The sequence below is a fragment of the Triturus cristatus genome, chromosome 11 (genome assembly GCF_964204655.1).
Source record: "Triturus cristatus chromosome 11, aTriCri1.1, whole genome shotgun sequence".
Taxonomy (NCBI): Eukaryota; Metazoa; Chordata; class Amphibia; order Caudata; family Salamandridae; genus Triturus; species Triturus cristatus.
The window spans coordinates 1,115,292,042-1,115,436,220 of record NC_140594.1 but is presented as its reverse complement, the minus strand read 5'-3'; the positions used below and the strand labels follow the sequence as shown (position 1 = coordinate 1,115,436,220).

Sequence of the window (144,179 nt, the reverse complement as noted above, 5' to 3'; positions counted from 1 at the left end):
CCGTCCTGCTTTTCTCTGCGGTCCTGGAGGCTCCCTGCTGTTTGGTCTTCCTCTTGAAATGCTTTGATTGGACTCCTGAAGGTACAATTTCTTGACTTTTTGTGGCATTTTTGGTATCGGTACAGCCGTTGGAAGCTCACGCTCTCTTCTTGTGCCACCACCAGCTTCTTACGTCACAACGAGGGTGTCACCATCCTGAATCTCTTCGCATCATTGAAACACACCAAGCACATCCCTCCATACGTGCTGTATGCAACGTGAGTAGCATGGAGTTACGTGAGTAACGTGCCGCCATCTTTGGGAGTCCTGTCATTTGCTCTCAATTTCCCTGACTAGACGCACGCTACTAAATATTCCACTGCTGGAGGTGACGGTATTTCAAGTCTTGATTTTCATTGCAGCTTTAATTCACTGTGATACGCTTCCTTACCTCCTTGTTCTTGGGATATAACACCACTTGCCAACCTTATACTTTTTGTGAACTCACCACTTGCTAACCTGGTGTTATCATGAAATCCTTCACTCGCATTTCTTCCTGTGCACTATTTTACCAATTTCTACTCAGATTTGTGCAGCAGTTACCTACTGTGATCTGCACATCCCGGATGAACTTTACATTTTTTTTTATTTATTTGAAGTGTACTCCATTATTAATCTTTATTCGCAGTTTACTGCATGTTTGTTTATTGTCATGTCTTCTAACGCATCCAATGTTTTTTTGCCTCCAATGTTTTTGTCTCAGCCAGATTCTATGCCAATTATTTGGGAGGATTGGATTGAAATGCTAGACAACTACATTACTGCCTTAGATGGTAATAACTTTTCCCAAGCTAGGAAGAAAGCTTTGTTACTTAGTGCTTTGGGCAGTGAGGGTCAACGTGTTTTTAAATATTTACCGGTGGCTATGGGACCCAACGGCCAACCTATGGATGACGTCTATAAGGAAACTATTAAGAGGCTTGAAACACAATTTGCCAAGGAAGTAAATTAGTCATGGTCAGATATACGTTTTACACTTAGCCCCAACTTGAAGGAGAATGCATTGGTGAATTTGTTACCAGGTTACAAGACCTTTCATTTAAGTGTCGCTTTGGGACAATGACTGAAGAATTGATCCGTGATCAACTTATTGTACAGTGCCGGGACAGGAAAATACAGGAATGTCTGTGGGCTGCCAAAGACCCCTCATTGAAGGATGCAGTTGACATGGCTAAGGGACAAAATTTCACTTGATGTAGGTGAAGTGCAGAACAAAGATGATAATCTTGATGTTAATGCCATTTAAAAAAAACTATTAAGTCTATAAATGCTTTTGGTGCCCTACCTAAACTCAAGAACAGAGAATGTTTACATTGTGGCAGTCAATATCATTTGGCTGACTCTAAAAGATGTTTTGCTCTTGATCAGATATGCTGCTGGTGTTGTCAGAAAGGGCACTTTGCTTGAATGTGCAGGCAATCTGAACTTTCTGATAAGTTTAAGTGTAAGGTGAATGTGGTACAACAATTTAGTGATCACAAACAAAGCACAAACAAACTACTAGTTGTGGGTGAGATTTGCAACGAGGTTGTGACTAGAGTCACACAAGATTCTTCTAGATTCACAAGACCCACTGCTGTATTTAATGTCTGTGGTAAAGATGTTACGTTGATGGTGGACTCTGGTTCCATGTTCACAATGATTCCTGAGTCTCTCTTTCAAACCACATGGGTAGGGGTTTCTTTGATGGGCAAAGATATGAACCCAGTCAGTTATCAAGGCCAGTCCATTGATATCCTGGGTCACATGTCTGGTCAAATCACCTTTGATACACGTAGTACTCATGGAAAGATTTATGTTGCTAAGGATGGTCCTCCAATCCTCGGGTGGATGCACCAATATGGTCTCCATATTGTCATCAATCCAAGGTCCCCCAATCAACACACAGAGTGTTTGAAGATAGGCTCGGTTGCGTCAGAGGTTATCACCACAAAATTATTCTGAAATCTGACGCTTGTCCTATACAACCTAAACTTAGAAAAGTTCGACTGTCTGTGAGGCAGTGCCTTAAACATCGTTTGGATGATCTATTAAAATCTGGTGTCATTGAGCCTGTGGAGCTTCCTCTTGTATTTCTCCAGTAGTTTTGACCCTCAAGTCTGATGGTCGCCTCCGTTTCTGCATTGATCTCAAATCATTGAATCGTGATATTGTCACTGACACATTCCACCTCCCTAACATTAATGAGTTATTACAGTCTGTGGGTGGTGGTAGGTAGTTCTCTAAGATTGATCTGGTGAGTGCTTACCACCAGATAATGTTACACCCCAACTCCAAGCATCTTACAGCTTTTATAACCAAGGAAGGCACATTTCAGTTCACCCGTATGCCGTTCGGGTTAGCCTTGGTGGCGAGTGTCTTCCAAAGGATGATGTCCAAGATGCTTGGGGGCTTGGCTGGCGTGGTGTACTTACAGGACGACATACTGGTGTCAGGAAGGACCATTGAACAACATAATGCCGCACTCAGTCAAGTGTTGTGGAAACTGGAGCAAGCAGGTCTCACGGTTAACAAAGAAAAATGTCAATTTCTCATGGATCAGGTACTTGGGGTACTCGATCTCTAGTGGGGGGATCTCTCCCAAAAAAATCTTTTGGAGGCCATTAAAAAAAGCTCCTGCTCCTAGGGACAAGGACCAGCTCAGGTCATTTCTGGGCCTTATTGAATATTATGCGAAATTTGTGCGTGATTCTGCTGAAATGTCTGAGCCCTTAAGTAAACTCCTCCGCAAGGGTTGTAAGTTTGAATGGAGTAAGGAACAGTCTGACACCTTTTCAAATATTAAGTTCCAGATTTGTAATGCTGGCATACTTTCTCCTTTCATTGTTATGAGGGGAGAGCGATTTGTGCCTCTGTCTAGTCTTAGGTTGCACATTTTTAAGCTTGTGCATGAAGGTCACTTGGGGCAAGGTATGATTATCAGGAGGATTAAACAATATTTCTGGTGACCTGCCATGGATGATCAAATCAAGAATTAGGTTGTCAATTGTAATCTGTGTAAGGATAGGGAGAAGAGACTTAAGGTTGGCTCTCAGAACCTCATGGGCCAGATTACTGATCCAGGCAAACCTTTGCACTCTATCTGTCTGGATTCTTGGCACTCTATCTGTCTGGATTTTATTGACCCTTTGTTGAGCTTCCCCTTGACATGCGGTTTGCTGCTGTTGTTGTAGATGTACATTCAAGGTGGTTACACCATAAATGTTTACGAGATGTTACCACAAGCTCTGCTGTCGGAGTCTTTAAGACTGTTTTTGCGGGAGGGGCTCCCACATGTTTTATCAACGGACAACGGTACCCAGCTCACTTCAGGGGAGATGCGTTACTTCCTTGAGAAGTGTGGTGTTAAACATTCTTGCACTTCTCTCTAAAATCCGATGGGCAATGGAATTGTGGAAAGGGCCAATAGATTAATCAAAGGCACCATCCACCTTGCTCTGGCAAATGGTCTTGATCCTAGGTGCGTTATTCAGGACATGCTTTGAGCCTATTGTACTACGATTCACAGTGCCACATCGAAGTTCCCGTTTTTGGTTATGAGAGGGCGCTTTCCAGGCTCTCGCCTGGTACCTGCTTGGTTTAAAGACTGGGTAGTGTCAGGGTGTGAGCACACATTTGAAGTTTTTCCTTCAAAAATCTCTGTCTGCGATTGGGTCAAATTGAAATCTGGCAGGATAAAAGGTGGTCTCACCAAGTTCAAAGGCCCTTGCCGTATCATCAGTGTGGGGAGACACTTTGTTGTGATTGAAGGTGGTGAACGTTGGAACTTGCGCAGAGTTGCTTTGTACCAGAAAGGGGGCTCTTCTCCCAAGCATTCCACGATTGAGGGAGGTTGCTCTGGTGCAATGTTCATCCCTGACAAACCTGCTGAAAATGATCCATTTTCTCCCAATTCGTCATTTTCTCCCCAAGGTGGGAGTGAGGGTCCTGCTGGGTCATCTTCTCAAGGATCTTCTCTTTCTCTGGAACGTGAGTCCTCTGCCAGAGTTCGTAGACCACCAGTGTACCTTCAAGATTGTGTAAGATCCTGACTTCTTCGCTTTTCTTGCTTCTCCATTTTCTCCTTGTTTCTGTTCTGTTTCCTGTTTTTTTATTTGTTTTCCTAAAGGAGAGGATGTGTTGTGATGTAACTTACCTCTGTCTTTCTTTCCATCACCGGTTCTCTCCCTTGCATGCATCTTTCTTGGGTTAGAGTTTTTATGCTCATCGGGTTCCTTAGAATGTAAGGCTGACGGCACTCCACGATTGCCAGTTGCAGCTGGGTCGTTGAAGTGGTTGGATGCCAGGTTGTGCTTTTTAGTAAAGAACCTCTTCTCTACGCTTGGCTCCTGGTCTTCTTTCCAGGGACGCTTCACAACAGGTCCCTCCTTGGGAGCCTCCTTTATTACTGGGGGTTTTTCAGAAGGAGCCTTTGAGCACATCAAGTCAATCTCTTTAGATTTATTTTCATAAAAGTTTATATTTGTGATGGCTATACCTACTGGATGTAGGGTAGAAGAGCTTGGAAATATTTTAGATCATAAGCTTTACCTACAGATTTCAATAATAAAGGTACTGTCAACATTTCATTCTTCACTGGAATTGCTTACTTCAGTTCTTTTGCATGATCTAAAACCACTAGAGTATTAAGTTGTATATTGTTTTACATTGTTTGCATGTGTGCAGATAATCAAACCTTTATTTAGAGAGTACTGTAATGTTTCAAAAGACATGCATTTTTTGTCAAATTTAGTTTTCAAGAAAAATGGAGAAGCCACTGGTACTGTAAGCGAACAGCTATTGTAAAGACATATTCAATTGCCTAGGTTTCCATTGCAGAAGAGATCACAGCTATGTCTGCTATCACAGTTTCTACATCGAGTTTCTTAACATAACATTTGTTGTGCAGCCGATTAGGCTGTCCCACATACATTTGTAAAGCATTATGGTAAAAGGGGGGTGGGCCCATACTGCTGAATTTGGTCTTGGGCTACTAAATGCAGTTCATAATTAGCTGGTTTGAGTATGTCAATTGTCAACGTTGCACATTGTATGTTTGCTCATTGCTTTGTCCAGAAGTTATGATGATGATTTGTAGTTTGGTCAATTCTAAATTATAAGGACTGGCTTGGGGAAGACAGATGAGATGGTAAAGTTTGGATTACTTACTTATATTCATTATTTTGAATCTAAACTTAATCATCCCATTCCAGAGTAACTGCCCTCCCTCATCTTTTACCACCCTTTTTACTCATAATTAGTGGCTAGGTTGACAGTGAGGTGGGATTAAAAAGGTAATAATAGAGAAAAACTTTAAGGAGTTTCTTTGTGAGCCTGTCTTTAAGGGAGGGCCCAAACTCACACACTCAACTGTAAGGACTCAAATGAGGAAGTCTAAATTCACTGTAATGGAGTTTACCTGAACGTAATTGAAACATTTTCTAATCACTGTGAAGGATTATCCCCTAGTGCAAAAATATCCTGATTCAGGTAAAAAATATTTTACACAGAATGTGTCAAGTTGAAAAAACAGCATACAAAATCTATTTAGAAGCTTTATCAGAGATGCCAATCACTGAAACTAAAACCAGGTCCAAATATCTTCCAGCACCGTTGGAGAACTATCTCAGCCAGAGTGTACTTTGTAGTCAGTGCACCATTTAGTCCTCTGATGTGCCTTAGAGAGAAGGTTTCACCTGCAGTGCATCATCAGCAACATCTAATCATGTAAAAGATAAAATGAAAGACATTCACAATCAATTGCACATAATCTGCTTTCCATTCAATCTTTTGATGAACACCTAAAGGGGAGTACCATGGACAGGACAGTCACCGTTTGTACTCAGAAATAAGTTGACACTGAATACTTTCTCTATCTTTAATTGTAAAGGATAGGACTGTCACTGATAGAACTGTCGGTAAGGCGATCTTCACAGTGGGGACTGTCCCAAATAGGACTATCCCAATTCATTATCGCTGAATAGACTTTCATAAAAACAAACAGGGCTGCTGTTAACGGGACAGTCACTATGCGACTTGCCTTCACTGTTGTTCTCAGGACTGTCATTGAAAACAGGGTGACTATTGAGGATATTACTTTCAGGGCACCCCTTCCCCTGTGGCAGTCTAGCAGCACTCTCCATAAAGGACTGTCATGTCACCACTTTTCTCTAAATCACTTCTTTAATCTGTGCACAGCAGAACTATCCCTCCAGTTACACTGATGGAGCAGGGTTTTTACTTTAAAACCGAATACCTGTGTCATTTTCGCATGTTATAATTAAAAGTACTACTGATTAATTAGTAACTACTAAAAGTTTGTCGAGTCTGGTTTAATCAATCTTATTAACAAACGAATTACACGTGGGAACGCTATTGCATGGCTAAATTAATAAATGAACTAAGTTGGTAAGCAAATTGACAAAATAGGTGTTGCTTATGTGATGTTATTGTGGTTTGCGCTTATAATTAATATGCATTAATGGCTTTTGATGTCGCAAATTGCTAGATAAATACATACACATAAGGGTATTAGCAGGGGAATAACACTGTATATTCATTTCCGTGCAGTAATTCTGTTTTATGTTTATTTCACTTAAGTTGACCAATGTGGCCTACCAAAAGATGGCTACCACCCGCAGCCTGCATTCGAGTTGATGGAAAATTTTGCAAGGAGGCTCCGCGCTGCCTGTGACCTTGCCCTCTCAACAAACTGAAAAGCCATGATCATGACGACAAACCCAGGACGGATGCCAAGAGCCCCTGAACATGATATTTGTTACAAAACCAAATACTGAACTTATGAACTGATGATCCCACGACTTGGATACAAATGATCCAAAAGAGACATCCGTAGAAGTAACGAATTAGTTATGGACCCCTTATTTTTCTATTCATTATTTGGAACGATCTAAGTGTGAGAAAATCTCGCACAGTATCTCAAATGTACCAAGATGACATTATTTCCGCCATTCATCCGTTCTGAACAATGATTGTAACATTTCAGAATGTAAATTTTAGACTAGAGAGGTCTAGCGCCACTTCTTCCCGAACTGATGATCCGAGGCCCGATGCTGACGGAGAGGACGGTGACTCTACATGACGGCTAGAAACTCTGATTGAATTACTGAGGACCGGTTCTGACGTAGGATCTGACTTTTAGCCAGAATAGGTAAATATGAGAGAAATGAATTTGCATTTAATTGGCTTTTCATGCAATTTTAGATAAACAAATATTCTGTTTGAATCTCTGAGTCGGGTGGTTATTTTATTGTCATGTTTATTGAATTTATTTGCATATCGTAAAGAAATGTTTTTCGCCAGATCCACAGCAACTAGTTGATGCCATTGACCTCAGGGTACATGCAGATTGGAAAGGTATCAGAAAGTGTTTCTCCTTATACAGGGCACGGATAGAGTGGTGTAATGGGCCCCACCAGCGTGTGATGTGTGTGTGCGTGTGCGACTGTGAAATCACTCCGTCCGTGGAAGTAGAGGAGATTCGGAAGCTCCGATCTGCACCAGTTTCTTGGTAGCAGAATGATGGTTAACTATTGTCTTGATCTGGCGAAATTGCGTGTATATAGGCTTGTTGATTATCGATTGATATTTGTACTAACACTAAATGTCGAAGTTGTATTGAGTTTTATGTATTGTGTACGGCTTCTGGGACGTAGGGAGTCGGTGACAGTTCCGTAGTAGAGCAGAGGGAGTGCTGCTCTCGGAAAAAGGCGGGATTGTTGGCCCTGTATGCAGACAGGGGAAAACGTGTGACAATTGAAGTTGCGCGTCGCATTGTCTGGGTTCGATAAGGTAGCATCGCCGTGTGTTGCCATTAGAAACGTATTTTCTGTGTGAGAGAAGTGTATATGATAGCGAAAGGTTATCCGTGAAGTTCTGGTCTTAGGTCTCAGGGATCCGTATGGCATTCCGTTAAAGCTTATTACTAGAAAGGTAATAGGTATTTACTGAGCTTAGTAGAAGGACAGAGCAGAGGTAAGCGCTGCTTTGTTAACGCGTGATATAATTCTGTAGTAGGACAGACTGTTCGCTGTTCTCGGGAAAGACAGAATTCTGTGCGAATGTACTACATTTTCTGGTGTGAAAGTGCGTAAATGAGAAGGCATTCTGGTTAATTGTGAAACTCTTAGGAGCATTCCGGAGAAAACAGTTAATTGGTGCTTGTTAGAAGGGTAGAGTAGAGGGATGTGCTACTTTATCAACGGAAGTAACGATTCTGTAGTAGGGCAGAGGTAAGCGCTGCTCTCGGGAAAGGCAGAATTCTCGTGGGAAAGATCTTTTGCTGTTCTGTGGCTAGCGAAGCAGACAATGGAGATGTTTGTATGTTGTAACTAACAGACTCGTAGAAATTGAAACAAAGTCTACTGAGTAGACTTGTAAAGGAGGGGTAGACGAGAGAGACAGGAGACAGGAGCAGAAGCTGCTGCAGCGACTGCTGACGTCAGGGAGACCGCGCTGTGATTGGACAGTGGGTTGGAACGGTGGAAGTACGGTGATTGGTGCGCTAGTGTACGCCACGCAAGGATTGGAAGACATACAGGATGACGTAGACGCTCCAGGATTGGTGCGTTGGTGTGAGTCGCGCTGGGATTCGTGGACTGAGTTAGTGACGTAGACGCTCCAGGATTGGTGCGTTGGTGTAAGTCGTGCTGTAATTGGACAAGAGATCGTACAGTTGTAGAAAGACAAAAAGGGTTGCGGAAAAATAAGAAAATGTACTACCACGCTGAGGAAAAGAAAAATAAATCCTTGCTTAGTAAAGTAAAGAACTGGTTTGACAAGGATAAAGATATTGTGACTAGGGAAGGACAGTTACTTCCTCCGATAAGAACCCCCGCATCCTTCATGGTTGCAAAGTATGGGTATCATACCTGTATTTGGTTGGATAACTGGGTGAAGTATACGAAAGAGGATGGGGTTTTAGCTTTCCCGGAACATGGCTCATTTAATCTGGCCATACTGAGAAACTTACGGGAGCGGATGATGTGTCTAGAGCCTCGGCCTAGGCCGACGCAATTTGAGGCATTAACTGAATGGGAAGATGAAATGCATGAGCGAAAAAAGCAGAGGGGTGGAGGGAGTTACCGGTATATGTTTGGGCGAAAGTATGATCGCGAAACCCATCATGACCGGATGAGACGATGGCGAGATGCTAGTATGACTGAGGGATTATATCCTGTAAGAACAGCAGAGGAGTCAGAAGGGAGAAAGTGTACAGAGAAAGAACATAATGTAGAAACCAGGAGATATGGGGCGAATGAGTCTGATGACGATGTCTTAGAGTACATGCTCTATAAAAGACCACCCCCGTATAGACGAGAACCAGAGGTAGGAACAGCAGTGACCCCGATGAGAGATACCTTGCGGATTATTAAGACAGAGGGTACCACCCCTGGGTTGAAAAGCAGTTGTTCTCTGGCGGAAAGAGAAAGAGAGAGAGATAGAGAGAGAGAAAGAGAGAGAGAAAGAGAGAGAGAAAGAGAGAGAGAGAGAGAGAAAGAGAGAGAGAGAGAGAGAGAGAGAAAGAGAGATAGAAAGGGAGAATGAAATTGAGGATGAAAAGACCAGAGAACTAGCAAAAACTACCTTTGAACTGACAGAGAAAATCAGAGAACTGACTAAAAATCTTGAGGCAGTTACAGTGCCTGTGACAATAGGCCCGGTCATGCCGATTTTTGACAAGCAGAGGACAGGCGAAAATGGTTTGACAGTTCCATATGTGGATAACAGATTGATTGTTCCTCCGGAGCAGACAGTAATGAGAGCAGAAGAAACACAGTGGAGAACGGGAGAAAATCAGTGGAGACATACCATATGTGGAGGAGAATTGAGTGTGCAGACTAACTCAAGTTTGAACTCGGGATGTGTGGAAGGGAACAGGGGATCAATCCTAGAGCCACAAAGAGTGTCAGAACCAGGGGGTGCAGAAAAATCTATGGGAATAACTGCTGAGGATCTGAATGATTGGCTGAAGGCTTTGCAGAGGAAAGAAAAAGAATCCCAGGGAATTGATGTAGCCAGGCTACACATGGGAATGGAGGAGATGATTGTAGGAACAATCCCTACAGAAACGCTGAAAAATTATCAGGAAGGGGAGATTCTCTTCCTGTGTAAGAGCATCACATGGAGAGCAAAGAACATACATGACAGGTTGAAAGGAATAGCCAGTGAATTGGGAATTGACATGGATAAGGTTAAAGCTTTACAAAAGACTTACCGAGTAGATTTTACAGATAAGTACATTGAGAATCTGAACAATGCAGGCCGAACAGGACAGATCAAGGAGATGATTGCTTTGTTGAGGAAATGGGGAGATGTGGAGAGATGGAAAGACAGATGGTACAGAAAGCGAGAGGATGGAACAGATAGAACTTACTCGACATTCCCTCTGAAAGAAAAGGAGAAAGCAGTGACAGCCTACCCTATGAGGGAGATTCCAGGAGGTGGGTATGTACATGTCCCATGGACCAGACAGGATATTTTGTCATTTACAAATGATTTCCCTCGACTAAGGGAGAAGCCCGTCGAGTGGTATAGACAGATCGACAGATTTGTGAAGTTGTCAAAAGTACTGTGGATTGACCTGAATAGTCTGTTTGATATAATTGTACCAGCAGACCTGTGGGCAGAATATAAAATAGTCATAGACTGGCCCACTAAGGAATTCTCAAGAGATCGTAAAGACAGGAGCTCCAGATCCGGAGGTCATGAAAAAATATGAACAGGTTATGGCCTTCTTGAAAAATAAGGTACCCCCCAAGGAAACAGATTGGGTTAAAATAGATCGAACACATCAAGAATTAAAAGAATCAGTCCATGCATATTATGAAAGACTAATATTAGCTTTCAAACAGTTCAGTGGAGATGAACATCTGGGTGACAAGGACCTGAGCCATTTTGTATATAGATTTGTGTATGGCTTGCGGCCTGAGATCAGTGAAATGATTAGGCAGCATACCGTAGACTGGCAGAGCAAGAAGATTGATGAGATCCTGAGACATGCAAAATACTTCAGTGATGATATTGAGGCAAAGCAGAGGAAACTAAAAGAAAAGGCAATGTGGGCACAGGTGAAAGTTGCAGAAAGACAGGAAGCTCAGTTGGTTGAACAAGCAAATAACCCAGGAAATAAACCCAGGTTTGGTCCAGGAAAAGGGAAAGGAAATATTGAAGAAGCCAAGAAGAAATTCCCCTGCCACAACTGTGGAAAATTAGGGCACTGGAAATCCGAGTGTAAGAATCCACCGTCTACTAATGATGACAATCCATCATTGAATTCACAGGTGCAGAGTGAGGGGTGTGGTCAGCATCAGCAACAGCAGAAGGCTGCTAAGCAGCAGAATCAGGTGCCAAAACCACCCTTGCCGCAGAGAAGAGGATCCCAGAAGTACAGCCAAGAGTCGGGGTAAAATCCAATGATATCCCTTCCTGTGCAGAACATTGAAATAGGCATTAAATAAATGTTACAAATAGTGTTTAGACTATTTTTCTAGTTGGTTGCAAGCCTGAGATAGCAGAATTAATATTTTAATAAGTAATGTCTACATGTCCCACTTTTATATACCACAAACCCTACCTTGAGGGCTACAAGTCCTACCTAGAAGTGACATATTAATATTTAAAATAGTTTTAACCCTGTCAAAGGGTATTATTTTGAGAGGTCGAGTTGCTGATGTAAACTGCAAAAGAAAAGCTACAATGGTAGACCTGAAGCCATGTTTTCCTGTGTCACACTAAAGGATGGCATAATACATGCTGCAGTCCACAGGTGACATTTAACTTTCCATTCAATGAGTGGAGTTTCTACACCATACGCTGTGGCCTTGTAGTAGATATAAATATATCAATCATGGATTAACCAATTCCTACATGATTTAGGGGGCAGACCACATACATTGGCCACTGAATAGTAATGCCCTAGTGAGCAGAATTGAAAAACTTGCAATACAATAAAAATGGGAGTGACTACACAAATGAGACATTTCAGACAGTGGGGAAATTGGTAGTTGGGGGCAGGTCACCACACATCCCTTCTTCACCTACCTCTTCTAGCATCTTTGTATTTGGTCCAAAATTTGAAAATGTGATTGATAAGCTGGTGCAGGTTAAAACGACATTTCTGCTTTTTTGACAAAAACGAATACAGAAGCTGATCTTTCTTTAAAGGATGTTTTTTGGAAGGGGTCAACAAAACATAACAATTTAAAATGTCATTCTGAGGAATGACCATAGCCAGGATTCCTTCTTCTATGACAAATTCCAGTCTTGATTAAATGGTGTATTAAATAGCAAAACCCTCCAAAGGTATGCACAATGCACACAACTTGCAAGAAAGAGGCATACTTTCTCAATTTATGGCAAATAGAAAGAGCATCAGTCAGATGGGTCCTTTAATAATGGAGTTATTTTCTAGATTTTCATGAGGACACTTGATAATAAAGACTCCTTTGCCCAGGCAGAGATCAAGAAGGAGCTAAGGGGTAAAGGAATAATATAATGGACAAGGGTGTTCCACAAGCAGAAAAAGAACAAGGTCTGTATCCTGCTCTCTTTTTACGAGGAAAACCAGAGATTTTCAGACAGGCTTTAAATCTGTAGATTTCGGGCACTTCTTTTGGGTTAATATCAGCCCTTTGATTTTTTGAATAAGTATTGGCTCTTTTGACAGCTTTATTACATACTAAGGGGTAAGAGAGTATCTGGATTTAGAAAATATGCTGCTTCTTTTTTTCATAGACACAGAGTGATGCATATCTGGTATACAGAAACATACAGGAACATGGTTTTCTATTAAAACTTGAGAACTCACAGCTAATTTCTAATTTCCAATTTAAAACATTTCTAAAGCGCAACGTACACCATGCGGTTTCTTGGCGCTAGTAGGCAGGATCGGCAACTGAGGGAAAAGACAAGAGTGATAAGAATGAAGAGCTAAGCGGGGAAAGCCTGATTGAAGAGGAAGGTTTTTAAATCTTTGCGAAAGGAGAGGTACTGGGTAGCAGAACGGAGATGGTCAGGAAGGGAGTTCCAGAATGTTGGAGCCAAGGTGGAGAAGTTGGCCCCACCCCACTTTTTACGTGTGAAGCGGGGGATCTGAAGAAGGGACTTAAAGGAAGACCGGAGCTCTCTTGTGGGAACATAGGGTTTTATTAAAGAAGAGATAAAGGCGGGGGCAGTGCCCTGGCGGGCCTGGAAGACCATGCAGCCCGTCTTAAAGAGGGAGCGTTCTTTTACGGGAAGCCAGTGAAGCTCCCTGAGAAGGGGGGTGGAATGGTGATAGCGTGGGAGGCTGTAAACCAGCCGGGCCGCCTGGTTCTGGATCGACTGAAGTCTTCGCAGGCTGTAAGCTGGAATGCCATGATAGAGGGCGTTGGCATAATCCAGCTTTGATATCACCAGGGCGGCCATGATGATCTTGAGTGCCTGAGGGGAAAAGAAGCGGGAAACAGAGCGGATGGTGCGGAGAGTGAGGAAACAAGAGGAGACCACGGAGCTGATTTGTGGGTGAAGGGTGAGCTGATTATTCATTTTGACACCCAGTGTTTTGACCGTGGTTGAGGGTGAAGGTGCGGGCCCAAGAGAGGGGGGCCAAAAAAGAGAGTTCCAGGGGCTGGATGGACCACCGGTGAGAACCAACTCGGTTTTATCCGGGTTCAGCTTAAGGTGGTTGTGGTTCATCCAGTCCCTGATGAATGTCATAGTAGACTGGAAATTAGAAACAGAAAGGGGAGAGGAGGACAGATCAAAGATGAGCTGGGGATCATCCGCGTAGTTGTACACGGTGACCTCCAGCTGCTGAAGCGCGAAGATAAGAGGGAAGATATAGAGATTAAAAAGCAGGGGGGAAAGAGAGGATCCCTGGGGAACGCCGCAAGTGACAGGGAGGGGAGTGGCAGAGAAGTCGCCTAGCCGCACTGCCTGGGGGCGGTCCCTCAGAAAGGAGGAGAGCCAAACCAGGGCTGATCCCCCGATTCCAGCCGCCCTGACACGGGACAGTAAGATGGTATGGTCCACCGTGTCAAAGGCGGCGGACAAGGCAAGGAGGACCAGTGCCTGGTGTTTGTTATCATCCATACCCTTTCTGAGGTTGTCTAGGACTGAGACCACAACCGATTCAGTCGATTCTACCTTCATAGCATTTAACTTTTATATTACCTTATTTTCAGACATTGTAGGGGTTGGTATAACTTCTTCAGGAGAAGATCTGCAGAATAATAAGCCTTTTAAGATAATTGTTCAAGAAAATGTATGTTCCAGAATGTGACTGATTGTGATTGCAGGGTCTGATGGCATTCAGAGTATTCATGGTACCTTATATCAGATTTCATCTACAACTCCTTGTGACGTTCCTTCTGAATCGGTGGTCTCCAGTACCAATGTATTACATTTTCATGTAAAAACCAAGCATATCTCTCAGGGAATCCCTGTCTTGGTGGCTGAGAAGATGAGCCATCTAACAAGGGGTATCACTTGAACCCACAGGGGCCAATGGTACAGACAACAGATGCATGTTCAAAGGGGTTGGGGTAGTAATCCTACAGAAATTGTCAGCTCAGGGCCATTGGTCCAACAGAGGATTTCCCTAGTCCTCAAATTGGAAAGAGCTGCCAACCTTTCTAGGGGCTTTGATGGTATTTTTTCAGCAGTTGGAGAAGGGACAATCAGGTTGTAAGAACATGTAAATCTCTAGGTAGAATGAGGTCTTCACTTGGACAGATGTTGATCGTTTTTCAGTAGTTGCAGTGTCTATTCCCGAGAAGAAGCATAGGTCTGACAAACTATTCAGTCACAATTTAGTTTCCATCATCAGTCCATTTTCATCTCCACCTCACTGTTTATCAGAGGATTTGCAGGTAGTGGGGAAGTCACAAAACAGATCTTATCCATCCTTAGAGAATGTTCTTCTCCCCCTCTTTTGATCAAAAGATCCATCTCATCAGACGTGGGGAATTTATTTTCTGTTGATACTTAGGCCTTGTGTTCTCTTCTACTTTTCCACCAATTCCAGTTGCTGCGCAAGTCATAACAAAGTGCAGAGAGAGCGAGACAAGAACTGATACTGGTGCTATGATTTGGCCTAGAGGAGTATGGTTTTCTGGTCATATTTATACTCTCTCTAGCAGTAGAACTTTGTTGGGAGTTTCCCATAATTTGATTTCCTCTTCAGTTTAGAAGCTCTTCTGCCCATTTGGTTAGGGGCATCTGGTTAAGGGCATAGAGGGAGAGAGCAGTTTGCCACAATTAGGGCATTCAAGAAAGATAAAAGGCCTTTTGGGGAAAAAATGTAATAGATATATCTGTGTCTACCTTCTAGGTGCAATGAGCAGCTATAGTGACTTTAGATCTATGGTGTCTTTCCAACACTATTCCTCTAGCTTCCCGGTTATTCCATAATTTTTCCAACCATAGACACATTTTTTAAGAAAGGGTCAATTCAATTCAATTCAATTCAAAAGACCTTTATTCGAATTACTTAAATTCATAAAAGTACAGGCATAAAAACAATTCATTATTACAATATACAAAATACAATTGATTATAGATTAAAAAGGAACTAAAACAGCAATCTTTCAGAGGTTTTCCATCGTTTTACGTACACATATTATTAGTCTTAAGAAGGTGCTAGTGCGAAAAGTCAATTCCTCCGTGTCCAGGGAGAGTAACATTAGACAGGACTCCTCCAGGGAGAGGGGTCTTTGTTTTCTAAAATAAGGTGTTAAAAACCAGTTGATATTTTTTAAGTAAAATTTACAGAAAAATAAAAAATGTAGATCATTCTGTTTACTGGTACCATTACAGGGACTAGGATTACATTCAGTAGGATGGTTATAACCCAAGGGAAAACCCAACAAGAATTTTATGGAACCTGCCCTTAGACGAAATAACAAAGACCTTTCCCAGCTAGACATAGGAAGGGTAAGATAAAGTGGAAGGGGTTGCCTGCACAGGTCATTCTCCATGTATCTAACAATGGTGGATTTGGATATTTCCCTTTCCATCCTTTCTGTCTCAAAAAGTGCATATAGTGCTTGTTTAACCTCTACCTTGTCTTTACATCCAATTCTGGAAGGGTCAGAGAAGAGATCGCCTTTGTTCATGGCGCTTAATGTTTTTGAAACTCCAGCAAGCCATGGGATTGATAAGCCGTGGTCACATTTAAGGCAATCTTTAATTATATCTTGTGTTAAAGAAGCTGCGTTGTTCCTCCAGATTCTCAGCCAGAATAAAGCTGGTCTGCTTCTAATAAAATCACAGATGTAAGGGAGATTTAACTCTTTGTGACAGATAAATTCAGAGGACGAGATTGGGGCACCCAGTACTTTCCTACAAAAGCGGGTCTCTTCACGTTGAATACCGGGGTTTTTAGCGGGGGCCCAAACTTCAGCCCCGTAGGTGGCAACAGGGATGCACTGCAATCTAAAAAATTTTAAGATAGCACTGGTAGCGCCTAATTTCTTAGGGCGTGGAAGACTCAATATTGAATTGATGGCCTACGAGAACTTGCTCATGGCGTGGGCAGAGTGCCCACTCCATGAGCTGTTCGCAGCGAAAGCCACCCCAAGATATATAAAAGAATTTACGGAATCTAATTTGTCAGACCCAATATGAATGGTATTGAGTTTCCGTTTCCCAGGTCCACATGACATAACAAAAGATTTTTTAAAATTTACACGCAGATCTAAGCCCTCCATATGATGGACAACATTTTGCACAAGCAAACGGAGGGCGTTAGGGGTGCGGCCCATGAGGACCGCATCGTCTGCGTATAGTAGAACTGGCAAAGGATGCCCCTGGATAATTGGCACGTCTCTAGTTACTTGTTTTAAAACCTTTGCTATGCCATTGATATAGATGATAAACAGCAGGGGTGCTAAAACACACCCCTGTCTAACCCCCCTGCCAATTTTTATAGCTCCGGATACTTCGCCACCCAACCCAATCCTGACTTGCGCCCTAAGATCAGTATGAAGATACGCCAGAAAATGCACTAGGGCCTCATCCAATCCGTAATTAAGAAGCATGGTCCACAGTTTTGATCTGTTTACCAGGTCAAGCGCAGATGAAAGATCCATAAAAGCAAGATATATGGGGGACGATCGAGCAACGTTATACTTGTCAATTATTAGTTTTAGGTTCAAACATTGCTCGACTGTGCCCACCCCGCTCCTGAATCCCATCTGGCATGGATCCAGTAGGTCAGAATCTTCCGTCCACTCTACCACCCTGTTATAAATAACTCGCCCGAGTATTTTTAAGGTGTTATCCAGGAGCGAGATTGGGCGGTAGTTAGCTGGATCTGACCTATCGCCCTTTTTATAGATTGGGACTATGATACTAGAAGACCACGTCTTAGGGATGGGTACTCTTGACAGACTGTTAAAAACATTGTGTAAGATTGGCGCCCATAGATCTGGGCTATGCTTTATAATATCTATAGGGAAACCATCTGGGCCGGGAGCCTTGTTACCAAGGCTCTCTCTGACAGCTGTTACCACCTCAGAAAGGTCAAGCCGCAAGTCTTGCAGCTGTCCCAGATCTGGGGTAGTTGTTTCCTCGGAGGGAGAAGCGTATATTTTGGAAAAGTGGGCTTCCCAAGTGCTACTGATTATATTGCAGCTGGTTGGGGATAAGAGTTTACCCATGTCGCGCATTTTCCTGACAGCGGACCAAAATGGCCCACTACTCTTCAGGTTAGCGCTAACAACCAGCGACTCCCACTGTTCCATCAAAAGTGCCGCCTTTCTTTCGACTATTTTTTGTTTATAAAGTTTCCTAGCTGTCTGTACCTCCACTGGATTCCTTGGCTTGGTGATTAGTACCCTGCGTAGTTCCCTATTTGCCATAGAACAGGCGGAGTTAAACCATCTTGGGTCTTTCGCCTTAGTGGGTAATGGGACTGACAAATAAGTTTTGATTGCCACGCATAGTTTACCAAAATCGGTAACTATTCTATGGCAATCCCCATCGGCTGATAAGCAAGAATTTATTAATTCTAAATGGTCATTTTTAACACGGTCAAGTAGGGCTCCGCAATCAATTCCCCTCCATTTTAGACGGAGACCATCACCAGATGGTGTAATATCTCTTGCGCCATTAAAATTGGCATATACTGGGCTAGTGCCCAAATACAAAATAACTGTAAGGGGGTTGTGGTCTCCATATAATGTCTCTACCACATTAGAGTCTGTGACACGATCTGTTAGGTAGGGGGATGTAAAAATAAAATCAATCGTTGAGCAGGATTCTCTCCCTCTATACGTGGGTGCACAGGTCATCCTTGAAGTTTGGCTTGCTTCCATTACATTGCTGAGGATGTATTCGTTTAGTATCTTAACAAGTTCAGTACCTCTTCGGTCTGCTAGATCCGAGTAGCTTTTGTCCTCTAGTCGATGCTTCCCTGGAATTTTCGCATTAAAATCCCCCCGATGAGAATCCCTGACTTCTCGTCTAAACCTATGTTTGTTTCGAGGTGTACCAATATATTAGAAAGTGCTATGTAGTTCCTATTTGGTACGGAATAAAAATCATTATTGTAAAAGTTAATTAAATAAATCTTGGTCTTTCGCTTGTATTCAAGAACCTGGATATTTGGGTTCCCGAATGATAAATCCTTAAAAGTACCACCCGCCAATATCCTGATTCCAATGAAAAGTCCTCCCATTGCACGACCAAAGGCAGGCTTAGAGGCGAACACGCTAAAACAGTGGTAACCCTCTAGGTGCACATTCCCTATGGCCCAGGTCTCTTGGAACATAATAATGTCTTTGCCATCCAATAGCTGGACCCATTGAGGGTCAGACAGTCTTGATTCTATACCTGCAACGTTCCAGCTAAGGATTGACAAATCAGAGCCGCTAGGGCTACCTAAATGCTTGTCCCTAGTGATCTGCCTGGGATTGATTAACAAGGTTGTTGTTGCATCCTCACATGCGACTGGAGGCCGGACCGTGGCATACGGTGCGGCCATAGGTTGAGTTATAATAATTTTTGTAAGATCTAGAAGTTCCCCAGTTACATCGGCTACCTCAGCGCATTCAGTATTCCTTGCGCTGTCCCCCAGTCAGTCCTGTTCTTCTAGATTTGAAAAATCATATTCAAATCGATTGTAGGTTGGGACGTTATACAGGTACCTCCTCTCATGCTCATCCGTATAAAAATTTTGGTTGGTCGCTGCATAAGGCCTCTCCCTAGGGATACACTGGGGGACGGCTGAAAAAGGGGGATGTAACATTTGGTGTGCTGGTAGTGCGGTCACGTTACCTAATGAGAGGCCGTCCCTAGGGTCAGGATGTTGGTCCTGGTGGTAACGTCGGTTATTGATTCTAGAGTTGGTATTAGTGTCCTGTCGATGTCCCAAGAAATTAGTCCCAAAACTAGGGTTAGGATCTATTAGGTGCCTTTAAAAGTACCCAAGAGGGAGAAGAGTGGTGTTGTATTCCCAATGAGAGGGCTGGGGGGCTTTTGCTAGCGTACATTGAGCCCATTGTGGGGACCTAAAATTTATAATTATACAGTCCCCTTCAAACTTTTTTCTTAAAGGGCCCACCCACCCCACTCTTTGGGTATAAATAATCTCTCCGGCGCCATCCATCGGGAATTGACAATATCTGGATAACCAGTGGAGAGTTCTATTTTTTAGGTTGATGAAATTTTCCTCTTGGTCTTTCCTTAGTTTGGGGACATTAGCTAAAACCAGGACGTAGGGTCCGCACTCTGGGGGTAAGCTGATGCGGGCCGGAATTTGTTTTGCTATAGTTAATATAGACTGGTCCGGCTTAGGCGGGGAAGAGGATGAAACATGTCGGGCATCAGTATTGGTTTGTCTAAGATATGCCATATTACTTTTGGAGACAGTTTGATCCGTCTCTACAAAGGTGGCAACCTTAGGGGATTTTAGTTTAGGTGCCCGTTTGGCAGGGTGTTCCACAGGTGGTAGGTTTTTGCTTGAACTCGGTTTTGAGGGTAACAAGGGGTCGCTAGTGTTAATTTTATTAAACATATTAGTCTGACTCGTTTGGGCGTTATCTATGGTAGTTGCCCCTAGAGAGGGCAGGGTTTCTTGATGGCGCCCTGAACTCAGTTTAGATACATGGTCAGTCAGTACTCTCAACCTCTTTTCTATGTTCAGTACATGTAGGTTCATTGGCCCCAAGAGAGTAGATATCAGTGTCTCCAGTCTCCCCCAGAATCCCTGGGCCCCTGACGCTGTGTTGATTTCTATAATTGAGGAATCCATCTCGCTGGGTATGCCATCCCCCTTAACCTTGTTTCGCACTACGGGAGCAGCAGACCTCCGTGATTGGCTGTTCCCACCCTTCTGTTTATTCTGTGCTGGCTCAATATTTTTCCATTTGCTCTTAGCTTTTTGCCTCTTTGCTTTCTGGCCCCTTGTTTGCATTAGTACGCTAGTGCTTTTATCCCCATCTAAGTCCAAAGCATCAGGGTCGGGACATGAGCCGATCCCTTCTGTGTGAGTCAGATTGTTAGCTGGGGATGGCAAGAAATCCGAGTCCCTGTTCGAGCTTGGCTCTAACATAGTGGGGGTTGACGATAGCCTAGTGTCCGTGGGCAGGTGGCCATAAGATGCTACATTTCCATTTATGCGGTTCTCATTAGTATCTGCGCCCGGGAGCCCCGCATAAGATGTAGCAAGCAAAGAATCAAATGATTTTTCAAAAGAGTTTTCGTGATGCATAAATAAGGGCAAACTTGGTGGGAGCGATAGGCGCCTTTCAGTATTCTGGATGGCTGTGGCGACAACGCCAATTGTTTTTTGTAACATTTTGTCTATGGCCGTCAGGCTTGGCAATGGGGTAGTAGGTGGTGCTACAGGTTGTCTGGGCTTACCCGTTCTTCTGGGTGCTGCTGAAGTCTTTTTCCCCATGGTAGGTATCAGTTCAAGTAGCCAGCAGCAATTTAACAGCCAGATGCCTCCGGACCAGCGGTGTTAGGGGGGGGGGGCCCAGCCCTGCCTTATGACCCCCCGGGCGCTGCCTGATGATGCGTGTGGCAAGCGCCCGTAGCACAGGATTCTGGGTATTGAAGTCTTTATGCGCCGTTCCCCTCACGGCTATGCAGTTCAAGTGGCAGCCCTCCGGCCTGAAGAATGCCTTAAAAACGCCGTTCCCCTCACGGCAGGATTTGCAGCTCCAAGGCAGCACACAGGGTCAAAAAGTGTGCGCACAGGGTCTTGTTGGGATGTAACTTACCTCTGTCTTTCTTTCTATCACTGGTTTGCTCCCGTGCATGCATCTTACTTGGGTTAGGGTTTTCATGTGCACTAGGTTCCTTAGGCTGGCGGCAGTCTACGATTGCCAGTTGAAGCTGGGTCGTTGAGGTGGTCAGATGCCAGGTTGTGTTTTCTAATAAAAAACCTCTTCTCTACGCTTGGCTCCTGGTCTTCTTTCCTGCGATGCTTCACAAAAATTTGGTGATGACCTTGAAGCGTTTGAATCTTTCTCCTGGTCACAGCACAACCTGGCGATCCACTGGTAGCTTTCACTCTTTTCTCCCGTCCTGCTTTTCTCTGCGGTCCTGGAGGCTCCCTGCTGTTTGGTCTTCCTCTTGAAATCCATTGATTGGACTCCTGAAGGTACAATTTCTTGACTTTTTGTGGCATTTTTGGTATCGGTACAGCCGTTGGAAGCTCACGCTCTCTTCTCGTGCCACCACCAGCTTCTTACGTCACAACGAGGGTGTCACCATCCTGAATCTCTTCGCATCATTGAAACACACCAAGCACGTCCCTCCATACGTGCTGTATGCAACGTGAGTAGCGTGGAGTTACGTGAGTAACGTGCCGCCATCTTTGGGAGTCCTGTCATTTGCTCTCAATTTCCCTGACTAGACGCACGCTACTAAATATTCCACTGCTGGAGGTGACGGTATTTCAAGTCTTGATTTTCATTGCAGCTTTAATTCACTGTGATACGCTTCCTTACCTCCTTCTTCTTGGGATATAACACCACTTGCCAACCTTATACTTTTTGTGAACTCACCACTTGCTAACCTGGTGTTATCATGAAATCCTTCACTCGCATTTCTTCCTGTGCACTATTTTACCAATTTCTACTTTGTGCTGCAGTTACCTACTGTGATCTGCACACCCCAGATGAACTTTAAATTTTTTTTTATTTATTTGAAGTGTACTCCATTATTAATCTTTATTCGCAGTTTACTGCATGTTTGTTTATTGTCATGTCTTCTAACGTATCCAATGTCTTTTTGCCTCCAATGTTTTTGTCTAGATTCTATGCCAATTATTTGGGAGGATTGGATTGAAATGCTAGACAACTACATTACTGCCTTAGATGGTAATAACTTTTCCCAAGCTAGGAAGAAAGCTTTGTTACTTAGTGCTTTCGGCAGTGAGTGTCAACGTGTTTTTGAATATTTACAGGTGGCTATGGGACCCAATAGTCAACCTATGGAGGACGTCTATAAGGAAACTATTAAGAGGCTTGAAACACAATTTGCCAAGGAAGTAAATTAGTCATGGTCAGATATAAGTTTTACACTTAGCCCCAATTTGAAGGAGAATGCATTGGGGAATTTGTTGCCAGGTTACAAGACCTTTCATTTAAGTGTCGCTTTGGGACAATGACTGAAGAATTGATCCGTGATCAAGTTATTGTACAGTGCCGGGACAGGAAAATACAGGAAAGTCTGTGGGCTGCCAAAGACCCCTCATTGAAGGATGCAGTTGACATGGCTAAGGGACAAAATTTCACTTGATGTAGGTGAAGTGCAGAACAAAGATGATAATCTTGATGTTAATGCCATTTAAAAAAAACTATTAAGTCTATAAATGCTTTTGGTGCCATACCTAAACTCAAGAACAGAGAATGTTTACATTGTGGCAGTCAATATCATTTGGCTGACTCTAAAAGATGTTTTGCTCTTGATCAGATATGCTGCTGGTGTGGTCAGAAAGGGCACTTTGCTTGAATGTGCAGGCAACCTGAACTTTCTGATAAGTTTAAGTGTAAGGTGAATGTGGTACAACAATTTAGTGATCACAAACAAAGCACAAACAAACTACTAGTTGTGGGTGAGATTTGCAACGAGGTTGTGACTAGAGTCACACAAGATTCTTCTAGATTCACAACACCCACTGCTGTATTTAATGTCTGTGGTAAAGATGTTACGTTGATGGTGGACTCTGGTTCCCTGTTCACAATGATTCCTGAGTCTCTCTTTCAAACCACACGGGTAGGGGTTTCTTTGATGGGCAAAGATATTAACCCAGTCGGTTATCAAGGCCAGTCCATTGATATCCTGGGTCACATTTCTGGTCAAATCACCTTTGACACACGTAGTACTCATGGAAAGATTTATGTTGCTAAGGATGGTCCTCCAATCCTCGGGTGGATGCACCAATATGGTCTCCATATTGTCATCAATCCAAGGTCCCCCAATCAAATTATGGTGGTCCAAGATGGCATTCAAGTCCAACACATACATCAAGACGCACACAGAGTGTTTGAAGATAGGCTCGGTTGCGTCAGAGGTTATCACCACAAAATTATTCTGAAATCTGACGCTTGTCCTATACAACCTAAACTTAGAAAAGTTCGACTGTCTGTGAGGCAGGGCCTTAAACATCTTTTGGATGATCTATTAAAATCTGGTGTCATTGAGCCTTTGGAGCTTCCTCTTGGATTTCTCCAGTAGTTTTGACCCTCAAGTCTGATGGTCGCCTCAGTTTCTGCATTGATCTCAGATCATTGAATCGTGATATTGTCACTGACACATTCCAACTCCCTAACATTAATGAGTTATTACAGTCTGTGTGTGGTGGTAGGTACTTCTCTAAGATTGATCTGGTGAGTGCTTACCACCAGATAATGTTACACCCCAACTCCAAGCATCTTACAGCTTTTATAACCAAGGAAGGCACATTTCAGTTCACCCGTATGCCGTTCGGGTTAGCCTTGGTGGTGAGTGTCTTCCAAAGGATGATGTCCAAGATGCTTGGGGGCTTGGCTGGCGTGGTGTACTTACAGGACGACATACTGGTGTCAGGAAGGACCTTTGAACAACATAATGCCACACTCAGTCAAGTGTTGTGGAAACTGGAGCAAGCAGGTCTCACGGTTAACAAAGAAAAATGTCAATTTCTCATGGATCAGGTACTTGGGGTACTCGATCTCTAGTGGGGGGATCTCTCCCAAAAAAATGTTTTGGAGGCCATTAAAAATGCTCCTGCTCCTAGGGACAAGGACCAGCTCAGGTCATTTCTGGGCCTTGTTGAATATTATGCGAAATTTGTGCGCGATTCTGCTGAAATGTCTGAGCCCTTAAGTAAACTCCTCCGCAAGGGTTGTAAGTTTGAATGGAGTAAGGAACAGTCTGACACCTTTTCAAATATTAAGTTCCAGATTTGTAATGCTGGCATACTTTCTCCTTTCAGTACCTCTTGTAAATTTTATCTAACTGTTGATACTGGCATTGGGGTAGTCTTATCTCAAAATGAACATGGTAGTGAAAGAACAATTGTATTTGCCTCAAGAACTCTCACCCAGGCTGAAAAGAATTACTCTGTTATAAAGCGTGAAGCCCTTGGCGCAGCCTGGGGTGAAGAGTACTTCAGAGTGTATTTGTGGGGGTCCAGATTTGTCTTAAGGACTGACCATAAGCCCTTCATGAAAATGTTGTCAGCTGTTGGTACAGGGAAGGGGTCAGCACACCTTGCCCGGTACGCTGTGAGGCTATAAGAGTATCTCAATGATGTTGAGTTTATTCATGGTTGGTAAAATGTACAAGCTGACTGTTTATCGTGCATGTCATTTGATTGGGAAGTTGTTGACAAGGATGTTGTCAACAACCTTGAGAAAGAGGAAGCAGTTGCCTTTGTACATGATGTTTGTGAATGTAGTTTGGGGGCCTATTCTAAAATACAGTGGCAGGAGGCTATGAGCAGTGACTCTGTTTTGCAAGATGTCATAACCCTGATTTAAAAAGGTGCTCCTCGTGAGAGTATGGCGTCTGCAGCTGTTAGGCCATATTGGAAACTTCTGGATGAGTTGTGTTTGACTAGCCACGATATTGTTATGAGGGGAGAGCGATTTGTGCCTCCGTCTAGTCTTAGGTTGCACATTTTTAAGCTTGTGCATGAAGGTCACTTGGGGCAAGGTATGATTATCAGGAGGATTAAACAATAATTCTGGTGGCCTGCCATGGATGATCAAATCAAGAATTAGGTTGTCAATTGTAATCTGTGTAAGGATAGGGAGAAGAGACTTAAGGTTGGCTCTCAGAACCTCATGGGCCAGATTACTGATCCAGGCAAACCTTTGCACACTATCTGTCTGGATTCTTGGCACACTATCTGTCTGGATTTTATTGACCCTTTGTTGAGCTTCCCCTTGACATGCGGTTTGCTGCTGTTGTTGTAGATGTACATTCAAGGTGGTTACACCTTAAATGTTTAAGAGATGTTACCACAAGCTCTGCTGTCGGAGTCTTTGAGACTGTTTTTGCGGGAGGGGCTCCCACATGTTTTATTAACGGACAGCGGTACCCAGCTCACTTCAGGGGAGATGCGTTACTTCCTTGAGAAGTGTGGTGTTAAACATTCTTGCACTTCTCTCTACAATCCGATGGGCAATGGAATTGTGGAAAGGGCCAATAGATTAATCAAAGGCACCATCCACCTTGCTCTGGTAAATGGTCTTGATCCTAGGTGCGTTATTCAGGACATGCTTTGAGCCTATTGTACTACGATTCACAGTGCCACATCGAAGTCCCCATTTTTGGTTATGAGACGGCGCTTTCCAGGCTCTCGCCTGGTACCTGCTTGGTTTAAAGACTGGGTAGTGTCAGGGTGTGAGCACACATTTGAAGTTTTTCCTTCAAAAATCTCTGTCTGCGATTGGGTCAAATTGAAATCTGGCAGGATAAAAGGTGGTCTCACCAAGTTCAAAGGCCCTTGCCGTGTCATCAGTGTGGGGAGACACTTTGTTGTGATTGAAGGTGGTGAACGTTGGAACTTGCGCAGAGTTGCTTTGTACCAGAAAGGGGGCTCTTCTCCCAAGCATTCCACGATTGAGGGAGGTTGCTCTGGTGCAATGTTCATCCCTGACAAACCTGCTGAAAATGATCAATTTTCTCCCAATTCGTCATTTTCTCCCCAAGGAGGGAGTGAGGGTCCTGCTGGGTCATCTTCTCAAGGATCTTCTCTTTCTCCGGAACTTGAGTCCTCTGCCAGAGTTCGCTGACCACCAGTGTACCTTCAAGATTGTGTAAGATCCTGACTTCTTCGCTTTTCTCGCTTATCCATTTTCTCCTTGTTTCTGTTCTGTTTCTTGTTTTTTTATTTGTTTTCCTAAAGGAGAGGATGTGTTGTGATGTAACTTACCTCTGTCTTTCTTTCTATCACCGGTTCTCTCCCTTGCATGCATCTTTCTTGGGTTAGAGTTTTTATGCTCACCGGGTTCCTTAGAATGTAAGGCTGACGGCACTCCACGATTGCCAGTTGCAGCTGGGTCGTTGAGGTGGTTGGATGCCAGGTTGTGCTTTTTAGTAAAGAACCTCTTCTCTACGCTTGGCTCCTGGTCTTCTTTCCAGGGACGCTTCTCAACAGGTCCCTCCTTGGGAGCCTCCTTTAATACTGAGGGTTTTTCAGAAGGAGCCTTTGAGCACATCAAGTCAATCTCTTTAGATTTATTTTCATAAAAGTTTATATTTGTGATGGCTATACCTACTGGATGTAGGGTAGGAGAGCTTGGAAATATTTTAGATCATAAGCTTTACCTACAGATTTCAATAATAAAGGTACTGTCAACATTTTATTCTTCACTGGAATTGCTTACTTCAGTTCTTTTGCATGATCTAAAACCACTAGAGTATTACATTTTATATTGTTTTACATTGTTTGCATGTGTGCAGATAATCAAACCTTTATTTAGAGAGTACTGTAATGTTTCAAAAGACATGCATGTTTTGTCAAATTTAGTTTTCAAGAAAAATGGAGAAGCCACTGGTACTGTAAGCGAACAGCTATTGTAAAGACATATTCAATTGCCTAGGTTTCCATTGCAGAAGAGATCACAGCTATGTCTGCTATCACAGTTTCTACATCAAGTTTCTTTATATGACATTTGTTGTGCAGTTGATTATGCTGTCCCACATACATTTGTAAAGTATTATGGTAAAAGGGGGGTGGGCCCATACTGCTGAATTTGGTCTTGGGCTACTAAATGCAGTTCATAATTAGCTTGTTTGAGCATGTGAATTGTCAACGTTGCACATTGTATGTTTGCTCATTGCTTTGTTCAGAAGTTATGATGATGATTTGTAGTTTGGTAAATTCTAAATTATAAGGACTGGCTTGGGGAAGTCAAATGAGATGGTAAAGTTTGGATTACTTACTTATATTCATTATTTTGAATCTAAACGTAATCATCCCATTCCTGAGTACCTCCCCTCCCTCATCTATTACCACCCTTTTTACTCATAATTAGTGGCTAGGTTGACAGCCAATGAGGTGGGACTAAAAAGGTAATAATAGAGAAAAACTTTAAGGAGTTTCTTTGTGAGCCTGTCTTTAAGGGAGGGCCCAAACTTACACACTCAACTGTAAGGACTTGAGTGAGGAAGTCTAAATTCAATGTAATAGAGTTTACCTAAAAGTAATTGAAACATTTTCTCATCACTGTGAAGGATTATCCCATGGTGAAAAAATATTCTGATTCAGGTAAAAAATATTTTACACAGGATGTGTCAAGTTGAAAAAACAGCATACAAAATCTATTTAGAAGCTTTATCAGAGAGGCCAATCACTGAAACTAATACCAGGTCCAAATATCTTCTAGCACCGTTGGAGAACTATCTCAGCCAGAGTGTACTTTGTAGTCAGTGCACCATTTTGTCCTCTGATGTGCCTTAGAGAGAAGGTTTCAACTGCAGTGCATCATCAGCAACATCTAATCATTTAAAAGATAAAATGAAAGACATTCACAATCAATTGCACATAATCTGCTTTCCATTCAATCTATTGATGAACACCTAAAGCGGAGTACCATGGACAGGACAGTCACCGTTTGTACTGAGAAATAAGTTGCCACTGTGAATACTTTCTCTATCGTTAATTGTAAGGGATAGTACTGTCACTGATAGAACTGTTGGTAAGGCAATCTTCACAGTGGGGACTGTCCCAGATAGGACTATCCCAATTCATTATCGCTGAATAGACTTTCATAAAAACAAACAGGGCTGCTGTTAACGGGACAGTCACTATGCGACTTGCCTTCACTGTTGCTCTCAGGACTGTCATTGAAAACAGGGTGACTATTGAGGATATTACTTTCAGGGCACCCCTTCCCCTGTGGCAGTCTAACAGCACTCTCCATAAAGGACTGTCATGTCACCACTTTTCTCTAAATCACTTCAGTAAACTGTGCACAGCAGAACAATCCCTCCAGTTACACAGCATGGACACCAAGTGCAAATGAGGATAAAATGCAAACTTTAATGTATCACTCTTTATTTTAAAGCTCACTCTCTGCAGAAAACACCACTTGCATGGGCAATATGTATCTCAAAGAAGCCTCTGTGGGCAGAAGAAACTTTTTTCTAAAAACTGTGTGCATTGATAAATGATTATTTCTGTACTCTGCCTGCAGCAAGACATGTTTATGGACACTAAAGTTACCTTCATCATGTTTAAGTTTTTTTGCCACCATTGCATGGAGCCAGTCACCAGGGCACCAGGCATGATGGTTCAATGCTCTCTGAAACACGTGTAACACGCAGACAAACTCCAACAGGCTGTAAGCCAATTGATGAATACTTCAGTGGGGTCAAAGCTTAGTGGATAGGAATGTTTCTTGGAAGCTTGGAGGGTGTGTTTAAAATGGCGTGGAGAGGAGTTGGACTGGCACCTCATTCTGCTGGGTATTTACCCTAATGGGCTGGAGGCTTTGGAGGCAGGTTTGTAGAGCAGGGAGTGGCTGATGTTGCCTCTGTCACTTTTTCCTTCTACCCCAGGTAAATACAGCAGGCGCAGTGTGGCTTCAGGAGAGAGAGAAAGAGAGGGAGAGAGAGAGAGGAAGAGAGAGAGAGAGAGAGAGAGAGAGAGAGAGAGAGAGAGAGAGAGAGAGAGAGAGAGAGAGAGACAGCAGTGGCTGGTGCAGGTAAGCATGGGGCAGGGAGGGTGGATATTGACAGATGACGGTTCGCCTAGATGTGCGTCCTCCTCGTCGTATTGAACACCACGAGGAGGACGCACATCTAGGCGAACCTCTACATTTGAGTAGCACGGCGAGGGAGAGGTGGTGGAGTATTGTAAAATCCCCTCGACCCGTGGATAACAAGTGACTGAGTCAGGAGTCGCGTGCATATAAGGAACGCGGTACTAAGGTGATTGTAACCTTTTTCACGAGCCTAATTTGAGGTGTCGAGCAGATGCAACGGTGTGGGACATAGACAAATAACTTGCTTAAAGTGAAAGATAGATTGCAGTTTTAATAGAAGCAGACCCAGGCGACTGAGAAATCAGGTATTTTAATGTGGTGAAGTTTGATTGGACTTTCTTCTTGCAAAAGGACATAGATGTCAGGAACAACAACAGAGAAAAACAAACAACGGACTTGATAAAGATGGAATTACAATTCTAACCATCAAAATGCGTCAACGCATATTGATTAACATTATCCCAGGGGTAACTCAGTTCTGTATTTGCAAGATAAGGAGTGCACGCAGGCTGGGTGTCCAATAATTTTCCCAAAGGATATGTTCCTTTAATGACAGAGTATACTGTCTAAAAACGTTTTTCTCTTCGGTCAATGGTGGTCTTTATTGTGATTGTTGTTCTGTGTAAAACTGTGATTATTTTATGAATTGTTTTATATGAATTGTCTGAGATATGTGCCTGAGATTTTAATCTGTTTTGGAGAAATGTTTTTTAGATTGTGATAACAAAAAATAAATAAAACATGTTTTTTGTAATTTTTCAATTGAACAACTTAGTACATGATTTTGTCTTGTGGGGTGGGCTGGAAACAGTATCAGTGTGGTTAGTCCAATAGGCCATAGATGGATTTCAATCTAGCAGTGGTTCAGGTGACTCTATTTATTGCCCAAGGGATTATCTGTTTAACTTGTGAAGAGTACCCTATTCCCTTGGTCTCAACAAGGGGCCTCTCTCTGTTTAACACGCATATTGTGTGTAACCATGAGAAATGATGTATTTTGTTATTATGGATACATTTCTGGTCAAAATGTATGGACACTACTGACCCTCTTCCCAAAAAGATTCCTCTTTTCTACCTTCAAAGTTTCTCTTTCCTTTTCTTTCACCGGAAATGATTCCTGTGACCATGTCCTCCATTATGAATATTAACGTAATAACCAGATGATGGCAGTTTTACTTATTAGGATACAATCCATTCTCTCGCCAAATTGCATCCATTGCACTTTTTTCAGCCAGACCAGCGGACAACTACCGTCATTGACAGGAACGGCTATCACAGCTGTTCCTGTCAATGAACGGACAGCTCCTCCAAACATGAAAGCCACCCATCAAACATTTAGCAATTTTTCTTTCTTTAAATAAAAATTCCAAAGCAAGGTTTTGTTTTTTGGAAAAATAAAAACTAATGAACCCACACTATTGGAGTGTTCTGCCATAGTGCAATGTCATTTCAATGTTTTGACTGTATCCTACTGCCACATTTTTCACAGCAGTAAAAACTGACCACTTGACCACCCAATCTAAACTGGGCAGGCAGTCAAATGGCCAAACCTACGAGGATGTTTACTACATCAGGCAATCAGAGGAGTATACCAGCAACAGAGACAGAGTAGCCTCCATCACTGGCATACTTAAGGTCCATCTTATGGTAAATCAGGCAAGCAGACCTTCAGTTTGGCAAAGAGGTCCTACATTACCATTGAGGCGTCTCCGTCAATCTCTAACTCAGCCCTTGAGTACTATTGGCAATGTGCCCCAACACTGAGCATTTCCTAACAAGTAATAACCACTATCATGTTAGTATGTAATAATCGGCAATGCCTTCTCCAATTTAAGACCTCTCTACATTTTCATTGCTTTGACACCAGACCTCAGCATTCAAATTGAAAGCCATTGATTACAGCTCTGATGCCAGATAATCTATACCTTAAGTAGCAGCACCTTGAAATATCACACAGCTACAGCAGATGAAGTGCTGAAAACAATTATCCATTGTACATTTTTTAACTAAAGACATGTGTGGCAAAAGCCTTGATCTGGACCAGAGAAAGTCGTCGACGACGTGTCGTCAAACCCGCTGGTGATCCGTACCACCATGGTGTAAGCACCTGTGTGCGCCCTTGAAGACGAGTGGGTAATCGCAACACACAACTCTTACATTCATCGTCCCCACATACATACAGATTTCAAATTGCCACGACGGGGATAAGGTGGCGCATATTTTTATGTGCCCTTGATGCTTTACCAGGCATCTGTAGGCTGTCAACCCTCCCCCTTCCTTGTCCTGATGAAGACCCGCATTGACTTCCTAGTAGTGCTGATCTTGGGTTGAAACGTCAACTTCATTCCCTGGTCCAGATCAAGGCTTTGCACCCACAAAAGACAAATTTGTTTAAACTGCAAAGTCATTAGTTTTCAGTCTCTGGCCTTCTGTTTCCCTTGTACATATTTTAGTCACTTTGTACATAGTATGCACCAGCTTTATCACTGAGCACAATATGTCACTTGATCACGTATCACGTTACACTGCACCTTGTGTTTGACAGCTTTCACAATGATTTGGGTATTGATAAATGATGCAATTTATATAAAATAAGACAATACCCACCAAATCTTTTTGTTTTTGTTTTTGTGCTTTGTATGTGTTCCTTGAACTAAAACCAGAATAGAGTATTTGACAACTCTGTGATTTAACCTGTTGCATAAGAAATAGTATTTACACCCGACAGAGCCACTGTTTTTCCTTACATATCCATGCCCAGGTTCCGAGGGATACTGGGTTGCCCCATTGTGTATACCTTTGGGTGGGTTTCCATGTCAGGTGGGTCTGCTCCACATTTATGCCAACCTGAGGGATTGTTTCTACAAAATAAAAACTAAAGCTCATCCACAATAGGCCATACCTTCGAATGTCATTGACCAATGGTCTTTTGACAGTCAAAGATTTCCGTCAGAAGAGCTTGCACCGCCAACAGAAACCTGGATGTTCCTCTACCTGTCAATAAAGTGGAGCAACTGCTGGTTTGGTGAGGAGGGTGTCTGAGTCCTTTGCACAAGTTAGAGCTGGTTAAACTCTAGATTGACCACTGGTGCAGTTTTTGCTGATCAATCATTAGTGGAGGCCCATAAACGCAGATCTCTTGCACATAATGTGTCAGAATTTCTGTCCTGCTTAGGGCATATTCCTGATGTAGATTATTCCTGTCTGGATATGCCATACTAACACCTGGCAGGCCTGGAAGGAAAAACTGTTATTGATCTTGTTTTGATTTTTATAGCTTAAAAAAGCTAAATAGAAGTATTTCATCTGCACAAACATTTTTTCATGAGTAAACTTGTCATGCTCCTTGACATAAATTGAAAAGCCACACATAGCCATGGCGTAGGTCACAACTAGTCACATAACATTATTTGATAGATTTACACTATTACCAGTGAAATTAAAAAATACAATTTTAAAAAGATGGAGCACATTGTTGTTTAGAAAGCCGGAGTGTGTAAAAAGGGAAATCTGCAATGTGAAGTGTGTAAAGAAGGATATTCTGACATTTATTTGGATCATATGCTGTCCTTTCATATGCATGAACTTGAAGCTGTGCAACTTTCAAGCTCTCAGATGCTTACTGAAGTAAGAAGATTTCAATTGGAATGGCTGATTGATGGTACCTTACGTTCTGTATAAGTGGTACTTAGGAAGGGCAAAGTAATGTGTACGGTATCCAGCTTTGTGTGGGCAGCCCTAACTCTAAAGTTAATGACCTCTCCTAAAAGGGACAGCCTTTTAGTTGGTGGTGATAATAGCTTACCTGCCTCTTGTTTAATGTTCTATTTACTTGTTAAGTGTTAACTTCCCATCCCCAGCTCTCGAAGACCTACTGGAACATTTTCACTGTGTGGCTGGGACGTCAACCAGTGGTTGTGCGGAATGTATACCAGACTATAAGAGAGGCTCTAATCATCCACTTTAAGGAGTTTGTTGGACGCCCTACAACTCTTTCTACTGAAGAGCTTTCAAAGGGAAAAGGTAGGTAGCTGTCGAGGCACAATCACGCAAGTAGACGGCAAATTATAAAATCTTGTTTTTCTATTAGTCTTTGACTGCAGTTTCACCACCTACAAGTCCTATAAACAGCAGTTGTCAATATTCAGCATTTTGCAGTTTAATAGTATTCCATTTTTTAACCTTGGATGAATGGAAGGATGAGTTTCTTGCCAAGGACAGAGTGTGTGATCTGCAGGATCAAGTGTTTTTTCTCACTAAGCCACTCATTGAGCTCTGAGGCTATCAGAAGGCAAAGAGAGGAGTGAGAAGGATGTGACATTCACTGGGAGATAAAGTAATAGATTACCGCAACATTTAATGCATTCATCTATCTGCTTCCATACCAGTCTGCTTTCAGGAATAGTAACTTAATGCCTTGTACACATGTACATTCATAATTCACTTCTTGCATGTCTTACATGTACGTTTTGCAGATAAATATGCCTGTAACACTAATTCACATAGCCAATTGACACAGTGGACTTTCTGGAAGATGGTGGGACTTACTCCTGAATTATTCCTACTGATGAGAAAAAATCTTTGTGAGTCTTAGCAAATGAGAGGATTTATTTACTGATCCACTGGCAGTAATATTTACAGAGATGGTGAAGAACTAGAACAACCTGTGTACACTGCGCGCTAGTTACACAATGCAGTGCTTCTGCCATACCTGTGCACTCTGAAAATCTGTCTGCCTCTAAGGATGCATGTTGTGTGGTCTCTTTTTCCAGCAGGATACAAATATCTGCTATATCTGTCTAAGCCTCAGCATAGTGAGCTGTTGACTGATGGTACAGGCAGTGGTGCTATGCTTGGAGTGCCTGAAAAATGAGCTAGCCATAGAAACCACCCAGAGCTAAGACATGGTGCGAATCGAGCCAGTGAAAGAATAGTAATCTAAGGGCCAGATGTATCAAAGGGTTTTACCCATTCTGTGTCTGTGGAAAAATGTGTTTCTACGTATGGCCCTACGTGTTAGCACTCTTTACATGTTACAAAACTGAGTAAATCAACTATGGTTACAAAGATTCCTGGAAGTGAAAGAAAGGGAAGTGACTGTGGATCCCCCACGACATCACTTCATCCAGCCATACTTAATTTGTTTTTCAACTACAAGTGGGGCTTATACAAAAGACTGAGGGGCAGAGAGATGATGTTTAAACCTTGATATGAAGGTTGATGAGAAAGGACTCTTTTTTTTTGCATTTTTCGTAGAGCACATTTGCTTGTAAAACATTGGAAGAAAAGGAAAAAGCATTCTTCAGGCAGACCTTAAAGTGAAACATGCCTATTTATTATAGAGGTTTTATTACAAAAAAAAAACAAGTAATATACAATTAATTCTTTAGGAATTGCATTTTCTTCTGGGCACCAATGGAAGCAGCTGAGACGCTTTGCTCTGACACTCATGAGGAACTTGGGAAGAAAAGTCTAGAAGTGCAGATCCAGGAGGAGGCACAAACCTTGGTGAAGTATTTTGCAATACAATGCAGTGAGGTAAATTATTTGAGACTTCAGTGCCACTTCTGAGATAATAAAACGTGTTATTGCCATATTTCAAATTTAGAGGGACACTCTGCTTGCAATGTTCTTTCAAAACTAGTTTCTCACTCTTTTGAAAAAGCAGACCAGTCACATCCAGGAACTCTCTTGGTACAGCTTAATTGCAATTTTAAAACCCTTCTTTGGATTGTTGCTTAGTTTATTTATATATTTAGCCATGTTTGGATTTAATTCCGGAGTCTGACATTTTTTGTCAATAACAGTAGAACATTTTTCACTTCTGACTCCAATGCCTTTTACAATTTGGCAAGTAAATACTTAGAAACATAACCTAATAGCTACTAGTTTTTAGGTCTTGAATGAACATCGTTTCACCCTGGTAATCCCTTATTATGCCCTCTACTATCTTTTCATTTCATCAAATATACCTGGGTCATAGTGAAAATGTATCACATCTGGCAACATATATACAGTTCACTGTTTTTGTTCCTGAGATACTGCTACTTTCCAAAGAAATGACTCTTTAAATGAGGAAACATTTTAATGTCTTACCTCTATAGATAATATTTTAGCCCAATCTAGAAGGTTTGATTCTTCCTTATCATTTCTATGTTACTAACACATTTCCTCTTTTTAATTGATTACTTCTAAGAATCTGATAAAGGCCAACAAAGAGTTAACCTTCTACCAAGGTTCTTCCCTATCTAAAATGTGCTCCTTAAACTAGAGACCACTTATTAAATATAATCTTCTACCCAAACATAAATTCCCCACTCCTTTCTTGCAAGAATTTGTACACCAAGCCTATAATGGCGTCCACATCCCCTAATGGCAGAGAACAATATGTCTCCAAAACTTGAGCAGCTTCTCATGTGACATCACAGAGACCTTTCTTCCTGATATGCCTGCACAAGCTCATCTTGTATTCACCCAGGGCATCAAGTGATTTCCACACGTTCTCTGGGGTCTCTGGTTGATGTCTGCATGTTTTGCTCTCCTCATGCACTCCTTCTGCCACATGAACTCAATTGACAGTTGGGGGGCGTGGCTTGGCTGCCGAGCGGAATGGCTGCCTTAAACCGCAGCTCCGCCGATCGAGCACAGAAATCCTTCAATTATTTGCTGAACTGGGGTGCGAGCTCGGACCCCCCCGCCCGAGACGGTAGTCCAGGGTGTCCGCCCTGTGCTCTGGCTGTTCTGACCCCGTCGGAGACGCGTGGGCGGAGAGCGGCCCGCGGGAAGCACGGAGACGCGGCGGCCTACAACAATCGCGAGAGCCGGGGCCTTGCGTGTGGAGGGCCCGAAACCTGTTCGAGGGGTGAGGCAGAGGCTGTTCGCTCGCCCCAGGATACGCGCGCCCCGCCGGATGCTCACCCCCTACGGCTGAAACAGTGAAGCTGTGACAGCGGCGGCTGGTGTGGAGGAACACCGAACGTGGACTGGAGGTGCGGCTAGGGGAGAGGCCCGAACGCTCTGCGGCGCTCTAGGAGCTAGCTGGCTGCCGGGGACGGCGCGAAAGGGCTTGATGCTCGCAATCGGCAGGCGCTGCTGGGCCCTGCTCTGGGAGCACGTGTTGCCGAACCTCATGGTCTGAGACTCTGATCTGCTCCATTCTCTCGCCTGCCCCTGGATTGCATGCCGGCGAACACTGGCAGGCCCGATCGGATAATTGCAGTGGCGGCCATCTTCCCTGAGGCCGTAGTTCTATGGTCGTGGGTTCCAGGGCAACGATCGGAGAGTCGTGGTCGGCTGCCGTGCATGCCCCGACCATACTGCAGTGATGTTGGGGCGTTGACCTGGGATGCGGACAGTGAACGGCTGTACTAGTGTTGGCCTGCTCCGGCGGCCCGCGCTGTGACTCTCCCCGCTTGGTCCGCTTCTCTGTGCCCGGTGCGTGCCCCGACACTGGGGACCCAGCCCTCTTACCTACCAACGAGGCCTAACCGCCCTGCTGCCCTCGACGAGACGCTGGTGGTTGGCGACTGGCGGCGACTGGTGCAGTGTGAGGAGTTCGCGGCTCGGCCGCCCACACTTACTACAGAGCGCCGGGTGGCGTCCGGTGAGCGGCCATGGGCAAACCGGACACGCGGCAGCCGAAAATCACCTTCGACAAGTCCAAGCAGAAGCCGCCGGACCCAGACCCGGACCTCCGTGAGGCTGAGTCTTCTCGAGCAGACCGGAGTGGTGCTCAGGATGTGGACATTAAAGCCATGTTTCAGGAACTGAAAACAAGTTTACATGGCATTGATGGCAAAATGGATGCGCTGGCGGCCCGCATGGACGGTATCACGTCTCGCATGGACAAACAAGAGGGGAGAGTGGAATCGCTCGAAACACATGTGGCCGACACGGAGGAAAATCAGACCGGCCTTGCCGGCCAACTGCGGGGCATGGATAAGATCCTAACACTCATACAACAGAAAAATGAGGATTTGGAAGCGCGCTCGAGGCGCAACAACGTCCGCATCACGGGTGTGGCGGAAACGACGGACATAACCAACATGGAGCTCTTTGTTGAACAAATGTGTAAGGATCTGTTTGGGTCGGGTTTGTCTTCGATGTTCCTGGTCGAGAGGGCTCACAGATCATTGGGCCCCAGGCCTAAACCAGGTGCACCGCCCCTGCCTATTATTGCACGAATATTAAATTATAGGGACCGGGACGTGATCTTACGAATGGCAAGAGACATTTCAGACGTGCAATACAAGGGCAACCACATTGCACTATATCCGGACTATACGATGCAGGTTCAGGCCGCTCAAAGGGAATTTTTGCCGGCGAAGAAACTCTTTCAACAGGCGGGCACCAAATACTCCCTCATCTACCCTGCTAAACTCCGGGTCCAAGGTCCCGGTAAACCGTCCTTCTTTGTTGACGCGAAGGAGGCTCTGAAATATGCCAAACAACTGTTAAAGGACCAAAAGTCTCAGGCACCTGCAGATGACCCGGACCAGCGGGACAGGCTAAGTGATGTTGAATGACTGCTCTTGTGTGCTTCTTGTTAAGTCGCTGGGTATTGCCTGTCCGCGCTGTGCTGGGCCATAGAGAATGTTTAATTCCCTGGAGTACCAATTTCAGATGCTGGAAGGGAGCTGGGCAGGACTGCGGGATTGGGAGGGGGGGGTCCTTGAGCTGGTACACTAGGCCCGCGCTCGATCGCCCTGTCATGAGTACAGGGCTTGTGGGTGGCCAACCTGCGTACCTCAAGGGATGATTCCCATTCATTGTTCACATCTAGGGACTGTAGTTACAGATGTCGTAGTTGGGAGGGGGACCTGGGAGGTCATTGCACAACCTGATTGGGGGGTTGGAGCGGGTGGGGTAGGGGTTTGGTCGAGGTTGGGGGTTTTTGTTGAGTTCTATTTACGTTTCAGAGCTGGGTCGGAGGAGGCGAAAACTGCTATTGAATCGTACATTGTGCACTGCACGCTGCCATGTCGACGGTCACCTAGCAAGAGGTGGTCTGGCATCTGCCGGGCAGGCTGCCCGGATGGCCGGGTGGGATGTGTGCTGTCTGTCAGAGAAGGGTTGCAGGAAGTGACGCAACGAGGAACAGGTCCGTGGCCTGATCGAGCTTTATTCCAATGCTTGTTGCCGTGTGGAGGTTCCCTACCTTGGCGGCGGGCATACAGATTGCTGAGGCATGGCCGCCCCCATATGCTGAGACCCGCTGGGTTGGAAATGCTTGCTTCGAGATTTGGCAGGCCTTGGCCGGGTGACTGGGGGGTTGGTGTATGTCTGATGCTTGCCCGAACTTTGTTGACACGCCTGGTGCTGTGAATAGCATAAAGTGTATTACCTGGAATGTGCGGGGCATGAATGATAGACGGAAAGTGAGACTGATACAGGCCTTCCTAATTAGAAAAGGTGCGGACATTTGCCTTCTGCAGGAGACGCACCTGACGGCCAATGCTGCGCAGCTGCTCAGGCACAATCGATGGGGTGAGGTAGTCCACGCTCACTATTCTAACTACTCTAGAGGGGTGGCGATACTTCTCAGAAAGGGGCTTCACTGGAGGACGCATGAGGAAATCAGGGACGCAGGGGGCAGGTATGTTCTGCTGGTCGGTTCGCTGTGCGGCGCAAAAGTGATTCTGGTGAATGTGTATGGCCCGAATGACGATAATCCAGAGTTCTACGAGGACTTGTGGCATAGGGTGCGGACCTGTGGACCTGCGGCGATTTTGTCGGGAGGTGACTATAATGTGGTACTGTCAGATACTAAAGATAGGCAGGGCACAACTCGGGAACATCACCCCAGGGCGTCGGAGGCGCTTGACCATATTATGCAAGAGGCGGGGCTGGTGGACTCCTGGAGGACACTGCACCCTGAGGCCCGCGCCGGTACGTGTATCACAGCTCATCGTGCGTCCTGGTCCAGATTGGACTTCTGGCTGCTGTCCAGAGATTTGCACTCATCGGTGTTAGAGGTGACTCACTTGCCGTGGTCTCTTTCTGATCATGCCCCGGTTTGCTTGACGCTATCCACGCCGCCGCAGTGCATTCAGCCGTTTAGTTGGAGGTTCCCCTCCCGTGCGCTGCACGATCAGGTCTTCCAGCATTCCTTGCGGGAAAGATTGGAGGAATACTTCGCACTCAACGAGGGCTCAGTAGATTCACCTGGCGTGCTCTGGGAGGCCTGTAAGGCAGTAACCAGGGGTCATTGCATGGCGCTAAAAACTGGGGTTCTGCGCTCCATTAGAGATACCCTGAACAAGTTGGAATCTGAACTAGCCCAGCTTGAGGCTGCGATGATGGCGGCCCCTTCTGGTGGGGCGAGTGCAGCCTTCAGGACGAAACTGACTAAGTATCAAGAGGAGGCGGAGAGGGAGGTCGCGTTCTTGTCCAAAGATTCTCAGGCCAGACGTTACGGGGAGGGTGATCGAGCTGGACGAACACTAGCAAACATGCTGCGCCCGCCACGTGGGTCGGAGCATATTCTTGAGCTACATGGGTCAGGGGGTGAAGTGATCCGAGATCCTCCGGCTATACTGACAGTGATGACAGATTACTATAAGGTCTTGTATACCTCTAAGGTGACACCTGATGACACTATTATTAGTGACTACCTGGACACCATAGCACTCGCGTGGTTCAGTAATAATGCCCGACAATATATGGACCTACCCTTCACGTAGGAGGACATTCGAGCGGTGATAGCCGCTATGCCACTCAGCAAGGCACCAGGCCCCGACGGGCTGACGGCGGCCTTCTACAAGGAATATGCTGACCTACTGGTCCCGCGATTGCACAGTGTTTTTGAGGAAGCGATGGAGTTGGGCATCCTCCCTACCTCGATGCGAGAGGCCCTTATCATTACGCTGCTTAAACCTGGCAAAAATCCTGTTACCCCGGACTCATATCGCCCACTCTCGCTAATTAATCTTGACGCCAAAATTTACGCGAAATTACTCGCTGACCGTCTGAAGTTTATGCTGCCACAGATAGCGTTGTCCGATCAGTCGGGCTTTGTAATGGGGAGGTCCACTTCCCACAATCTAAGAGTGCTGTTTGGGCTCCTGCATTATTTGGATCCCAAGGTGCAAGCCGCGGCCGCATTGCTTGACGCCACTAAGGCGTTCGACTCGTTAGAGTGGAAATTCCTACGGGCGTTATTCACTCGCATGGGTTTCAGCCCCTCCTTTGCCAGGCGTATTGGAATACTCTATAATCACCCGACGGCTAGGGTGCGGGTTAATAGTCAGACGTCTGCCCCGATCCCCATAACCAGAGGGACTCGGCAGGGCTGCCCCTTGTCGCCATTGCTGTTCGCCATTGCGACGGAGCCGCTGGCGGCTCGTTTGCGCCAACATCACACTCATCGCAGTATCGGCTTCACATCGCGTGGCCTGTTGGTGTCTATGTACGCCGACGACATAACCATATATATGATGAATCCATCGGACAACTTTGACCCACTGATGCGTGAGGTGACAAGATACAGTGGCCTCACAGGTATCGATATCAACTGGTCGAAGTCGGCGATGTTCCCGCTGACGGACGGTACGAGTCAATGCCATACGGAATTCCCGATTGACTGGGTCACTGATGAGATTAAATACCTGGGCGTACGCTTTAGCCGATCGGTGCAGGACATATGGCTGGCCAATTTTGGAGTGGCCGTGGAGTGGCTGGAGTGCAAGGTGAGGCGCTGGAAGGCGCTGCCGCTATCACTGATGGGCCGCATAGCAATTGCTAAAATGGTGGTCGTTCCTAAGTTTCTTTACTTATTTGTTAATATCCCCCTGCCACTCACTAAGTCGTTCTTCCGTCGGCTTCGCTCCGCCTTGCTTGAACTGGTCTGGGCGGGTAAACAGCCCAGAGTGGCCTGGAACCTCCTCACACTTCCCTTCCGTCAGGGAGGACTCGCGGCCCCGGACATGGAGCTATATGCGTACAGTGCTCAGGCCCAATACCTGCACTTCTGGCAGCACCCGATCCCCTACCAGCCGCACGTGGCTGTCGAGATGGACGTTGCGGCCCCCTGCCCCCTCCGTGCAGCGGTGTATCAGAGATACAGACGCTCCCGGGATGACATTGATACTGTTGAAATGGTCCGCTGGGCCTGGTCAAGCATTGCCAAACGTGCGGGCGTTGATGATTTATATGCGCCGAGCATGCCCCTTGCGCATAATCCACTATTGGGGCCATTGACGGACGCGGCGGTGGTGCGGCGGGCGCAGGCCTGCGGCCTGAAGGTGGCAGGAGACTTGTACCCGGACGATACCTTCCTTGCATTGCGTGATATGGCGGCAGCGCCGGAACCGACAGCCTTGGAGCTTCTTCTATACTATCAACTGAGGTCTGCATGCAAACTGATCACACGTATTTACTACTCAAAACACAGCTCCGGTTGTGCACACTGACTCTAGATCCTCGTGGGAATATGAAGCGGGTATATCTATTACCGAGAAACAGTGGGAGTACTGTTGCTCCCAACTTGAAAACCTATCCCCTAATTATAGGCTGCGGTTGGTACACTTCAACTATCTGCACCGGACTTACCGTACGCCCATGCAACTGTGTAGGATGGGACTGTGGTCTGATGCGAACTGTTGGAGATGCGGTGAGAAGGAGGCCGCGTTCCATCACCTTGTATGGGTGTGTGGTCCCATACGCGACTTCTGGATTGCAGTCTTCAATACCGTGGTGCAGATTGTGGGGGTGGAACTGGAGCCGGACCCGCTTGTGGCCCTCTTGGGATTTGTTAGAAATGTGCCTAAGGCCTCACGTAGGCTTGTGGCCCTTTTACTATTACTTGCTAAGCGTCAAGTAGCGCTACACTGGAAGAAGGCGATGCCGCCGACAGTGGCGGCCTGGATAAGATCGGCGGTGTACTGTAGGGAGCAGCTGACCTCATACTGGGACCAGCTGCCACAGCGCTCGCGGCCTGTAGATATATGGCAGCCACTGGTGGATTGGTTGGCTAGAACGACAGCGTTGGAAGATGACTAGGCGGTCTGATTGTGGCTTTGGTGTCATGGCGAGGTTGAAGTTTGACTGTGGTGCGCTGTACGTGGTGATCCGCCTGACATAAGTGATCTGGGGTTTGGGGCTCGCTTTCTGTGGGGGGGCGTCAGTCGATTGCGTTGTCTGGGTGGGCTGTGGGCGCAGCGTGAAGGTGATTATGACATTTCGATTATTCATTGTTTGCTTCCTTTCGACTCGAGCTCTCTGTTAGTTTTGTTTTGTTTGGTCCATTGCAAAATGTTGTATTGCTGCTCGAATGTACGACCACAAATGCTTGGGCGGAGTTCCGCCTCGCAAACTAGCTGCCTGCCTCCGGGTTGTTGGCTGAATAGCAGTGTACTCTTCGATGGAACAATAAAGGTTTTGGTAAACAAACAAAAAAAAAAAAACTCAATCGACAGTTTCATTAAACCACAGTGACCCTCAGTTTGCATTGAAAAAATTTATACAAATCTGTGCTTAAATTTTAATTTACATTTTTACCTGATGCCAAGCCACATTTCTATCAGCACTCGTCCTACTTTTAAAATGATTTAACCTAGACATAATATTTGTCAACTGTTGACATGACTTACACCTCAGCTACAAATAAAATTCATAGGTAAAAGAGAAAACAACCTGTTTGAAACAACATTAAATGTGGAGTGGGAGTAAAGGGTCTTGCACATAAGATGACCATCTGGTTCTGATCTTGCTATAAAATCGACATCTGATTCAATGGTGAACAGGAATTCCACCAGCAAAACTCTAAATCAACATCATAGGCCTATAATAGGTGTGTGACTCTGCCTTTAATCCTTTGCCGTTTTTTAACATTATTACTATTGTACTAGGTAATAATAAATTGGGGGATTTGTTGGCTAGCAGAGGTAATGTCAGTCACATGTCTGACATGGGACTTACACTTACGCAGCTCTACCAACCACTTAGAAGAACAGTTGTGAATCATAATTATGTTGTCAATGGTATCTGTCAATGTCCTTCGGTAGCAGCTGCATTTTTAAAATATTTTCTATATATTAATCTCTAGTTTGGTCATTGCTATTAGAACAATGTAAGTGACATTCATCTTGCCTTCCTAAAGACCATGACACTGCAGTACAGCATTAAAGAACCTCTGGTTGTATTTCACTTATGGATACCACATTGGTTAAACCAAAACACAATGGTAAGTATGTCAGCACCAGAGGCTTAAGTCTCCTAAAGAAGAGAGCGTTTATGGCATGGAAGGAATTGTGGCCATAAATGTCCTAGCGAGGTACATTATGCAAAAGTAAGTCGACTATGCTTTGCGGTCTAGTTTTTGCAAAATAGCAGGACTGAGCTTGACCATTAGGATAAGTGGCAGAATCACTATCTTTCTAGACTTATCTGTGATCTCTAACTTGGGCGGGAGGAGAGCGGTGGCTCCTTCCAGTTTGCAAGAACTCATCTTTTTGAGGAAGCTCAGAGGCAGGGGCTTACTTGACCTGAATGCAGTCTAAGCAGCAGGGCTTTTGTTTAGGAAGAACTGTGATCATCAGTGGGGGCTGTGCACCTCTCCCCTGAGGGAATACAGTGATAAAAATTAACTTGTGACCCTCAGGTCTCTCAAATATAGAAAAAAGGATTAAGACCACCAGCAAACACTGGTTTCTTTAAAGGATGAAAATGTTATAGATTGCGAAAACCCAATTCATACCACCCTGGTTGACTGCTTACTTTTCTTTTCCTTAATTACTGAATTGCTATGAGCACAACTTTCATTCCTATCTCCTAAGTGCAGCAATAGAGAAAGAGGTCCTTACAACTAAAAAGCATGTGCTCTCTCTGGTGCATACATAGCGCTCATGCTCATGCCACTCTTTTTAATGCATGCGTGTCCTAGGTTCATGGTCAATTCTTCTAGAGGCAGATGACGAACATACACCTGAGACAAAGCCCAAATAGGGGCTTGCACAGTTAGATAGGTTCTTCACCAAGCTGCCCACACGTCATCACTTCTTTTTAAAACTAATTTGTGGCTATATTGCTGCTGCAACTATATGAAATTGTAAGATGTGCTCCCCGAAAGAATAGATTTCATTGGAATAAGTGCAAATTTGTCTATGACTTTTAAGGAACAAATTCCCCTAGACATCAGGACAGCCACCACCACCCTGACAACATTCTGCAAGAAACTAAAGACATGGCTCTTTGTCTGATGCTCCTGATCCATCATACCTACTCAGCGCCTAGAGACCCTCGCGGTTAATTACTTTGCGCTCTACAAATCCTTTTACATTACATTGCTGACCATCATATTATCCCTGTATTATTTATTGGCATCTCCATCTAGCATCAACATGATTGATGAAGCACACACAATCCATTGCCTTAGTAATTTGATAGGGAAGGTGTTTTTCTCCCCCTATGCACCACGAGCATTTAAATATATAACATTGCTCCACTAAGCTTTCTTTGCCAGGTGCCTCCCGAGGTTGATTGTGGCAGATCTTTGGGATGCATTGTGAGGCAGTTAGATCCAAGACTCCACCCTTTCTTTTTTAGTTGTGGTATTCCTGTGCTTGACCTGGAAGCTATGTAGAAACGTGATAAATTGTGGCAAGGTATGTGGACGAAGAACTAATTTTTTCATTTTGCATATTTACATCCATTATAATTGGTTACACAGAACCGGTGGCATTCTTCTTTACTTATTATTTAAAGGATTGATTTGGTGTTCGTTGGAGCTGTACTTGATTTTATTTAGGTCCATATTTTCAACTCTATATACACAAATCACTTGTGGCATATTGATAGATTCTTATGATAAGATTTTTGGGCTTTGTAAATACATGGGTCTAATTTTGTTAATGGTTTCACTTCCCCCTTTTTGTTTTTTCTTCTCTCCCCCACCACTGTTTTATATTGATGCAACATTTTGAATTGTTTGTGTTCAGTACTTATCTTACTTGTCATGATGATGACCCTTGATTGAAATAATTGTCAAAACGTCATTGACTAGCTTAGAAATTGGGACAATATATTCTTTGATCTGGAACCTGTATCCCCATATTGTGCATCGTTTTGCATGAAATTGTCTGAGCACTGTGTGTTCACATCACACTGAGCATGAATGAATGAATGAAAGTAAATTTATAACGCGCAGAACTCAGCCCCATGGGCATCAAGGCGCCTAACATAATATCATGAGTAGCCCTGCAATGCTTAGTGATATGCTTTCCTAAAAAACCAGGTCTTGAGGGCTCCCTTAAAGAGGGGCAGAGATGATATGGCCTTGAGCTCGGATGGGAGCGCGTTCCACAGGCGAGGGGCAACCGATGCAAAGGCTCTACCTCCCCATCTTGTTTTTTTAGTGGGGGGGATGACAAGGAGGTTCTGTTGTGAAGATCTGAGACATCTGCTAGGTACATATTTAAAGAGCAAGGATCCTAGCCCATCAGTCGGACCTGCCATGAGGGCCTTGTGTACTAGGCAAACAATTTTAAAAGAAATGCGATGTTCAATGGGCAACCAGTGAAGATTCTTCCTGGCCAATGTGGCGGAGGCAGAGCTAGGAAGGTCAAGAACAAATCTTGCTGCTGCATTCTGTGTTACTTGTAGGCGCAATAGCAGTCCCTTATTGATTTGAGTGTATAGTGCATTACAGTAATCTAAGCGAGATCCAACCAGAGCTACGGCTGTTTGTTTCCTTGCCTGCGGAGATAAATAGTGAGCTATTCTACGAAGGACTTTTAGAACTCCCCAGCAGGTAGCTACAGTTCTATTAATCTGTAGGTTCATGGCCAGCTCCGTGTCAAAGATGACCCCCAGGTTCTTTGCCGACTGTGACGGGGTCGGACAGGTCCCCAATAGTGGCGGCCACCATTCATTCGACCAGGTATCCCTATCCTTTCCAAAGATCAGCACCTCAGTCTTGTCGCCATTCAACCTCAAAGAATTGCATACGACACTACCTCCATCCCCTGGGATCTTACTAGTCTAGCAAGTGGGGCCATATAGATGTTAAATAGGGTCGGGCTTAACGCCGACCCTTGTGGCACCCCACATTGCAGAGACTTTACAGGGGAGAGGTAATTGTCCATTTTGACCCTCTGCTCTCTAAGGTCTAGAAAGGAGGATAGAAGGTTAAGGGCAGACCCCTCCACCCCCATCTCCCTCAGGCGAGATGTTAAGACTGAGGGAGAGAGGGTGTCGAATGCAGCGGTCAGATCCAGTAAAACCAGTATCGTGGTCTGACCTTTGTCTACATTCATCCTGATGTTATTGGTCACAACAGTGAGTGCAGACTATGTGCTATGTAGTTTTCTGAACCCATGTTGAGTTTGATCGAGGAAACCAGACGAGTCCAGGAATACCGACAGACAATGGTTCAAATGCATCTCAAGCATTTTGGCTGGGGCAGGTAAGAGAGAAATTGGTCTAAAATTTTTTAACACTGCCGGATCCAGAGTGGGTTTCTTCAATAACGGCCTGACAATGGCCCTCTTCCAAACCGAGGGGAATACACCGTGTTGTAAGGCACTATTCATGACATCCAAAATGTGGGGCAGAAAAATGTCCCTACATTCCTTCAGAATTTTAAGCGGGCAAGGATCCAGAGGAGAGGAAGATTTTGTCCGATTCAGCAAGAGGTTAAGATTTTCCAGAGTGATAGGGGAAAATTTAGTAAGGGTCTTATCGGGATCCTTTGACCAGGTTTCTAATATTGACAAATCCGTAGTTATATGTGTTTCCAGAAGATTCCTCTGTGTTTCCAATTGCATGGAGATGTCAACAATTTTAGTATGAAAGAAACTTGAGATGTTGTCACAGAGCTCCTGAGAGCCTATTATAGGATCAGGTGTCTGTAATGAACAAAGGGAATCTACGATTTTAAAGAGTTCCCTCGATGATGTCAAGGATGTAGTGATATTGGAGAAGTAGTCTTGTTTAGTTTTAATGACAGAGGACTTATAGATCTTCAGGGAGCTTTTATAACGCTCTCTATCCTTAGTTTCCCATGTCCTCCTCCACTGCCTTTCCTGTCTTCTACAACCTTGTCTCATCAGCCTAAGTTGCTCCCCAAACCACGGAGCAGAGGGTTTGCGCCTTGCAGCATACCTAGGGGTGGCAGGAGCTAAAATATCCACTGCCTCACGAATACGGTTGTCTAATTCCCGGGCTGCCTTCTGTATGTATCAGATTGATTTTATGATATTATATACTGCATCTTATTGCAAATAATCTGAATGGTTTAATTGTCTTAAAATGTGTTAATCTGGTAATAGCCTGCATTGTTCCTTTTGTAGAGACCCCTCGGGCATTACATGGTACATTGATGAGGTATTGTACAAATACTAATCATACCTACAAATGATTCCCAATTGGACTGTGTTGTACTTATATACCTTCACATAAAATGCATTAGCTTTCCGCACAGCCCCATCAGAGACAAACCAGAAGTAGTTCCCAAACCCAGGTCAAGCTTTTTGTTTCTTTGAATCTACAATCGGTCACTGAACATGTTTCACATTGATTTTATGATATTATATTACAGCCACAAAGCCGTAGGGAGCACGGAGTCACAGAGTCGTGGGATCCAAGGACTGCAGAGGACTACAGAGTTGCAGGAGGAGCTCAAAGAGGGGCTCCGAGATCCACAGGATTTTTGCGGATGCTGCGGAAGGCAGCGGAGGGCAGCGGAGTTCAGCAGAGCTGAGGCAGAGAGATGCAGCTTCTGTCACTCCCTCTGCCACCGGCCATCTCCTGCCTCCGCCTCATCTGTCTCGCTCCCACGCTGTTTAAAGCAGCCAGCATTATTCTGCCAGCGCTCTCCATGGGAAAGAGGAGCGACACACTGGCTCCCGAAAGCTCCCGAGTGCTAGTGTGGATGTGAGGCCAGGCCTGCGGTGTCTCCCCTCAGGACGGAGGTGGACGGTGTTAGGGCCGGTGTGGCTTGTCCGAAGGAGAAGCTCGACCTCTGCCCACGCACACACCTACCTACGCTTAACCCTCACGCGCCCAAACCCACCTAAACCTGTGACTATTTATCGCAATCTCTCAATTTGAGCTCTTTTTAATCAAGACATGAAAGCATAGCATGACATAAAAAAGTCTGGTCAAATTTCACAAACCTCATACCCGAAAGGCAACCTCTCCTCAGTTAAAGAGAGAGCACGGGGTTTAGAAGTTCATTCACTGCAGAGCGTGAGCCCTGAGATCCCGTCACAGAAACGGTCCAGCTAGGTCTGGGTAGGGCTTGTGAGGACATCTCGGTTTTCCCACTCACACCCATAGCCACTAGCCAGCTACGTCAGCTCATCCCTTAGGGTAGAAGGCTAGTCTTCCAGCCTGTCCACGACTCGACTGCCTCCCTTCCCAAGTAAGCCTGGGCCTAGTTGGCAGAGTTTTGCTATGCGGAACTTCGCAAAGTTCCAAAAAAACTCTACGAAGTTCCGCAAGTGGCGAAGTGTTGTGCGAAAAGAAGCACCAAAACGCCGCAATCCAACCTCAGACGGCCATTTTCCTTTTTTTATTTGAACTTGTCATTATTACACCTTTTACAATGTAATCATCCCTTACCACCCACCCCTCCCCAACCCCCCCCAAGTGGACAATCTATTCTTATACTTAATTCGAATAAAATAGGACAAACAGATCCAAATTTTATACATGAAGTCTTATCGTTGCCACCTAACAGAGCTGCACTAACCAAGACAGAAAAATAAACGAAATAGAAAGTAATCCCAAGGAAGTACAGCAGACGATTGCCATGCTAGCATCAGAACCATAATCTTATTAGGTAGAGGTTGTACTCTTTAACCCTCTTCAAGTGTATCCACCCAACTTTTCCAAGGGGCCCAGACCCTGGCCCCTCCCCTCCTAGCCCGCTTTCCCTTTCTTACATACACTGCCACTTCCGTATGATATACAGCTATTTGGTGAGCAAGCCATTGTTGAACTGAGGGTGGAGAGCTGTCTCGCCATGCGGTAGCCAAATATAACCGAAGAACCACCAGTGCGATAAACACAAATGCTTGTACCTGATTGGAAATTAAGTTATTGCTAACCCCCAGCAGTATAAATTGAGGGTTCAATACTATGTTTAATCCCAGTCTCCCCACCAGGAACTTTGTCACATCCCCTATCAGACCACCCAAGGCTCAACAGGTTGCGAACATGTGTATCAAAACTGCCTGGTACAGATGACATCTGGGACAATGAACATTATTTGTGCCGCCCCATTTAGCAATTTTCTCCGGGGTATAGTACAATTTTTAGTAAGTTTTAAAATACTGGAATTGCCAAGAGGCGGAGATTAAGACAGTCTGTGCTAAATTTCTAGACTCCATTTCAAACCTCAAACTTTGTCAAAAAAAATTCCCTCACATTTCTGTGATGGAAAGTTCTGAAATCTACATGAATCCACAAACTTCCACCCAGAATTCCCCCATGTCTCATCAGCTAAATTTGAGGTTTGCAGAGGTTTCTGGGTAGGAAATCATTGGGGGGTCCATGCAAACCATACCTCCCTGAACTCCGGGTGTCTAGTTTTCAGAAATGTCTGGGTTTGGTATGTTTCCTTAGATGGCCGCGGAGCCGGAGAAAAAAATCCAAGTGACCCCCTTGCGAAACCAGGTCAATTTGTGATAGGTCAATTTGATGTCTCCACAATAGGTTTTGGGCCCTTGCCTGTCACTGGTACTTGGTCCACCCACGCAAGTCGAAAATTTGTGTCAGCACAGTGATCCCACAGCTTTCCCACACAGAAACATGAGAAAAATTTGTTTTTTTTCAGCTAAATTTGTAGTTTGCTATGTATTCTGGGTATGACAACGTTTGGGGGGGGGGGTCCACGCAAGTCATACCTTCCTGGAGTGCCCAGGGTGTCTAGATTTCAGAAATGTCTGGGTTTGGTATGTTTCCTTAGATGACCGCCGAGCCCAGGGCCAAAAACCCTGGGGCCCCTTCTTGCAAAACCAGGTCATTTTGTGATTGGAAAATGTTGATGTCACCATAATACATTTCAGGCCCTTCCCTGCTGTGGGGTCTTGGCACATCCACACAAGTGAGGTCCAATTTTTATCAGGAGACCTGGGGGAACACTGAGTGATGGGAAATGTTTGTCACCCAGGTGATCCCATAACTTTCCCACACGGAAACGTGAGAAAAATTAGATTCTTTCAGCTAAATTTGATGTTTGCAGGGGATTCTGAGTAGGAAAACATTGGCGTGTCCACACAAGTCATAGCTACCTGGACTCCCCTGGGTGTCTAGTTTTCAGAAATTTCTGGGTTTGGTAAGTTTCCTTAGATGGCCGCCAAGCCCAGTGCCAAAAACCTAGGTGACCCCCCCCTTGCAAAACCAGGTAGTTTTGTAATAGGTCATTTTGATGTCTCCACAATACGTTTTTGGCCCTTGCTTGTCGTGGGTACTTAGGCCACCCCACAAGTTGGGTACCATTTTTATCTGGACATTTGGGGGAATGCTGGGTGGATGGAAAATGTGTGTCAGCCCTGTGATCCCACAGCTTTCCCACAGAGAAATGTGCAAAAACATTTTTTTTTTCAGCTAAATTTGATGTCTGCTGTGGATTCTGGGGTAGGAAAACATCGGGGGTCCATGCAAGTTATACCTCCTTGGACTCCACAGGGTGTCTAGTTTTCAGAAATGTCTGGGTTTGTTAGGTTTCATTAGATGGCCGCCGAGCCCAGGACCAAAAACCCTGGTGCCCCCCTCTGCAAAATCAGGTTGTTTTGTGATTGGAAATTGTGATGTCTCCACAATACATTTGGGGCCCTTCCCTGCAGTGGGAGCTTAGCCCATCCAAACAAGTGAGGTATAATTTTTATCAGGGGACCTGTGGGAACACTGGGTGATGGGAAATGTTTGTCACCCAGGTGATCCCACAACCCACACAAAAACGTGAGAGAAACTTGATTCTTTCAGCTAAATTTGATGTTTGCAGGGGATTCTGGGTAGGAGAACATTGGGGGGTCAACACAAACCATACCTCCCTGGACTCCCCTGGGTGTCTAGTTTTCAGAAATGTCTGGGTTTGGTATATTTCCTTAGATAGCCACCGAGCCCAGGGCCAAAAACCCATGTGACCCCCCCTTGCAAAACCAGGTAGTTTTGTAATAGGTAATTTTTTATGTCTCCACAATACGTTTTTGGCCCTTGCTTGTCGCGGGTACTTAGGCCACCCCACAAGTTGGGTACCATTTTTATCTGGAGACTTGGGGGAATGCTGGGTGGATGGAAGTTTGTAGGTTGCTGCAGATTCTGGAACTTTCCATCACTTAAATGTAAAGAAATTTAGATTTTTAGCTAAATTTGAGGTTTAAAGGGGATTCTGGGTAAAACGTTCTTACAAAAGGCCATCTTACCGCCACAAATATAAATCTGAATTATTTGAAATCAATTAAGGAAATCACAAAAGAATATATCAAAAAGAACAAACAGCGGGTGTATACTTTTTTGTACAAATGTATGTAATTAATTAATTTAGAAAAAGGATACAAAACAACATTTACCTAAACAACAATAACTGAGATTGATTGTCCTTTGAATAGGCTTGTCTCATAATCACTTTTGTTAACAACCCATTTCTTTCACTTATTTACAAATAGAAATTATCATAACTATACAATGATTAATTCCTATATAACAGTATTTGAGAAAATGGGTTAGCTATGTCAACGTTTCGGTCTTGTCTTGTGAAACATCTAGAGGATCATCTTCAGGACAAAAAAGTTCACCAGTAGAATGAAGACCTCTATATAGAATGAATAATCATAAAAGTAGTATTTGTTAGCCAAAGACATCGTAAGAAGAAAGATATACACCCGGAAAAAGTGAAAAGAAAAAATAATTGAATTGACGTGGACAAGTAAAATTCCATTAGGTTTATAGAGTAGTACAACGAAGCATATGTCCAATCCAATGTTATATGCAGGTACTGTAATGCACTTATCATACAGCAAACTGAATATCTAATAAGTTCTGAGGATGAACATGGCAAGCAGGTCAAGCATTGTCCCATAAGTACTACAGTAAATTAAATGAGAGTGTGGCACCAATGGATTTGAATCAATGGGTGAAGATGAAGTCATGACGTGTATCGTTACTACCTTTACTATCTGCCTTCTACCTAAGCAATAGTCCTAGGAAAGCACACCTATCATAAGCTGTCCTTACCCATTCATGTGTCTGTCATCATTAGAGTCCTGACTAATCCTGTCTAATTGTCAAGTGAACTTATACTCATGCCTTCCATCTATAGTTACTTGAAGTTCGAAAAAACGTTTCAGTCAAGCACCATCAATGCACTGACTATGCTAAATCCAACTCCATCCAGTTCGTGGATGCAAGTTGGGGGGCATATCTACCTTTGAAAATAAGGAAAACATGCTGGGGTATGTTGCCTCAGTTCCCTAAAGTAACATGGTACCTTAACAAGCACAGACTGTCCTGAGCCCCAGCTACAAATATTGTGGATGTTGGCTCGATGACAAGAGAGGGCATTTAATCCAGGAGAATGCTGCACCTAAACCAAAGTTTGCAGCGCTGCAATATGCTTTCCAGACCATTTTTATTCACACAAAGACTCCCACTCTAGAACCTTTGCTGAAGAAAGTATAAACCAAACTAATTACCACATTGGCTTACATTGGCTTACGGTTCGGAAGCCTTACCCGGTAAGCTGGGACCCTTTCTGAATAAATCCCAGAGCCAAGTCTTTATATCATTGTTTATACTCCCAAACTACTCTGCAGCTACTCAGATTCGACTTGTATTCAGGTTACACAATCAAGTCGTGGCCCAATAGGCCTGTATACTTAAATATTTACATGCCACGCGTGTTGCAAAGGAACGAACATTGACATTTTTTATCTGGCAAGAGACATCTGAAACAAATCATCTAGCATTTTCCAAACCCTTGGTCCATCGCCTTGCATGAAGCACTAAAACTGAAAACAGCCACCGCACTTTCGCTCCAAAATCTCTCACACGAAAATCTTAAGGTATTAAATAGAGAAATTGAAAAAGCTTTGTTTCTGCAAGACCACCGGATCCTGATGACTTGAAAGCATGCCTGTCTCATACAGAGAAGTTAAAACAAAAACAAGACACAAAAATATCTCACAGACATTTTCGGAGGTCATTTTAAAATCAAGTATTGCCACATCAGGATTAACCCTGGGCAAAGCACTATGCTACGCTCGCGTAGTTTGCGAAGTTTGCGCTACTTCGCACTACGCGAATTGCACGTAGCACAGTGCAAACACGCATAGCGTAGCGTAGTGCAGCAGTCAGTTTTTGCTTTCTCGCGGTCCTCAACGTCAAGTTGGCAACCGCGAGCAAGCAAAATGACATCCCGGCGAGACTTTTTCCTCGTTCGCGATCAGCAACATCAAGTTGCCGATCGCGAGCGTGGAAAATAAACCTCCCGTGAGATTCTCATCGCGGGGAGGTCAGATTTCTCATTGCGAGTGGTCGCGTATGGTTGCGACCACTAGCGATGAGAAACTACCATGCGTTGAGAAAGCTGCAGCTCGAGTAAAAATCTACTCGAGCGGCAGAAAACTACAGCTCGCACTGTGCAAGATGCCGTTTTCAATGATTGCACAGTTCGCACTATGCAATCATTGAAAACGCCATCTTGCACAGTGCGAACAGGGTGCTACGTAGTTCGCGAAGTGCTACGTGTAGCTCGCGTAGTGCACTTAGCGTAGCTTCACGTAGCGCTACTTCGCGAACTACGCCCAGGGTTAATCAGGATGGGAATTTTCTCATCCCTGGACCTTATACCACCTTGGTCCCCACGCCAAGCGTTAAATGAGTGTCTGCTATGTGGTCAATTACAAGAAAATTTAGCTCCCCTTCTCTGCATTTGTCCAGCCCTACTTGACGATCGCCGGAAATTCCTCCGTCAAGTATGGATCAAAGAAGGGGCCCCTACAAGCGAGTCCCCAAGGGCCTCACAGCTGTAGATTTTTTGCATAATGACCCTCATCCTCAAGCCATCTGCGACCTGGTTACATATCTGAGCAAAGCTGACAAAATGTTAAGAGCCGTTGCTCCCTTGTCATTTCTGTAATCTAAAACCATGGGGCATATTATCAAGGACGGCGTTAGAATTATCACCGGTTTAGCGGCAGAAAACTGCTGCTAAAGAGGCGATAATGGGCTTGATAATATGCCTTGAGAATTCCAATAAAAGTCCATGTTCACACCAGAACATGGGCTTCTATTGGAATTCTCCAGGGCTTTTTATCAAGACCATTATCGCCGCAGTTTTGCTGCCGCTAAACCGGCGATAATTTTTAACGCCGTCCTTGATAATATGCCCCTCTATTTTTTAGTTCCCCCTGCATTATAACGTATATATGCATGAAGTGCTGCCTTACATGTAACAATAACGTGCGCCCGCTAAAAGTGCAGTTTCACCATCTGAAGGCTCTAAATGTGAGTTCAGGGCTTCATGTTAAAAAATCTAAGAAAGACATGGGTAAAATCGTTTTAGTATGTAACGACCTTATGGGGCAACGCACCAGCACTTTAATCTTTACCATAATGGAAGAAATGGCTGAATTAGTTCAGAATGCATTCAATTACCCACAGCTTAACACATTATAGTGACTAAAAATGTGTTGGGGCAACATCTTGAGTGAAGTCTGTGTAAACTACTTCTATTAATGATGAATTTGTGATCTTAATGTTTTCATGATTATGCCATGGCAGTGTTTACCACCTTGCTTATTTATCAATTTTTATCTTGTGAAATGCATTCGAAATTTGCATTTATTCATCTAACTGGATGTTTTATGACCACTGGGGCACCTTACTTAAGTCGGTCTTTCCCCTTCCCAAATTTATATTTTTTATACATTTTTGCAATGGCTTTTATTAGCTGAGCATGAATAAATTGAACTTGAAACTTAATATTATATTTTGCGTTTTATTGCAAATAATCTGAGTGTTTAATTGTTTTATAATGGGTTAATCTGATAACATCTTGCATTGTTGCTTTTGGGCACTACACAATACAGTGATGAGGTATTATACAAATACTAACCATACCTACAAATGATTCCTAACTGGACAGTGTTGTACCTATATTCCTTCACATAACATGCATTAGTTCTCTGCGCAGCCCCATCAGAGACAAATTAGAAGTAGTTTCCAAAGCCAGGTCAAGATTTTTGTTTCTTTGGATCTACAGACCCAATTCACTCGCAAAATCTGATTCATAACATGTTATATTGGATTTTTTTAATAAAAGAAAAACTGTGGCTTGAATCATATTTAAAAGTTTGATAAAGTGGTTGATATACAGGTTACACAACTTTTTTTCAATCTCTAGCATTCCATTAATTCAGATTTTATTGAGAGGGGTGAGAAATACAGGAATATTGCCACTGCAAATTTCATATTTTTTCAATAGAAATCATAAACATGCTAAACTTTACAAAGTTTGCATGTCAGAACCCCTTGCAGGGCCTACTGAGATCAACTGTGTTTGTGAAGGCCATTGACTCCTGATGTCCCGAGGCCCGACCTACTATGGATCATGAGCAACTGGGCAAGTACTCTATCTGCACTTGATTCCCAGTGGTAGCTGTGGACAAGAAGTCAAAGGCTCTCTCTATAGGGAGGTAAGGGTATAGGTTAGTGAACATGACTCATAACTCAAAGGACACTCATCAATGTCAATAAATCAATATCCAGTCAAATACTTGTTTTTGTCTGAAAAAGAAGTATTTTAGTTCTTACTCCATTCATTCATAGAATAACGATATTCATTAGCAACAACACAATCCCCTTGAGGTCGGGGGTCTGGTGTTTGTCAGGCAAATTCCTGTCCCATCCTCTTCCTCGCAATGTGGTCAGGTTTATTACCCTTTCACTGGTGGCTGCAAGCAGGGAATGCCCGCTAGTAGGCCATACTCAAGAGTTTGCCTTTGACTCTTTTGAGAATTAGTTAATAGTGTCTATGGTACTGCAGCACCTTCAAAAGTGAGTCCCCCAGTGCCCCACAAGCTCAAATCAAGTGTTACCCACTCCTGCAGTTCAGAACCATTCAGCCCGAAACGCAGGCAATCGCAAGCTCTGGTCCTATACAGAGAAGTTGGGCTGCTTGTGGTAAACGCTGCATCACCCAGCAGGAACTGGATGTCTCCCGAGGTATGCTGCCTGGTTTCCCCCATGAAAGGAGTTGCTCCCAGCCTGCGAAGATGTGTCAATCTTCCCCACAAGGTGGGGGGGAGGGGTAGAATCAATCCTCCAGCTCCCGACCGGACAACAGCAATTGTGAGATGTCTTCCTAAGCATCCTCTGCAGTCTTCAGGGGTCGGTTAGGGGCAAATATAGATGTGCAAGCTCAACCCTCTAGTGGCAGACTCAATCTTTTCCTGGGCAACAGCCCGAATACTGACAAAGGTGCGCCGCTGTACTTTAAGGGAGCAGACACCTCTGGTGCAATAACCCACACCATGGTGGCACCTTCCACGGGTCTTGAGGCACTTTTATCACAATCATATCAACAATGGCTGCGTCTGACATACGGGGTCACCGGAACGAGGCAGTACAGTCTTGGTGTTCGCCCACGGTGCTCGATGAAGAGGCCACTTCACAGCTGGCCTCTCCTGGCATATGAGGGTTGCTGCACTGATCCTGCACATGGCAACAACCTGATTAGTGCACAGCCATATCCTACCACCTCCGACAGGGAGTCCTCTCTGTAGCGCTCCCCACTGAACCTTGCTCCCTCCAACACTTTCCTCACAGGACACACTGGTGTTGTGTAGTTCCTACCAATCCGTAGGGCCTGCGCATTGTTTGTACAACATAAACTAAGGGATTAGTGTCAAGACTAATTCCGGCCACCCCCGCAGGATATGTTGGCCTATAGACAAGCTAGCTCACAGTGCCACCATAATCCCCCTCCCTGACCTTCCAGGAGCGAACAGTTTCCTGGCAAACACTGAGCATGACAAACCTGATCACTCAAGAATCATGGAAAACGTACAAAACCTTTCTCTCAGTCACTTGTGCTTACTTATTCTCTGAGAAATATACAGAGAATACACAGAGGGATGTTTTCAATAATATTTATTGAACTAACGTTATTTGTGTATAAAATACGTGTGCTGCAATAATCAGTAGATAGAAGCAGATAAACGTGATTACAAGCACCAAGAGCATAAATAGTATACATAGTTCTACCATGGTGCTAAACAATGTATATATGCAGAAATATACAACAAGGCAGTCATCTAGATTGCTCCTGCTATGCGAACGCTACTCTAAGTGTACCTAGAGTGTGTGTAGGAGTAGAGCCGAGAATCCCCCCAAGGGACGATCCAACACCGTTACCTGATGGGATAGAGTGATGGACCCCGTCTTGGTCACGAACTGGATACCCCTCATGAGATGTCAGACCACTGAGTAGTGATTTCTCAGCATGCAAGCATGATGTCAGTAGAAGTACCTTCTCTGCTAATCTATTGGGTTGTTCATCTTTTATAATAGAAAGCAGCTTTGCTATGTGCGCATGAATTAGTGATGTTATGGATATATAGATAGTCCTGTCACCCTGTGGATGAAGATAGTGATGAAATTGTAAATATTGCAAAACAAGACCTTGTACATGGTGTTCGGGGTGTTCTGATAATCTTGTGCGAAGCTAGATGTAATAATAAGTTTGGTTTCAGAGAAACTAATCCAACATTGTTGTGTGTGCAAATGTGTGCAAAAGGTCACAGCTGAAAATGTAATTTTTGAGGACAATGTAAGAAATAAGCTGGTTCGCTACATAGGCCTTACTTAGGGATATAACACTGGCCTTGGCAAGCAGGTAGGCAAGGGTGTTCTAGGCTCCAGTGCAGATGGTCTTGGTTTCCCTGTGTGATATGCCTTACCCAGAAGGGAGACTAGAATACCTTGGCCCCTAGTCCTGAACACAGGCATGCACATGCATGATACTTTTTGCCTATGGCAAAAAAACATGAGCAGTAGAGATCCAGACAACAGTACAGTTGACACTCAGGGCAGGGGTACACGCCTTTTACCATGCAGAGGACTTTTACATCCCAACATTGCAGATTTAAAAAATATTAGTATTCTGAATAGCCTCTTAGAAGATAATCTCAAGACGTTTCTAAGGCCTGGTTGATCATTACTTTTAGTTAGTACTTTTGCACTGTATTTGTGCTAACAGCATTCCCATCATTGCTGTAACTCAGTTAATAACACTGTTTTCTAGGAGGTTTCTTGCGTTTTTTTACTTATTCCCACTGAAGATTGCAGTTAGGGGTCTGAAAATTGAATGACTTCTCCAAATTCGAGGTGTTTTAAAAGACGTTGAGATTTTCCAGAGCATCACAATGATTGCAAAATTTAGAAAGAACCAGGTTAAAAACAAGTTACAAGTAGATTTTCTCAGGGTAAACCCTATTATAAAAGCCTACATGTAGCAGGACAATTCTTGCATAAAAACGTTTTGTCCAGGAAATTGCCCAAACTCTTTATTTTTAACTAAAAATAATGCCTATTGATGAAGATTCCTGAAATTGACAAACTTCATACCTTCACAGGAAAGAGGTCACATCATTGTGAGATTTTCTGAATCTAGGAACGATAATGCAAACCTTAATATGTGAGCCTTTCATGGTTGGCACATTCATGTACTTGGTTGGTACCTTCAGACCCTTGGTTGGTCCCTTCAGTCCCTTGATTGGTACCTTCAGACCCTGTGTTGGCTCAGCCACAGTGAATGCCTCAGTGTGCAATGCATGGACTCCTGAAGAGACTCCTGACCAAAGGGAGTCATAGTTTACTTTTAAGGGCAAGGATGATATGATTGTGGATTTTGAAGTGTAGTCGATTTCTGGTGGCCCATGCATAGAAGCTGAAGTCAGTGTAGAAGGAAAATTGGAGCTCAGAAGTATTGTTCATTGAAATAATCTAGCCAGGCAATAACTAGAGTTATGCCCAACTGATCCATGTGGGTGCTTTTGTGAAATGTATTCTGTTCGTGACTGGTTAGTGACCATGAACAGGGTTTTAGGAGTCACCATGTTTTGGCACGGTGAAACGATCCCCCATGGCCTTTTTTGTTTATGAGTGACTCAGTGTTGGCAGCCAGTTAGCAAACGATAACAGTGTACTTTGTAACCTGAGTGATCTCTGTTGCCAGAACATGTTTTGTATTATTTTGTGATTTGAGTTGTTCGGCTACTATTCTTAAGGTACGAGTACCTTACGTAACTGATATACTATTAAAGTGTTATTGGTTTCTGCAAACGAATTCTGGCACAATAGTCATCATTATTTCTACCATAATGATTGTGTTGTATTATATCAAAATTCATCCTTCACACAACCTCCTATAAAACTAGACTAAGCTGGGCCTTGGCAGCACAGCCAGGTTGCCCGGAGAGTCAAGGAGGCTTCCAATACTGACTTTCCATCCCAGGCCCAAGTACTCATTGCCTTGGTTAGAGGGGAACCTTGCAATCTCACCGTTGATGTTCCTGCAACTCAAACAATCAGGAATCAACCTAACAGCTATTGGTTAAGAAGAACAATGATGTAGTAGACAGAGGGGCTTATTTAAAAGCCCATTGCGCCGCTGGTGCGTCACATTTTTTGATGCACTGGCCACGCAATGGGCTTACTGATATGTACAAGGCCCCGGAAAGTCACCCTGCCTGACTTTTCATGACTTTCTAAATATGTTTCCCTTTCACTCATAATTCTGTGCGAAAGGGGCGTTTCAGGGTTGTTGCTGTGGGTTTTGCCAGGCAACATCCATGGAACTTGACGCATTCCCAGATTTACAGTATTTTGTAAACCTTGAAATGTGTCAGAATCCTATGCATGCCCAGGGGAGGTGTAAGGAGGTGGAACGAGGAGAAATACTTTATGTTGCCTTGTATTTTCTTCTTTCTATGCGTTCTGCATTTTGCAGCATGCGTAGAAATAGAAAAATGCCCTTAACGGTTGTTTTTGTGCAGTAAGTTGTCCCTTCCTGCACAAAATGCGTCAAAATATTGTAAATGAGGCCCGGAATGCTGGAAGTAATCTGCTCAATATACCTGTCCATAGTTTTACTCCTAATTTGCAAGGTGTTTGAAGATGTGTATCCCAAAAGTGTCCATAGCATGCTCCAGTGACTCATTCCCTCTTTTTTCCACAGGGAAAAGCCTTGATCCCACCTGGGCGATCACCATTTCTGTAAACAATGTGATCTCTTCTACGATTTTTGGGCTCCGCTTCTCCAGAGATGATAAAGAATTCCATCAGCTCATCGAAGCAAATGAAAATATTATTATTAATCTAGAAACCATGTGGTCCCTGGTGAGTCTCACAACAGACCCATATTCTATTTTATTTGCTAATCGTAGGAAATACTTTGAACCAAGATATTTGTAGTTTTAAAGAGAGGTACAAATTAAGCATGTGGAAGAAAGGCTGGTACGTAAGACTTGTAAGGGCTTATTCACAAACTGCAATTTGTAGTATGTCTAGCAGTACTAAGTTAGCAATACTTAAGTACTACAAATGCTATTCACAAACCTGCCAGAGTTACCTCCACCTTTCCCATCCTTTCTAGGGTGTGAACCTCACACATGGAAGTTTACTCCTTAGTTGTATATGTGAGGTGATGGAGAAAGAAACACACTACTAAGTATAAGGGGTTTAGTGAGGAGTAAGGGTCGGTTTAGAGGATGTTGGGGGATTTAGTGGGGACATTAACCCATCCACAAAAGAGTAAGCCTGCTGCTATCCACAATCTGCAATTCTAAAGTTATTACAGCCAAGAAGGGAACCATAATTGAAATAAATAGAAGTACCTCCTGTACCACTCATGGCCAACCACTGGCACTGCAAAACCCTCCTATTGAAAGAAATGTTGGACTTAAAATAAAAATCCATGGGAAATAATGGTAAACTAAATTACATTAATTAAAATTGTTACAAATATAAATGAACATAATTGAATGTTAAAAGATCTAAAAATTACGCATATTTATTATTTAATTAAAACACTTTTTTCAGATTTATAAATGAATGTTACATATATAAAATTAACTTAAACTAATATTTAACGTAGCGCAAGGTAGGTGGATTTATTTATTTTTTATTTAATTTTAACCAACCTGTCATCTGTTGACTTCCCCCCACTTTGTCCCGCCCCACCCCCTGCCTTCCGCTCTTACCTGTGCCATCCGCCACTGATTGGAAATAGGATTGTGACACTGCAGGAAAGCGAAGCCTCCATTTTGATATGAGCTGTGGCTGAGTTCTAACATGGTTAAAATAGTCAGGCACTTAGAATTAAACACTGCAAGCACTTTCCTGAAAACACAGCTCTTTCAGCTCATGGTTTCCTTTTCATCATACATATGGAAGCAGCTTACATGTCCAAACATTACACATCTGGACATGGCTGTTTCCAAGCACTCACACAGTGGACAATGCCAAAAATATTATGTGAATGTCAAAAATGCATCCATGTGATATTCTAGCACTGAGGCCTTGATCACAGTGTGTTATGAATGTTTCTCAGCCAATCTGCTAGATTTTAGTCAGGCATGTATGTGGCAAAAGCCAGCTTTGTCTTACATTAGGCATGTGCCTTTGTGGCACAATTTGTGTGCAGATTTTACTGGACCTTACACAGCCATCAAATATATTAATTGACTTGTCTAAGAACAGTTGCCCTGTTTAAAAGATGCAGTAGAAGCTCATTGGCTGCTCTTCAATGCCCAGAGAGACAAAATGCCAGAACTTTTCGCCCACAAAAATAAAATAATTTAGGGGCAGTGGTGGATAAAGACAGATTACCTGCACAAATTGATAAAGTTCCTCCGAATGCACGAACAGGCTGTGAAATCTAAAGCCCTGCAAGGAGGTTTTCTCAATGGGAGAGAAGCGTCAATAACAACTAGACCTATATAAAGAAGAAGGAGGCGGCATAGTCCTCAAATATATACACCCGGTAGCAAATACTTATGACTTAGCAGAGGGTCACTGACTTATCCACCCAGCAGAGAAGGGATTCAGAGACTTATAAATATATTTAAATCATTCCTGATCAGAAAGGCAATTAATAAGTCTGCAAACCAACAATCAGCGTTTTAAAAATGTGTGTCGTAATTTTAATAAATGTATAGGATTAACTGAAATAGGAAAGTCATAATACTGTCCTAGGAAAAACTGAAGTACACTTTAACATGCTTTTCAGACATCCTTTGATTTACAATTGATGCCTTACAATACTGTGTGTGAATTTTACTGTGATACAAAGGACCGATTAAAATGATAAGTACAATTGATCAATGTAGTAAAATTGCTATGGTTTTAATTAACTAAACAATAAACTTTATTTGATTTGATCTGCACTAGAGATGCCCAGCATAATATGAAGTTGACAATACAGTCCTAAGGCAGAACAACAGTTGGGGAGCAGAATGAAAATAAAAAGGGCCACATGGGGTGACAGGAGGTTCTCCTATCCAGCAGGTAAACAGTGGAACTCTTTGCCCCCTGTCTCTAAGTTTCCAACCCAGCAATCCTCTCTTTAGAAGATCACTAAGGACATGGCTTTTTGTCATCTCTTCTAAATAATGTTGTGTCTTATGGGCAGGTGTCTTAGGTTTCCATAAGCGCCAAGATACTTTTGTAATCGCGCACTCTATAACATATGTACTTTACTTACAAAACGCTGTAACTTCAAAAAGATGAGGATGGCTTGGCACACCAACAAAGAGAGAAGGGTCAATCAGAATGCGGCAACGGGGTGGGAGACAAATAAAATGGGAGACAGAGGCACAGTGCTTGGCAGGGAGAGGGGTTGACCAAGAAAAGTGGCTGGATTCGGGGGCACAAGCAATACTAAGAACATGTGGAGAGGCACCTGGAGTCAAGTGTTGAGCCAGGAAGAGGGAGCTGCGACCAAAGTAGCAGGGATTGGGGTATGTAAGGAGTTGGTTAAGGGGATACAGAGCTACATGATATGGATCACCCCTTTGATTGATTTCATCATTCTCTCTTTTTCCTCTTTCATAACTTTCCTGACCACTTTTATTTAACCATCCGTCCCTCGGATGAAGTAATAAATTATACTTGTTCCTCCAAATGATGAAGACTGTGTTAACTTCCCTCCCTCTCAAGACAGAGGCCAGTTAATCTCACCAATAACTATTGCAGACATAAGCCCTAATTCATATTCAGAATTCACCCATGTAAGAGTAGATAATCTAACCCTCCATCAATATCTAATGAGATCTAAACCTACTTTCAAACCAAATCTGCAATTTTACTCATCATCGTTAGAAGATACTGGTCTTCTTATTCAGAAATGCGTTTCAGAATTTGATGCATTCATTTTCATCAATTCCATTTTATGAACAAAGCTAAACTCTTTTATATCATCCATTGGTCCTCAAGGAGGCCTAGCTCCAGAATATGTCATGCTATCTCTATATTTCCTATCTGCTGAATGTGAATGTTGTTATTGCATCCAGGACTCTCAAGATGTCGCCTCTGAGTTTGATGAGCAAGACATGATCCGCCTTGTGGCTGAACATTTTGGAGGTGGGACAGAAATCACCAGACTATGGTGGGCACTCCTCTACCTGGTGAATCAACCAGAAATCCAAGGTGAGACCTACAATGGGCAGAACAGAAAGTATTTTATTATACACTATACAATTTGAATTTAGAAGGCCAGGGAATTATCATGTTTAATAGATTAAGAAAGTTAAATAAATATGTTTATCGAGTGTGCAGAATGTTCAACGTTCGACAAAGAGATGAATGTTTCATTCATTGTTCTGCCCCAAGGGTTGAGTTCAAGCTGCATGCCACAAGTATCACAGCTGCTCAAAACAAGCACCACTCACAAATATCCCTTTCCAAAAACAATCAAGTCATCAAAATGCCAGGTGTGGCAGAATTGATATTACCTAATCTTGAACCTCTTCCATTTACATCACACACTGTTACATCATATTACCTTTGATGACATTGCTGCAGCAGGCTTTTGACACTGGTGAAGTCAGAAGAAGTAACATCAGTAAAAAGAAATACAAGCAGTGTGAGATTTTTTTTTTAATGTTAATGCAGTACACTAACACTACTTTTAGATTAGGCAAAAGGCATAAAACTAAACCACAACAATATGTCTATTCAACAGATGTGGTAGCAACAAATGTGTTTCATAACTCATCACACATGTCTGACTCTTCTCATCCTATTGTCATTGAAAATAAATACTGATTACATGAATTAATTAAAGTAACAAAATCACTGCAATTTTGCTCTAATACATTTTATTTGACTTTAAAAAGTGTGTTATTCTGTAGAGGATTGCTTTGCTGTGGGAAAGAGCTACACACTGATGTTGAAATAATCAGTGGCTTAGTGTTTTGTTACCAGATCCTTTATCTTGCACCAGTATTATCATAAGTGAATGGATGTCTAGCAACTTTATTGCATTCCTATGTTAACATTGTTGAAATCAGAATGATTCCTTGGGTCTCTAATAGCACCGCACAAGGGCTTGTCCTCAATTTAAGATGAGTCCAGATTTCTATGAAGAGTATTGTCTGTGCAACCAACAATCAGTACTAGTCTACTATATCTCAAGATGGCATTGCTTTGTTCTCGCCAGCGAGATCATCTCACAAAAACAAAAGCAATTGGCTTTATAATGGCTTCTTCATCATTGGGTCACATAATAGACCTCATAACTGCATATATAACTAGGCAGAGCAAAACAGCCCAAGCTATGGGCCATACATGGAAGAGACATGAATGGTTCACATTGGAGACTCATTTCTACATTGGACGTGCCTCATGGTTTCTTTCATAGAGGGATGTGTAGGCTAGCTGAGGGAGGGACTAACCAAACCAAAGGTAATAAATATGACACTATAATGGTGACGGTAACTTAAACTGCTCTTGTCACTTCTATTGCTGAATTTTTAAAACATGGGAATTTCCTACTCTAGCACTCTCAATCAGCCAGATTTCACGAAAAATTCAAGTGACATAAATTGATTATCTGAAAGAGCAAAACACTGGTATTTGGAATGAGGATTTGAATGTATTTGATAAAGCTATGTGGCTTGACTTGGATTGACATGAGTTGACTTGGGCTGAGGTATTACAACTGAGGGAATACAGACTTGAACTGAGATTTCTTTGCCAACAACTGTCCTTGATATAGACGTATAAATACTTAAGGGTTATAATGGTGCCATTCCTCTGACACGTTTAAATGTTTCTTTACAGAGAAAGTTCAGAAGGAGTTGTCTGCTGTCTTTGGTGAATCTCAGGTCATTCACTATGAGGACCGAAAGACGGTTCCATACACTAATGCTGTAATCCATGAGATACTACGCAAGCAACGTTGCATCCGTTGGAATGCTTAGACAGACTGTGAAGGATACATCATTGCAAGGGTGCAGCATTAAGAAGGTATGTATGCATCAGCATTGAAGGGCAAAGGGGCGTATTTACAAGAGCTGACGCATCAGCATCGATGCCTCAGATATCTGGTGCCTGCCGCAAATGCCCTAACGACGCCATGGATGACATGTATTTATAATATAGTGCTTAATGGTGCAAGGATTCACTGATGCACCAGAAATTCTGAAACATCTTTTAACGCTAAACTGACGTATTGTTGGAGTTGGGCCTAAGACTGATGCAAATCCAGCAATGCGTCAAAACACAGAGGCGAGTCCTATATTAAAAGCCCAGCATCAACCCTTGCACCTGGTTTGAAAAGTCGTTGGAATTTTGACACAGTTCAGTCATTGAGTGCCGCTGTGAAATGTAAATTTCACTGCATCAGTTCTATGTAGTTTTTAACGTGGGAAACCCTACCCTGCATACATTATACCTGGTGCAGGTATAATGGGCGCAGGCCGCTACAAAGAGGAGCATTGGGCCCAATGCATCAGTTTGTTAATATGGAACCGTATGGAGCACTGTTTGAACCACCGCTTCGTCAAAAGAAATGACGCAGCGGCAGCGCTAGCTCCTTGTAAATATGCTCAAAGTGTGAAGCAGAGTAGGATTTGTCTTCTGATAGTTTACAGATATTACTGTTTTGTGAGGTAAGATAACACAGAATGCAAGGTCTGTCATCAGAAAAAGTGATGCCACACCAACATTCAGAAAGAAGGTATGAAACAGACACTGAAGTATCTCTCACCAAGCAAGGTAAACAAAACACATTGTGTGGCAATAAGTGAAGAAGACAGTGCTTGGCTTATCCAAGGAAAAGGAACATATAGAGTAGTGTGTATGGTAGAAGCAAAAGGTGGAGAAGGGAAAATGGGAAATATCAAGAAGAGAACAAGAATGAAGGGGGAAAGGGTGTTTTAGCTGAGGAAATAATGTTTATTTTTTCAGTTAAAAATTCTTTCTAACTTGGCATTAGAATTGTTGGCACGCTAGAAACATTGAATATTTCTCCAAAGTATGCAGAACAAATCCAATGTTGATAGTGGAGTAAAGGCATTATAAGGAAGTATGATGATGATGAATAGAGAACATTTCTGTTTAGTGGAGAAAGTGACACAGGAAGAAAAAAAAGCGCAATGGTGCAAATGAAATGAAGGAAAATGACATTAAATGGCAAATCCCTAAATTTATTTTTCTAGACTGTACTCTAAGATTAGTTAACATGCGGATTACTCATAGTAGAAATACTCAACTCTTAGAGTTACAATTACGCAGTAAATTAGAAGTATTCAAAATTCCATTCAAAGTTTTGTTTGAACACATACTTTAATCCCAATGGTTTCTTTTATGAACTTGAAAGCCCAGTATAGGTTTGACAGAAGTTTCCCTTGCAGGTGTGCTATTGTTCCATTGTCTGTAAATCATTGGTTCAGGACCTAAATACTACCACTGGTTACATATTTGAAATTTAATTTGGGCTTCCTCTGGATTCTCCGCCTAATACTCGAGTGCAGAGAATGTGGATTAGCCATGTTGCCATTCAATATTATAACCACAAGATTCCTGTATTTTGTTAAACCTAGTGTGTGCTACTCATTATTTGCAAAACTGGGTTTGAGCTGAATTACCTTTCCCTACATTCTGTTAATAATCTTCTCATTTGTAAAGAAAGAGCCTTCATCATTATACAAATCCCTTTCTACAGATAGTAATTTATTTATGCAGGTTGTATATCTTTCATGCAGCCTTAATTGCCTTTCCTTGAGAGATTCACTCAAATGTACCGTTTCTGACCACATTTCAGCACCTCCTCATGTAGGCCCACTGCTTACCATACCATTCTATAAATTGATTGGCAGATGAGGGAGCAAACCTTGAAAATAATTCTGTGTGTTGCACCTACCTAAAGAGTTGTTCTTGATCTAGAAAATGTTAATTATGTACTATCAATTAGGCCATTTGTAATAGTAGTTTGGATGACAAAATACATTTGCTAATCATAGACTTAAATACATGTTATTTTCTTCCAAATATTTTCATTGTGCTAAGCTCATGTATGGGCTTCGGACCTCATTTGTTACTAGTTGGAAACTGTTGTCCTATGGAATGATTTAAATTCTATTCAAGAAATAGAATGTATTTAGATATCTTTAGATCCTTCCATTGAGAGCCCCTATGTAAGATACTATGGGCCTGATTCACAAAGGTAAACATATACTTTTGTGTCATAATTGTTTTGGTTTTTGGTATTCACAAACTACAAGTTTAATTTTAATAATAGTAATTTTGTTACTGTGCAGACTCTGCAGTTGGGATGTATAACTACACATATAAAAGACAGGACAGGTCTATATTTTTATGTGATGAGTCTCCGCCACGAGAGTGAAATCTCTGTAATCAAAAATCACTGTTAAAAAAATTAAACTTACATTTTGTTTATGCCAAAAAATTGTAAACTTATACAAAAGTGTGAGTTTATCTTTGTGGATCATGTCCTTTAAGTCTAAAGAAAGGCTTTGGGTGGGTATGTTTGCCGTAAAATCAATCAATAGAAAATCATTGATCTTTTCATATTTAAATGAATCATCAGTGCTTCAGTCCAATCTTGGCATAAAATGTTTTCATCTCCCATTGAGACAAGGATTTCTAACATAATCTAAAAAGTAAAAAATTAAAAAATTCCCTCCTAGCTCATTTTCCCACTATAGCAGATTTATTGTCTTTCAAACTTTAAGGGGCCTATTACGATGTTGGTCACAAGGCCTCCTACCTCAGGTCCCCTAGCACAATATCTGGGTACTAGGAGGATATCTGGTGAGATTTGTTTAATCCGGGCTGTCGCAACCATTTGCAGTCAAAAGGCTGCCACTTGAGCAGAAAATGTACCTGAGCGGATGCAAAATCAAGTTGCGTAGTTGTGCCCTCTGGCAAGCCACATGGTGCCATTCGCTCTGATTTTTCAGGGTGGAACCCACTCTCAGTACTGAATTGCAGCTCAACGTGCCCATTTCTATCCATTGGAGGCACTCCACAGGATCGGGAGTAGTTTTTATGTAACTCCACGGAATTCCGCAGAGTCAAATTCTGCAAGTTCTGCCCACCCAACCTCTAATCTTACATATGAGGAAATGTATATTCCTTTCGGTTTGGCAATCAATTTGTATGTACTCCAGCAATTAATGTTCAACATAACATATGTCTTCCAGAAATTAAAAACTGCGTTAAATATCATATTATTTATTTGTATTTGATTTTTGTATGCATGGCCCTCAGGTGAGAGTGAAGGAGCAGTTACATAATGGAGCAACAAACTTATGTTTGCACGTATTACTTTGTTTCACAATGGTTGAGAGGCAAGCTTAAACTATTATTAGTGATGTTGTAAATAGGATAATGGAACAAACATAAACATACATGCAGAGAGCAAGTTCATTTTGTCTTTTATAAGTTCAGGAATACAGAGAGCTGCTGTATTTGGATATGAGTGTGCTTAAGGTGTACCAAGTTTGCTCATAGTGAGCAAAGAAATAGTGTTATGTATGTAAAAAGAAACATAACATAACTATTAAGTTGTGTCCCAAAAATTGAAGTGCATATTCTCATGTTAAAGGAGATGTAGATTTTCAAAACTGGATGTTAAGCATTTGGGATATACGGCTCAAGTGAAGATATGAAACTTACAAAGAATGTGTTGTGGTTGATTGAAAAACTTCAAAAACACGGAAAAACAATGTATTTACCTTCTGGGGTTTTGCAGAACATTACTCAAAATGTGTGCTTCATTGATGAACTCTACTTTCCATATTTCAGAGGTTATTCATGTTGCACTGAAGTTGACAAAATGATTGTAATAATTGCAAAAATCCTTTACAATTATTATCTTAGTTTGTTTCAGATGTAGTTAAAAACTCAGAGCAGTAACATCATATTTCATTGTATTGCAATCACTGCCAACACCAAAGATTATTTTTTCATTTGATCCAATAATTTTGCCAAGACAACTTTTATCTGAATTATACAATCAATGGAATAATTTTGGCAATGCTATTAATAAGGTTATCAATTGGTGCTATCTATTTTTTTTAATATTTTTTATAGGTGAAGTATAACTGTACATCAAATGACTGGACAGTCCCAAAACCTTATAATTACCCCTGTAAGCCCATGCAATATATCTCCTCAAGTGTACAACTTGACATAAACACATTTTAATACCACTTTGCTTTTATTCGATTAACACAAAGTTTAGTGACCACCTTACATAATATACACATATAATGTATTATCTATGTTTCTCCGTCATGTCAATTCAAACCATTACTTTCTGAAATTGTCATTACTGGATCTTCATGAATTTTATCCCTGTGTGGTAAATAAAAATAAATATTACCGGACTGAATTTCATACGGAATCTTAAAATAAAGTAAATAGCTCAAAATAACAAGAGGCAGAATCCGTGGTATAAGAGGTTTTCTAATGGGCTTTATTCCATTCAAAATGGCCGACTCGAGTCGCGGCCCTCAGGTTCCGTCACCACGAGGGTTCAGGAAGTGAAGTACAATAATTTATTAACAGACATGTATTTTTATAATAAGTACATTACAATGAAACGAATGTAGAAGGCGTAACATTTGATAAGAGAAGTGACAAAACAGTGACATAATCGAAACTAGGCGTAATAAGGAATAAAAGAAACATGATTGGTTAGAATTATCAGACATAGGTGGATCTATAAGATAATACTTGGCATAGATGCGCGCGCGGCAGCATGACGTGTAATTGACGTGCAACTAGGGGGTGAAGGGGACTTGACATTTAGCTCTACATGTGGAGACGAGAAGTCTGGGGTCAAGTCAACCTAATCCCAAATCATATCTAACATCCTATGTTTAAAGAACTATGTTATCCTCAAGGAAGAGACTCTCGGACAGAATCTATTCTATACTGACTGTGTACGTGTACAAGCGTCTAAGTGTCTATATGAGATGCGAGGGGCAGAAAACTTTCCATGGCAACAGGGCTATGAATCACTTGCAGGAGGACGGAAAGGCTGAGTCCTTTGCTTGTGAGCTAAAGGAAATGTTTACCTAAATCACTGGACAGGAATGCATCGGCTGGAGAGCAAAATAGATAATTCGAAGGTGAAATACAACTTCTTGGCAGACAGGCGAAAACTGGCCGAGGCAGGCACCGTTAGCTGCACAGGGAGTAGGACAAAGTTCATGGATACAGATGCGAGCTCAAGCTGAAGCTGTCAGAGACAGAGAGCAGGGAAAGGCTTTGAGGACAGAATCGGGCCTACTTGCCTGAACTGTAAAAATGAAGTAACTTAGCCATATAAAGTCGGTGGCCTTTCATACTTAGGAATCGAATATCCAGCCCATTGATGGCGGATCTGACAGAGAACATGTTGACGGTAGACACACATATGTTTGCGTCTTAGAAACTGGAACTGGAGGGAACATACATGTACTTGTAACATGTATATAGAACCGTTGGGGTCCAAGATAGGGGACATAACTGATCAGGAAAATCCACATTTCCACATTCCCTCCTTGTCCCCTTCTTGCCCTTCACGAGACATCAATCTTCATCATTCCATTGATTTGCTCATGGAGCATCATTTCTTCTTCCTTCCGGCATTTTGAACGAGAACTGTGATATGGAATGCATGATGTGGCACACAGACCACAAATCGCTGGTCCACATTGTAGGCATAAACAACAACTGAAGAGCATAAGAAGGCCAATACCTAGGAAGGATAGAACTCTCCATCCCCAGGCTGATATCACACTCCAAAACCACCCGGACCACGTCCAAGTGCCTGGATTCTCGTGTATCTGGCTTACAATCTTATGAAGGCGTGTTATAGCTTTATATACAGATGGCGAATTTTCTGGTATGAATATGCAGCAGCTGGATCCGATGACCCTGCAAGCTCCGCCCCTATCGGCCAGGATGACGTCAAGGACAAGACGATTCTGGAGAACAACAATTCTCATCACTGATTGTTCCTCTGTCAGATTGCCTAGGGCGGCTATAGTCTCGTTTACTACAGCTTCAAGAGTCTTGGTGAGTCTGCGTATCAGCTTACTATTTGATATTGTACCTATATAGGGAAAGATACCTTTATTGAAATCTACATACTTGTCCCATGCCGTCTCAGTATAATCGACAACTGGGAGATCTCTTTGCTCTCTATTGTGTACTAAATGAACATTTCGATAATAATCAGGGGGAGCTAGGAAAACAGGTGGCAAAAGGAATGCTATGTAACAGGTACCATCCCAATCTAGAGGCAGACGCATATATGCCGTCTGACCACATATGAAGTAAGAATGGCGAGAAGCTCTAAATGAAGATTCACCTTGATCACTATATTCTACTGTAGTAACGCATTGGCTATGGCCCATATGTATGGAACCAACTTTTCTTACACATAATTCACCCTTAACTGGAAATACTGACATAGTGGGCAGAATTAGTTCAACTTCGGATTTGACATTCAGAATCATAAGATTAGGCGTAAAATTACCTAATTTATACACTTCATTTTCTAAATCAGTTCCTGTTCTACTGGGGTGACCCTCCTTATTAGGGTGACAGACTTTGAATAAAACTAGATTCAGATTTCCCCATATCCAATGTTGTTGATAAACTGCTGTGTCTGGGTCTATGGAATTTAATAAACTAAACCATGCTCCACAGGAGCCATTGTGTGTGAATGGATGTGGAAAGAAAGGCAGAACTCCTTTGTTATTCTGATAGGGAGGAAGTCGGCCACACACCCAACAATTGGTCGCATTACTAGTCTGATGGGAATGATGTAACATACTAATGAAGGTGTTATTGCGCAGCGCAAGTCTATAAGATAATTCATGTGGCGGTAGGTCACTAAAAGAATGTTCTGCAGCAATATTATAAACATGTCTAGAGATAGGATGATATATGTGCAAAATCACACTCGTAATAATTACTAAAATACTCAATAAAAACAAAATTAATAATGTCACAATACAGTGGTTACGCAGTAATTTACAATAAGCATGTCGTTTCATTATGATTCTGGACTCTACATGATTCAGACCTAAGGGATACATGTCGGGACAGATTCAACCGCTTCACCTTGGAGAGGACTTAAACAATCAAATCGTCCGACAGCTTGGATCTGGACCTGAGTTTCTGTTTATAGAGTTCGGTGCTACTGGCCTCAGCCAAAGGTAGCTTTGAGTCAATGGGGGAAGACACACGGGAAGTACTGTCTGTGTCAGGAGGAAGTCCATGAAATTTTTTGACGTGACTTGAATGAATCCACCCTTTGCGTCCCTCGATCTTCACGGCTGTTCTTGTGGTCAACAGGACCAACTTGGGTGCTTTCCACCTGGGCTCCAATTGACTTTTCCTGTCGAAGTTTCTCACAAAGACAAGATTACCCGGAACAACGTCATGGGGTTTCGCCTCAGTGTTGTCGGGAAAGGCTGCAGCTACCTGTGAACGAGAAGATTGTAGTGCAGACATCAAGGAAGCCAAGTAATCTGTCAGCATGTTACAGTCAATGTCAGTTATTTTGCGTGGTATAGGCGTCCCCCACATATTCGGTGGTCTACCAAAGATCACCTCATACGGGGATAGCCCTGTTCTAGAGTGTGCTACCATTCTCATGTAAAAGAGTGCAACTGGTAATGCTACTATCCAGTCGACACCTTTCTCTCTACATATTTTGGACAGTCTGATTTTCAGTGTCTGGTTATGTCTTTCTACGAGACCTGCTGCCTCGGGGTGTCGGACACAGTGGAATTTCCACTGATATCCCAACAAGAGTGAGACATGTTTCATTAATTCGGATGAGAAAGGCTGACCGTTATCTGAATATACAACACGTGGTAAACCGTACCGTGGGAAGAATTCTCGAACTAGCTGCTTGGCAGTAGTCGGGGCAGTGTAATCTGATACGGGATACGCCTCTGTCCAACGGGAGAGAGCGCAGACAACTACGAGGACATATTTGAATCCTCGACAACGTTCCATCTGAATATAATCCATCTGGAGGACTTCAAAAGGATGGTCAGGAGGCTGAAATCCACCCTGCTCTACGGAAACACTTTTTCCTGGATTAAACTGACAACATATCATACAGGTACGAACTTTTTGTTTAGCTGCTGCTCGTAAATGTTTGTTGAACCAAATGTGCTGAATGCTGTCTAGCATAGCCTTCTCTCCTAAATGTGCTGGACTGTGAACTGTAGCTATAATGGCTTGAACCATGGAATCAGGGAGAAACCATACAGATTTCTCCTTCGTCATCCATCCTTGATCTGTCTGGATCCCTCCTAGTTCAGTCCACTTCTTTATTTCTTCTGCTGTGGCATGTGTCTGTATGTCAATTACGTCAAGTGTGGGATCCTTAATTGTCATACACTGTGTTGGTGTCTGAACTATTGGCTTTGTCATGTCTAATGTGCGATTCTGAGCAGTCTGTTTAGCTGTTCTGTCAGCTAAATCATTGCCTTGAGAAATGGTATCAGTAACCTTCGTGTGTGCTTTACATTTCATAATCGATATAGCAGTGGGTAGATGTATTGCGTCTAACAAAGCATGAATGAGGGGCCCGTGCTGAATGTGGGCACCATGGGACGTTAGATAACCTCTCTCTCGCCACAGCACGCCGAAGTCGTGTACAACTCCGAATGCATAACGTGAGTCAGTGTATACATTAACTTTCTTATTTGGGGCTTGAATACAGGCTTGCGTTAGAGCAATAAGTTCTGCTGCTTGGGCTGACAGAATATCTATACAATTTGTCTCAATAACTTCAGTGTCTGTTGTGACTGCATACGCGGCCACTAAATCTCCTGTACTTGTTCTCATGCATGATCCGTCTACATACAACGTCAGGTCTGGATCTAACAATGGAACGTCTGTCAAATCTTGTCTAGGTTTCGTCTTTATTTCAATGATTTCAACACAATCATGAGCTAGTGGGTCTGCTCCAATTACAGGTAATAGTGTAGCAGGATTCAATGTATTACACCGTCGGATCTCTATGTGTGGTTGAAACAATGTCAGTTCATAACCGGTAAGTCTTGCTATGGTCAAGTGTTGTGTTTGTGTTCGGTTCACAAGAACCTCTACTGCATGTGGTACTTGAACTGTCAATGGGTGTCCTAATACTATGGCATCGCTTTGTCTGATTGCTAAAGCTGTCGCTGCCACTGATTTCAGGCATGCAGGCAAAGCCTGAGCTACGGGATCTAATGTACTGGAAAAATAAGCACATGGCTTGCATGATCCTGCTTGATCCTGAGTGAGTACTGACAAGGCAGTACCTTCGCGTTCTGTAACAAAGAGTGTAAAAGGTTTGCTATAACATGGTGTTGCTAAAACAGGTGCTTGACATAAAGCTTCCTTTAGGCTTTCAAAAGCTTGTGTATGTTCCTGAGTCCAAGGGAGAACAGTCGATGTGGCTGCCTCCTGTGTGGTTAACTGAATGAGTGGTTTTGCTAGAAATGCGTACTGAGGGATCCACTGCCTACAATATGAAGTGAGGCCTATGAAAGCCCGCACCTCCTTTTGTGTCTGGGGTATTGACATGTTAGCAATTAACTGGATGCGATCTGGTGTAAGCTGCCTTCCCTCCTTGGACAGCGAGTGACCAAGATAAATAACTCGCTGAACACAGAATTGCAGCTTAGAAGGGGACACCTTGTGCCCCTTGTCGGCTAGGAAATGTAAAACTGTCAGAGAAGCTTTCTCACATTCTGGCTCGCTTCTCGCGGTGATCAGCAGATCATCGACATATTGAAGCAGTGCAGTATTGACTGGCATGTGGATACTGTCAAGTTCTCGTTTCAGTGCTTGGCTGTAGATGCTGGGGCTTTCTGTAAATCCTTGAGGAGCGCGTGAGAATTTAAAACTGCGCCCATTTAAACTGAATCCGAACAAGTATTGGCTTTCCGGATCTATTGGGACACTGAAAAAGGCATTCTTGAGATCAATTACAGTAAAGAATGTTGCTTCGGAATCAATTGCTGTCAACAATGATGATATATCAGGGACCACAGGGAATTGTGGCACAATGCACTTGTTTAGTTCACGCAAATCAATAACCAATCGGTACACTGGTGGAGCAGTAGGATCAGTTCGTTTAAGAATCGGAATTATCGGTGAATTACATACATTGGAGTCTGTTTCTACAACTACTCCCTGGGCAATTAGCTCATCAATGATTTTCAGCAAAGCCACTACAGCATCATGCGGTAACTTGTATTGTCGCATTCGTGGTAGTACCACTCCTGCTTTCAATGTAACTCGATAGGGTGTAATGTTCATGCAGCCAACATCCGTAGGGCCTTGTGCCCATAGATGTACTGGTAAAGTCTGTAGTCGGGGATCCATGTCTCTAGACACATAGTGACCTTTAAAATCACGTAAAAACAACCTTACTCCTTCCGGAGAACAACATATTATGGCTCCTAGTGCTTTCAGAGTTTTAATTCCTAACAGATTTTCTGGGCATGATTTAGTAAGCAATAAATCTGTAGTTCGTGTCAAAGGTCCTATCGTAAGTGGTAGAGGCTGTGATACTTCATTAACAATAGGTTTTCCTGAAAAACCAAGGGAAACATTTTGAGAGCCTGAGAGGGGTGCCCCTGGAACTTCACTACGTTTTATGGTTGTTCGACTTGCCCCTGTATCGAGTAAGAATTTTCTATCTTGACCTAATAATTCACTATGTACATAAGGTCCTTCTTGATCTACCGGAATCTCGATAAGCGGTAAGTCAACTTCCCTCTCTAGGCTGGTTCATGCGTAACGCTGATACTCAGGGTATTCATACTGTGCAGTCTGATACATTTGTCGTGTTGTGGTTTGTGTGGCAGTAGCAGGCAACGGTGGTGCAGCTGGCACAAACTGTATGGGTTGCTGTGAGGCTGGCATAGACTGTTGCTGAACTGGCATGGACTGTCCATGCTGCATAGCTCCTTGTTCATTCTGATCTTGTCTAACTAATCGTGGTCTCTCTTTTGCAATACCTGTAGCTATATTACGTTTCAGGACTTGACAATCATGTACATAATGGCCTAGTTGTTTACAGTAATTGCAGGTTCCTTTTACAGGAACTGCAGAATCACCAGAATGTGTCACACCCTTTTTGTGACCATCTGCTGGTACTGTCTGAGAAACTAGCATTTTCATTTTTGTATCCTTCATGCGTCTATGTTCGTGTTCTTGTTCATCCCTAATTCTATTGTGATGATACTGTAACATTTGTAGCATTTGCGACGGGGTGTTACTTTGCCAGGTACTCTCGAATTTCAATATTCTATTCTTCACTGGAGGCAATGCATTTTCCACTAATTTTGTCACAAATAAATGTGGATATGAGTCACTACTTGCTTTTATACCACTATTTATACCAAAACATTTTTCAAATCGAGCATAATAATCGCTTGTGTCTTCATCTTGCTTTTGTTTACAGGCTGTGATTGCACCCCAATCTTCCTTTTTTGTAGTTAATAAACGTGGCAGTACCTGTACTAGTAAACCTGGTAATAGTTTAACTTTATCCCCGAGCCCTGAACCTGCAGCTCGGCCCCTTTCTTCCTCTGCTAATGCTGTCCAGTCTATCTTTTGGTCTCCCACTTCCCACTCTTTTTCTTTCAGTTTTTCATATATGCCAGCAGGCAAAAGCACCTTTAATATCGTCATAATATCAGGAAAGGTGTACTCTCCCATCAGTAACATGTCTTTAATTTCTCGGTGGAAACCCGCTGGGTCTTTGTCATGACTAGGTACTACTTTTTTCATTTCTAATAATTCCATTTTTGATATGGGTGTGTAAACAAATACACGATGAAACTCATTGTCTTCGCCTTTTATTGGGTGTACTTCTCGTAGGGGATTTTGTCTATCCATATAGTACGGCGCTCTTTCTCTGTGGGGCAGCGAGAGAGAGTCCGGACTTACAAAAAGGACATACTGCTTACGTGACACTAATATCTCTTTAATTAGCTTGTTACTAGAACCTCTCCATCTGTTCGTGAGTAGTTCCGTTAATATATCAGGTAAAGGACCAGGGTCAGCATGTTGGCTCTTATATAATATGAGGAGTTGCTGAATCATATAGATTCCAGCTAAACGTTGTTCATCTGTACTGAGGTTAAAAAACGTGTGTGCTACGGTCTCATCACCGTATTTTTCAGGACTGTCAATCCAGTGAACGGCTGATCTGGCTAATTCTTGCTCATCCATGGAATCGAGGAGGTGGTAACCCCTTCGTTCTCGTAGTATTTTATCTGCGGCTTGAAACAAATGTTCAGGAGATTTCAGATTTATTACAGGCGTCGGATACGTTCTGCTATTATTTGGACATACAGAGTGTATTGGATCAGAAAAACATCTAGTATTTTCACAAGATCTTCCTCTGCCTACATAGGCTATGGTCTCTGACTGTCTTGCGGAATTCCCTGATTCGGACACTTCATCTTGCTCAAACTCGTCTGTTCCCAATCTCTCTTCATGAATACGCTCTATTTCTTTACGGATTTTTCGGCACATGGCTATTATACAATTTTGCTTATCGTGTCTCCCTTCTGATATATTCTGACTCCATCTTGTAAGAATAAGCATTGCATTCGGGTCTACCCCCGGACGATCTTGATTTCTGATTACACAGTTTATGAGGAAACGTAACAGTTCCCCCTGTATCTCTACTTTCTGGAATTCCATAGCTCTGTTAATACATCCTGGATCTCGTCCTGTTTGAACAAAATGATATATGTTATCCAGATGCGTAGTCATCCCTGGTAACCTTGCTAAATACTCTGCGGCTCGCCTGATACGTAATGATGCCAGGACCATTTCGTCCTCTTTACCAACCACTGGGTCATATCTACAATTTACAAGGAGTTCCTTAAGCGTACGTTCATTTACGAATTTTGGTGTACGTGAATGTGTTGACTCTTGAAAGACAAGTTTATTTATTCTAGGTGGTGTAAAAGTACTGCTAGCACCTCCCGTGGCCCTATCTGGGGCGTCGGGTGTGAATGGGTTCGTTGAACGTGACACAGCAACTATGGGTGTCGATACCTCTGTAGAGTCGACTGCGGAGACAGATGCGGAAACAGATGTGCTTGCCGAAGCTTGTATCGGGACTTGCTGTTGCACGGGGACAGATACCTGATCCTGACGTTGAACCCCTCCGCCAGACGGTCTATGTGGTGTGGCGTTAGCATACTCGGGAGCTGCATCGTCTAGATATGAGGAAAGAAAAACATCTTCTGCGGTTCTGGGATGCCCCTTTGGATGTACCTTAATTGGAAATAATGGGGGTGGCAAGTCTTTTGGCATCTCTGTAACAGCCTTAGGTAGTCCTTCGGCTAGAAGGGGATACATACCATTCATAAGAGCATTTCTTTGTCTATTCACTTGTTCTGATTTTACTCGGATACCTTCCTCAATTAATAGATTTTCTTGAACTTTATTTGAACTTTCTTTACTCCTCTCTTCTTGTCTACGTGCTTTTTCTGTTCGTCTATGAGATTCTTTACGCCATAACTCAACAGCGTCTTTCTGTGACTGTCTGACCTTTCTTTTCCATAACTCTTCCTCCACTTTCATGATGCACTCTGCATCCCAGGTTCCCGCTGCGGGCCACCTTTGACTTTCCGGTAATCCTTTGGTATAATCTACCCATAGATCAAGAAACAATATGGCATCTAAGCCATGCTTATGGTACATGAAATGTCCTGGAGTGTCTCTAGGAGGAATAGGAACTGCTTCTTCAAGCACCCCTTTTCTGGTAGTAATCTGTCTTAACTTCGAGAAGAGCGGCATATTGACAACTGACCTGATACTTACTCTTGAACTTACTTAATACGAGAAACACAATAATGAACAGTGAACAATGAACAGTCATTCATACCACAATATGCAAGACATTTTCTAAATACTTTAAACATTAAACATTAAACATTATAACAATGATCGACAATGATGACAGTCTGCCTAACTAATCACCACGCTGAATTCTTGACAATAACTGAATACTTCGGAATACTTGATATACTGCTAAACAGTACATATACACTGCTAAACAGTGCAGACCGGATTTGTGTACCCAAATCCGTCTTGACCGGCACAACCTATGTGCGCGTCAACACGCCTCCCCGGCGATGGTACTCACCGAGTAGCTCCTTGAAACGGAAGGCCTCAGAGAATGGACAGGACTCGATAACTGCGGACGTCGGACCCTCTGGACGTCGGGATTTCGGAAAACCTGGTGGGCCTCTGTATACCTCGGATCTTGCTCTCTCAGCTAGGCTCTGGTCGGGATACTTCGCACTTCTCACCGCCTCGTCTGGGTTGATCGCAGCCTCAGTCGCCCCCGCTTGACCGGAGGGAGCCTACAGGAAATCCTGCTGGTACGCGTTTATGGTCCGTCCAGCTGTGGCAGGAGACCGGGCCTGCAACGCACCGCCGGCGCGTGAGATGAGAAAGTGTCCCTATTCGGGCGCCATTATGTGGTAAATAAAAATAAATATTACCGGACTGAATTTCATACGGAATCTTAAAATAAAGTAAATAGCTCAAAATAACAAGAGGCAGAATCCGTGGTATAAGAGGTTTTCTAATGGGCTTTATTCCATTCAAAATGGCCGACTCGAGTCGCGGCCCTCAGGTTCCGTCACCACGAGGGTTCAGGAAGTGAAGTACAATAATTTATTAACAGACATGTATTTTTATAATAAGTACATTACAATGAAACGAATGTAGAAGGCGTAACATTTGATAAGAGAAGTGACAAAACAGTGACATAATCGAAACTAGGCGTAATAAGGAATAAAAGAAACATGATTGGTTAGAATTATCAGACATAGGTGGATCTATAAGATAATACTTGGCATAGATGCGCGCGCGGCAGCATGACGTGTAATTGACGTGCAACTAGGGGGTGAAGGGGACTTGACATTTAGCTCTACATGTGGAGACGAGAAGTCTGGGGTCAAGTCAACCTAATCCCAAATCATATCTAACATCCTATGTTTAAAGAACTATGTTATCCTCAAGGAAGAGACTCTCGGACAGAATCTATTCTATACTGACTGTGTACGTGTACAAGCGTCTAAGTGTCTATATGAGATGCGAGGGGCAGAAAACTTTCCATGGCAACAGGGCTATGAATCACTTGCAGGAGGACGGAAAGGCTGAGTCCTTTGCTTGTGAGCTAAAGGAAATGTTTACCTAAATCACTGGACAGGAATGCATCGGCTGGAGAGCAAAATAGATAATTCGAAGGTGAAATACAACTTCTTGGCAGACAGGCGAAAACTGGCCGAGGCAGGCACCGTTAGCTGCACAGGGAGTAGGACAAAGTTCATGGATACAGATGCGAGCTCAAGCTGAAGCTGTCAGAGACAGAGAGCAGGGAAAGGCTTTGAGGACAGAATCGGGCCTACTTGCCTGAACTGTAAAAATGAAGTAACTTAGCCATATAAAGTCGGTGGCCTTTCATACTTAGGAATCGAATATCCAGCCCATTGATGGCGGATCTGACAGAGAACATGTTGACGGTAGACACACATATGTTTGCGTCTTAGAAACTGGAACTGGAGGGAACATACATGTACTTGTAACATGTATATAGAACCGTTGGGGTCCAAGATAGGGGACATAACTGATCAGGAAAATCCACATTTCCACATTCCCTCCTTGTCCCCTTCTTGCCCTTCACGAGACATCAATCTTCATCATTCCATTGATTTGCTCATGGAGCATCATTTCTTCTTCCTTCCGGCATTTTGAACGAGAACTGTGATATGGAATGCATGATGTGGCACACAGACCACAAATCGCTGGTCCACATTGTAGGCATAAACAACAACTGAAGAGCATAAGAAGGCCAATACCTAGGAAGGATAGAACTCTCCATCCCCAGGCTGATATCACACTCCAAAACCACCCGGACCACGTCCAAGTGCCTGGATTCTCGTGTATCTGGCTTACAATCTTATGAAGGCGTGTTATAGCTTTATATACAGATGGCGAATTTTCTGGTATGAATATGCAGCAGCTGGATCCGATGACCCTGCAAGCTCCGCCCCTATCGGCCAGGATGACGTCAAGGACAAGACGATTCTGGAGAACAACAATTCTCATCACTGATTGTTCCTCTGTCAGATTGCCTAGGGCGGCTATAGTCTCGTTTACTACAGCTTCAAGAGTCTTGGTGAGTCTGCGTATCAGCTTACTATTTGATATTGTACCTATATAGGGAAAGATACCTTTATTGAAATCTACATACTTGTCCCATGCCGTCTCAGTATAATCGACAACTGGGAGATCTCTTTGCTCTCTATTGTGTACTAAATGAACATTTCGATAATAATCAGGGGGAGCTAGGAAAACAGGTGGCAAAAGGAATGCTATGTAACAGGTACCATCCCAATCTAGAGGCAGACGCATATATGCCGTCTGACCACATATGAAGTAAGAATGGCGAGAAGCTCTAAATGAAGATTCACCTTGATCACTATATTCTACTGTAGTAACGCATTGGCTATGGCCCATATGTATGGAACCAACTTTTCTTACACATAATTCACCCTTAACTGGAAATACTGACATAGTGGGCAGAATTAGTTCAACTTCGGATTTGACATTCAGAATCATAAGATTAGGCGTAAAATTACCTAATTTATACACTTCATTTTCTAAATCAGTTCCTGTTCTACTGGGGTGACCCTCCTTATTAGGGTGACAGACTTTGAATAAAACTAGATTCAGATTTCCCCATATCCAATGTTGTTGATAAACTGCTGTGTCTGGGTCTATGGAATTTAATAAACTAAACCATGCTCCACAGGAGCCATTGTGTGTGAATGGATGTGGAAAGAAAGGCAGAACTCCTTTGTTATTCTGATAGGGAGGAAGTCGGCCACACACCCAACAATTGGTCGCATTACTAGTCTGATGGGAATGATGTAACATACTAATGAAGGTGTTATTGCGCAGCGCAAGTCTATAAGATAATTCATGTGGCGGTAGGTCACTAAAAGAATGTTCTGCAGCAATATTATAAACATGTCTAGAGATAGGATGATATATGTGCAAAATCACGTCAGTCCTGGTACGGGACGTGAAGTACGGGGACTGCGCTGGATAACCCATTTCGGACGTGGCTAATACCACTATACGAATTAAGACCTCAGACAAAGATCGTTTACCCTTGGGTCTCTGAGGTCGTTGTGTCTCATTGTCGCCATACATTGGCTTGACGGATTTGACCTCTCCCTTGTTGCTGATCATCAAAGAAATATCCTACGCTCTTAATAATTTTGCCCTGAAGAAGCCCGTGTTTGGGCGAAACGCGTTGGCTGACTGTTTTGTGCGAAGTGCAACAAGAACAATAAAAGACGGAAGAAATAACACATCTCTTTTTCGTGATCTGTTCTGTGTTGTATTGAAACTGTTTGTATCATTATATTGCCTCTCATCCAGTCTATTTTCTATGACAAATCTTGTCTCGCCTTAGTCATGGACGGTCTGCGAACCTCTTGTGCAGAAGAGTAGAATTTAGTAACTAGTTTGTTTCATCAAGGAAGATAGTGCTGGCATGTTTGGGGGCTCTAGCCTGTCATCACCTAAGACTGCACGCAATGTGTGTTGAACTCTAAAATAATAAAAACGAGCCATAATCGTTGGAGATTCCGACTCTATGATTAGTATTTTCTAGTTCTTCACCGAGCCATCTACAAACAAATCCTACATTTTTGTATTCTGACTTGTCTTTAGTTTAGAGACTCAGCGACCCCTCTCTCTCTCTCTTCCAATTTTGAACCACAAACATCAATCTATCAACATATGAGGTGGGTACAGTATTGAAGCCGCTTAATTTTCCAAGAGGTTCCATCAGACATGCACTGTGGTGTTTAAGAATTCGAAATGACCATAGCGTCTCTTTGGGGTTGAGAATAATATCTGGGGGAGTATATTGGGTGCAGCTGCATCTCTTTCCATATACAGATGTGGCAGGTCCAGTGGACCATGGGATCCAATAGTGTGCAAAGGAGCTCTGTGTAATATAGTTCAAAGTCCGGTGCGTTGAGGCCCCCGATGTCATATGGCATGGTGAGAGCTTCCCATTTAGCGTGTAGTTGTTTCCCAGCCCAGGCAAGTTTGATCATTATTGAGCGTAATGTGGTGAAGAATACACCCATTAATAGGATTGGGATATTCTGAACTAAGAATAGGAATCTCAGGAGCACCACCATTTTCATGATGGGGATGTGTCCCATTAATGACAGTGGGAGTTTGATCCAACGATGAATATCCTTCTCAAGCTTAGTTATTGCTTTCCCATAATTGTTCCTTATAACTATTGTGGGGTCTGTGTGAATCTGTATGCCCAAGTACCGACTGAGTCTGTCGTCCAACTCAACAGGAACTCAAGGGGGACTGGTGCCATAGCCGGAGTGAGGGGGAGCACCATGGACTTCTCCCAGTTAATGCTGAGTCCTGACAGGTCTCCGAAGTGCACCACCTCTCTAATTACTGGGGAGAGATTCTCCTCCGGGTCCCGAATGAATATTAGTGTGTGATCTGCATATGCTGAAATTATGAGATTGTGGCTATGGTATTCATGTATTGCACTTGCTAAAGGTTTTCGCTATCAAGGTATATAGTAAAGGCGATAAGGGGCATCCCTGCCTGGTGCCTCTGGAGATCCTCTACAGTGGTGAGACAGAGTTCCCAATAAGGACCCTGACCACAGGTTCCTAGTATAGTGTATCAACTAGGCTTAGAAAATTCTCCCAAACTCCTATGCGCCGGAGCCTTCTCAGTGTCTAGGAAAATTGTGATGGCCCTCACCTTCTGGTTGATCTGTTATATAGCGTCAAAGCATGACCCCATCAAGGCCTGTATCTGTGGAAGAAAAGATAATGAGCTGTAAATTTTAATTCCTAAATTCTTGAGACAATTTTTTGGGGGTCCTGGAAGTGGGCAATTGCTAGACCAGCAGTCTGCCACAAAGTCCTGAGGGACAACTCCAAAGGTCACAAGCTCCGTTGTATCCCGGTTGCATCTAAGGTGGTGCGACTCAAGTCACTGAAAGACACCGGTGAGACAATTGGTGATCACTTTCTCATCTAAGTCTGTGTCTTTATCACATGAGAACAACAGCTGAGTGTCGTCTGCGTATGAGATGACCAAAAGACTCTGCCAGCGTAGAAAGAGGGGTCAGGTACACATTGAAAAGCGTGGGGCTAGGAGTCGATTCCTGTGGCACTCCCACCAACAGAGGCCTGGCCTGGGCTGTAAAAGGAGGCAGCCAGACTTCCATGTACCGTTCGTCCAGAAATGATGCCAGCCAGTTGTAAGCCTGAAGTCTGATTCCTATTGCATGTAGTACTTTCAGCAGCTTGTGGTGAGGTACCGTGTCAAATGCTGCTGTAAGGTCGAGCAATATCAGCATTTCTTTTCCTCCCCTGTCAAGGACGTTTCAGATGTGCTCCGTCACTTCCAAAAGTGCTGCCTCAGTACTAAATTGAGGGCGGAAGCCAGATTGCATGGCATGAAGAATACCGTTGTTCTTCAAGTATATGGACAGTTGACTGTTCACTTCCTTCTCCAGAATTTTGGAGAAGGCCGAGAGTAGCGAAATAGGCCTAAAGTTTGTAGCAATAGGCCTATAGTTTGAAGCAATTCTGCTTTGAACACCGGGTCTAATAGAGAGTATGGGGGAACCTCCATGGGAAGCGGCTGCCCTCTGTCCCCAAGATTCTAGATCAAGTACTATGGGTTAATGATCAGAATAAGTACATGGCAGTGGCTTGCATCTCAAGACCTGAGATGCCAGGCCCTTGGATATCAACGAGTAGTCTGCACACGCGTGTGTGGCGTGTCCTGCTGAGTAATGTGTCAACCCAGCCCCATGGGGGTTTCGATGTCTCCATATATCAATGAGATCTAGTGTTTCTATGATGCCACTGATTGCACATGCAGCCGCAGATGGGTGACAAAGTGGGCCTCTGGACCAGTCAAGCCTGGGACCCAATCTATAATTGAAGTCTCCACCCCAGATTTGCGGTAATGTGCTCTACTGTGAAAGGCGTGTACTGAGTGCACGGTAGAAATGTGGGTCTTCATAATTCTGGCCATATACCCCCACCAGCACTACTTCTCAGTGACAGCCGCTGTAGGTAAGAGTAGTGGGGCGGTGGGGCCAGGTGAGGGGGATGTCAAGTGAAGACCACAAGGGAACATTAAATAAATAATTCATTTTCCCTCATGGTCATCTCTCGAAATCCCCCCTCACCTAGCCCCACCGCCCTACCGCTCTTACCTACAGCGGCTGTCCAGTGACCTGTATTAAAGCGGGTCAACATGCACCTCCTGTCACTGTATCTTAAATATACCGTCTACCCATAATAAAACACTCCAGGCAGTCGCTGCAGTGTTAGTGTGCTGCTAATATGTGCCAGATGTGTCTTCTGAACATACGCCACATGTACCGAGTGCCTTCTGAGATATTTCATGACCTTGCAAACTTTTCTTTGGTCATTAAGTCCTCTAATATTCCGTGTGAGAAATCGCATCTGTGTGGTGGCCTGTTGTTCAACTGTGTCATGTCTCATATCGTGTTGGATGGAATCCTAGTGTGTGCATATCAGTTGTATTCAGTTAGTCCAGTAATATATTCACTTATTGTTTGTGATAAAAAACAGAGCAAAAACCCCAAAACTGCCCCTCCCATGCCATTAGCATACAAATGTTGCTTGGCTGAACATTGCACCTCCCCCACCCTGCCCTGAGTATCTATTAAGGGACTTAACTAAAACCCACAATGCAAATACAGTGGTAAACACATGGAGATGGATGCACCTGACCCGGAGCTTCCTCCCAGCCTTGTGTCAGATGGTTGCAATGAAACCACGTTAAGTCAATTGAACCTGCATACTGTTAGTCCAGAGAATGTATGAAATATGTCCCACAGGTTTGCAGTTGAAGGTGCTCCCATATATATGCAGCAACCATGATGCAACAGTCTTGGTACCACTCATGTCTCTGTGGTAAAATGCTATCTGAGCAGATTTCAGGGCACAGGCACAGACTCCCAACCCTAGTGGATTTAAAGTTAACCTTCTTACCATTGATTTCATGGTGATTCCCTTTCCCCACCTGGATAAGTAGGGGAAAATATTCTGCAGAACAAAGTTTATTCCACAATGTATCCTCCGTTGTAGCAGTCCCCAAGGTGACACCATCAGCATGAAGCTTACTGGTCTATTATTCCTGTCTATTCAAGGTATATAGTCAGTGAGCTACTGGTCTGTGTCTTGAAGGGGATCTCCCTCCATTGTGTTGTGTTGAGGGGATTTTCTCCATGTTCTAGTTTTCTCTCTTTGTTTGATGAAGTACGCAACCTAGTTGGGAAGTAGTGGGCCTTTACCTCTGCTATGACTCGCAATTTGGCAGGATACAACATGCTGTATTCCATTTGAAGTTCCCGCAGTTGTCTCTTGGCTTGTAGGAAGATCTGATATGCATCTTGGACCTGCTGAGTGAAGTCTGGATACAAGGATAGTTTGGAGCCCTCATTTTCCAACATTTTCATTTCTCACGCTTTAGGCAGAGCTGCGTCTTGGTTCCAGTAGTTTAGGAGTCGGGCAATAATCGGGTGTGGGCTGGCCCCCAGAACCAGTCGCGGCACTTGAGATTAGATTGATATACACACTCAACTACAAATATTTCTTAGAATGTGTCTCTCCCAGTAATGTGCAGAGAGGGTTCGCCACATATTTTCCCATGTTCTCTATGTTGGTGGATTCCACTACAACCACCATGTGGATATTTTTCCTTCTGGAGTGCGCCCCTCAAAGTCCTCTGCTTTTTGTTGTAGGGTGTGGAGAATCTTATCAACTTTTTTGGCTCTCGTTGAGTCCTCCATAAGAGTGTCTTCTGCATTCAAAACTCTTTGTTCCACTGTATCCAGCCTCTCTGTCAAGGTGTTGCGTCATACGATCCATCCTGAACGTAAGTGCGTCTATCTTGCCATCTACTTTCGTTGGGCTTCATTGCATGGCAGTGAGTATCTGCTTCAGTTCATGATCCAATAAATATTCTTTAGCTTCTGATACAGTACTGAGTCTGCTGCATTCATTCCTGACTCTCCTTGAGGATCTGACGGGCTTCATACAGCAGCTTGAATTGCCCTTTATCTGTTTTGTCCATGTCCAATGACTGCACTGGGGTAGCCACCTGCTGCTCTTTGAATCAACCTGAGTGCCGCACCTCGTGGTACAGTGTTACAAGTAACACAATTCTCAATTTGAAGGGGAATGTGTCTCAATGACTCTTGATATGGATCAGGCCCCCAGCTCACATTCTCTGGAGTCGGGCAGCGGCTGCATGTACAGATGCCCAGATTCAGGGTGTTGCCAGTCGGGCCATATCAGTTGCTGCACTTAGAGCCACAGCATGTCTTGTGCTCGGTAGCTGTACTTGAAGGGGGAGCAGGACCTGCTGCCCCTTCTATGGGCATCACCAGCACATGCAGGCCTCTCCCCCTCACCTTGTAGGCCCTGCTTTGATGTTTATTTATTCCCCCCCCTCATATTATACACTTCTTTTGTGAACTGGCACCAAAAGAGGAGAGCGCCCGCTCCTGCCCTCCGCCCAATACCACAATGATTTCTGCCCCTGTGGGCCCGTGTGGGCAGGACACCGTGAGCGCTCTAGTGAGTTGGTTGTAATTTATAAAGCCCAGCATATGTTAACACCTCAGTACAGCCCTTGCACCGCATATCACTATGTCTAGTTGGCTGACACCTGGCTTTAGAGGCGGGGGCGCTCCTCCACCTTCTGCCAGATATTGTACTGTCTTTTTGGCGGCATCCAGGCCTCACCTGCTGCAACCAGCAATCGCAGGTGCACTCACCCACAAGCTGAGGTATAGTCTCGGCCCCCCGCTCTCTTCAACAGACCTCCGGGTCTCAGCTCGCCCACCGCAGAGGGTAAATCTCTCATCTGCTAATTCAGTGATATGCAGCCGATAGTCCCTGCTTCTGTGTTTATCTGTGCACAGCAGGCCGGAGCCAGCCCCAAGGTCCCGAATACAGGGCCGATTTAGATGTTTCTGCTCTCCGTCGAGCGCCGCTTTTTAGGAGGCTGACAGACGAGTCTTCACAGACTGGGGTAGCAGTAATGGCTATGGAGTTGTGCAGTGTTTCTGCAGGATTTTGCCGGATTTTGAGCCGGGTTCTCGGAGCCAAGTTATTTCACGACCACCTTGGAGCCAGGTAAGGTCCACCCCCAATTGATAATATAATTTTGGCAAAATATGTTGTCAGAGAATTCAAAACATAGATACTGAAACTATGTTTTAACTGCTGTAAGTTTTAAATTGTATGAGAAATAAATAAAAAAAGCCCTTTATTTTTTACAAACATTTTATAAATTCCTTCTTATGGTATAATAAACATATCAAAAGCAAAAATTAGACACTCATTTGGATATCCTTGTGTGACAAAGGAATTTATTCAATCAACCATACATTCCATAATCATGAAAATATCCTCTTTCCTATAATCCAATCTCTCTTTAAATTGCAGAGATCCTTAATGAGTAAATACAACTTGTTAGCCCAAAATATTCATGATTCAATTTCACAGTTACAAAATAATAACATCCGATGGTTCTATGAAACAAGAATAAAAATGTGTTAAGTCAAACTCTAGAGCATGCTTGATATACATACATCTTCCTTGTCCTTCTAATGTTAGAGTTAAGTATAATGTTGAACTCCAATGGGAAGAAGATTTACAGGTTGATTGGGCTGTAACTTGCTGGGACAAAATGTGGGCTTCAATGCACAAAGTTTCTAGAGTTGCTCACACCAAGCAAACAGTATATTTTGTATATAATAGACTAATAATACGTTGTCTCTTGGCTTGTAGGAAGATCTGATATGCATCTTGGACCTGCTGAGTGAAGTCTGGATACAAGGATAGTTTGGAGCCCTCATTTTCCAACATTTTCATTTCTCACGCTTTAGGCAGAGCTGCGTCTTGGTTCCAGTAGTTTAGGAGTCGGGCAATAATCGGGTGTGGGCTGGCCCCCAGAACCAGTCGCGGCACTTGAGATTAGATTGATATACACACTCAACTACAAATATTTCTTAGAATGTGTCTCTCCCAGTAATGTGCAGAGAGGGTTCGCCACATATTTTCCCATGTTCTCTATGTTGGTGGATTCCACTACAACCACCATGTGGATATTTTTCCTTCTGGAGTGCGCCCCTCAAAGTCCTCTGCTTTTTGTTGTAGGGTGTGGAGAATCTTATCAACTTTTTTGGCTCTCGTTGAGTCCTCCATAAGAGTGTCTTCTGCATTCAAAACTCTTTGTTCCACTGTATCCAGCCTCTCTGTCAAGGTGTTGCGTCATACGATCCATCCTGAACGTAAGTGCGTCTATCTTGCCATCTACTTTCGTTGGGCTTCATTGCATGGCAGTGAGTATCTGCTTCAGTTCATGATCCAATAAATATTCTTTAGCTTCTGATACAGTACTGAGTCTGCTGCATTCATTCCTGACTCTCCTTGAGGATCTGACGGGCTTCATACAGCAGCTTGAATTGCCCTTTATCTGTTTTGTCCATGTCCAATGACTGCACTGGGGTAGCCACCTGCTGCTCTTTGAATCAACCTGAGTGCCGCACCTCGTGGTACAGTGTTACAAGTAACACAATTCTCAATTTGAAGGGGAATGTGTCTCAATGACTCTTGATATGGATCAGGCCCCCAGCTCACATTCTCTGGAGTCGGGCAGCGGCTGCATGTACAGATGCCCAGATTCAGGGTGTTGCCAGTCGGGCCATATCAGTTGCTGCACTTAGAGCCACAGCATGTCTTGTGCTCGGTAGCTGTACTTGAAGGGGGAGCAGGACCTGCTGCCCCTTCTATGGGCATCACCAGCACATGCAGGCCTCTCCCCCTCACCTTGTAGGCCCTGCTTTGATGTTTATTTATTCCCCCCCCTCATATTATACACTTCTTTTGTGAACTGGCACCAAAAGAGGAGAGCGCCCGCTCCTGCCCTCCGCCCAATACCACAATGATTTCTGCCCCTGTGGGCCCGTGTGGGCAGGACACCGTGAGCGCTCTAGTGAGTTGGTTGTAATTTATAAAGCCCAGCATATGTTAACACCTCAGTACAGCCCTTGCACCGCATATCACTATGTCTAGTTGGCTGACACCTGGCTTTAGAGGCGGGGGCGCTCCTCCACCTTCTGCCAGATATTGTACTGTCTTTTTGGCGGCATCCAGGCCTCACCTGCTGCAACCAGCAATCGCAGGTGCACTCACCCACAAGCTGAGGTATAGTCTCGGCCCCCCGCTCTCTTCAACAGACCTCCGGGTCTCAGCTCGCCCACCGCAGAGGGTAAATCTCTCATCTGCTAATTCAGTGATATGCAGCCGATAGTCCCTGCTTCTGTGTTTATCTGTGCACAGCAGGCCGGAGCCAGCCCCAAGGTCCCGAATACAGGGCCGATTTAGATGTTTCTGCTCTCCGTCGAGCGCCGCTTTTTAGGAGGCTGACAGACGAGTCTTCACAGACTGGGGTAGCAGTAATGGCTATGGAGTTGTGCAGTGTTTCTGCAGGATTTTGCCGGATTTTGAGCCGGGTTCTCGGAGCCAAGTTATTTCACGACCACCTTGGAGCCAGGTAAGGTCCACCCCCAATTGATAATATAATTTTGGCAAAATATGTTGTCAGAGAATTCAAAACATAGATACTGAAACTATGTTTTAACTGCTGTAAGTTTTAAATTGTTTGAGAAATAAATAAAAAAAGCCCTTTATTTTTTACAAACATTTTATAAATTCCTTCTTATGGTATAATAAACATATCAAAAGCAAAAATTAGACACTCATTTGGATATCCTTGTGTGACAAAGGAATTTATTCAATCAACCATACATTCCATAATCATGAAAATATCCTCTTTCCTATAATCCAATCTCTCTTTAAATTGCAGAGATCCTTAATGAGTAAATACAACTTGTTAGCCCAAAATATTCATGATTCAATTTCACAGTTACAAAATAATAACATCCGATGGTTCTATGAAACAAGAATAAAAATGTGTTAAGTCAAACTCTAGAGCATGCTTGATATACATACATCTTCCTTGTCCTTCTAATGTTAGAGTTAAGTATAATGTTGAACTCCAATGGGAAGAAGATTTACAGGTTGATTGGGCTGTAACTTGCTGGGACAAAATTTGGGCTTCAATGCACAAAGTTTCTAGAGTTGCTCACACCAAGCAAACAGTATATTTTGTATATAATAGACTAATAATACGTTATTTGTCTTTATTGAAAGGGAAACAGGCATCACAAAATAATTGTTGGTCATGTGATGCACCACATTGTGACTTGATCCACATCTTATTTAATTTCTTGCAAATTCATATGGTTTAGTTGCATGTTTGGAAATAAATTACGATAATGTTTAATGTTAATATTGCTTATTTAATATCTAATATATTCTTTGAAAATATTTCATCTGACTGGCATATTTTACCTTATCCACCTAAATTCTTATAACTTTTTATCTGCTGTAGCATTTCATCAGATTACTTCGCGATGGAAAAATGATTTTCATCAGATTACCTCACAATGGAAAAATGCTGTGATTGTTACTGATAAAGCTTGGTGGTATGCAGTTTGTTTTAATCATAGTTTAGATAGCGCTTATATTAACCATATTGTGGTAATACTTAAAAGGAAACATATGTGGTCACCTTTAACAACATTCTTTAGCAACTCTAGATTCCAAAGTAAGTCATGAAATATCATTGCTGAAGAAGTTACAAAACCTCCTTGAATATCTATATTTTGAAACTCTACTTATAATATGTTAATCATAAAGTAATTCTGCTTCATGTGTACAATTTATTTATTAATAGTATTACTATAATATTTGTTATTGAATATTTATGAGATTTTATTATTGTTACTTGTTGAATTTATGCAATTTATTCTATTTTTAGTACATATTTCTCTTTTCCTTCCTTCTACCTGCCTATCTCATATTTATGCTTTATTGTATTGATTATTTACTTTTACATTCTTTATGTAGATTTAATCAACATTGCCGTTGCTTTTTGTATGATAATGTCCATAATTTTTTGTGTGCATTATAAATGTGAAATACATTTTGTTATCATATTTTCCTATATTCCATTAGTTATGTTCATGTTATCGTTTCACTTTCTCAATGAAAAATCTTCAAACAAAGAAATAAATAAAAAGCAAAATGTTTGACTTATCTGCTAAGGTCTTATCAGCTCTAGAAATTATTATTTTTCCAATATTTGTTAGCTCACAATAGCACCATGGAGTGATACATCAAGAGTCTGTCTTTGAAACTGAGACGAGTGGAGTGTTGCAAATTAAATTTGAGTACCTCAAATGAAGTTTATGGAAGAGTTGTCCATAAAAGGAATGGAATATGTGCTGGGGGAGAAACAAGGAAGTGCCTTTGAGCAAATTAACCACAAAATTGTGGAGGCTCTGTGTTTACTTGCAAAGCTGTAAGACATGTAACTACAGTGTCTAATGTGAATATAGTAAGAGATATCTTGTCTCAGTTGGACTGTTGAAAAGTATACATGGTTGCATGTGATTCAAGAACATTAGGCACCAATGAGGATGTTTTTCCCTTTCTTGCAGGGTTCTGTCATTATTGCTAAAATTTACTCTTTTCGGTATGATCCTGACTACTGGGAGACACCGAAACTGTTCAATCTTGGCCATTTCCTGGATATGGAAGGGAATTTCATCCAAAAGGAGGCCTTCATACCTTTCTCTGCAGATTTGCCTTGCCCGGGTTAGGATATTTAGTAGTGTCTTCATAAATTATGTCATTAGACATGTCATGAGTCTTCTTAGGAATGCTATATTTTAACTTGCTATAAGTGATGTAATATGAAATGGAATAAGCACTGCATGTAGAAGGTATGAGTTATATTTAATGTAGTGTGGATAGCGAGTTCCCAACAGAGGGCCTGATTCACAAAGGGCCTACTTAATCGGGTGGAGGCCACGCTGTTGTGGTGGAGTCTCCACACTTGGGGAAGAATATCCACAACGAGTATTCTCATTGAAGATATTCTGGCCCAAGTGCGGAGAATCCCCAATAACTGCAGGGCCTCCGCCATGAGTGTGGAGGCCCTTTGTGAATCAGGCTCACAGTGAATGGAGGTTTGCAAGTTATAGGAGGTTTTGGACAAGGAATACGTTATAAATGTAAGTTATAACTCTAACTTTGGAATTTCTAAGGTTTGTGTAGTTTAAGTTGGTTTTGTATAGAAGTAATACATTTACTTTTTTTAACTCTGCCCGTGGTTGAAGTCGCACTACTACTAGCGCTGGGATGCCCCGGGTAGCCATGCACTTTAGAAATGTATCTTCATTCATTCATTCATAAGTATAACTAAGCTTTAACCTTAATTCTTTTTATTCAATTTATACGTTTTTTTATGTTGTATTCTAATCACATAATTTTTATTTGGTATTAATTTTTTTCATGGGGCATTTCAATGCTTTTGTTGTGCTTTCTTGTTTCTTTCACGTAGAGTAGCCTACAGTGAAGTGGCATGGCATAGAGTGATGTGGAGTGGTATATAGTGGAGTAGAGTAGACAAGACCAGAGTGGTATAAAGTGTAGTGAATTAGAATGATGCACAGTAGAGTGGCATAGAGTAAAGTGAGGTACAGTACAGTGGCGTAGAGTAGAGTGGCATACAGTAGGGTGGCATTGTGTGCAGTGGAGCTGAGTGGGGTAGAATGACATAGAGGGGCACTGTGTGGAGTGGCATGGTGTAGAGTAGAATGGTGTACAGTGGAGAGGCATAGTGGTGTGGAGTGGCATACAGAAGAGTGCAGTTGCATACAGTACTGTAGAGTGCACTGTCATAGAGTGTACTGGTGTACAGTAGAGCAGTGCAGGGTAGAATGCATTGACATAGAGTGCAGTGGTTTTAAATGGTGCACATCACAGCAGAGTGGAATATAGTGCAGTGGGATACAGAGCAGTGGAGAACAGTGGTACGGAGTACAGCAATTTGTCGTACAGTGCAGTGGCATAGAATAGAGTGGTGTGCAGTGCAGTGGCATAGAGTGCAGTGACTTGCAATGTAGTGGTGCAGGGGAAAGTGGCACAGAGTGCAGTGGCATAGAGTGTAGTGGCGCACCGTGCTGTGGGGTAGAGTAGAGTGGTGAAAAGTAGAGTGGCATTTAGTACCGAAGCATACAGTAGAGTGATACAGAGTAGAGTAGAGTGGTGGATAGTGCAGTGGCATAAGGTACAGTGGCAAACAGTGCAGTGATGCAGAGTAGAGTAGATTAGCTTAAAGTGCAGTGGTGCATAGTAGAGTCCACTGTCACAGATTGTAGTGCCATAGAGTGCATTGGTGTGGAGTACAGTTGTGCAGAGTAGAGTGCATTGGCATAAAGTGAATGCCATTCAATAGAGTGATACAGAGTAGAGTAGAGTGGCATAGAATTCACTGGCATATAGTGGTGCAGAGTAGAGGGCAGTGGTGTATATTGCACTGGCACAGAGTGCAGTGGTGTACAGTCTAGCAGAGCGGTGAAGAGTGGAGTGGCACACAGTGTAGTGGCACAGAATACAGAGGCATAGAGTTTAGTGGTGTACAGTAGGGTGGTGCAGAACAGTGCAGTGACATAGAGTGCAGTGTCATAGAGTGCACTGGTGCAGAGCGCACACGTGTTAAGTGCAGTGGCATAGATGCCAGTGCTGTAGAGTGGTGCAGAGTACAACAGAGTAGCGTACAGTGAAGTTGGTTACACTAAAGTAGGGTAGAGTGAAGTGGGGTACTTTTGAGTGACATAGAGTAGAGTGGTGTACAGTAGAATACCATAGAGCACAGCGGCGTAGAGTAGAATGATATTGTGTGGAGTGGTGTAGAGTGGCACAATGTGCATTGGCATGGCATAGTGTACATTAGAGTGGCATAGAGTGTAGCGGCATAAAGTTGTGAACACTAAAGTATAGTGTAGTGGTGTACAATGCAGTGGCATAATGTGCAGTGACGTAGAGTAGAGAGGTGCAGAGTAGAGTGGCATAGAGTGCAGTTGTGTTCAGTGCTTTGGCTTAGAGTTCTGCAGAGCACGGTAGAGTGGTGTATAGTACAGTGGAGTCAAATGATGCAGAGTACAGTAGAGCAGCATCAAGGGCATTGGCATAGAGTAGAACAGTGCTCAGTGTAGTGGTGTACAGTGCAAGGGCCTAGAGTAGACTGGTGATTAGTGTAGGGGCATATAGTGCAGTGGCATAGAGAGGAGTGGTGCAAAGTAAGTCTGGGTGGTGAACTCCACTCTGCTTGCAGAGTTTGCAGAGTTTTCCGCACTCTGCGTTATGCGGAGCTTGCGGAGTTCCAGAAAACACGGAGAAGATTTTCTTTCTACGCTGGTTTTAGTCAACATCAAGTCGGTGAGTGTGAGTCAATGTCAAGTTGGCGAGCGCAAGCATTTAAAATCAACCTCCCGGCGAGATTTCTCAATGCGGGCTGTCGGATTTCTCATTGCAAGTGGCCGTGTATGCTTGCCACCGCTTGAATTGACAAACCATCTGTTCGCGTTGAGCAAGCTGCCACTCGAGTAAATAATCTAGTCGAGCGGCAGAAAGGAAGCAGCACCCGCTTGCGCTGTGCAAGGTGCTGTTCGCGATGATTGCACAGTGCGGACTAACACCGGGCACTGAAAATCACCACAAACGGCAGTTATCTAATTCACTCGGCTGCTTACAGAGCTCCGTGTAGCGTGGCTGAGTTTTTTTGCACTTTGCGGAGTTCCGCATAACTTTGCAAACTCCACCCAGGCTTAGTGCAAAGCAGAGTGGTGTGGTGTGCAGTGGCGTAAGCAAAGTGGAATTGTGTAGAGTGCAGTGGCATACAGTGTAGAGGAGTAGTTTGTTGCAGATATCAGTCATGTAGACTGAAGTGGCATAGAGTACTAAGATGCAGAGCAGAGGACAGTGGTATAGAGTGCAGTTGCACAAAGAAAGTGCAGTGGTGTAGACTGCAGTGGTGTTCAGTGCAGTGGCTTAGAGTAGAGTAGTGCAGTGTAGAGTGTCTCAGAATACAGTCATGTGCAGTGGCATAGAGTACAATGGTGAAAAATAGAGTGGTGTAGAGTGCAGTGGTGTTCAGTGCAGTGGCTTAGAGTAGAGTAGTGCAGTGTAGAGTGTCTCAGAATACAGTCATGTGCAGTGGCATAGAGTACAATGGTGAAAAATAGAGTGGTGTAGAGTGCAGTGGTGCAAAGTAGAGTGCAGTAGCATACAATCCAGTAGCTCAGAGGGCAGTGGCATACAGTATAGGGGTGCAGCGTAGAGTAGAATGGTGTAGAGTGCAGTGGCAAGCAGTTCACTGGCATACAGTGCATTGGCATAGAGTGTGGTTGCAGTGCAATGGCATAGAGTATAGTGATACAGAGTTTAATACAGTGGCATAGATTGCAGTGGAATACAGTAAATTGGGTGAAAGAACAGTAGAGTGGCATAGAGTACAGTAGCGTAGAGTGCGGTGACATAGGGTAGAGTGGCTTAGAAAGCAGTGGCATAGAGTGGTGTAGAGTAAAGTGCAGTGGCATACAGTGAAGTGACATACAGTGCAATGGCGTACAGTCTAGTGGTGTACATTAGAGTGGCATAAAGTAGACTGGTGCAGAGCAGAGTGGAGCAGAGTGCGGGAACATTCTGTGAAGCAGCCTATAGTGCAGTGGCATACAGTGCCTTGGTGAGGGGTAGAGTATAGTGGCCTAGCAAGCAATGGCATAGACTGCAGTGGTTCAGAGTAAAGTAGAGTGGAGTAGAGAGCTCTGGCATAGAGTGGAGTGGTGTACAGTACAGTATAATGGCGTAGAGTACATTGGCACTGAGTAGAGTGGCGCAAAGTAGAGTTGAGTCGCCTACAGTGGAGTGGCATAGAATGGAGAGGCATACAATGGAATAGTATAGAGTAGGGTGGTGTAGAGTAGAGTAGCATAGAGTGGAGAGTCATAGAGTGCAGTATCAGAAAGAGAAGTGACATAAAGTTGAGTGAAAAGACGTAGAGTGAAGTGGCATCTATTAAAGTAGAGTGGAGTGGCAGAGAGTGGAATGGTGTCTCATAGAGTGGATTCTCATGCCAAAGAGTGGCATGTCGTACCGTATCTGATAGTGCAGTGGTGTAAAATGGAGTGGCTTGGCATGGAGTGGAATGGTGTAGAGTGGAGTGGCGTACTGTGAAGTGGGATAGAGTGGAATAGCATAGAATGGAGTGGCATACAGTGGAGTGGCATAGAGTGGAATGACGTAGAGAGTAGGGGCATAGAGAGGAATGGCATAGTGTGGAATGGCATAGAATGGCGTGGCATAGAGTAAAGTGGCGAATTGTAGAGTGGAGTGGGGAGTCGTACAGTAGAGTGCAAAAGAATGTTGTGGGGAGTCTTTTGCATTTTCCATCAACCTTTTCTACAGATGTAGCCATAAAATGGCTGTGTTCTGTGTTTGAATGTTAGCTATATGTTATTACTATGTTTGATCACTAATAGGAAGACAGGAGGCATTTTTCCAAAGTGTGAATAGGTGAGGAAACATATTTTTATTTTTCAAATATATTGGAAGTAGCTTGGTGCCTAATTACATTTAAAAAAAAAAGATTTATGACAATTAATAAAAACAAAAATCTTCTATTGCTGTTTAATTTTGTTTGTTATAAAAAAATATTATTTCAAAAGGTACAACAGTACTTCCTGGGTAGTACATTGGTACTTATTATCTTTTTAAAAATGTCTAGAAAAATAAATATACATCTCCCTACCTATTAACAATTTTATGGAGTGCCTCATCCCTTCCTAAAGGTTAAAAACCAATTTTATATATATATATATATGCGCTAAACTCCAATCGCTGCAAAGCTTCCGGCGTTGAACACCAATGGAGGGCGGACCACAGGTACGTGCAAATTCAGTTTATTATTCTTTCCCCTTGCACCCTCGCACTCGCCTGACGCGTTTCGATCCTCTAGGGATCTTGATCACATGACGCGCTGAACAGTGCTTGATAGGTTTAAATAGGCTGTTACATTTTTTTGTTGTTTTGTATTTTTAAAGTGACAAGCACACAAAATACTTAGTGTGAGCAACCATGAACATAGAAGACATACCATATTCGTCACAACGTACACAGAAGAAACAAAGAGGTTAAAACCAATAAATGTTTCAATAAAAACATTAAAATAGTTTTCCTATTCCTCTAAAATATAATACATTGGACTCATGAATAGCTGCCATTATTTGTGCAAATATGCAAATGATGGAAAGTATAAACACGTAGAGAAATTTCCAATATTTAAAATTTCTACATTTTAAAATTTCAAAGGTCCAGGTTTAAATACCACAACGTATCTTATAATTGACCCACTTATGTAAGGTCAGTTGTGCTTATTGACATCCATCCATCTGGTATTCTTTAACTTTTGGTTGCCTAAAGTGCATAAAGTAGATAAGTGCAAAGTGCAATGTGCTGGTGTTAAAAACCAAAATATTCCTAAAATACTCTAAAATGCCTATACAAAAACACCATGAAAAATTCTAAAAATTGGGATTTTATTTTCATCATTTCTTAGAATTGTTTGATTTAGAATAATCTTAAGACTGATTGACCATCATGTAAAGGTATCAATGCTTCATCAATATTTTATCATGTGCAATGCTATAGGTATGTATATAAATCTTCAGTTTGATTCAGACCACCTGGATGCTTAGTGTCAAGATTTAAAATGTACCTGGTTTCGAGTTGGCGCAATGCCCGAACCCGATCACCTCCTCTCTTTTTGTTTTGGATACAATCAATAAGAAAGTATCTCAAAAGGGTGGGATTAGATTTATGGTATTCGGCAAAGTGACGCGCCACTGGGTAAGATTGGTCCTGGTTTTTAATCGCCCTAAGGTGCTGGAGTATACGTTTGTGGCCTTGTAATATCGTGCTTCCTACATAACGAAGGTCACATGGGCACTCCAGCACATAGACCACATGGGTCATTTTACAAGATAGCGATTTCTTGATAGGGTTCTCAACTGGATTGAAGGGAGTTCTGTAGGCAGAAGTGTTAACGCCATGTTGGCACGCCTTGCATGTCTTGCATTTAAAAAACCCCAACGTTGACTCAACCAGGTACCTTTACCTGCAGATTCTAAGTCATTGCATACCAAAGTATCCTTCATGGAAGGTGACCTGCTGTAAGTTATGGTGGGCTTTCTGGGTAGTCCATGTCCAATTACTGGATCTCCTAGTAAAACGGGCCAATTTCTATTGATGATTTTTTTGATTTCTTTACTTTGTTTATCATACCCAAAAATGAATCTAAACGCCCCATAATTTTCATTCTTTTTGGTAGCTGACTTGCTTTGTTAATTTAAAAGTACTTCTCGACTGGTCTGATTGCTCTTATCTATAGCGTTTGTTACACATTTGAGAAAATAACCTTGTGCTAAAAATCTATCTTTACTGGATGCCTGTGCTATCTCCAAATCTCCCTTACTGCTGCATATTCTTTTTAATCGTATCATCTCTCCGTACGGGATGCTTTGGATGAGATGATCCGGATGGGCACTGCTTGCATGAAGCACTGAGTTGCCTGCAGTAGGTTTCCTGTGCAATGTGGTGTGCATTTGTTTATTGCTAATGTACACCTCCACGTCTAGGAAATTGACCGATGTAGTACTAATTGAAGCATAATTGGAGATTTAAGGTGTTGATATTCAGATTTTGGATAAACATCTCAGCATCACTCACCGAGCCCTGCCAGATTACAAAAAGGTCATCGATATATCTTAACCATTTTACAACATTGGTAGTCATAATGCTTGGAAATTCCTTGATGAGGACCAGCTCCTCCCACCATCCCATATGTAGGCAAGCGTAGCTTGGTGAGAAGCTGGCCCCCATCGCCACTCCCCGTTGTTCTTGGTAAATGACGTTCTCAAACATGAAAAGGTTATTGTACAAACAAAATTCCACCATATTGATCAACATAGTGTTATGTTGATCAAACTCCGGGCCTCTGTGGGAAAGGTAGTGGCCTAGTGCCCTAAGGCCATCTTTGTGCCTGATAGACGTATACAGGGAGGTGACATCCAATGTCATTAGAAGATAGTCTTCTTGCCATTTTACGTTCCTGATTTTCCCAAGGAAATCCCCTGTATCCCTCACATATGAAGGCAATTCCCTCACAAAATCCTGGAGAAAATAGTCAACATAGATAGATGTGTGTTCTAACATGCTGTTGCATGCCGAGAGGATAGGTCTGCCAGGCGGCCTCATTGGATTCTTATGCACTTTGGGGATGAAATACATAATTGTTGTAACCGGATGCTCATTCCTCAGATATTTGTATTCATCGCTTGTTATGAGGCCCGCATTCATCCATGCCACAAGCTTAGTGTTGAAACAATTATACATGATTTTTAAGTTCTGTTGGTCTACCCGATGGTAACACTCTTTGTCTCTTAGTTGCGACATGGCTTCTTCAATATAGGCCGGCCTGTCCCAAAGTACCAGATTGCCGCCTTTGTCTGAATTGCGAATGATTACACTTTTATTCGCTTTTAGTTTGCCCATTAATTGATGGTATTGAATTTGTTGTTTATTGACTCTCCTTTTGGTGTTGGCATTGTTTGTACAATGTAGTTTCTTCATGCTGATGATGACTTGTTCATTAAATACATCGATTGAATCACGGATGTTTATGGGAGTGAAATTAGAACGAGGCTTGAACGGCGTTATCCATTTTTGTTTTGCTACTTGGCTGCCAGAAGGTACATCACTTTGTGTCGAAACATTGCTTTCTTTAAGCAGATCTTGCATTGCCTGTAAAGCTGGTGGATCAGATGCCGATAACTCATAGGGTAAAGAGTCCGATGCTTGACTATCGGATGGCAATTTCTTGTTTGAATTCAAAATAAGGAAGTGCTTTTTGAGTTTTAGTTTCCTTATGCTCTTATACAGGTCTATTCTTGTAGCTGCATAATTCATGGAGCTTTCTGGACAGTAGGATAGTCCCAAGGACAGCAGTTGTTTTTCTGCAGCGTTCAATGTCACATCTGTTAAATTAATGATTGTCTGGCTATTGGTAACGTGATTGTGTTTTACCGTTTCCAATTCCGCTGAGGTTGTCCCCTTTGTTTCGACCTGCTGATTGCTTGCTGTGCGTTTTCGCTGGGCTTGCCTTCTTTCCCTGCGCTTCCTTGTTGAATTCCGGCTTGTCTTGTCTGGTTGCGTGGATGCAGGGTGTCCCTGCGTTTTGTAACTAAAAAATCCACCTCATCCGCCAAAGAAATATTAGCTGGAACATGCGACATTGCTAATTGTCTGGCTTCAATTTCTGTGTCGCTTTCTTGGGCTGAGCTAAGCTCTGAATTCGATGTCGTTTCATTAGGCCTGCTTATGCTGGGTTGGTCTTTCTGCGGCCCACTCCCCGTTCCGCCGTATTTGGAAATTTTCAGCTTGTCATATTTCTTGGCAAATGTGAACACACGACCACATTCGTAATCCATGCGGTCGCGATGGAATTTAAACGCCTTTCTTTCCCTTATTTTTTCTTCATCTTTTTTTAGCCGTTTGGTCATTTCTTCTTTGAGTTTTTTAATTTCATCTAATTGACTGCTTGAACTTAGTTCCTCATTGAGAGCTTCTATTTCTGCCTGTAGTTTAACACGATCCGTTTCAGCATATTTCACTAAAATAATGATCAATTTTCTCGATGACTCCAAATTAGTTTCAGCCCATTCCTTCATCATGGACTTATCTGGATTCTCATAGCTCGGGGCTAGGAGGATACGTAGTCCACGTGGCACTCTGGCCACATCCAAATACCTCTGGAGAGACTTCGCCTCCCACCATTTGCTCTGTTCTGAATGCATCAATTTTTCCAGTTGCCTTATTTTGTCTCTAAGGCTTACATTGCGTGCTGATGATGGTGCATTGTGGGTATTTGAGTCCATTGTGATTTGCATGCTGTCATCAAACATCCCTGCTGCTGCCTCCTCACGTTCCCTCAGCGCGTCTGCTGACATGTTAGGGGCAAGGGTAATAACAATATTAACCTAATTGCTGGAAGGCTACGAGATGTAGTGAGAACAATTTCACTCGTTACTCAAATGCCTCCGCACACCTCTGACCCAGGTTTCACGTTCTGCGCTGCACCAACAACACTCCCTCTAGGTAAAATGCGCGCCTCGGGTCCTCCGACCCGTGTTCGCTTACCTGTACGGGGGGTCGTTTGAAGTCAGCTGTTTCCGTGCTCGGGGGCCTGCAGCCGATAATCCTCCCGGATTCTTTGCCGCTTGACTTGAGCCCAAGTCTTGGAACCTTTTGAAGGCTGCCGCTGCCCAACGTCCAGAGGGGGTCCGTCGATAACCGGAGGATCCAAACCGGTTAAACACATGCGCTAAACTCCAATCGCTGCAAAGCTTCCGGCGTTGAACACCAATGGAGGGCGGACCACAGGTATGTGCAAATTCAGTTTATTATTCTTTCCCCTTGCACACTCGCACTCGCCTGACGCGTTTCGATCCTCTAGGGATCTTGATCACGTGACGCGCTGAACAGTGCTTGATAGGTTTAAATAGGCTGTTACATTTTTTTGTTGTTTTGTATTTTAAAGTGACAAGCACAAAAAATACTTAGTGTGAGCAACCATGAACATAGAAGACATACCATATTCGTCACAACGTACACAGAAGAAACAAAGAGGTTAAAACCAATAAATGTTTCAATAAAAACATTAAAATAGTTTTCCTATGCCTCTAAAATATAATACATTGGACTCATGAATAGCTGCCATTATTTGTGCAAATATGCAAATGATGGAAAGTATAAACACGTAGACAAATTTCCAATATTTAAAATTTCTACATTTTAAAATTTCAAAGGTCCAGGTTTAAATACCAGAACGTATCTTATAATTGACCCACTTATGTAAGGTCAGTTGTGCTTATTGACATACATCCATCTGGTATTCTTTAACTTTTGGTTGCCTAAAGTGCGTAAAGTATATATATATATATATCCAGCATATGCAGCTCCAGCACATGCAAGGCACTCACGGGATAAATTTAAAATCAACTTTTATTAAATGCAGACGCGTTTCAGCCTGTAGCTTTCCTCAGTGCATAAAAGTGAAATTGCTTTGCGCACAGCGTTCAGTTTAAATAAACAAAACCTCCTCCTCATTGGTGAGTTTATGGTGATGGTAAACAAGGAAGGACTGGGGAAAATGTAAGGTAATATGTCCATATTGTTTAATTTATTTCCATATCGACTTTCATATCTTATATTCAGGAATAAAAAAGGCACACATTCTTTTCCTTACTTTCCAGGCATGCCACATGTTGTGTCAGTCCCTTCCCCTGCTCATTACATGTCTCTTGCTATGCCTCTGGATTTGATTGCAAGATTAGTCTGCAGGCAGCAGTACCATTGCTTCTTTCTCTTTTCACTAATCTTCATATGATGTTATAGAAAGGAAGATACACTCACAATCCTTCTCTGTATGGTAGTAATCCAGTCACCAGTATGGAGCTCAATACATGGTCTCCTCTACCTGTCAAGAAAAGCAGCAAGGCTTCTTCCTGATGTATTGGCCTATTGACTGGCTGCAACATGTGGAGAAAGGTTGCCATTTCAGGACTGGGGCTTGGACCCTGTGTCCTGAACCTTCTTTAAAAAAAAAAAGATATAAGGGGGCATTGTAGAGGTAGCCTGACCCTAGGGCCAAATTTAGGGAAAAAGGTATGAGGTTGCTGAGACCTCTGCGGTCTCTCACAGGAGCCAGCAGTACTCTCTTACTCCCATGAGAGTCCTACATGAGCGCAGGGGTCGTGCTGGCTCCCGCAGGAGTCCCACTGGATTGATAAAAATGGGGAGGTATGAGTCTCTGTTGTGCATTGGCCATGTACAGGCCATTGGCCCTGCAGCTAACCAATGCCATAAACAGCCAAAGGCCAGGAGTAGTGTCCGCTTGCCAAAAGCCATGTGCGCTGGGGTTTGGCTGCCTACAGAAAGTAGGTGGCAGGGCCTGGACACAGGCTAGGCCCTGCTACCAACCCCATACCATGCACTACCAAAGGTTGTGCACAATGAGGGTTTGGCAGTGGTATAGTTATATGGGGCAATAAAAATGACACTGCATTAAAAAAAACTAAGAAATGCACTGTAAAGTGTTATTATTGATAACACTGATGACATCTGAAATGATATCATTGATGAGAACGCTGTGCATTGCTGGGGCGCAAGTTATAGTTACATGAAATGACTATAACTGGTTAAAAGTTTAAAATGTTACATTTAGACTGACATTTTCACCTCACTATAGCATACTTAATATACAAGTAATAAAGTATTACTTTATGTTAACAAATTCTAGAAATTCACTGAAAAATCCAAAGGTTAAAGCGAGAGTATAGTTAGGTGTGGTTATAATACTTTACTGCCATCCTGAGTACAAGGGAAGCCGGCTCAATTACTTTTATCCCACCCGGACCACCCAGCTCACCCGGGTGGTAGAAATGTTTTTTCTGCCTGGGAGACTGCGAGCAGGAAGTCATATTTATATGCCATGCCTGCACTCTTCCAGGTAGGGAACAAGACAGTGTCCCCAGGGATGTGGCCCAGGACACTGCTTTCTTAAGGCCCTGATGGAGGTGGTCCCAAGGACCCTCCTATGGATCAGGGAGGGAGACACATGGCCCATCCCCATAAAAAACTCAGATTCAAGAGATAGGGTCCTGCTCGCTTTTTAGTGGCCTGATAAGTTGGTTCCATCCCCTCCCAAAAATAATGAAGGTGTCTCCAAGGGATGGAGACCTTATTCAAGCACAGGGAGTGTCCCACATGACCCCCACCCCAAAGTAAGTATACCAGCCTTTGAGATGGGACACCCAGGCCTGTAAATAGCTTAGGGAGGGGGGCAAACCACTCCCTCCATTAAATAAGTAAATGGGCCCGGGAGATGATGTCCCTGGGTCTTTCAAATGCCTCAGGAATGGGGGTCACAAACCCCACTTCCACAAAGATTTAAACGTGCCAGGCCCCAGCCTACCCCAGAGAGGGGGGGCTTCAAATTCCAAAGGGCAGGAGTACCCCCTCACCATTTTTAAACTTTTTTACCAGCACCTTGGACTATTTAAACAAAGAATATCTGTGAAATTCACCAGTTAAGGGAGTTATTTAATGTAACTATAACTTGTGCTTTAAAGTAACTATAACCCCCACCCCCACCATGCACAGTGTTGTCTTCATTGATGTCATTTCAGATAAGGATGTGAATTTATCAATTATATCATAAAACATGTCATGTTTGATGTAATATGTGAGGTAATTAAGGTCCGTGGGGAGGAATAAAAGTCAAAGTTACTTGAGATGACTATATCTGGTAAATTTCAGTGATTTTGTAGTATAAAACAGTATGTTTAACTGACATTTTCACCTAACTATAACGCGCCTGGCCCTGTGCCTAACACCTGTGTGTAGCCAAACCCCCTCTGCGCATGGCCTTTGGTCAGTCACGGCAGGGGTTGGCTGCAGGGCCTGGCCTGCAGCTAGGCACTTCATCCAACCCCCCAGCGGGCAGTGCATTGGATTAGCACAGTGCCGTAGTTGCAAATGGCTTTTGTCATTTTTCAACTTGGCGTGGATGACACTAGCTGATACTATGCTTTAAAGCTCTATCAAGAAACAGACATTTTCAGTGAGCAGGTTCAGAGTGTGAGTGGTGTTGCAGTGTGCTTCATATTAGGAGCCTATCTCTACTTAAACTTAGGAACTACCCAGAGTTCCATGCTTACTTTCATGAATAACCAATGCAGCACTCTAAGCCTGAAAGAGTATTGTTTTGATATTGCATCCATATATATATATAGTTTAGTTAGGTTTTTACTACTGGTTTTATCTGGATTTTCTGGCTTTTACTGGTGGTTTTACCTGGCTTTTACTGGACGTGGCTCTTTGAGGGCAATGATATGAGCAATGTTAGAAGGTCTCTTTTTTTACGATTTCATTACTATAATTACTCTTATTTCCACTTTTTAGATTGTAGTGTTTATGCCGTGTTGTTATGCATTTTCATTATTTTAATGTCATATTGATGCACTTGCACTTTATCTTGACATTTTATACAACCATCATATTGCTCTTACACAGTAAAGATGAGCCAGATTTATGATGATTGATAATGATATGCACTTTAGCAGGATATTCACACTATAAACGTGATATCTGTTCATCTTTTTGCACTTGCACTTTAATTTTAGCATCTACAACCAGTATTCAAACTCTGAGAGTTAAGAGGGTTTTTTTGTATATAAATGTTGATTTATCAGGATATGCACTTTAGAGCACTTTTTTGCACTTTATACTTGATATACGATAGTAGCAAGGTATTTAGACACATATAGAATTCTGTGAAAGCATCTTGACGGCGTTTTCTAACATTCTTTTAAAAATAATTGAATTTTTCAGCTAATAAGTTACATAACTAAACTGGTTATTTATGTGCTATAAGTAACCATGATTTAATGAGTTTACTGTAGACACTTAACATTTGCATTATGTGCAGTGTTTGAAATTTATTTGTTTGACTGCGATTGTATTATATACAACGGAAGTATTTTGTCTATTTTTATTGAAGGAAGAATGTGTTTTTTAACTTTTAAAAAAAAAATGTATTTAAAGATGATTGGCCCGTGTTGCGTCATGTGATCAAGACAGCGTCTTGCTGTCGAAACGCGTCATGCTGGGCACTTGCTGTTTTTAAATGTAGCTGAATTAGGATGCAATAAACTTGCACTGGAAACGCACGTTGTGGTCCGTACCTGCTTTTTCTGTGGAGTGAGAATCGAGTCAGGAACTCTTATCTTTATATATATATATGTATATGTATATATATATATATTCACTGAAAAAACCATAGGTTTCACACATGTTATAGTTAGCTGGACATTTTACTGATAAAAAACCAATGAAATTCCCCCGTTATAGTTACTGCAGGCAACTATAACTCACGCGACCGCAATCCTCTGCTGATGCTAATACTGTATTTAGACACTTATTTGCCCATGTCTTCTTCCATTAAATTTTAGCTTTACATATATTACAAATATTTTTTTTTCATAAAGACACATATGTCATCAGCAGAAGATTGCGGTCGCGTGAGTTATAGTTGCTTGCAGTAACTATAACGGGGGAATTTCATTGGTTTTTTATCAGTAAAATGTCCAGCTAACTATAACATGTGTGAAACCTATGGTTTTTTCAGTGAATTTGCAAGGTTTTTTAAATGCTAATTCCTAACTATAACGTGTGTGAAACCTATGGTTTTTTCAGTGAATTTGTAAGTTTTTTTAAATGCTAAGTTACTTTACGCCATTCGTGGCGTGCGCGCCCACTTAACGCAGTTCGTTCCGTGCGCGCACAGTGCGCTTCGCGCACCGTGCGCGCACAGTGAGCACGCGGTGCGCTTCGCGCACCGCGCGCCCACTTTACGCAGTTAGTGCCGTGCACGCACGGTGGGCACGCGGTGCGCTACGCGCACCGCGTGCCCACGTTACGCTAGATGGGCCATGTACGCACGATGCGCTTCGCGCACCGTGCGCACATGGAGGACATATGATGCACTTCGTTTTGAAAGGTAATATTTTAATTTTTCGTATATGTTATAAGCCATGCACAAATGGTGCCCTTCGGGCACCATTTGCACACGGGGTGGAGAGAGTGTGGATAATTATTTTTTTTTTTATTTTTTTTTTTTAAAATATTTTTGTTTAACTCATCTTTAATAAGCCATGGACAATTGATGCCCTTCGGGCACCAATTGCACACGGGGTGGGGAGAGTGTGGATAATTTTTTTTTTTATATAATTTTTTACCGTACACGTACGGTAAGCGTAATCGGCAAAATTCGCGAAAAAATAAAAATTCCGTTTTTGGCCTTGGGGGATCTTTAGGGACTCCCTCAACATTGCTATGTGTGTGGGAGCTGTCTAAACAGCCCCTTTACATGTTTTTGTGCTTTAGATTTTAAACATCACTCTCAGTGCGAGAGAGAAAATGGCGGCAGCCGCTTCCTGGTTTCGGCCGATTCGAATGTTTACTAAGATCTAAGAGCCAATCAGAATCGCGCTCGCGCACGCCACCGTACGCGTACGGTAAGCGTACCGTAAGCGCACCGTAAGCTGGCTCAGATATATATATTGATTTAAAGGCTATTTTCTCAGAATCTACTGAACAGATTTACACCAAACCTACAAAAGGCACTTCCTTGACCTGAGGACTACCTCTCTGCCAAATTTCTAGTAATTCTGTTCAGCCGTTCGGGCTGTAGCCCTGTCTAAAGGTCCTATGGAAAAATGCATGGGAAAAATGCGTTTTGGGACCCCCCTTTTATCTCAGCCCCCGCTTGACGAATCCCCCCAAGACTTTCAGGGAAGGAGCGGAGCGTAGCGCCCCACCTATTTTGAAAAATTCGCGAGGATTCGTCGACCGGCACCAAAGTTATTCAAAATAGAATGTTGCGGATTTCCTATGGAAACGTGGTCCTAACTATAACTACCTACTGGCGACCGCCAGTAGGTAATATATATATATATATATATATATATATATATATATATGAAAGCTCCCAAGTTGCACCAGCAGCCGGGTCACTCGCAGGCGGGTGCTATGATGTGGCGGTGCCCCACAAAAATTGCAGCACCCAAAACTCTCGTTGATCCCACAGAGTTAAGCACTCAAGGAGGGGTTTGTATCGATTATTCTTTTATTTCGGCAAATTAACATGACAGACGCGTTTCGAATCGATCTTCATCAGTGTCTCGATGGCAAGACCGCGCGCCCTATGTTTAAATATACATTACGTCATGTATTGCGCGACAGCGTGAAACAGATTCACCTGGCAATCACTGAAACAGAAGATGGCTCAGATCCCACATTAAACAATACTTTTGGGGCGGCCATCTTGGAATGATACCTTCATTTAGTATGTCCATACAATTTAGGTCTCTTAAATCAGGGAACCATGGTACAGACAGTAATTATATGGAATATAATTCATCCAATAATACTACATATTTCAAAAAATCAACAAATCGTCATGAAAAGAGAATATTCCATTATCATACGAAAAACGGTATAACGCCATGTATTGGCCATCGTTCCCTATACATTGAAGGAGACAGGAAATGGACAGAAAAAGAAAAGAAAAAAAACGGGAGAGAGGGGATGGGAAACATGGGAAACATATGCATGTCAGACAGCGAAAAGGGAGGTGAAGACAATATAACATTGGTAAGCATCACATGTGGGGATTTCGAACTCATTTCCACAGTTGGTAAAAATGTGAGATCAGGATATCTCCAAAGGGTGTACTCATCTGCCCAAGTGTACACTCAATTCTTCCCCACTATTGAGACCGTGCGGGGCCTTTGTGTACAGGTCTATAATGTAACGGGATTCTAGTCTACGTAATCTTTGGACTCTATATATATATATATATATATATATATATATATATATATATATATATATACATATATATATATAAATATAAGGTGCCCCTTGTGCAGGAAGGGGTTCCTTCTGCACAAAAACAATTATGTGAGGGGTTTTCCTTGTTCTCTGTGCAGTACACATGGAAAGAGGAAATAAAAACATTTCTCCTCATTATGCCTGCTCTGGGGAGGCGTAAGATTTTGGTGCTGCCCCTGGTTTCCGTGATTTTGTAAATCTGGGGCAGCATCCAAATCCATGGGTGTTGCTTGGGCGCACCCACCGCAATGCTCAGTATCTATGAGGCCATTCAAAGCCATGCAAGGTGGCTTTGCGTTGCTCATTCACATGACTGAGAGTTCTGCACCTCCGGATCATAAAACAAATGACGCTCCGGCGGAGCAGGTCTCTTGCAAATAAGCCTCAAAATCTGGTTGTGGAGAACATTTTAGCCTGCCTGGGACATATGTACGATGAAGTGGCAGAGTGAGGTGTTAGCCATCATGGCTTAACTCCTCACTCCACCACTTCTGAAACACAAGGCTGCACGATATTTACAATATGGTGCAGTTTTTCGTTTCCCCCTGCGCTGGTGCTACACTTAGCAGTGTAGCGCCAATGCAGGCAACCTTGCACCATAGTGCAAGGATGTCTGCTTGCAGGGGAGGATTGTTTATGTGTAGGAAGGTGTCCCTTCCTACACATAAACAATCCTAAAATGCCATGTTGTCGCTTGTATGTGTGCTGCTTCAAGCACCACACGTCAGAGTCACTAAATGGAATTTTTTTTTACAGATTGTTTATGTACATGCAGGGACACCTTCCTGTACATAAACAACCCATGGCAGTTTGATTTTTCCATGTGTGCTGCACAAGGCAGCACACATGAAAAAAGAAACAACAAGGAGAAATAATGAATTTTTCCTCATTTTGCCAAGTTAAGATCAGGTTTTCCCTGCTCCAGAGTGCAGACCTCTCAATCATGGCGTTCTAATTTGCACCGAGGCTCCTCCTGTAATAGGCTGTTATTCGATAGCGGGAGCCCTATACTGGTACCAGTTTGGTAAACCTTACAACCACGTTTTTTTCCAACCTTACAAACTTTTATTTGAGGACACTACACCTCGAGGTGTCGTAGCCCGCTGGTTACTGTTGAGACGTGTTCACTAGAATAATAGGGTGAGTGCTGCATACATCGCTTCTACTAGAAGAGCTGATAACAATATTTGTTTTACATGAACGCTGTTCTCAATTAAGATTCAGTTGTAACTGTTCACATACTTCACGTGTGCTGTTTGTTATCTCACCACCACGAGTGATGTTATGAGTCACTGGTGAAAACACACTGGGTCACCAATTATGGTATGATTTACAGGGAGTTACATTGATTTCAAGGATGTACTGTCACTGTGATAATGATTTGTTACCGTGTGCTCTCTCCTTTTTCCTTAGATCACTCTCAACTTTTTTGAGTTACTTTACCTAATTAAACGTGGTATACAGGTCAATAACCACCACAGGGTGTAGATAGTTCACACTTTTGGTCCTGATGAATTGCTGTCTGATCTTATAGAGGTTCAAGCAAGAAACATGTCGACCATTATAGAGTAGAGCGCAAGGTTCTGGAACTAATTGTTTTAGATATAAGCCTCCACTCAAGTCTGATTTTAATCAGGTGGGAGCCATATCATTAAAATAGTTTTTTGACTACCTAACCTGTTTTAACACTCACTTTCCCCACACTACATCTACACTTACCTAGGCCCCTTACCCACACCTCACCAAACGGCAAGGAACTAAAGATCTCTGCCAAAGAGCCTCAATTTTGAGTGCCCGTCGGGTATTGCAGCTCCGACCCAATGATGAGCAGACCCAAATGATGAAGCATGACACCTAGCTGGCTGGGTGTGTGAGTTCCCTGTTCCGAGAGGAGGAATTCCCTGTCCTCCCTCTACTCCTTGTACGCACCTCTTTGGTGACCCCTTATTGAACTGCCTACCCTTTCTTTGAGTCTTTGCTTTGTGCCCATGAGGGAAGTGTTTACACTCCGTGCATGATGATCACTGAGGTGGGGTTATCATGTTATGGCACTTGGTGCTTTGTGGTGTGAATCACACCAGGCACATTGCCCAGCAACCTCTTTTATGAGGAGTCCGAGCAAGAACAAGAGAAAATCAACCAGGGGAAATACAAACACGGCGCAGGTTAAACAAGAGGCAACAAGTCCAGTTCACAATATATCAGACATCAATTAGTCCAAAGTCCAATAGCTGTACTATCCAAAGGACTCCCCTTTGTACCAGCAGACCAGACTGACTTTTTCCAATTGAAAATAGAAGCTTTTTTCGCAAAATTCAAAGATACATTTACTTTCATAAAAAAATGGATCATCAGCACAGAAATAACAGGATTGCAGGAAAAAAACTCTACATTTGTACCTCAAATTTTCTGAAACCTCTTCGGAGATCAATACTTTTGAAACTAAAGTACGGTCAAACCTTTTTCTTAACAGAGATGAATATACCAAGGAGGGCACGAGACATGTTTTGGATCCATACCACTGTCAAAGACTTGGATGGGTTCCCCAATGAGACCTGTTGGAAGAAATGACCCCTTTAATAAAACATGGACACATGGAAGGATGGATTAGATCTATGTAATTAAATTTTCTTATAAATAAAACACAGCGAAGGCACCAGTGTATTACCACCTGCCCAGGATTCATAAAGATCCTCTGACTCTACCAGACAGATTGGTAATCGGGAAATAAAATATTTGCCTAGGATCACACACTTTGGTCCAGCCGGGTTGCCAGGACTGATCTCAGATTTTCCAGTTTCATTCTGTGCAATTTAACCACTAGAGTGCATCTCTTTCTGACATTTAGGATTAATGCTTTGTTCTTAAAGGATGTGATTAGAGCAGGCAGACATTATTTTTAAATAGCACAAAATATGGCTAACGCCATAAAAGTGCTTCCTAACAGACACAGGCTATGTTAAATGTTTTGCCTAGCACACAGAAATTTGCTACTGGTCACACGATGCTGAACCAAGGCTAAGGCAAGATGGCGATCGTGTGCTAGCATGGTGCTGGCCACGCCGTAGGTGATCCGCCCCAGTGATGGTGATGGCGTTCTCAAATCAGTCGGATCAAGTGCGGTGAAGTGCAGTGAATGGCGAACTATCAGGACAGATCTCTATTGAATGTAGAGCTGTACTTACCAGTTGTCGAACGCGGGGCAGTGGTACTGGCAAGGCTAGCGGCGGTGCTGATCGCCGGTTGTCGGAGCATTTGGCGGGAGTTGGTGCAGCGCCGGAGTAACGGAGCAGTGTCCCGCAGTGTGTGTCTCAATATGCCCCCGAAGACGACGAACAGGACCAGAGGCGGACTCGGCAAGCCCCGGCCGACTGAATCAGCTGTTACCCCCGCTGCAACTCAAGGGCGCCAGCAACGTGTACGTCCGGAGAATGCTTCGGATGGGAAGGGGAGGAACCCGCCGCAGCCCCAGCCGCAGCCGGCCGCCTCAATTATGGACCTGTTCCGGGGCGCTGGGAGCAGTGTCAGCTCCATAGCAGCGAGAGATTCACCCGATCCACCCGATAATAATACGAGGATACAGGAGGCGACAGAAGAGCAAAATCCTGCGGGTAAGCCGTCGCTGGGGGAAGGGGAGGCATTGAATCAGGGCGAGATTGTAAGAGTGCCAAACAGCGTGGGAGTAATTGACAATAGCGATAATGCCTCCCCAGCTAGTGTGGCACATTTGGATATGTTGAATGACACCTCAGCCCCCCTTGGAAGCCGTGGGGAAGACCAAAGGCCACAACCTTTAGAGCTGAAGGTGGTGACCCCGAAAGTGCCCCATATACCCCATGGGGGACTGCGCATTGGCAGGGGCAAAGAGAAGGAGAAGGAGCTGGACTCTGAAACTAACGAAGCTAATGATTTCTTCTCATTATCGGACGCAACTTGGTCTGGCTTAGGCTCTGGGCATGAGACCAATTCGGAGTCTAGTGAGGAAGGTAGTATTTCAGGCTCAGACGACAGGGGTAGGGTGACCTCGGTCAGGAAGACACACCCTCGATCGGGGAAAGCCGTGAATGCTAAACAAACGGATCTCAGATGGGATTATTCTACAGGAGATCAACTGACGGGGGCTAGGAATCAGCCTAAAGAAGTGGAATGCCTGGAAGCACCCTCTCCTACCTTAGAGTCTATACTACAGTGTGTAATGGCACACAGGGAGGAAGCCAGACTTGAAAGTAAGCGCGTACAAAATGCCAATCGAAAACTTCAAGGGGCGGTCCGAAAAATCGCCAAAACCTGTAACGATATAAGCAGTCGGATAACGGAGGTGGAAACACGAACGGCAGCGCTAGAGGAAGATATAGTGGCTGTAAGAGGTCTGACTATAGCGCATGAGGAACAATTCACGGATATTCATTGGAAACTGGAGGAAGGGGAAAACCGACAGAGAAGGAATAATCTACGTTTTCTCGGAATCCCGGAGGGGAAAGAAGGATCAGACGCACGCCTCTTTATGGTCCAATTTTTGGAGAGGTCATTCCCTGACTTAGTGGGGTGGAATTGGGCGCAAGAAGTGCAAAGAGCACATCGAGTCCCCTTTAATATCAGATTACCAGCCCGACCAGATGCTAAACCGAGGGCACTCTTGGTATACTTTGGGAACTTTCTATTGAGACAAAATGTGCTGGAAAAAGCAAAACCTGAGGCTCAGCGGGCTGCCGATGGTTTCTCCTTCTTTACCAGGCCGGATTTTTGCCATGTTACAGTGGAGCGACGTTGGCGCCTCCGGCAACTAATCTCTCAGTTTCAAGAGAAAGGAGCACAAGCGTTCCTTCTCAGCCCGGCTCGACTGAAGGTTATTTGGAGAGATCAGATTAAATTCTTCATGTCGGAAGTTAAAGCTAAGGAGTTTCTGAATGCACAGGGGCGGATTAATGATGGTACTATTCCCCCTTGAGGTTTCACCCAGCTGCTAAACTAACTAAACTACATATGTCAATTAGGAATATATTTAGGAGACTATGTAGCACCGGCTATTGGTTTTTTCTCTTTCTATCTTTTCTTTGTTAGAAATGTCATCTGTATGAATTAAAGCATGAAGTATAAATGATTTAGGTATACGCTATCATTGGGACTGGATCACCATCCATCACACACAGACCTGAGAGGTCTGCTGTCTTATAACATGGGGAAGGGGGGTGGGGAGGAGGGTAGGGGATGTGGGGTGGGGGGGAGGCTGAGGGTAGGTAAGGGGGTAAAAAAACAGAAAATTCAGGGCAGCAATGTAATTGGACACGGAATTAGACGTACTAGTGGAGCTACAGCAGTTAACGTCAGGAGCGGCCAAAAGAGGTTTGGGAGGCCTTACTGTAAGAGTATGGATATCAGTAGTAGGGGAATAAACAAGCGTAGGCTAATATGGGTAGGTTAACTATATTAACAGTTAATATCGCTGGATTAAATGATAGAGACAAAAGAAATAGGGCGGGGGAACTGCTACGTGGACTAGGGGCAGACATCATATGTCAGCAAGAGACGCATATCCCATGGCAGAAAAGAGGGATCAATTTTATTCCAGGATTTGTTATGGCCACCTGTTCTTCACAGTCCACCAATACGAGAGGGGTGGCTATACATGTTAGTCAGCAACTGTCTCCGATTACCCGTGTTAAATCTGATAAATGGGGGCGGTGGGCTATCGCGTCCATACCAAATTTAGTCACCATCTGTACAGTGTATGGCTCTAATTTCGATGACATAGATATTTGGACAAAGTTGGAAACTGAATTAGCATCCTGGCCGGCGCCATTGATTATTTGCGGAGACCTAAATATCCATGTGGATATAGGTGGATGGGCTAAGGCTGAATATGCAGGGAGGAAACCACAGGTTTTTAGAGCTATTAAGGCTCTTATTGAGAGCCATGGGCTGGTTGACATGTGGGCTTGTAAGAATGTAGAAGACCCAGGATTTACTTATTTTTCATACCCACATAGGAAATATGCCAGACTTGATTATTTTTTAGCTTCAGCCTCTCTTATGGAGGGCACAATCATTAAACGACTCCCAAAAGTTTTGTCAGACCATAACCCTTTAATCATGAGCATTGATGTACCGGCATATATTAAGGGTATGCAAAGGTGGTCTTTTGATAAAAAACTCCTAGTTAGGGAAGGATTTATCACACATATTAGGGCCTGGACAAAGCGGTTTTTTGATATTAATAGATACAGTACATCTAGGGAAGTTGTTTGGGATGCATATAAGGCAGGGCTCAGGGGCGAAATCACTAGCTTTGGGATTTTCTATCAGAAACAACTAAGAGGGGAAATAATTGCCCTTAGTGAAGAGTTGAATAGGGATGAGAGACAACATATGGAAGCTATAGCCCATAATCAGATAGAGCGACAAAAGACGCTAGAATTAAAAGTAGCTAGGATAAAGGCTGAACTTAATGGAATCTATAATAAAAAGGCAGCCGAAAGGTATCAAACGGCTACACAGGGGAAGTATGAGTACGGGGAAATGACGGGGAAACATCTGGCGTTACGGATAAAGCAAAGGGCTACGGCAAATAATATTATACGATTAAAAGCGGAAGATGGGACGATGGCGACAGATTTAACAGGCGTACTTAATGTGCTTATGAATTTTTATCAAAATCTGTATAGATCCAGCGGATCAATAAGGGAGGGATCGGAGATAACATTGATCAACGAAGACCCCCAGCTGGTAGGGCTTGAGGTGGATATCTCGCTGAATGAGGTCGACGAGGCTATAAAAACAATGGCTATGGGTAAAGCATCGGGCCCAGATGGAATACCAATGGAAATATATAGAGTGCTACAAAAAGAATTGGCCCCGTTATTTTTGGATTTATTTTTATCCATTCAACACAAAGGGATTCCTCCACAATCCTGGCAAGATACCAATATCGTTTTATTTTTAAAAAAAGGCAAGAACCCGGAAGATCCTGCCGCATATAGACCAATTTCATTAATTAATGTAGATGAGAAATTGTATTCAAAGATACTGGCCTTAAGACTATCTAAGGTAATAGGGACCCTCGTTAGCCCATGGCAACATGGTTTTATTCCAGGTAAAAGCACTACGGATCATGTCCGTAGAGTTATTACATTATTTGACATTGCTGAGGTTACAGGGGCACAAATGTCAATGATTCTGCTGGACGCTCAAAAAGCGTTTGATCAAGTCGAGTGGGGGTTCCTATGGGAAAACTTAAGACAGAAGGGATTTGGCCCACGGATTTTAACAGCCATACAGGCCATGTACTACAAGGTACATGCGAAAATACAATTAATGGGGCGGGAATCAGCCAGGATTAGGATTACTAGGGGGACACGGCAGGGCTGTCCATGCTCTCCAATATTATTTGCACTTTATATTGATCCTTTGATTAGGTCAATATTGGAGGATCAAGCGATTAAACCAGTAGTAACACTGGGATATAGTACTAAACTATTAGCCTATGCAGACGATGTTGCAGTAGGTACTACAAATCCATCTAGCGCTATAAATCAGATCGAGAGACTCGCTGGCGAATTTGGGGTACATTCAGGGTATAGTCTAAATACAGACAAAACACAAATCATCTGTACCAAAAACATAAGGTTTCAAGACACACGTAGGATAGAGGCAGCCACTTATCTAGGGATAACTATAGCAGCCGAGATTGGCACGATATGGGAAATTAACATGTTACCCTTAATTAAAAAAATCAAGGCAGATCTGAAGAGATTGGATAATTTACATCTATCAATCATAGGTAGAGTAAATATTATTAAAATGACAATGTTTCCCAAGATATTTTATCCTTTGCGATGTATACCCTTAGAGCCGGATAATTTAATATTTCAGCAGCTGGAGCAGATATTTAGCCAATTTATCTGGGGCTATGGGAAAATTAGAAGATCATTAAAATATATGTCCCTACCACAACATCGGGGGGGCCTCGCAGCTCCAAATATGTTATACTACTTCTGGGCAGTAATGCTGCAACATATGAATATTCTTTTTCGGCCACAGATCTCTGATTCAGTCGGGGTAATTACCTTAATAGAAGGGGATAAAGATACCCCACCATCTATTTATGAATTAGCTATGGGTAAACTTGCACCAGGCTTGGTGCTAAGGCAGCTGGAAGGTAGCTATTACAAGAAAACTCGTTTTAAGGTTATTCGATCGGCCTGGAACGTATGGCGTAAGATTGGTAAATACATGAAAATACCCAGAATTAATAGGTATGTATCATTGTGGCGTTCTTCGGCTTTTCCGGCGATACAGTATGATAAAATAGCCAGAATTTGGGATAAAGCAGGCATAATAAAGTTAGGCGATATCATGGATTTAAATGGGATAATTTCGTTTGGAGATCTCCAGGAACGATACGGAGTAGATACAGGTACGATACTTAAGTATATACAAATTAAGGCTATATTAAGTCATTTCTCCCTACAATTAAATAATCTATCACGAATTACCCTTTTAGATTATGTAACAACTAAACAACATAAAGTTAAAGATATATATACAATGTTTATGGAGGTTAATAGTGACGATATCATTAAAGTGGAAAATACCTGGGCAGATAAAATAAATAATCCAGATGTAGATATTAGCAGATCACTTGAGTTGTCCCAAAAAAATTTTTTAACTGCAAACCTCAAAGCCCAAACCTTTAAAACAGTGTTTAGTCTCTATTTCACTCCGGCGAAACTCTGGGCATGGGGGAGAAGCAATAGTAATAAATGCCCGAGATGTGATCAGGGCCCAGCAGATTTAAGTCATATGTTTGCAGATTGCCACAAATTGATTAGCCTGAAGGAAGGTATTCAATACTTTGTACGTCAAAATTTGGGGCAATCAGTATCTCTTACGCCAACGCTGTTGATTCTTGGATTTGATGAAAGCTTACATTTAAATCATCGTTCCGTTTATTTCTGCTTTATGTTAACTGCTATATATCGTTTACTTATAGCTACTAGGTGGAAGGATGCTGATCCCCCTACATACCAGGCTTGGTATGCCAGAGTTTATCATATCTTTAATTTAGAGTTGATACTGTATAAATGTAAGGGTAGGAGTGGGATGGCAAGGGCTCAAAAAATCTGGGGGCCAATGATGGAATAATCATTGTCCCTGGTGGGTTTTGTGATGTGATTATCATATTTTATGTTATTTTGTATTTGCGTCATTCAAAGGAAATAAGGTGTTGCAATGTGTCTGTGTGGTCACTAGTATGTCTTGGAATTAAGTAATGTATTATTGCTGCATGACTAAATAAAATTAAAAAAAAAAAAAATGAACCAAGGCTAAGATTTGATTGTGGGTGGGTCATCATGTTACATGGCCGACAGTTCTACTGTGAGAGCTCAGCTGATTTTTTGGGCTTGAGGTTGCAAAAGGACCTCAAGCTGAGCCAGAGCCAGGCCTCTTACCTCAAGCATGGCTCAAGCTTTTAGTTGCTTGCTAATCTCTAGCTCCAGTCCCTTCCTTTCTAACAACCTCAGACCTTCACACCAGCAATATTTAAAGTTTCCGTTGTGCTGAACAATTAGGCTCAGATTGTCTTCTGGGAGATAATGTGTTGTGAGTTTTCTTAGCAATGAGCGGGTGGAGCAGGGGTGTTGAGCCCGGTGTTAATTCTCTCTGGGAAGCTTAATTATGCATTCTGCTTCATTTCACTTTTCACTTCATGGGATTTTGGGCCATATGTACGACCGCTTTTTGCGGTTGCAAACGGGAGATGCGCACGTTTGCGACCACAACAACGGGTGCTGCCATGTACAAATGCTATTTTGCGAGTCACTGAGTCGCAAAATAGCGTTTGCGGCTCTTGCTATTGATAGAGCTCTCGACGCTCTTAAAAATTGTAAGGGTGCATTATATTAATGTACGAACTGCACTTGCATATATTTTGTTGTTTTGCTGTAATTCGTATTATTAGACTGAACCCTATATCGCCATATTGTGGTATTGAGAATGAAATTGGAATGTTGCGCACAGGAAAGATTGGGTTTTCACACAGGTTCAGAGAAATCATGTAATCATGGTTGCACATCATGAATATTATGCCATATAAATGAATCTACTTTCATATAGAAGCCTGTGTTACGGGTGTGCTTTAATGAATGTTCTTAAGTTAGCCAATCTTGTAGGCCTAACTTTAGTTTCTCTTAAGTTTTGGTTCTCCTTGTTCACTCTTAATTTAGATAATTAGAACTTTTGTGTGTGTAGAAAGTTTCCTTTCGTCCCTACTGCAGGTGCAGGAATTTGAACTCGTTATTTTAAGTAGAAGATACGAGGAGGATTGGGATGTCTTTGAAGAGCCTGAACAGAGAGAGGGGAGGGCACCTTTCGTGCCTGGTGAAACCTGGGAATCAAGGTGGCTGGAAAGAACTCAACTAATTGGAGTTTGTGGAAAGTTACTCAAAAGAAGTGTTCATGGAATAGTTTACCATGTGACCTTTTAGGGGTGTAACTTTGTCTTTTTGTATTAGGCACAGGGACAGTTTGGTAGGACTTCTGCTTTGGACTGAGGAAAGGGAGCATCTTAGAACAAGCTCCTTAGCTTTACCCTACTTGACCTCTACTTGACCGTGCTGACACCTTTAAGGGGGAATTAAGCTGGGAAGCTAGGTAGGAATGACAATCTACGAGTAGAGTATGGACGGACTATTCTGAAATTCCTGAAATGCAAATGAAAACGGATTTGGACACAACGTTTATACTTAGCTGTGTTCTAATTTTGGAGTTCATTGTTTTGTGCCTATTGTGCCAAATGAACTATATATGCAGGCTTGGCTCTGAATTAGTATTCATGTAGCTTTATACTGTGATATTCAGGTGTGTCTATGTTCTGTTATTTTTGGATTTGTAATAAATTAACAAAACCTGAATCCAGAGTATGTGGTACTTTAGTCAGATGGGGAGGGGAAATGCATAATTGGTGATTTATCTTGCTCCCTTCTACACTTCTTTAGCAGGCAATAAAGACCATTGGCCAGGGGTTCCTAAGTAAATTTAGAAAGTGGAATCCAGCCCCATCAATTGGTAGCAGAAATGGATGGTTGCCTCTAGCACTGAGGGGAGAACTCAGAAAATCTTGAACAGAATTAAACCCATAAAGCCCAAAATGGAGCCCCATGATTGAGAGCAGAGGACGGCGGGCGTTGACGGTGATCTGCGGAAATTGATGGTGCGGTGGGGACAGCAGTAGCATGAGTATGAACAGTGATGTGTGTGATGGATTGCGGTGAATTGATTGTGTGATGTCTTGAGGAGTTGGAATGACAGTCGAGTGAACGTGAGTTTATCAGTTTACTGGTCCGAACACCTGCGGATCAGGAGGTTTTTGGAAAGCGGACTCAAGAGAAGTCCAAGATCCCGGGATAGTTTTATGCTATAATTGTCTGATCATTGATGTGGGTGTCATGGAGCACTATCGACGGCTCACTTGGGATAGGGAACTTTGTGTGAGTGGATTTAATAGTCAAGTGTGGAAAACCTCAGGTGCCAGGGGCAGACTACAGTGATTCGATTGACCGATGCAAGCTGTGGGTCATGGAGTATGAATGTTCTTGAGAGAGTGTATACTATCGATCTTTTAGACGACAGACAATTACTCGGTTTTCTGTAACTGTAAGTTGCTGTGACAGTTTGATAGGCGGTCACTTGGTTTAGCAGCTTTTGGATGCACAGTTACTTGGTTGTATGAATGAGAGAGCAAATGTATTTGGTGAGATTGTGAAGGAGGTTGATCCGCTGCAAAGAGCGAAAGGTGATGTCGGAGTGCGCCATGCTGTGATAGGTCGGTCGGTGTAACGCCGTGCTGGGATTGGAGGGTTCTAGGCGGGAACTGGAAAATAAAATTGTGTGTCATAAACATTGAAGTAAAAAATTATATTTTTAGTTTATATCAAGATATATGTAAAGGAGATTCAGGTGTGGTGACTCGGGTGGGGGAGGAAGCCCCACGAGAGGATACCCCGGCACACTACATGGCAACAAATGTAGAACTTCATACAACAGTGTGGCTCCAAAGTTGGCATACAATTACAGAAAAGGAGGGAGAATTGGCTTTTCCACATTATGGGTCATTTTGATTGGATGTGTTGTATCAATTGAGGGGAGTGATGTCTTCATTTAAACCCCACACAATTTGAGGCACTAGATGCATGGATGAGAGCAGCACAAGTTAAGCAGAGAGAAAGCTCCCAGGGAAGGATGAGGAAAGCAATGAAGTCATATCAGAATACAAGGTGGGATGATCAGTTGAAGAGATGGAGGGTGGATACCATTGAGGGAGAAAGATTGTACCCACTGCTGGTACAAGGAGCTGGTGCGCGAACAGGAAACGCAGAGGTTGACAGTGACACAGATGATAGCCTGTTAGACAGACTATTAGCAGAGTGTCCCCCACCTTATAACCCTCAGTCTGAAGAGGGGAGACAATGACCGGCAGAAGGAAACCCAGAAGGAGCAGGATCGGCTCCGGTAGGCCCCAATGCAGGAGTAGTGGGAAAACTCTTGGTGGGATTGGAAGGGGCAGGAAGGTCAGCAGTTGAGAATTCTGAGATGAGAGGAACCAACACTGACATACGGTTACCAGAAGCCCTCACGTTGCCGGTTACCATTCGGCCTGTGGTCTCGATATATAATCCGAGAAGGGGAGAAAATGGAGGTCAACAGCAGACAGGAATGGGAGAAGAAACTATCTCTGAAGGAAGCATTACGATGGGAGGGACAAGTGTACCTTTGGTACCTGTAGACGCTAGTACTCCACTGCCAGCAAAGGCAGACATCTCAAGGGTGTGCATAGGGTCGGAAACAAGACGGACAGGTACACTGGCGAATTCTAGGTCAGAAATAAGAATGTGGGTACTACCAGTGAGGGAGACTATCAGAAGGTCAACTAAGATAGGAATGAGACAAGAGGCACCTGTACTACAACTTGGGTTCTCGAATGTAGGGTCGGAAGATCGCTGGAGAAGCCAAAGCTGTGAGAGGGAAGGACAGTGTAATGTGACAAATGCGGGAATGCTTTAGGTTGCAATGAAGGCAAAATTGTTAGATGTACTGAAGTTGGAAACCTGCTGTTGGAAAGGATAGACCTATATAATCAAGATGAGCTGTTATTTGTGGCCAAGGATGTCACTAGGAAGGCTAAACGAGCTAATGAGACGTTAGCTCAGTTGGCACGGAAGCACGAAGTGGATTTGACAAAAACAAAAAAAATACAGGGGAACCACAGGTTAAATCACACAGATCAGGAATTGGACAAAAAGAGAATAGTAGCGTTGAAATCACATATTCGAGAATACGTTATAGGAATACGAGCATGGAAAGAGTTGGATAGGTGGGAAGAGGGGTGGTCTAAAAAGAACAGTGCCAAGAAAGGGATATGAGGCACTCCGTCTCCTGGAGGAGGGATGGAGACGGTAGGGAATTACCCATTGTGGGAGGTGCCAAACAGAGGGTATGTGCATGGAGAAGGTGTGATTTGGCATCACTCACAAATGATTTCTCTCGGTTTGAGAGAAAACCCTGCAGAATGGTATAAGCAAGTTGATCGGTTTGTGAAGATTTCAAAGGTATTGTGGCTAGATTTGAACACCCTGTTTGACATTGTGATTCCAGGTAATTTGTGGGCGGCGTACAAAATTGCAATTGAGTGGCCTACTGCAGAATCAGAGAGAGACCCTGTAACGCCTGGCCCTTCACCTGAGGTGAAGAAAAAGTACGAGCAGGTGATTACATAGCTCCATTCTCAAAGCATTGATTGGCTCAAGATTGATCACACCACCCAGGAACCCAAGGAGTCAGTACATGAATATTATGAGAGAGTCCTACTAGTCTTTAAACCACATAGTGAGTTGGATACCTTGGAACAGAAAGACATGGGACAGTTTGTCTCGAAATGTGTATTGGGTTTGAGGTCTGAGATTAGTTTAATGATTCAGCAACATTTGATCTGTTGGTAGAATAAATTGGTGGACGAGATTCTGCATTATGCCAAGTATTGTAGTGATGAAGTAGAGTCCAAACCTAGGAAAATGGAGGATAAGCTGATGATGGTGCAGTTGAGGAATACAGAGAGACCAGATCTATTAAAGGGGAATAGAGGTACAATGGATCGAAGACAAGGGAGTTCTCAAGGAGCAAGCCAAACTATGGCAGCTCCTCCAGGACAGGGAAGATGAATTGGAATGGACCCTGGGATGGGAACTGAATGAGCTAACCCGAGGAGGAACACTGTCTGTTATTAATGCCACAAGATTGGGCATTGGAAGCGTGATTGCCTCCTAAACCCAGCTAATCAGATTGAAAGTGAGGAAAATGTGCAAGTATCTGATGGCTTGAATACAGTAACTAGACCTAGTTCCATGTATGGGGAAGGCCAGACCAGCAAGTACAAATATCTCAACCCGACAATCTCCCAAGGCTGTCTATTAACAGATGTCTTCCATCGAAATATCAGACAACTCTGACCCGGACCCTTTAGGAGGACGGTGTCTGAGGAGAGAGGAAGACTGTACCCTCAGGAATGCCTTGATGGTTGACCAGAGTGGGCTGTTTGTGGAGGCAGTTGTTAACAGTCATCCCTTTACATTCTTGATTGATACTGGTGCTGCCCGTTCTACTGTAAGGTCAGCAGTGGTTCCCAACTTATCCCTCTCTGGACAATCGATCCAGGTGGTAGGAGTTACTAATCAGAAAATGTCTAATCCACTAACAGATGAGTTACCTGTGAGAATGGGAACATTTCAGGATCGGCACCAATTTGTGGTGTATGACTCGAGTCCGGTCTACCTAATGGGACGCAATATTTTGTGCAAGTTACATTGTACCATCTATTGTACTCCAAGGGCAGTAGAGTTACAAACATGTGATGACGATGCTGCCTTCAAGGTGGCAAGTCAGACCTTGTGTGCGGAGATGTTCATTGTCCTGACCACGGAAGAGTTGCCATTTGATGTTAGAGACTCGGTCTCTACTGTGGTATGGGATTTTACTGGTGAACAGATAGGCCTGATTCAAGGAATTGAACCAGTTAAGGCACAGGTCAAGCCGAATGCTATATTCCCCAGGACACCGTAATATAAATTGACTCCAGAGACTGTGGCTGGAATAACACCTGTGATTGTGTCTATAATTTCACAAGGCATTCTGAAGGAGATAAGAGGGAGCCCCTGTAATTCACCTATTATGGGGTACAGAATAGTTCAGGACCTGCAACGAGTTAATGAGATTATGATTCCATGTTGTCCTGTGGTACTGAATCCAACAGTAATTTTGTTCTATATACCCTGTGAAGTGGAATGGTTTACGGTCATTGACCTGTGTCAAGCATTCTTTTCCATATCCCTCCATGAGGAAAGCCAATATTTATTTTCTTTCGGGCTGGAAAACCGTGTGTTAACCTGGTGTTGTATCCTACAAGAATACACTGAAAGTCCATCCATTTCAATAAGATCTTGAAAAAGAATCTTGAGAGTCTGATACTGCCACAAAATTCATCTCTTGTCCTGTACACAGACGATCTTTTGGTTGCCTCAGAGAAAGAGGACTCTTGCAGAATAGATACTTTGACTTTTTTTTAATCATCGGGCAGAGAATGGACACAAGGTGTCCCCAGACAAGCTTCAGTATTTTTTGCCTGAGGTTCAGTATTTGGGTCATCTGATCAAAAAGAGAAAGAGAAAGGTGTCACCAAATCACATAGAGGCGATCTTACAAATGGGTACTCCTAAGACACAAAATTAAGTCCGAATGTTTTTGGGAATGGTCGGCTACTGTAATCAATGGATCCCAAATCTTTCCCTCAAGGCAAAACCTTTGCTAAGGTTGACCAACAAGGTTGTAAGTGATCTGGTACCATGGGATGACAATTGTTTGGATACCTTCCGGGAGCTGAGAGAGAGCCTATGTCGTGCTCCAGCCCTGGGAATGCCCAATTATAAAAAAGCGTTTTCGCTCTTTTGCCATGAGAGTCAGGGTTGTGCACTAGCGGTGCTCACTCAGACACATGGGGTGCCCGTATACCAGTGCCTTATTTCTCAGGTACCGTAGACCCGGTAGCTTTGGCGTTGCCCGGATGTCTCAGATCCATTGCTGCAACAGGTGTCAACATTGGAAGATGCAAAAGTATTATGATGGGTCACCCTCTTACTGTTTATGTTCCGAACTGAGTGGAACTCCTGATGATGAGAACAAAAACTCAGCACTTGACAAATGACAGGCTTACTAAATATGAGCAGGTTACATTGGCATCTGAAAATGTTGAATCCTGCTACACTGATGTCATTTCCACCTAGTGAAGGAGAAGATTGTGAGGAACACGACTGCTTGGATGTAACTGAACTTTCTACCAAACCTAGACCAGACATTGTCGATGAACCCTTACCCGAATCTGATCTAGTTCTCTTTGTTGATAATTCATGCTTAACCCCTTCGGTGCCCGCCCCTTTCCCCGCCCTGTGCCGGCCGTTACATTAGCGGGCGGGGTTTGTGACGAGCTGGACTCGTCATGGGCACAGCGCCACCGCGGCCCATGACGAGTCCAGCTCGTCACGGGCACCAAAGAGGTTAAGGGACAATGAGGGTTGTATGAGAGTGGCTTATGCTGTTTGTACCATTCCTGGTGTTGTGGAAACCGCTTGTTTACAAGGGTTATACTCCACACAGGTAGCTGAAATAATTGCCCTGATACGCGCATGTCTAATCTCTGATCAAGTACGAGTGACTATCTTCACTTATAGTCAGTATGGGTTTGAAGTTGTTCATGATTTAGGGTAGTTGTGGTCACAGAGGGTGTTCTTAAAGTTATCAGGATCTCCTATCTGGAATGGAGAATATGTGTGACAACTGTTAGAGGCTTTTCAGAAGCCAAAGGTGATAGCAGTGGTGAAATTTCAGCACATGGAAGATAGGAGGATTTTGTAACAAATGGAAACCATTATGCAGAAGAAGTAGCTCGCTTTTGTTCCATACATGCTTGCATTTTTTATTGGGAGTATGTAGGAGAGAGCACAGAAAAGATCGAGCTCAGCATGATGTTAGCTGTGGCTGATACCTGGGATGAGGTTAGGCGTCTTCAAGAAGAGGTTCCTGAAGAGGAAGAAGCAGCATGGATTAGAGCAGGTTGTGAGAAAAGAGGGGATGGCATTTGGGTGTCAGCGGATGAAAGGGCAGTGTTACCCAATTGCTTGTTGAGTCCTATGGCAAGGCATTTTCATGGAGCAGTTTATCTTCGAAGGGATACAATGGTGAGGGTGTTTCGAACAAACGTGATTCAATCCACGGTTTTGTGTGTATGCTGTGGTAGTGTGTCATAGGTGTGTTATGTGTCAGCAAATGAATGGTGGTAGGAAAACTGTGGTTGCTTTGAGTCACATTGGGAGATCGGGAGGCCCTTTTAATAGAATGCAGTTGGACTTTATCGAAATGCCCAGAGGCAATAGGTTGAGGTATGTTTTGGTGGTGGTGTGTATCTTTTCATGTTGGGTTGAAGCATATCCAACCAGGCGGTGTGACAGTTTCACAGTTACAAAGCTATTGCTTACAGAGGTCATCCCACGGTTCGGATTTCCAACCTCATTGGAATCGGACAGAGGAACTCACTTCCATAGTGAGATCATGAAGCTTTTATGTGCCGCCTTACAAGTTGATCAGAGACTGCAATGTAGCTATAGGGTGGAGGCATGTGGCCTGGTAGAAAAGATAAATAGGACTATTAAGATGAGATGGGTAAAGGTTTGTGCGTCGATGTCTTTAAAATGGCAGAATGGACTGCCCTTGATGCTGATGAGCCTGCTTAGCACCCCTGATAGGAGAATAAGACTTTTACCCCACATGACATTAATGGGGAGGGCGATGTGTTTGCCTGCAGTGCCAGCTACAGCATGGATAACATCACTGATGATTTGGTTCTTGATTGTGGCAAGGGACTGGCTGATGTGGTTAATTCTTTGTCTCATCAGGTCGAGACTGCAACTGCCCCCACCTTGAAAGATCTCCTGCACGACCTAAGCTCGGGGGACTGTGTGTTGGTCAGAAAACACATGAGGAAGAACTGCCTTGATGCACGGTGGCGAGGTCCGTACCAAGTGATTCTGGTTACAAGCACAGGCGTGACGTGCGGAGGCATACTGAATTGGATCCATGCCTCCCACACCCACAGAGTTCCAGAACCCTTAGAAGGAACAGCTCCTCTCACTCAAGAAATCCAGCTGAAATCAGAAGGCCAGGAGAGGGGACAAGCTAAGCTGTAAAGGTTCCTGCCGAGACTGACTGCTCACTAGATTGAGGTGAAAGGGATCAAGCTGCACAAGGTCCAGGTACGGACTCTGAGGGAGACGGGATCATTGGAGTTTAAATCAGCTGAGCAGACGGGTGTGGGACAGGCACAGATGGAGAAGATGAGAGCCGAAGCTATAAGCGAAACATGGCCAGTGAGAAAAGAAAGACTGCATTTGAGGCTTGCATCAGAAAAGGATCTCACTCCCATTTCTGAAATGTCTGAATCTGAGCAAAGTGACGCAGAGCCAAGTCAAGAATGCTTAAGGAGATCAAAGAGGGAGAGAGTGGCGTGCCGGAAGTACGCTGCTCCAGAGTGGAAGTACCTGGTCACAGATGCAGGGGCCAGGGAGGTCCAGGAGACTGTGGTCCGGAAGAGTGAGAGCGGGGAGACCACAGTGATCATTGAAATCGAACTATTAGTCCCTGGAGTTGAGGCCCTCGGACTCTTGACTCTGACGATACCAGATCTCCCAAGGGTGAGTGGATTGCGTCTTCTGATCTTGATTCAACCGTCATTCCCAATGATTGGCCATCAGCTCAAGAATTGGCAGCTTTTCGTATGGAGATCTTGCAACTTGTTGTTGATGCTCTTGGCACCGATTTGATCTATGATAAAAATTGAACTGGACAATGCAGAAAAAAAAATACATAATCATTGTTCTAAAAGAAGATAACCTAAGTCAGAGAGCAAGTCGAATACATTTAGGGATTTTCCAGTAGAAGAAGAAAGAGGGTTAGGGATGGCTATTGATGAACTGTAAATCATTACTATTGAACTCAATACAGAAGAATTCCAGAGTTCCCAAAGGGATTCAATAAGAACTTTGTGCGATGAACTATTAAGTGAAAAGAAAAGACTTTGTTGATTTAACTACTGCACCTGGTCGGAGAACTGATTCAATAAGAAGTTTGGAAATTTGAACCGTAAGCAGAAATGCATGATAGGTACACTTATAGTAGTGGTGATTATAGTCAATAATGTAGTGGTCATTACATGCATAGTTGAATCCCATGCTGCAGTAGAGGAAGGGGAACAAGGGACACCTTTTCCTTCTACATTAGACATACGAAAGGGAACATGGGAATCAGCTAGGGATATGATAAAAAAACTAGTTGCTTATTACATGTGTACCTATCCAAGGGTGATTTTACGTTAAATGCGTACACAAGGTTATTGTATGAGTATGTGAACACCATGGATACGAAAGATTGCTATGTGTGCATGCAGTTGCCAGCGTCAGTGGAGGAGGGTATTAGATATCAACATTTACCCATGACATATGGCATCACTTGTAGCGTGTTGCTGAGTATGTTTTATGATAGTGCTCCCTGAGGTCCCAGTTCTTAAATATCTGAACACATATGATTATTATAAACGTGAAGAGAGAATGTCAAAATATTTTGTTCCTACAGTAAATTTGGATACAGCTTACGACCACTGACACAATTTGACTTGTAAGTTATCTAATATAGAGAAGACATTTGTAGATCAGATAGAGAAAAAGGCATAGACAGACATTATTTAGGCCTGATCCTAAACACGAGATATTCCATGGACCCAAGAGGAGTTAGATCATAGGGCAAAGTGAAGCTCGGGCCCAATAGCTCTGGATTTACAACAAAAAGAGAAACTTTGCATTAGACAATCACAGACATATTATGACAATATATTTGTGGGAGAGAGTGAATGTGTAATAAATAAAAGAATTCTCTTGGAGAAATCACCAGTCAACTCAATCACACTCCACTGTATCAACTAACAGGAGTCTCTCACTCTCAATCTTAAAAGGACCCAAAAGGCAATTTAATAAAATCTGTTTAATGATACATAAATTGCAGAAACCATATCACAATAAATAAAATTCATACAGTGAAAACCATTTTTTAGAAAAAACATATTACAGACTAATTAAAAAACTTCACAAATTAGAGAGACAACATTCCAGACATCAATTTTTGTCATTAATAACCTGTTAATTTGAAGTAATCTATAAGAGAAAGTGCAAAGTGTCACAAATTATTAATTGTTTCTCAAATATAACAAAATCAAAGGGCGTCAACGTGTTTTGGTGGGACGACAATATAAAACCACCTTCTTCAGGACTTAGTGTAAGTATCTCTCTTATAAGGCAGTATTCACCCGGATTCTATGGTTGTTGCTATAAGGGTGAGCGACCCTATTGACCATCACAGATCTGGTCATCTGCATATAAAACTTCTAATTAACTCATAGCTCCCATTAATACTGGAGACATGAGTTTCAGAGGTCCACAACGTGTTCAAGGGGGATACTATGAGCAGGAGATTCTATATAGCTGTATTCCTGGGAGCAATTCCTGAGGTTTGTGATATCCTCACGGAAGTGGGTTGAGTTTAAAAGACCTTAGTTAAGATCTCAATGTTCGGGTCAACAATCCAAGACATGGTAATGGGGACTGATTGGTCCTCCACTGAGATAAAAGTCCAGGAGGAGACTACCTTCTCAGGAACATATCCATTAGCTATTGTAAATCTTAATCCCCCACAAGCTTGATATTCCATGTCCTCCTATAGCGGAAAAAAAGGTGATGGGGACTTATCAGTCCCTATCACCACGCCCAGGGACCACTGCCTGCCTTTAAAAAATTAAACTGAAAAGTTTAATTTTTCTTTTTTAAATGCATCCCGTTTCCCTTTAAGGAAAACAGGCTGCATTTAAAAAAGAAATAACTGCTTTATTTAACAAGCAATCGCAGACATGGTGGTCTGCTGACCCAAGCAGGCCACCATCCCTGGGAGTAGCCATTCCCAATGGGGTCATAAATTGTGACTGCCTCATGAATATTAATGAGGCATGCAAGTTGCGACCCCATTAGGAATCGCAAACAGTATCTGAGACACTGTTGTACATTTTACAAGTTGCAAATTGCGAGTCTCAGTTCTACACATTTCGTACATCTGGCCCATGGTGTATCTATTTTCTTATTTCCTCTGAGTATTTAATCAAATCCAATGAGTTTCTCTGGCTTTGTTTTTCATGCAACATCCAAGTCTTTTATGGCGTGTACTGCAGGCCATGATTGAGAGCGCTATAATTGCAGATTAAAGTCATGGAAGTTTCACACAATGCCTATCACTGTGGTAAAAGTGTTCAGACTACCTACTCTTCCAGCACTTACGCTCTCTACAGAGCGATTGCCACTTAATGGCTGATTGTAATTTCTGCACATGTGTTTCTGCAGTTTTGCTTTTCATGCAACTCGTGATTCTTGTATGATACAGACAGCAAACTAACCCATAGCTTGCAGAGTTGATCTTATGCCCGATCACTTTCAAAATTCACCAGCTGCCACCGAAAACCATATAACTACAAATGAATACTTCAAACACACTGAAGAACTATGTAAAAGAGGCTATTCAGAGAAACTTCTCAAGAAAGCATAAAGAGGAGCCTCTTCACATGCAAAATTCTTAAAACACAAGGAAAAGAAGCATCTAGACACCACGATTTGTGTCACCACCTTCTGCCTGGCCACCATCCAGTTCAATAAGAGTATTCACCAAAGATGGTACATCCTCTCCACACTGAAGGCCTGATTCACAAGGTAAACCTATATGATTGTGCAAGTTTACTCTTTTTCAGTATTCACAAAACTGTACTTTACAAATTAAGCTTACAAGTGTAGAGACGCCACAATTGGAGCAGAGTACTCCGCACATAAAACAATTAGGCCAATTTTTTTATGTGGGGAGTTCTCCACCCTGATTGGAACACTAAGCACCCATAAACTTACTATTAAAATGTAGTTTTGTGAATACTGAAACATAAACATGTAAGTTTACCTTTGTGAATCAGACGCAGAATATTCAGCAACCAATGTTTTCAGTGAAAACAGATGCAACATTAGCGACTGCATTGTCCAAGCATGCACTCATCCAACGAAAACAACAAGCAAAACTATTAGAAAAGCTATTAGGGATTTCTCGTATTTGCAACCAATTGAAATACACCACAGATGTGGACAATTCTCTTCTTGTGACCAAACAACTGAAGGGATGATCTTCTAGCACAAAGGGATCAAAACAACTCACAAATTATTTTCGACCTGCACATCAAAAAATGTTATATACATGATCACCTGTCCATGTAACAAACTGTACATGAGCCAAACGAGCCAAGAAATTTGTAAAAGAATTGGTCAGCAGATGTCACGTATTCAATGCAATTTCATCTCAGTCCCACTATTCAAACACCTGAAGGAGCATGGACACTGGGACCAAGATTTGATTTCAAATGGACCATTCTCGGTAATAGACAGTAAGACAAAAGAGAATGAAAGCTACTGCTGAAGAAAGAAGCCACACTCATTCTGAGATATGCTCAGGCCTAAACAACTTTTCAGAAATCCAGAGAGTGAGACCTAATTAACTCCTAGTCTCTCTTTCAGGTAACAAACTGGAGCCTGAACTTGGTTACCTGTATGATACTAGTTTCACATTTTAGCGGTGGAAATGTACCTACACATCATAAACGCTCTCAACTGAGCTGTCATTTCTCCCCTGAAACAAATATAATAATAGGAACGCCAATAAATAAAAATGTATTTTCATTTATGACTCCAGTTGCTTTGAGTATATAGTCAACTGTACAGCAAGGTCTGATGGTTTTAGAGATCACTTCAAGGTGTTTCATGATACTGTCGCCAATTTCATTTTTGACCAACAATAGCAGCTAGGTGAAGGTCTTGCATATTTTATCTATTGAAAGCACTTATTTTAGTAATGTGCACAAATTTAACATTGAAATAAACTAGTACTGAATTAAGGTAGCCAAACTGCTGATGCCATGTTAAATGGAAAATGTATTAACACAGAAAGACCTGATTTCACATTGAATACGTTGTTATTGCAAGATGTCTTTCTTCTCTTTTGCTGCAAATGTTGCAACTTCAGAAGCTTACTAGTATCTACTGAATAGACATGTTTTTGGATTAGACAACTGATAGTGAGGTTCTCCCTGGGAGGAGATGAAAACAACAGGAAGGATGATTCACAGGAAGAGGTTTTGGACCACATTTCAAGGACTAATGTATGATGTTTTGTATGCTCCGGTGAGAGTAAGGAGAGTGAAATGTTCCCAGGATTCTGCTTATATTCTATTGGTGGATGAAGAAGACGAAAACGAATTATGTTGCAACATCAAATGTATGTATTTATATTCGTGTGTTCTTCAGGAGTAGGGAGCAGACCTTACGAGACAGACCTTCAATCAATCAATCAATCAATCAATTTATATAGCGTGCTACTCACCCGCTAGGGTTTCAAGGCGCTGGGAGGAGGGGTCCATTACTGCTCGAAAAGCCAGGTCTTGAATTGCTTCCTGAAGGAGAGATGGTCCTGGGTCAGCCGTAGGTGGATGGGGAGGGAGTTCTGAAGGACTGGGTTTTTCTAAGACCCAGCGGTGCCAGGGAACAACACCTGAAACCTTTGTGGGTTACCTGTTCTGGCGTACCAAACACAGAGACACGGGACACTTCCAGCGGCGTCAGAGATCAGCGTTTATTTTACTGCAGGGATACAGAGGTCACAAGAAGTCCACAGCGTGTAGGTTCTCGGAGACTGCTTCAATTTGCAAAAAGTGGATCGCTCCTTTTATACACGTTTTTCCCATAGCCCAATATAGTGAACAAAGATTACAACTCAGTTCCCACAATAAACTTCAAAAGGGTCGCGTTCATGTTTCAGGAGGCCGGAACATGATTACCACAGCATTGCCAATTCCCAACGGTAAAAGCATATCTTCTCTGCAATAAAACACATTCCATCCTGATCGTAAACACATTAGGAGAAGGGACAAAAACAGATGCAAAGAAAGAACAAGGATGCACAACAGGTTAAAGAAGAGTGTTAGGAGTAATAAAGGAAACTTGATAACGGGATCAGAGACACCGTGTCTAATGTATGCATGGCTGAAACAATAGACCGGCACGGCAAGATGAGCCTCGAGCGGGGCCATCTGCCTTCGTCGTGTCGTTTCCCTCATCATAAAAGTCATACTCAAAGGAACACGTGTCTCTCGTGTAAGCTTGAGAGTCCCAGGGTCACGAAGCGGACAAAAGTCCGTTCGCTGGCTACTTGAGGGCAAGAAACAAAATGAATGCCGTATCTAAAATGGAACCCAAGGGTTCAGATGAATAAACCCAAAAATAAGACGAACCATACGTGGTTGCGTAGCGAAACTGCGTACACCCACTATACTCGTCATTTGCGGTTCGTAGATACCCAACTCATCCATATTCGTCACCACTCAAAAGTGTCGATCCGTCCCACACGGAACCTCAGTTCCATGTCTTGGCCGCCAGGTAGGAGAAGGATCTTCCTCCGTCAGTGGCTCTACGAATGCGTGGTACGGTGGCGAGGGCGAGGCTGGTCGATCGCAGCTGGCGGGTGGGCGTGTAGAAAGTGAGGCGGTTGTTGAGGTACTTGGGGCCCAGGTCGTGGAGAGCCTTGTGTGCGTGGGTGAGGAGTCTGAACGTGATCCTCTTGCTGACGGGGAGCCAGTGCAGGTCTCTCAGGTGGGCGGAGATGTGGTTGTGGCGGGGGATGTCCAGGACGAGTCGTGCGGAGGCATTCTGTATGCGCTGGAGTCTTTTCTGTAGTTTGGCTGTGGTTCCCGCGTAGAGGGTGTTCCCGTAGTCCAGTCGGCTGGTGACGAGTGCCTGGGTGACCGTCTTCCTGGTTTCGGTGGGGATCCATCGAAAGATCTTTCGGAGCATGCGCAGGGTGTTGAAACAGGATGACGAGATGGTGTTGACTTGTTTGGTCATCGAGAGGGAGGAGTCAAGGATGAAGCCCAGGTTTCGTGCGTGGTCCGTTGGTTTGGGGGTGGAGCCCAGGGCAGGGGGCAACCAGGAGTCGTCCCAGGCGGAGGGGGATGATCCCAGGATGAGGACTTCCGTCTTGTCTGAGTTCAGTTTCAGGCGGCTGTTCTTCATCCACTCGGCGACGTCTTTCATTCCTTCGTGTAGGCTGGCTCTGGCGGTGGCGAGGTCGTTGGTGAGGGAGAGGATCAGCTGGGTGTCGTCGGCGTAGGAAATGATGTTAAGGTTGTGTTGGAAAATGTTTTTCCCGACATTCTGACTGAAGACTAATTTCTGACTTCTCTGCATGAGAGGTTGTTTAGTTTAATTCTATATGTCAGCTAAGTGATGACTGTGAACACATTTCCAGTCTGATTTGAAAAAATTAAAAGCTTCCACATTGATCTCTCTGTCGAATCAGAACTCTTTGTGGGTATCTTAACTGGCACCTTATCCCAGCCTATATACAGTAGGGAGTTTCCATGCAAGGAAAACACTTGCTGTAATACTACTATACTGACTGCGATTCTAACTAAAATGTTATTTTATTATATAATCCAATATTGATTGATGGATTACATTAAGTTTTAATGCTGGAATTTGCCTCATGAAAAAATAGATGAACAACTAAAATATTTGAAAATAAAACCCTTTAACTCACACTAACTCTTCATTGACTGAATTTAAAGTCTTCAATGATGTATTGTTTATGTAGAGGATTGTTCCTCATTTCTCTTTGTCGACCATCAAAGGCCTATACGACCAGTGGCTGGGGTTATTTATTGATTGCACACAAAGATTGAGATATAGAAAACCACGCTCCGTCAGACTTCCCATGAAGCCTTGCCAGCATCAAGCACAATTTTAACACAACACAGTCAGTCAGTCAGTTTCTATCACAGCATCACTGAGATTTCCACTCTCTGTCTCCAACTTCAATTTAGGTAGAAGGTTCGTAGTTAACCAAACAGCACCTACGAAGGTGAGACCAGCTTGTGCTGTAGTCTAGCATGACATTCACCACCTTGTGATCTCAATCACACTCCTGACAGTTTCTTTTTTGATACTTGCACAGCTGTAGTGGGACCACTTAATTTGATTAGACGCCTAAATCAACCGATAGAGTACCAGGTATGATCATTACTTGGGCATGAACATATTCACTTACTCTTTCTCCTGATTGAACTACTCTCACACTATAATTACTAATTAAAGAGCCACCTTTTTTCATCCAAAGAAGGCCCTTCTTAAGGGCCCAACCCCATTCAGTTCATGTTTTTATATTTTGTGGCATGCTAGCAGCTCTTCTTAGCTCTGTTGGACCCTTTGTAGGTATTGTTTCTTGTATGTGCTCATTGTGATACTGGCTGTGGCAGCCGTGTCTAACAAAAATGAATGTGTCCATCTGTAACGAAACTGGTGCTCATGTAAAGCACTCTGAAACCCAATGTCTTGGGTCTAGTTCACGCTATTTAAAACAAAAACAAAAGAAGTGTGAGTTTTCGTGGATCCCCAAGGATGGCATCTGCATGATTCCTCACAGAGTAGACATAGCAGCCCTTATTCTCTAGGACTTTGCTGCAGCATTTGACATGGTCTTAGGCATCCTCCTCAGGTGCCTACATGATATTGGCATTCAAAGATCTGCTGTCCACTGCATCTGCTCCTTCTTAACGGATAGAACACAAGCTGTCAGTCTGATACTGAACTCCTCAAAAACCTGCAGACTTATCAGTGGAGTGCCTCAAGATTCATTTCTCAGAACCCCTCTTCAACACATACATGATCCCTCTGACCAACGTCATCCGCGACCAGCACTGCACATCAACATCCTCTCCTTCACCGACGACATGTCACTCATAGTCTCCCTTTCGAACAAAACCTCCAACACAAGAAATAAGTTCACTGCCTGCATGACCAAAGCTGCTAACTAGATGAAATCCAACTGTTTCAAGCTTAACACAGACAAGACAGACGTAGGAACACTTCACCTTGGGGTTCCAAATGGTGGCTGGCCAAACTGGACCTACACCCAGCACCAACACCAGAAACCTGAGAATCATCATGGACAAAAAACTAGATATGACTACACAAGTCAATGCTGTCTCTGCATCATGTTTCCACATCCTGAAGATACTTAGGATGTTCACAAAAGAAAGAGATGCAGCATAAAGGCAAGAAGCTGCAGATACAGAAGGTGGCCTAAATACAGAGACATCACCAACATTCCTGGAGGAATTCATTGAGTCAGTCTTTAGCCAGGAGCTGTAATGAGTGTCAGTGCCAGAACCATCATGAGGAATCATAATAAGAAGCAGAAGCATGTGGACTCATTTTCTTTGAGCTCTGATTCATCATCTCTGTCCAAGTCTCCTCCCAAGAAATGTTTAAAAAGATACCGGTATCCTCATAGGGATGATTCATTTGAACAGAGAGTGAAGTGTGTGTTGTTGGAGACCTTGGAGGATTTGAAAAAGGTGTCTAATAAAGTGGATAAAAAAGAAAAGATTTTTCTTCTTTTAGTTGTGATGGAGCAGAGAAAGATCATATCAACTTTCTGATCTTAAGTGCAAATATATAGACAAAGAGATATTGCCTGAGATTCTGTCTAGAGTTTGAATGAATATGTGTTTTACATTGTTGCGGCTTCCATCTACTTTTAGTGAACTGTTCCTGAGACAGTTTATCAAAGCCCAATCTCCTTAATTACCGATTCATCAACATTTGGCTAATGTGATTTTCAGAGAATGGAAAGATCCAGATAGAACTGTGATGCCATGATTCTTGTCTAAACTCTACCATCTGGAAGATGTAGGTCGGAAATATGTTTCAGTGGATTCCTTGGACAGCCTAGTGGGTTGTATGTCAATGGTTGAAGAAAATGTGATAAAAGATCCTATTAGTAAAAGAAAATGATTCAGCCTTAAAAAAAAAGTCATCTGCAGGTTTCATTCTAGCAGTGCCTTCAGGAAATAGTGGAGCATATACAACTCAATCCATGTTGGCTGATTACAATAAGCTGTTTAAAGCAGTGCAGAAGGGAGAGGAATATTTGAGTCTGACTGAGAATCTGGAAAATCATGCCAATATTTCAGTTGATATTGTAAGGGCAGCAGCATTATTGGCTCCAGCAGCTGCAAAAAGGAATGTGTTCCTCAGAGACTGGCATAGTGGTTATGCCCAAAAGAATGCAGCACCGCGAATGCCCTTTGACGGTGTTAAGGTCTTTGATCCAAAGTTGGATGAGAAGTTCCACAGACTCTTTAATGAGAAAAAGAACTCTTCTTCATTTTGACATTCAACACTCTCAATCAACATCATCAGTATCATCAAACTTCAAATCTAACAAGTCCTTTCGCCAACCATCTCGACGTCAGTATAAAACAAGTTCAAAGAGACAAAAGGGGAAATCCTTTAAATCTCAGAATGATAATAAGCCAGATCCACATCAGGAAAATAGTAAGGAGGCATAATTTCTCAATTTGTGGCAGATAGGAAGAGCATTATAGCTAACAGATGGGTCCTTTAATACTGTTGGGCTCGTTTCTAGAATTTCCTTAGAATATTTGATAATAAACACTTGGTTGCAGGGACAGAGATAAAAGAGGAGCTAAGGCACAAAGGAATAAGATCATTAATAGGTAAGGGTGTTCCACAAGCAGCAAAGGGGCATGGTCTGTATCCTGTTCTCTTATTGGTAGGAAAACCAGAGACTTCCAGACGGGCCCTAAATCTGTAGATTTATATAGTAGAGGATCAGCTTTATCAATTTTAGGTACATCTTTTGGGTTAATATCAGTCCTTAGATTCTTTACGTAAGTATTGGCTCTTATGACTGCTTTATTACATACCAAGGGGGTTAGAGAGTATCTCAATTTGGATAATATGCTGCCTCCTTTTTTCATAGACTCACAGTGATGCATATCTGGTGTACACAACCATACATGAACATGGTTTTCTAATAAACCTTGAGAAGTCACAGCTACTACCTTCATAGGATATGACTTTATTATGACCTTATTTTCAGACATTGCAGGGATGGTTTACCTTCTTCAGGAGGGCATATGCAGACTACAAAACCTTTTTAAATAACTGTTCAAGAATATGTCTGTTTCAGATTGTGACTGGTTGTGATTTCAGGGTCTGATGGCATCCAGAGTATTCATGGTACCTTGTGTCAGGTTTCATCCAAAACTCATTGTGACTTTCCTTCTGGATCATTGGTCTCCAGTACCAATGTATTACAATCTCAGGTGGAAACCAAGCATATTTCTCAGAGAATCCCTGTCCTAGAGGGTGAGCCATCTCACAAGGGGTGCTACTTGAACCTACAGGGGCAGATGGTACAGATCCAGATGCAAGTTCAACGGGGTAGGGGGAAATAAACTACAGCAATGGTCAGGTCAGGGTCAGTGGTCCAACAGAGATATTCCCTTATCCTCAAATTGGAAGGAGTTGCCAACCTTTCTGAGGGCTTTGATTGTCTTTTTTCAGCATTAAAGGAAAGTTCTCTTTTTGGGAGAACGGACAATCAGATGGCCAGAGCATGTAAATCTTAAGGGTACAAGAAGTTCTTCACTTGGACAGATGTTAATATCTTTTCTCTAGTTTGAAATCTTTCCGGAAGGGAGCATAGGTCCGACAAACTATTCAGTCACAATTTAGTTTCCATCATCAGTCAATTTTTAACTTCACCTCAGTGTTTTTCAGAGGATTTGCAGGCAGTGAAGAAATCACAAAACAGATCTTATTCATCCTTAGAGAATGTTCTTCTCCCACTCTTTTGTTCAAAAGATCCATCTCATCAGGCGTGGGGAATTGATTTTCTTTTGATACTTTGGCTTTGTGTTTTCTAATACTTTTCCAACAATTTCAGTTGCAACACAAGTCTTAACAAATCACAGAGAAAGAGAGCAGAACTGATATTGGTGCTATGATTTGGCCTAGAAGAGTATGGTCCATGGTCATACTCGTGCTGTCCCTAGCAGTTGAATTTTGAAGGGAGCTACCCATAATTTGATCTCCTCTTCAGTTTAGCGGTTACCACTCAAGCTCTTCTGCCCATTTGGCAAAGGGCATGTGGTTAAGGGCATAGAGGATAAGAGCGCAGTTTGCCACAATTAGGGTGTTCAAGAGATCTTTCTTTCAAATAGTAGCAAGATAAAAGGCCTTCTAAATTTTGCGAAGTTATAGAAAACAACTTTCTTCCTGGTGTTCTTCTAGAGGATGGAATCCAAAAACAGTGATCCTTTCAACATTTCAGATTTTCTGGGAATTATTTTTTAATAGATCTATCTGTGTCTACCTTCCGGGTGCAATGAGCAGCTATAGTGACTTTAGATCTATAGTGTCTGTACGACTTTATACCTCTAGCTTCCAGGTTTTTCCATACATTTTCTAACAATAAACGCACTGTTCTTGGGATCGTCCTTTAGTAGTGAGGGTTTTCAAGAAGGAGCCTTTAGATTTATTTTCATAAAAGTTTCTATTTGTGATGGCTATACCTACTGTATGTAGGGTAGGAGAGCTTGGGGATTTTTCAGATCATACGCCTTACCTACTAATTTTGATTCTAAAGTTTAAGTGCATACTAACCCTTATTTTCATTCAAACTACTGTTAAAATGTCATTCTTCAAAGGAATTGCATCTTTCAGTTCTTTCGGATGATTTAAAACACTGGAGTATTTTCACATTGTTTGCATGTGTGCAGAGCATTGAACGTTTATTTAGAGAGTAGTGTAATGTTTCAAAAGACATGCATTTTTTGTTGTTTGGTTTTTAAGAGAAGTGGAGAAGCCACTGGTACTGAAAGTAGATAGATTTGATTGCCTCTTGTAAAGGCATATTAAATTGTTTAGGTTTCCGTTGCCGAAGAGATCATAGCTATGTCTGCTATCACAGTTTTTGCATCAGATTAATTGAGTGTCTTTACATTACATGACTTGTGTTGTGCAGTCCATTGGGCTGTTCCACAAACAATTATGAAGCATTATGAGGTAGGCATGGGGTGGTGCCCATACTGCTAACTTTGGTCTTGGGGTACTAAATGTTCATAATTAGCTTGTTTGAGTTTGTGAATTGTCAACGTTACACATTATCTGTTTGCTGACTTTGGTCTTGGGGTACTTTGGCTCCTGGGGTGCTAAATGCAGTTCATAATTAACTTGTTTGAGTGTGTGAATTGTCAAAGTTGCACATTATCAGTTTGCTCATTGCTTTGTCCAGACGTTATGATGATGATTTGTAGTTTGGTAAATTATAAATTATTAGGATTGGGGTGAGGAAGGCAGATGAGATGGTAAAGTTTTGCTTACTTACTGATAATATTCTTTATATTGAATCTAGACTTACTCATCCCATTACTTAGTGCCTGCCCTCCCTCATCTTGTACCACCCGTTTTAATTTTAATTAGTGGCTAGGTTGAAGGCCAATGAGATGGGACTAAAAAAGTAAAAATAAAGGAAAACTTTAAGGAGCAACTTTGTGGGCCTGTTTTAAAGGGGGGCCCACACTCACACTCTCTAATGTAAGGACTGGAGTGAGGAAGTCTAGATAAAATTTAATGAAGTTTCCCGGAAGTAATTGAAACATTTTCTCATCACTGTAAAGGATTTCCCCATGGTGCAAAAATATCCTGATTCAGGTAAAACATATTTTCCATATGATGTGTCAAGCTGAGAAAACAGCATACACAATCTATTTACAAGCTTTGGGGGACAGGCCAATCACTGAAACTATTACCAGTTCCAATCTCTTCCAGTACCATTGGAGAATTATCTCAGCCAGAGAGCACTGTGTATTCAGTGCACCATTTTGCCCTCTGATGTGCCTTAGAGAGAAGGTTTCAGCCGTAGGGCATCATCAGCAACATCTAATTGTGTAAAAAGTTAAATCAAAGACATTGTATACAAATTTAGAAGGATCTTGATCTGTAAAGCAATCCCAGAGCACAATACAATCACAATCAATTGCACATAATCTGCTTTCCAGTCAATCTTTTGATGAACACCAAAAGTGGAGTGTCAAGAACAGGACAGGCACCGTTAGTACTCAGTAACTGGATGACACTGTGAGACCTGTCTCTATCGTTAACTGTCACGAATAGTGCTGTCACTGATGGAACTGTAAGTAAAGCGATTTTAATTGTGAGGACTGCCCCAAATAGGACTGTCTCAATTTGTTTTCGCTGATAAGACTTTCATAACACGCTTTTGCAATGCAATCGCTTCACTGAAACTTTGAGCTATTGGTATTGCTAATAATGATGCAATGCCAAAAGCTCAAACTTTGAGTAATGTGAGAGCTATTGCATTGCAAAGGAATCGCGGCACTCGCACTTTAGCTTTAAACATCTTAAGCTAAAGTGCGCAATTTCTTTACTCTTGAAGCAACCGTGGCACTCATGCTTTATCTTAAGATGTTTAAAGCTAAAGCAAAGGTGCCGCGATTGTAACAAAAGTAAACAATATTTATTTACTTTTGTTGCAAGGGTGGCACCCGCGCTTTAGCTTTAAACATCTTAAGCTAAAGCGCTGGTGCCCTTGATTGCTTCAAAAGTAAATAAATAGAAAAAAAATGCACATTTTTTTTTCCTTTACTTTTGAAGCAATCCTAGCACCCACTCTTTAGCTTTAGCTATTTAAAACTAAAGTGTGGGTGCTGCCATTGTAACAAAAGTAAAGAAACAGGAAAAAAGGCATGCGGTTACGTGAGTCGCTGCAAATAACAAAAGAAAGGGGTAGCCGCCAGTATTCCAGCCAAGGCGTTCTGCGCTGGGTATATAAAAAAAGAATAAACGTTGCAGGAGAGGGTGTCCTGCTTGCAACAGCAGGCAGAAGAAAGCCTTTTAAGAAAATAGTGCTCGGAGGCTGTAATTAAAAAGTACCGAGGCACAACACATGTAACAGGATGTGTCCTCATCGAGGTTACAATAAGAGAAACAGCGTTAGAAAGGATGGACTACTAAGCCTATTGACCAATGAAAAGCTACCATTTACAAAGGATCAAGTGATGAGGTAATAGTACCTTAAAAGGGTTCTTTTTTTAATCATTATCATGACAAAATTAACAAAATGAATTATCTATAAGCCCCAATTGGTGTCTTAATACAAACAGATGTTAGAAATAAATTATTTGATTAAACAATGAAACAATCGGAAAACTGAAATACATTCAGTCCAGAAAACAATACTACACGGGTGTATACTTCAAAAAGCAGAATTTATACAAAAAGTCCTATTATATAAAAGGATACATACTACAATTCACAAAAAGGCAAAAGTAACTAGAATGATATTGATTATTCTATCATGAATACTTTTGCCATAACCCATTTCACATATTGAATAGGAACAACATCTTTGACTATACAATGAACCTTTCCCGAAACACTAATGACAAAGAAAATGGGTTACATTTTCGATGTTTCAGTCTTTATAGTGAAAACATCTGTAAGACCATCTTCAGGACGTAAGTTATTTTGGGTACTGATGACCCCTACAAAAATGGAATAATGTAAAGACTTGTACATCAATAAAAAATATAAAGGATAAAGAAGTAATACACCCGGGACGTGAAAGAGATGGAAGCTGTGGTAATTAATCCAAAAGGAAAATCAGTAAAAAGAAACTGTGACCAGATTAGTTGAAAGAAAGTGATAGCCTAAAAAAT

The 144,179-nt window shown here is 42.9% G+C and overlaps 1 pseudogene; it reads left to right on the top strand.

Annotated features, from left to right (window-relative positions):
• Window positions 1-24,008: 24,008 nt before the first annotated feature.
• LOC146786129 (cytochrome P450 2F2-like) lies at window positions 24,009-93,600 on the top strand (annotated as a pseudogene).
• Window positions 93,601-144,179: the final 50,579 nt, after the last annotated feature.